At 47.9% G+C, this 140,949-nt stretch overlaps 4 protein-coding genes and 1 long non-coding RNA gene across 11 annotated transcripts; 3 read left to right on the forward strand and 2 right to left on the reverse strand.

Moving 5' to 3' along the window:
• The first annotated feature begins 684 nt into the window (after nt 1-684).
• PTPDC1 (protein tyrosine phosphatase domain containing 1) lies at nt 685-25,043 on the forward strand. Of its 5 annotated transcripts, none has more exons than XM_033071471.1 (11): nt 3,363-3,409; nt 5,565-5,635; nt 13,970-14,062; nt 16,694-16,865; nt 17,554-17,634; nt 17,856-17,974; nt 18,730-18,867; nt 19,534-20,738; nt 21,454-21,639; nt 22,365-22,475; nt 23,282-25,043. In XM_033071471.1, the coding sequence occupies exons 3-11, from the start codon at nt 14,053-14,055 to the stop codon at nt 23,396-23,398; spliced, it is 2,139 nt and encodes a 712-aa protein (XP_032927362.1). In that variant the 5' UTR covers nt 3,363-3,409; nt 5,565-5,635; nt 13,970-14,052; the 3' UTR covers nt 23,399-25,043. The 5 variants fall into 5 exon arrangements, with proteins under 5 accessions (XP_032927360.1, XP_032927362.1, XP_032927365.1 ...); XM_033071472.1 differs by having other exon boundaries at nt 3,372-3,414; XM_033071469.2 differs by lacking the exon at nt 5,565-5,635 and having other exon boundaries at nt 685-3,409.
• Nucleotides 25,044-27,325: 2,282 nt separating this feature from the next.
• Nucleotides 27,326-30,334, reverse strand: LOC117002583. Its single transcript, XM_033071865.1, has 6 exons — nt 30,277-30,334; nt 29,817-29,888; nt 29,557-29,628; nt 28,812-28,919; nt 28,298-28,463; nt 27,326-27,768 (listed from the first exon to the last, which is right to left on the reverse strand). The coding sequence occupies exons 1-6, from the start codon at nt 30,332-30,334 to the stop codon at nt 27,606-27,608; spliced, it is 639 nt and encodes a 212-aa protein (XP_032927756.1). The 3' UTR covers nt 27,326-27,605.
• Nucleotides 30,335-30,450: 116 nt separating this feature from the next.
• On the reverse strand, nt 30,451-63,454 carry LOC117002584. The gene is made up of 24 exons (XM_033071866.1): nt 63,370-63,454; nt 59,013-61,339; nt 56,136-56,207; nt 55,976-56,047; nt 55,787-55,888; nt 55,247-55,333; nt 48,231-48,302; nt 47,981-48,028; nt 47,227-47,334; nt 46,660-46,731; nt 42,210-42,269; nt 42,022-42,123; nt 41,086-41,157; nt 40,926-40,997; nt 40,738-40,839; nt 40,198-40,284; nt 39,440-39,511; nt 33,468-33,533; nt 33,212-33,259; nt 33,012-33,113; nt 31,741-31,812; nt 31,552-31,641; nt 31,013-31,099; nt 30,451-30,539 (listed from the first exon to the last, which is right to left on the reverse strand). Exons 5-24 carry the CDS (start codon nt 55,815-55,817, stop codon nt 30,451-30,453), a joined length of 1,539 nt encoding a protein of 512 aa, XP_032927757.1. The 5' UTR covers nt 55,818-55,888; nt 55,976-56,047; nt 56,136-56,207; nt 59,013-61,339; nt 63,370-63,454.
• Nucleotides 63,455-72,177: 8,723 nt separating this feature from the next.
• Nucleotides 72,178-80,532, forward strand: LOC117002594. 3 transcript variants are annotated; one of them, XR_004419314.2, is made up of 3 exons: nt 72,178-72,260; nt 72,471-72,519; nt 73,242-80,532. It is a non-coding gene; the product is annotated as an uncharacterized LOC117002594 (long non-coding RNA). The 3 variants fall into 3 exon arrangements; XR_004419313.2 differs by lacking the exon at nt 72,178-72,260 and having other exon boundaries at nt 72,341-72,519; nt 73,242-73,339; nt 73,421-80,532; XR_004419312.2 differs by lacking the exon at nt 72,178-72,260 and having other exon boundaries at nt 72,341-72,519.
• Nucleotides 80,533-100,707: 20,175 nt separating this feature from the next.
• Nucleotides 100,708-135,549, forward strand: WNT7A (Wnt family member 7A). The gene is made up of 4 exons (XM_033071919.2): nt 100,708-100,955; nt 101,769-101,995; nt 112,282-112,553; nt 132,149-135,549. The coding sequence occupies exons 1-4, from the start codon at nt 100,885-100,887 to the stop codon at nt 132,626-132,628; spliced, it is 1,050 nt and encodes a 349-aa protein (XP_032927810.1). The 5' UTR covers nt 100,708-100,884; the 3' UTR covers nt 132,629-135,549.
• Nucleotides 135,550-140,949: the final 5,400 nt, after the last annotated feature.

Below are 140,949 nucleotides of genomic sequence, written 5' to 3' on the forward strand. Positions count from 1 at the left end.
AGCTGTCACCAACATCCTGCCCAGGCTAAGTCCCTGAGAAAACCTGCGGCAGTAGAGATAGTTTATCGTTCCCAGGAAAGGTGAGCGGTCCAGCAGATTACTCAGTATCTAGAAGATTCACCAGCTCCAGTGACTCTGCACACAAAGTTGCTTTTACTTGGGATCCTTTCCACAATCACAGCAGCATTGCCACATCCCATTGAGGACGTGTCCAGCCCCAGGAGCAGCCTCTCCAGCTATTTTCTCCTGCCGCTGGCATTGTTTCCTTACATTTGCTGATTATCCCTCAGAGTTTTTTGCTGCCTTCCCATCATGCTGATGTTCATGGCAAACAACAGAGATATGGTACAATGCACGATGTGCCTGCATAAACAGTGCACGTGAAAGGCTCCCAGGGAAAACCTGAATAATCTCTCTAAAGGCTGTGTTTATGCTGAAAAAGAACACTGCTATCCCCTGGGAGCGAGTGGGGTGTCAGGAAACAAAAAAGTGGAATAAAGTGTTCAAATCACAGAATCATGGAATCACAGAATGATTTGGGTTGGAAGGGACATTAAAGCCCATCCAGTTCCACCCCTGCCCTGGGCAAGGACACCTCCCACTGTCCCAGGCTGCTCCAAGCCCCAATGTCCAAACTGGCCTTGGACACTGCCAGGGATCCAGGAGCAACCACAGCTTCTCTGGGCACCCTGTACCAGGGCCTCCCCACCCTCAGAGAGAAGAATTTCTTCTTTATATCTGGCCTAAACCTGCCTCTGACAGTTTAAAGTCATTATCTCTCATCCTGTCACTGTCTGCCCAGATAAAAAAAATCCTTCTCCCACCTAAAGCACTGGAAGGCTGTAAAATCTGGCGCTCGTGCAAGGGAAGAAAGGACCCTGAGCAATTTGGATGAAAAAATGAAGGCAAAAGTTTAAAGGTTCCATACCTCACTTTATGGATTATCCCCATACAGTTATTCAGTTACCAGCTTGGCTGGAATCAGGAAATGCTCAGAAAACTTGTCTCCAAAGCACACTTCATACTGGGGTAACATCACAGTGCAGAACCCGTGGGATTCCCAAGCTACCCAGGAGCTGCTGAGATGCTCAGGAACATCACAGATGAAACACACCTTGCCCTCGGCCCCCAGGAATCCCAGGAACACAGGGAAGAGGGCAGAACCTTATAAGAAGTGTTTTGGAGCTGGGAGAGGAGCAGGGCACTGTGGTCCTTTGCCACACGGTGGCATGGGCTGATGTTAAATCAGCTCCAGCCAGGAAAGGTCTGGGCAGACCTGGGGCAGCAGGCTCAGCTTCCCTGGAGCTGTTCCTTCAGTGTCAGGCTCCAATTCAGCGCGGTAGCCTTAGACAGACTCACTGTGCTCCCAGGATCATCGCTCGACCCCAAGCCACGCTTCTGGGAAAACAAGAAGTTTCCCTTTGCCCTTTTCACCCCTGGAGTTTTTCTCACCAAGAGCTCCTTTCCATGGCTGTTTCTGGGAGTCTGCACTTCATGGACAGCCTCACCAAGTTTTCTGCTGGTTCTGTTCATTCTTGGAAGTAAAAACCCCGTACAATTCAAAACACAACATTTCTGAGCATTCCAGGAGCACAGATTTCTCTGTGTCATGGTCCTGAGGGGTTGTCCCCACTCAGCTTCTGACAGAAACAGCCTTGCCCCCTTTGCAGCACTGCACAGGCACAAGTGTTTGTGCAGCTGCACCACGAGCCCAACCAAGGACACACTGTGGTAAACCTCATCTTCTTCCTTATTTCGGACAAAAAATGAGCAAAGCCAGCATTTATCTTCATGCCTTTGTGGTTGCATTTCTACAACAAAACAAAGAAAGCTTTGTGCTTTCTTCTACAAATTTTACAAATTCTTTGTGAAGCATACAAAAGATTGTTTATTCGTGTAATTATGTAAAGAGAAACACAAATTTCGGGAACAGATCACATGGTGTGATCACAGCCATGCTCAGCCTTCCACCCCAAGCCAGCCAAACCCTAAACACATGAGAATGATAATTGATGGCAAAGGCACAAATCTCACTCTGTGGGACTGAACACTTAACATGTGCTCTGCAGTTCATGTAAAAAATGAAACTTGTGAATTTTAATAACATCTTCTCATAGGCACATAGAGAGAAATCCTATTCAGATCTTTTAGAGGAAGACAGAAGGAAGAATCACAAAACCTTCTTAACTTTTTTTAGTTTATGAACCAATATAATTGTAGAAATATGTTATGCTGCCAAAAATCAAGACATTTAAGACACTTCAGTACTAATGGGACTGACACATTTTAAGAAAAGAAAAACCCTCTCTCCTTTGTGATACCTCCTTCAGCTTAGCAGAAGGGAGCAACAGAATTCTTTTCTGCATTTCCACAAAGTTCCCAAACCTGTCTTTGCCTTTAAAAAAATGTAAATCAGAAATATGTAAACTCTGCTAGTGTTTAAGTAATTTATATACTATGGACACTAATTCCAGGTGTTAATGTATTAATGTGGCTAACGAGACAGACAAAGAATACTGCCGAAAATCTGCAAGTACTTTGAAAACCACACCTTAGACTTCCCAAGCGTGTTAGCAGGCACTCGTTCCAATAACACCCTGCTGACTCTCGGACAGATGTTCCAGCCCAGCCCACTGATGTGTGCAGAGGTTTATGGCTCTCACTTCTCCTTTAATCAACGACTGTATATTCAACTCCAGGATTAAAATAAACCATTACGAACCTATTCTGCTCTGCATCCAAGACCTAAATGCCTTTCATGCCTATCAAAATACTTTAGCTAAGCCTCTCAAAGCCCCGACTGATGTCTGTGTGGCATCTCCTCCATAAAATCCCTACCGAGTTTTAACACATTGATGGTGCAGGGGGATGCAGCTGAAACCTTCGGGGTGTCAGTGCACCTATAGGCACCATTCACCTGGAAAACATGGTCATTTGGACATTTTCATTTAATTTCCCGACCTCCGACCACTAAAATCCAATGGCCCACAATTAAACATTAAACCGTGTCAGTAAAACAGCATGAAAATACAGACACACCCAAACACAGACACGCAAACACACACACAGAGACACATTCCTGCCCCAGACCCTCAGCTGCCGTTCTCTTTCCCCGCTCCCGCCTCTCCCGAATCCGCTCCCAGCCCTCCCCTGCATCCCTCTCCTGCTTCCCCTGCTCCTGCCCTCCCCGATCCCGCATGCGCGCTCCCCGCACACCGCCGAGCCCGATCCCGCCTCTCGCGGTCTAGCTTTTTCCCTGCCCCGCCGGTCCCGATCCTGCTGCTCCTGACCCCGCTCTTCCCGATCCTGACCCCGCCGTCCCGGTCCCGCCTCCCCTGTCCCCGGTCCCTCCCCGCGCATGCGCAGCGGGCACAGCAGTGCCGGCGGAGCGGCGCGAGCGGCCCTGCAGGTGAGGTGGGTCCGCGCCTCCTCCCCGCCCCGCCCCTCACAGCGCCCGGAGCCCTCACAGCTGACCGAGCCCCTCACAGCTCCCCGAGCGCTCCATAGCTGCCGGAGCCCTCACAGAGCCCCGAGCCCCTCACAGCTCCCCCCGAGCGCTCCATAGCTCCCGGAGCCCTCACAGCGCCCGGAGCTCTCACAGCTCCCCGAGCACTCCACAGCGCCCCGAGCCCCTCACAGCGCCCGGAGCTCTCACAGCTCCCCAAGCCCCTCACAGCGCCCGGAGCTCTCACAGCTCCCCGAGCACTCCACAGCGCCCCGAGCCCTCATAGCTCCCCGAGCCCCTCACAGCTCCCCGAGCCCCTCACAGCGCCAGGAGCCCCTCACAGCTCCCCGAGCGCTCCATAGCGCCCCGAGCCCTCACAGCTCCCCGAGCCCCTCACAGCGCCGTTCGCCCTGGGCGCAGCGCCCCTCACAGCTCCCCGAGCGCTCCATAGCGCCCGGAGCCCTCACAGCCCCGCCGGGCACACAGGGCCAGCGGGCAGTCTCGCGCTCGTTGCTCGGCCCGGCCCGGCCCCTCCGTTAAGGATTGAGACTCCGCCGCGGCCCCGCACGGCTCTCCGGGCGTCTCCTGCCGCCCCCGGGCCGATCCCGCCACCGGCTGTGCCTGAGAACGGCCTGTGGCCCCCCGGGGGATATGCGGTGACACAGCCCCTCTGCCACCCGCTGCTGAATAGTCACACAACCGAATCACAGCAGCCCAGGCTGGTCTGGGGTTAAAGGGACCTTAAAGTGCATCCCGTGCCACCACCTGCTGTGGGCAGGGATAGCTTTCACTGTCCCAGGATGTTCCAAGCCCCTTGGACACTGCCAGGGATCCAGGGGCTGCCACCACCTGAATCACAGCCTGAAAATGCTTTCAGTATAATAAATTATCAGTGTAGTTTTATTTTTGCAAAGGCCCACAGGTGTCAGGGAGAGAGAGGACCAATGGAGGACGGCGGGGTAGCACAATGGAAACTGATTTTCTCCTCAGCAGTGTCTGCATGTTTTGTAGTGTTTGTACCCCTCCTCTAATCATCAGTCAATCACCCTGAAAAATGCAACTCAGTCAGTCCCGCTTGATGGATATCAATGCATAGGTCAATCCACACACTCAACAGTAACTTTTAGATGTAGCTATTTCTGCTTTTGGCTACACAGCCACTCTTCAGTGGAATAACAAAACGATTATCTGTTACCCGATATGTTAATTACCTAGACTTCAGTGTTTTCTCTTTGCACAGATCCCTTGCTTTTGCTTTTCTCAAGAGATGTATTTTTGGGAGTCCTTCACCCCACTGAGCAACACTGAGCTCCACATCTGTGGAGGAATTAATCCCAAAATAATGTGTACAAAACAAATGTATTTGCAGTTTTGTATTGCTTTAAAGAATTTTCACACTGTGATTCAGGTGGTGGTTGCCCCTGGATCCCTGGAGTGTCCCAGGCCAGGTTGGACAGGGCTTGGAGCAGCTTGGGACAGTGGAAGGTGTCCCTGCCATGACAGGGGTGGCACTGGATGGGCTTTGAGGTCCCTCCAATTCAAACCATTCTGGGATTCTGTGACTTCTCCGTGTCTTGTTTCCACCAGTAGTTTATGTAAGTCCTAGAGAGTACCTGCATGTCTAAGGCAAGATTGAATGAGAAAGAGAGAGACAGTTTGCAGGGCCAGCTGCTGTGAGAGTATCACCTCAGATATAATTAGCAATGTAATCCTCTCTCGTCATGTACTTGCTTGGCTAGACACAAACTGACCTGTAAAACATTCCTTCCATCTATTTGAGTAAATATTTCACTTCATTGTAAATCCAGTTATACCGTTATGACTATTTTATTTTGCGTAATAGCAGTGAAATTGTAAGTGAGAGTTGTCTGGGAACTGAGAAATCTGACATGGAGAAGGTAGTTGTCTCATAAATCAGAGCTTTCCTGTTTATAGCTAGATCTAGTTTAAGTGCTTCTAGACTGTTTTCCTTTTGCATTGTAAGTCCATTGAATCACTTGTGAATAACACTGATACAATTCTTCAGTTTTGGAACTGTCTTTTGTATTGGAATTTTCATATTCCTCTGCTACCTTTACCTAACATTACACCACATTTTATTCTTTACTGGCAATTTTAGGTAACAGTGGAACCAACAGGAAAAGAGAGACTGTCAGAAGTAGAGATGATGAAAGAGTACAGGGATCACAGGTGGGCTCCTGCTGTGAGATTTTATTAAGCTGCTAAATGTGTACATTTCTCTCACAACTGTAACACTGCTGGTAAAGTTGAGGTCTGCCAAAGGCTTTGACTCTGATTTTGTGATTGATTTGTGGTGGTACAGCGTTATGCTTAATGGAAGTCTTTAATAACATGTATACAGTTGTAAAGTTACACAAAGCTAAAGTCTCCCCTGCAGTATTTCAATACAGGCTGAAAAGAAAACAACATAAATTGATTTTTATGATCCAAACTATAAGAAGAGCAAAAAGCAAAAGGAGAAGCAAGAAATGCCCAAAGCCAGCTAGGAATCCAAACACACAGTTTGTATTAAATGAAAATGAGTTTTAGGTTTCAGTCACCTTTAAGTTTTAGAATAATATGATGTTTGGATTCTCTCTATGTACCACTGAAAACAGTGCAGTGTAGGGAGTGGCCAGACAATTCTAATGAGGCAACTTAGATACTTTTCTACCTGCCTAATCTGATAAACCTGTACCTAAGGTCACAGGACAGCTGGATTTGCTATGTCTGCTGGGAAGTAGCCATAAGACAGCTCCTGCATTGCAAGAGAAATAAGCTGCCAGAAGGCCAGCGATCCTGTTCTACTTACCTAAACCCCTTGTTAGTATCTTTAAATGGTAGAATAGTTCAGCAGAATTTTCCAGAGGACTTGGGATTCTTCATTTTGTTGAAACAGGAAAATGCCAAGCCTAGAGACATGAAGATTGCTAGTTTAGTCATTCTCATCCCACCTACTCTGTGTATTCTTTAGTTGGAAATGGCAAATTATTTTAGCCTGTTGGTTAATTCTCCCAAAAAGTCACCTTCAGCTAGAACAAAGCTAACTTGCCTTGACTCAAATACAGTGACACAGCCTGTTTGGACAAACACATTGGGCACTAATGCCTGGATTTAGACAAACTCTGCAGGGCACTAGAAGAAACTAGTTCCTCAGTTGAACAAAGTGTCATTAATACTGAGGAGTACAAATGTAGAAACAGATAAAGTAAATCCAGCAAAGCTCTGACACCTACAGGTGGATACAGCAAATTAGAGGCTGTTGCACCAGGAATCCAAACCCTCCAAGGATTAACCCCCCCCTCCCTAGAATGAAATAGATAAATGGTGTTGTATTACCCACATGGAAATAAAACATGGTTTACCAGTGACAGCTTCTCAAATGTGAACACTCAGAACTTTCCCCAAAGAGTATGCTTATATTAAGAATTTAATTAATATTTATTAGTTATCTGAAGCTGCTCTTTGTTCTTTAGTCAACTAAAATGATGCCAGCTTCCTCCAGTTCCTCCTACAAAATGTTTTGCCAGATGCTCCATTCTTTAACACATTTTTGTGTGATGACATTTGCAAAATATATGTGTTCCTTTACTCATAACTCACAGATTCAGATTTCTAGAGCCACTTCTGTAGTGAGAGCAATGTGAAACCAAGGAGTGCTGCTGTGGGGCTGTTCCTGTTGTGTGAATTGACCCAGACAGGTAACCCAAGGGCAACCCTCAAACCAAGCTGAAATGCAAAGAGCAGATTTATTTCACTGTACAACATATATTTCATTCTAGCTGACTTCTGATTCTTTCTAGCCCACATTTCCAATACAGATTCCTGCTGAAGGTGTGTCATTCCCAGGAAGTCAGCGCTGTTCTGCTGGGGCTTTGCGCTCACCAATACACCAGTGAGTGTTTCAGTGTGCCTGCCCTCCTGGCCCTGGACACCAGCTGGTGGCACTGGACACTGACTCTTGGCACCCAGGGAACCCACGGATCCATTTTTTGAGGTTCTGAACTCCCCAGTTGCAGCTGCAGGCTGGGGAAGCTGTGGCTGCTTGGCCCCTTTGATGTTGAAACTTCTACCAGCACACTAAAGAAAGGCGTGCAAAAGAGGGTTTTAGGGTCCACAATCTGTTCAGGTTTTTAGGTAACCAAGGTAGCTTAGTGGCTTTTCCCAAATTGTGTACAAATCTTTTGAAGTCACATTTTTATTTATTTTTTTACCCTGCTCACCCCCCCCCCCCCAGACTTAGAATCACAGGACGGTTTGGTTTGGGTTTTAAGGATCCTTTGTTTCTAAATAACTTTAATCCCTAGCTTCATGAATGGTAGGGACTTTTTAATAAGACATGAAGGGAAGATGAAAGCCCATTTTTTTTGCTGACATTTAATGCTTGAAATTGATTTGGAGATAAGATCTTTCTAGGATAGAATAAGATAATGTATCCTATTTTATTTACATTTTTAATTTATCTAGTATTTATCAACAAAATCTTTGGGTTTTAGTTGATTACACTTTTAGTTGATTACAGTTGATTGTATGAACTTATTTTTGTTATGGTTTTGAGATATGACTTTTAATGCAGTTAATTTATACTCATTAAAAATACTTCAGTGACATTCTGTGCTTTTACTGGATAAGAAAAACTGTTTTGTGCAGATAACAATGATAAACCCAGATTACAACGACACATATTTAATTCTCTTTTCATGGCATTTCAAAATCAATGTATCAGTTTAACTGCAATTAATTTCGCTTCACTAAAATCTCTCTGTGGCTCTGTGTTTATTTGTGTGATGCATGTAGACACACACAAATAAGTAGCTATTTACTTGTTGCTCATAGGAAATGAGGTGAACAGAAAGAGCAGCGCTGGGAGATTCAGGTATTAGAACTCAGGCTGGTGTGGCCTGTTTGCCTCAATCCCTTTAAAGGCCAGGCAGACAAGAAAGCAGTTTAGGATGATTATCTGCATAGCCCCCGAGGCACACCCCGCACAGTTTAGGTTAAGAAAAGATCGTTGCTGGCTCCTCCCAGATTACCGTCCCCGATCCCATTAGCCACAGGAAACACCAGGGGAATTAATTCAGCTTCTCCTCTGTAAAACGTGACTCCCCTGCAGTGTGTTTCGTGTGGTTGATACTGCAGCAATGAAGGGATCAGCACTCACTCATTCTTTTTGCAGGGTAACAGGTAAGGTATTACACTGAAATTACTAAAACTATTAAAACTCATGTAAATTTGCTATAGTTTTGACTGTATTAGATTTAAAAAGAATTCCTCTAACAGAGATAATTTTTGAACTTGCACTTCTCTGAGTGGTGTCAGAATGCCGGCAGTTACTGACAATATTTCATTCTTCTGCATGTAGTCAATGTCAAGAGTCTGAGAATCTCTTAACAAACATCATGTTCATGACCAAGATCTCAGAGCCACCATTTTTGTTTGTAGAACAGTTAATATATTCACTTTATGCCATCTCCTTGATGAGTGTCTCTAGTAGTTACTGCCTGCCAGCCTGTTCAAGGTAGTTTACAATACCTTTTGTTAACTCTTAGGTTAGCACTGCCGCAGAAGGAGATGATATAAATAACAAGGCTCAAGTCAATTGACAGACTCGTCCAGCAGTTTAGCTTGACTGTAAATTCTTGCTATTTTTGTCAAAAAGTCTATGAATAGCAAACACTGAATCACCAAACCAGCACCTACTTAATCTTTTAATGAATTATATTCTCTTGTCTCTTTTGTACATGAAAGCAGTTAGAGTCCTTTGTAAATATCAAACTTGATGATGAAATGACATTCACCTTTTATTAAGACAGGTGAGGAATATTTTTTTTTTCCCAAAGAGGGTAAAAGACATGTAGAAATAACAAATCTGTTCTGGTTGTGGTTGCAGTGAAACCCCTGGAGTTTCACAGCAGCTGTAGTATCATTCTGCTGTGTAAATAGTGTATAACTGAATTATATGAAAATTTGTTTCCATTTTTACCTAGTCTTCTCTCTGCCCTTTATCTGTGTGTTCATTTGCTTTTCCAGTATTTTGGAGTTCGCTAACAGGTAGCAAACATTTCAAATTTCAAATAATTGAACTTTTTAAATACTTTGGGAATTGAGGTGTATACCTACTGAAAGATGTGTGATCAGTGCTAAAACTACCTTTCAGACCATGGTTAAATTGTAGCTCAAGCATTCATGAACTCACTGTTCCCACTGAGCTTTTTCACTGGTACAGGCATTAGAACAACAACCTTTGCATCTTTGTTTCATTAATCATAATAATCAGGTTTAGCAAAACCCCCCAGTTATCATCATTTTTTACAGACCTTTAGAAATGCTTTGTTATTCCAGGCAATGTTAAAATTAGATACTCTGTGGTAATTTAAAACACAATTTCATTTACCAGTGCTTCCTGTACAACTGACTATCCATATCTCAGCCAATTTAGAAGATTTTTTGCTAGAAACTCTCATAATCTGCCAATCTTAGAGCATCAGATTCAAAGCCTGAACTAAGAGACAAAGATATAATTGAGTAGCTCTTAACCACTTCATTAAATATACCTGCTTCTCACTACACTATCCTATTTTTACTTAGTCTTAATCATCGAAGTTATCTTTAGTTATCTGCCTGAAACATCCCCATTAGTGCAGTTCACAGGATTTTGTATTTTGGCAGTGAAACTTTTATGCTGTTTGATCTTATATTTAGACATGCTGTTGGCTTCTGTGGGACTGCTCACAAAAGCAAAGCTTCTCAAGTACTTGCTGAATTAGGCCACAGAAAATTTTAGAGGTGCTAGCCAAGTGCTTAGGTAGTAAGCTACCCTCGTCCCTGCCTGCAGTAAGCTGACTATATTTCTTTAAAAATTTGGCTGCTAGGTAGTTATTTACACGTGACTGCAACAGGGAGAGAGAATTCATTTTAGAAGACAAGAAAACAGTAAAAATAACCTCAGAATTTCATGTGACAGGCCTAAGAATTAGCATTGCCTCTATTGTATGAATATATTTGGGGTTTAAAATAATTTCTTTCCATATATTGATATTTTAAAATGGAAAACTTACCAAAATATTTTGGTGCTAATAAATACAGGTAATCTTTTTAAGTGTGTGGTCTGCTGTGACATCCTTGTTTACCAAATCCACAGGAATTAAAAGATTTGGGCCCTCACTATTCGTGGATAGGTGTACAGGGGCACAGGGGAGCCTTACAATGGGATTACTGTCCATGCTGGCGGCTACACTGCCCTAACTGGAATCCTTCCAGCTGGGAATGCAGGCTCTTCTCTCTGTTTGAAAACGTGTTCTGAAGTAAAAGGTAGCAATTGCATTTATTAAATAACCATCCTCATTGCCAAGACAGAGCAAGACCAACATCTTCTTGTCTCTTTACTTTTTGGCTGTATAATTGTTTCTTGGCTGTTATAATAATAGACATTGCTCCTGTCATTTCAGTCAGGGGCAAAAATTCAACCCAGCCACTGGAAGCCACTGGTTTCCAGATCCTGAAATACCAGAAAGGAATGTTTTTTTGTGACAAGGCAGAGTTGTTAATTTGCAAACCCCACTGCTGATTTGCTGGGGTCCTGCAGACAGCTCCTGAGAGAGAAAGTGAGGGGTGCTGCCTGTGGAAGGTGGCCTTTGGAAGGAGCATGGAACTGCTTCTTGGGATACCTGATGCTGCAGCTGTCCTGCTGCCTGCGTGGCACCCTACTGCTCCACTGTGACCTTACAAAGAGGAGTGCTTGTATTCCAGAGGAAATGGCCGTGGGCAAGACGCTTCACTGCTGAGGGGAAGGTGAATGCCCGGTGCGACCTCACCTGTGGCAGCGCAAGGTGCTCACACTGCTTCCCCTGCAGGAAAACCACCCCTGCATGTGTGCTGAAGTGAGTGGGACTCGGCAGCTGTCGTGTTACCAAATGCAACACGTGAATAGTGTGCAAGAGGAGATAAAAATTCCTTCTGGTAGAAGTTCAGCTCAAAAGTGGGGGGAAAGAAAAGGCAACTCAAAACTGCTAGAGACATGAAAGTACAGATCAAATCCACACCTGGAGGGGACCTCCTGAAATACCCCGGGCGCTTGGCATGAGGATTCCAAGAGATTCCTTGGGCAGTGTGGTCCTGCTCTTCCCTTCTGCCAGCCGACAGCTCAGGCACATTTCCAGGTGTTTGGTGTGAGGAGCTGGGGTGTTCCCAGTCGCTGGATGACACCGCTGCCTGTGCTGGAACAGAGACGGGACTCCACCGCAGGAGATACCGTTCCTGTCCCTCGCTCAGGGACCGGGATTAAGGGGCGGCCTCTTTGCTGTCATGGCAATAGGAATGCACGGCAGAGATAAAGTGGCAGAGCTGATTAAGGCGATATCGTGATTGCCCCAAGGTACGTGACTCGGATCCTCAGGCAGCTCATGGCACCGTGACCTGGAATAGCGCTCCAGGCTGTTCCTTCCACAGCTACTGAGCTGTGTTCACGGGATGAGGAAAACGCTGAAGAACGTCTTTAGAAAGCAAAAATATCTGGTACAGAGGCAAAGCAGGAGAGAACTGCTGCTTTTACCTAAGCACTATTTTTACTTCTTAGCACCCTTTTTATCGGTGCAGGAACGTAATGCCCCTCTAGGAACATCAGCACTGACCTGTCCCAAATTACCACCTTACATCTGTCCGAAGGAGTGCAATATAATTCAGCAAAGTCATTAGTCACAATATTACTAACTTTTTTTTCCAGAATTAAATATAAGGGAATGGCTCCCATTGATTGCACTGAGCTGTCAGTCAAGTTTAGCAAATTGAAAGGCACAGACAAAATATTCAAGTCAATTGGGCAGCACAGCAATTATAGATTTGGTGTATAAATGAAATAAAATCGGTTAGACAGCAAAGAAACACAGAGCTCACCTCTGCCAGTTAGAAGAATCTTGCAAGTATTTTGTAATACTCTGGGTATATTCTCTTCTGCATTCACCTCCACATCATTCATCCCTTTCCAGTCAAGGAAAGTTATTAGTCTGATTTCTGGGTTAAAAAAAAAAAAAGGAAAATAATTTTAGATTATAGAAATATCCCTGATATTTCATCTCTTCTTTTTTATCACTTGACTACAAGGAAATAGGAGAACTAAATAGTCATAGTGGTGGTGATTCTGCTGGTGCCAGTATGATATCTTTTTCTAATGTTATCTGGAGAAGCTATAAAGAATTTTTAAGAGAACTTTCTGAGAAATAGAAACCAACAATTTTTGTTAATTCAGCATTATTAACTTGAAGTTCTTTCTTTTGGTTCAAAGTTTCCTCTGGTAATGGAAGCCATCACTTACTGATTTCAAAATCCATTGAAAAAAAAAGTAGAGGTTCTGGAGCTTCTCCAAGTAGAATGCAATTATATGAATGTACTTTATTAAGGGATTGACTTTTCAGAATACAGAGTCCAATGGTCAAGTAGCTGAGTAGAAATTGCTCCAGATACTCTTTTAATCTTTATTTAAGAATGTTCTTAATTCATATTCTTCTTAATGGACTTTCTTTAGAGACGCATTTCTGAGTATCTCTGAAGTTTCAGAAGGCTTTTTGTCCCTTTGAGAGGGCTGGTGCAGCTCTATGAAAGGGTTCTAAATGTGGATCTATGATCTGTTCCCACCACTAAGCATCTTGAAAAGAACAGAGCTGCACTGTGTGACTTTGTGGAATAAAGTCCATTAGAATTGTTGGAAAAATAATTCATCCAAGTATGTGGTAGATATTGTAATATCTGAATGAATAAATTTTATTGAAATATTTACTACAAAAATAATTATGCAGAATTCGAGATAAAAGCTGGACAATGAACTGCAGGAGTTAGCACCACACAGGCCTGTTGTATCACCTAATCCCCACAGGACTCTTCAATTTTTGTATATTTTTTTAGGAAATCTGTCTTTTAAAACCCTATATATGCTGCTGAATCCTAATACTGGTTTTGCAGACTTGGGAACCCAAGGTTTGTCTGTTTCACAAAGTTTCTATAATTAATGATGCAGCAGAGATGTGGTTAATTTGATATAAAAAATGCTCTTTTTTGTTATGCTTGCAGCTATTTTCCTATAGAAATAAGAGAAACAGAAGGGTGATCTTATACTGAGTAAGAATTTCCACTTGAGCCATGTAAAGGATTTGTTTAAACATCACAGTGGCTGATTACTGTGTTTGTACTTGCTTTATCTTTCTGTCATATAGAAGGTCTTCAGAGCAGGACCTACCTTGTATTAGAAATAATGGTAGAGAAAAAATCTGTTTCTGACTGGACAGAGTCCTGGGTTCAGTTTTCATGTTAGAGGAGAATCATCACAGATGTGACTCCAAACCCCAAGAGTGCAGGGAAGAATACAGTGAGGGCCCGCGGATTGGAGACAATCTGTCTATCAAGTACCAGTCCATGCCTGACTGCCCAAACCTTCAACGACTCCATAACCAGGAGCACATGGCGTTTGGCTTTATTCTGCTATTTTGGAGCTTCTGTTGTAGGTTTTCAGTGAATATTTTATTGTTTCTACAGGTACTGCAATAGCTGCAGGAGTTTTGCTGCAAAATGAGCAACCATACTCCTCGCTGATAGAGAGCAGTGTGTATCTGGCAAATATGAGTTCAGGTAAGAATTTGTCTCTGATGTGCCATTCATAATCAATGCTTAGAACAATTCTGGGAAAAAACCCACAAAATTAAAAAAACCCTCAGAAATTGTATCCATGTTTGCAAACTTAAATTGTCTCCAACAAAACCAAACTGCATTATTTCATCAACATATTATGGTGATAATATGTTGATCTTTTCCCTTAATTCTCATTGTGTAAGATCTCTTAATTGAAGAAGCTGTGCCATTTTTGTGTTGAGAAACTACCTAGCTCTCTGAAAATACAAATCTGCCTACAGCAAAACTCCTCTTTCTAATTATTTAAACTATTACAGGATGCAATTATTTCTTACCGTTTCAGATGAGTATTTGCAAACTTCCTAGATTTAGTAGGAAAATAACAATGTGCAGTATTTTATTTTTCTCACTTCTGTCTGCATTATCATTTGATATATACTGAACCATTTCTGGGAAGAGGAAGATAAAAATAATTAAATACAAGAAAGGAATGTAGTTAATTAGAAAATATTTTTCACATTTCTTGGATACAGGTAGCATTTGAAATAGCCTTTTTCATCTCCTTTCTCTTCCATTCAACCCCCAAAATAAAAAACATATTTACATGTTTTCTCACCTGTTGATATCAGCTCCACTGATGAATGAAGAGTCAAGGGTTTGAACATTTTCCTTTCCTCACATGATATCACTGCTGATGTTTCAGGCCTGGTACCCACAGCGAACATTGCCATGTCTCTGTAAGAGCTGGGCAGCAGCAGTCAAAGTTCAGGCCCTCAGTTCCTAGTCAGTGCCTGGAAGAAGCAGATTTTTGCCTGGGGAATTTGTTCCAGAAGGGAACTTTCTCTTATGCAAATTCCTCTGTACAAGTTACTGGTTTTATGGTACAAGAAGAAACACATACGTATTTTGGGAAAATGCAATGGGATTAATTTGTTTATTGACAAAGTTAAAGTGGATTTTCTTGATTTCCCCAGCCTTCCCCTTTCAGTGCAGTCTGATGTACTGACATGGGGATGACAGAGGCTTTGACATCACTATAATCCATTCTGCACACAGTTGCTTTTCCAAGTGCTGCAATCTTTCTGGCCACCTCATTCTCCTGCTCAGCACACTGGAAGCAAAGTGGGAAGCAATTTGCGACCTCATAGCTACCTTCAGAAGCCTGAGGCACTCAACTGATACACCTTCTCCTCCTCATTATCTGCTCTCTTAGGCTGTAGGGTTAACAACTTTGCTTCATAAAAAAACTGTGCCCTGAAAAAAAAAAACCAAAACAACCCAGCCTTTTGTTTTGGATAACAAATTGTGTTTTGTTTGAAGATGTGAATGGTCCAAGCAAACAGTCTACAGTTCATCATGTACTGAAGCATTTCAGCAGGAACACACTAATCCCAATCATTACACAGCTAATGATGCATTTTGGAGCAGCGAAGTGGAGGAGGAGAGGTGGCTGTGGAATGAAGAACCAAGAGGTGGGGGAGTATAATGTGCTTCCTTACAGATCTCTCAGGAGGCAGAGCCTCCAGCTACATTTTGATTGTTCTGTTGAATGGAGTATTTTGTGTCTTAGTGAGTTTCGAATGCCTACTGTTGAGCAGGAATTAAATACTCCCATTGTTTATGACACACATTTTGGTTGTTCCCAGCGCGTTTTGAAAACTACCTACTTGACATGCAACTATTTTCATTAAGCGGTAGAACAGTTTGTCCCGAGCAGACGCAATCCCTGTGGAAAGGAGCAGGCCGGGGCTGGCTGGCAGCAGCGCCTTCATCCTCCGTTACCATGGCGACAGCTCAGCCCCGGGGACCAGCTGCCGAGCGCGCTCGGGGATGCTGCGCTCCGCTCCTGCAACTTCAGCGCCGAGCAACCTGCCCTGCGCTCAGAGCGCCCCGGGCAGCGGCACCGGGCGGAGCTCGTGCCGCACAGCCATGCAGCCTTCCCCCCGCAGGCGCTCGGCCGTCAGCATCTTTAGCCACTTCTTCCAGGGGCGGAGGCATTCCTCCTCCGACCCCCTTCTCCGCCTCAGCCAGCGGCGCCGCAGCTCCGTGGTGGAGCTGCTCTCCTCGTCCACGCACCGGGTTATGGTGGCTCTGTCCTCGCTCAGCCCCGAAGAGCTGGATGCAACTTTTCCTGAAAAAAAAAGTAAAGTACTTTTAATTGAGACTGTTGGCAGTTCTGGGTATTTTCTCGGTATTACTATAGTTTTGTTCTGTTAACTGTATTTTTAAAGTGTAGATAAAATAGTGGGGTTTTAATTTTCTTCCTGTATTTGGTATTTTATATTTTGTTCACTGATTCCTTGTTCAGGTGTTAATACATGCTTTTTACTTCAACAGCTCAGTTATAAACAACAAGTAAAACAAAAGCAAACATTCATGCACACTCCAAGGACATGGTTAACTATTTTAGATTTCAGGTTGAAGAGGACTGTGACTTTTTCTCAGCAGCAAACTTACCTCTAACTTCATCAGAAAAAATAACTGGCAGTAATGCAATCATTTTTTTTCCCCTCATAACAATGAGTTTGAAATACATATTGCACGTATTGATGGTGTTTGTGAGCTCACCGTGAGGCTGAACTGGTACTTTTCAGTGGGCTCCTGGCTAACGTGGCTCTGCCTGTGTCGCAGGGAGCTCGAGGCGCCCCACGGCCAAGTACACGAAGGTGGGAGAGCGGCTGCGCCACGTCATCCCTGGGCACATGCAGTGCTCCATGGCCTGCGGCGGCCGTGCCTGCAAGTACGAGAACCCTGCGCGCTGGGCCGAGCATGAGCAGGCTCTCAAGGGCCTCTACTCCTCCTGGTGAGCAGCTCAACACGGCAAAATAGCCGGGCTTTCTAAAATCAGCTGCTAAGTGTAAAACATAACGAGAATTTGATCTGGAATTAGGACCTGATGTGGTGGCCATCATACACAGTCCCGGAAAGACAGTGAAAGACTCCTGTTGACTTACAGTGGGTTTGGTTCAGATTCAAAGGAAACCTGTCTGTCATGAATTATAAAAAAGCTGTTCTGGGCTACTAAGGATTAGGATCCAAATGAATTAAACATGTTAATAATAGAATTGAAAAGTAAAAAGTGTTTTCTGCAGATGAAATAATGTGGGCATGTGTTCAAGAAGGATGTTCATGTGCAGCAAGAGTCTTGACATTCTTACTGTGTTTTTCTAACAGCAAATGCTTAAACAGCATTTGCAAACCTCAAAGGAACAAATAGGGATCTGGGTCCAGATTTCTGTTTAAAGGAATTTTTACTTATGTCCTGGCATTTAAGCTCTTCCAGTAATTGTCTTTTAATAATGTTCTATCTGTATCAGTTTAATGAGATTTAGCACTAACACTATGGCGTAGCAGAATTTTTAAAACTAATTTCTAATTAATTACCAAGGTATCTGTCTTTTTCTTGAATATAATGGTATTCTTATTTTGGGAAACTTGTACCCAGGAAATTATTCATTATAACATTATTACTTACTTTTCTAATTTCTCAGGATAACAGATAACATCCTGGCTATGGCTCGACCCTCAACAGAACTAATTGAAAAGTACAACATTATTGAGCAGTTTGAAAGGTAACAAATTCAGTCATTATTTATTGTTAGTATTGCTGGTGTAATTCCTGATCCATTTTCTCTTTCAACATAGATTTGGATTGTTGATAAAGATCCTTTCATTTTAATGCTCTACAGGTAAAGATTTATTCACCACTAAGAATAAATGTGTGTTTCAGAAAATAAGGGATAATGAGATTTTGGATGCCTGAATACTTTGACTCATTTATTCCTTCCCTAAGATGTGGCATAAAATCCATAATTAACCTTCAACGTCCTGGGGAGCATGCGAGCTGTGGGAACCCCCTGGAGCAGGAGAGCGGCTTCACCTACCTTCCTGAAGCCTTTATGGAGGCTGGCAGTAAGTTCCCTCCTGCTGCTGTTCTTCTTTAATTATTGACTTTGGCATTTAAGGATATTTTTACTTGAATTCCCATGAGTTAAATGCAGCTGTGTAGGAAACATTGCACAAAATGTGAAACCTGGCAAATACAATGAAGTGCAAATAACACAATTTTGAAGACTGTGTATTATGCAGAGAGAGATGGAGGGTTTGTGTTCAGGTGTTTCTAAAGGAAGGACAACAGTTCCCTTTTTCTTTTTCTTCTGCATTCACAAATATCTGAGCCATTAATGGTGTGTCACATTCTGGTACACTCATGTTTTCTTACCTAGACTATAAAAGGTCATTTCACTGCTCCTGACAGTATTTTTGTATTTTCTTGTTATGGTAAGAAGAGAGAAAGTGCCTCTCTGTAAGAAGCAGATACTGACTGAAGAAGTGCTTTTATTTCTGAAAAGAAAAAATTGCCCTCATTCTATATATAGCTGAGTAATTTTGCATGAATCACAGTTTTGTTACACCTTTTACATTCTAGCTGAACTTGAGTTTGACAAATCTTTGCTATAGCTAGCTTTGTGTATCTATCAAGTTTCAATAGCAAGCATATGCTGAAATGGGAAAAGAATCTCTTGCAAACAAGATGTAGTCAGATTTTAAGCTCCATTATGCAATTCTAGTACTATAATTCTTTTTAGTAATCTCCTCTGCAAATAGTACTCCACCTTTCACATTTGGTGTGGCAGAAAATCACTGTCTCTCTCTTTTTATTTCAGTTTATTTTTATAATTTTGGATGGAAGGATTATGGAGTGGCATCTCTCACGACTATCCTTGACATGGTAAAGGTGATGTCTTTTGCCCTGCAGGAGGGGAGGGTGGCTGTTCACTGCCATGCAGGACTTGGGAGGACAGGTATGTGCCCTGTGCAGGAGCAGCACCAGGGTTCCTCTAGAAACTCCAGCCATCTCTGGTTATAAACCAACAAGAACTGGGCTAGATTCTGTGTCATTGCAAGATAGGCCTATATAAAATGGTTAGAAGTGCCTAACTACTGTGTCCAAATGTCCTCAGTGGCTAGAGAAGATCAGTTTTAGTATATTAAAACCAAAGACCTGTAAGGTTAGAGAAGTTCTTATTTTGTATAATTGTTCCATTACATTCAAATGTGATAGCTGCTTTTGGAGGGGAAAAATTCCCCTGGTACACTTTCATTGTCCAGTATTCATAGCACATTCACAAACCTGCCACTCACTCTTGGATCAGGTAGATTTGGTGGAGCACCTAAAATTTTATTTGTTTCTTTCAAGTCCTTTTTGGTTGTGCCCTTCCCATAGAAGCCACCATTGCTCCCATGTTGGTGAATGGCAGAACTCTTGGAGAGGCTGTGGGGTGCTCCCAGTGCAGTGGGAGCAGGGCTTCACTGTCTTGTGCTTCTTCACAGGCAATTGCATTTAAGTAACAGCATCATGTAACAGAGGACACTGTGTCTCATCTATATTATTTTCTATCCCATATTTCCACTGAGTATTTGTTTTAGTCTGACAGTTCCTTCATTAATCCTTTCTTTGTATTTTCCAGGTGTTCTAATAGCTTGCTACTTAGTTTTTGCCACCAGAATGAGTGCTGACCAAGCAATTCTGTTTGTCAGAGCCAAAAGGCCCAATTCCATCCAGACACGGGGGCAGCTGCTGTGTGTCAGGGAGTTCTCCCAGTTCCTGGTCCCCCTCCGCAACGTCTTTGCGTGCTGCGAGCCCAAGGCACATGCAGTCACCCTGTCCCAGTACCTGACCCGCCAGAGGCACCTGCTCCACGGCTACGAGAGCAGGCACCTCAAGCACGTGCCAAAACTCATCCACCTGGTGTGCAAGCTGCTGCTGGATATGGCTGAGAACAGACAGGTGGTAGAGGCAGAGCTGCTGGACATCCCAGACCTCTCAGCTGAGATTGAGAAGACCGTGTCCCAGCTGGAATCCACGGAGCTTGAGCGGGATCTGGCCAGGCACGACAGCGACGCGTCGGACTCGTCTCACACCCACTCCTCTGCTCTCGACACCCAGGACTCGCACTTCTCCCTGGGACATGAATGTGATTCCTTTTGTAAAAGAAGGAATGTCGAATGCCTTCAGCCTCTTACTCATCTGAGAAGGCGTCTGAGCTACAGTGAGTCAGACCTAAGGAGAACTGAGTTTCTTTTAGAACAGGATGACACTGCCTGGACAGTGCCTGCTCAGATCTTAGTGAACAACAAAGTCAAGCAGAATAGTGGGGAGGAAAGTTCTGACACAGGTGAGGCAAAGCCACAGCTGGAGTTAAACAAAGAAGCATTAGTGCGTAACACGTGCATGTTCTGGAGTCAAGGGAGATTTAGTTTGGATGGACGAAGGGATGGCTCCTATCACAGAAGGAACTCTACCAAAGAAGTACAACGCAGCAGGACCTTTTCCTCAGGCCTCGCATCCATCCACCATCCCAAGGAACCTGAGATGGTGAGGCACAGCTTTGCCAACGAGACTGCTCACAGGAAAGACCACAAGACCAATATATATGGCAGGAGAGTCTATCTCTCCGAAGACTCTGACTCTTCTTCTTCCTCTTCCAAAGTGAACTTTTCCATTGGATATGAAAGCCAGGGTAGTAGGGAGGTGTCAGAGACAATTCCACACATTGTTCTGCAGTCAGAATTAAGTTTGGAAGCCCGAAGAGTTTTGGCAGCCAAAGCACTTGCAGATATAAATGAATTTCTGGGAGAGGATGAAGTGAAGCAGAAGGTAGAAATGTGGCAGGTAATTTTTAACTCGATTCCATGCTACAGGCGGTGCATATTTCACCTCAGTGAATTCCTGGAATGGCAAAAATGCCACATGAAGCTTTGAAATGGCACATTGGGATAGCAGTTTATATGAGGTGTGGGGTCAGTTCTTTCACAGGCTGGCAAAATGCACCTACACATTCTGGTCTGTAGCAGGAGGGTGGAGGTTCTGGTTATGTTCAGGTTCCTAACTGGGGGAAATGGATGCCATTATCTCTGGTTGTAACCTGGCTGCTGGTGGCACAGAAGTAGTCCAGGTTTTAAGGGTTTGAATTAGTTTTAATCAGTGCTTTCTCAGAACTAATCAGAGGATTCATGAGTAACAGAAAAAGAATTTAGTAGAAACTTAATTGCTTATCCTCAAACCCAAATCCTCTTAGCAACATTTGCTTTGAAGTTGGAATGCAAAGCTGGTTTATGTATTCCAGTGGAGTATTGGGAGGTTATCAGCTGCACTGCCGCTGTCATCCTTCTGTTTTAAAGAATCACTTGTATTATTGCTGATTAATGTTGACATCCTGGAAAAAAAATACAATTTTTAAAATAACTCTTAAGTCTTTTTTTGTTGGAACATAAGCAGCCACATACTGCTACAATCAAAGAGAATGTTGGCAAAGCTAAATGGATGATGCGTTTTCAGTTTTGTTTGTTTTTGTTGTTGTTTTGTTTGTTTGTTTTTTTGTTTTAAGAAAGAACTGAATTCTCGAGATGGAGCTTGGGATAAAATCTGCACCGAGAGAGATCCTTTCATCCTCTGCAGCTTGATGTGGTCATGGATAGAGCAGCTGAAAGAACCTATTATATCCAAAGATGATATTGACATGCTGGCAAAAAATTGCACAGAATCCCAGGATGCACTCCACTTGCTGAGAAAGGTACATATTGGATCTGGCCATTCATTCTTTAACTTCAGGCAAGGGAATTGCACTTTCAAAAAGCCACTTCAGTCTCTTTCAAAATCAGAATGAGAATTCATTCTGCATTGAATTGTGTGAGTTGTCTGGATATCTCTGGATATCTTCTAGTCCAAGTGTCTTGCTCAAAACAGAATTATCTAGAGCAGGCTGCTTGTGAGACAGATGCTCCAGCCCCTTAATTAAGCTGGAAAAGGGATGGGAAGGGGCACCCACAAAGATCTGTTCCTCTCTTTCTTCCTCCTTGCAAGCACTGCTCAGGTGCCTATCTGCCAGCTTCCAGTGGTGGTGGAGACTTGGAAGGACAGAGAGAGGTGCAAGATGGGGAAAAGAGCCCTGAAATGCACAGCATTTTAGGCTGAAAAGATCAAATCTCAGCTTTCCTATGCCAATTCACAGGAAGGCTTCTATTCGTGGTATCTTGAAGTTCCCAGAAATTCCGAGGAATTCCTGGAGTAGGTTGTGGCACTCAGGAGATGAGTTTTCCCATCGTGACTGAAATAATTATGCAGAGGCTCTTTAGGCTGGTGGGAATTCCCCACCAATTCCTGCACATGAAGATTTCAGCACAGGAAAGTTAAACACCACAACCTGGTGTTTAAACAGCAGTTAACAAAATCTGAGTGCTAAACTGCTTTTCATGGAAATATTTCTTCCAATGAGCTGCTGTCCCTTTTCCCCACCAGGAGCAGTATCAGACCATCCTTTGTATTTTACACTGTGTGGTGAACCTGCAAGTGCTGCCAGCTGATGTGGAGGAGGCCTTACTTGCTCGTGCTATTAAAGCTTTCACTAAGGCAAGTAATCCCACGTAACTGTGTGTGATACTGTATTTACTTGGTTTAAATCATGAAGGGCGAATCAATCAACAGAGGGAGGCTTCTGTGAGAAAGGTGACAGTAATTCCTTCACACTTCAGTGTGAAGTTTATTTATTTCAGAGTTTACATTTTATAATAATCACATACATAAAGGGTTGGAAATGTTCTCAAAAAAATTAAATTCTGTCACTACAGCCTTAATCCTGGACTCTCATTTTTTTCCTTCTGGACCAGTGCCAGTTTATGGACATCTTCAAATTAGGGAAAAGATAATTTTAAAGGGTGACACTGACTAATCACTGGGCTGGGAGTAGCTTACTAAAGGCTTTGGTAGATTCTGTATCATGTAAAGTCTTTCCATCAGGTTAAATAATTTTCTGAAATTACTGCAAGTCAGTTCTGTTCCAGGCATGTACCACAGGATGTGAATAACTAATTTTTACTTTGGGCTCATTCAGTAACAGTGACAGGTGAAGCTATTGCTCAGCTTAGATTTCTTCTCAGATTCAGCCAATGAAATCTGAGCTTGAACTGAATGTTCACTGTGCTGCTTCCTCATCTCTTGTAAATCTGCTGGTTAAAACAATCACCACATTTCTTCTTCTTCTGCTTTATTTTAATGTCTAGTAGCATAAAACTGAAAACACCTAGCATTAAGCACTCCATCAAAAACACACCTTTGATAAATCTCAAAGCTTTTTTTTAAAATGTTTTGCGTCTACTTTGCATTTTGCTGTATGGCATCTCTTTAACAACTGAACTGAAACTTCTCTCTTTTATTAGACAAGCTTCAATTCTGAGAATGGGCCATATGTTTACAATACCTTGAAAACTGTATTTAAACAAGCACTGGAAGAAAAAAGGAAAAGGAGTAAAGAAGGACTAGAGAATCCTTCTTGATTTCTACACAGCTCTGCCGAAGCATTAGATGGGCCTACAAAATTATTTTGCATTTTCCAGACACTGTATTTTGTTCTACCTGGCATGATCTACCTAACTTTAGGTCATAGAAGTTCTTAACAAATAATTTTATTTTTTTAGAGGGAGTGTTAGTGGCAGTTGTTCAGTCTCCATAGCTTCAAAGAAGAGCTCCATGTGACCATTCTCTGTAGCATTTTGTTCCAGGTACAGGTTTTTTATCTTGCGAAGTGTTCTCCTGTTCTCAGACGTGTTTATTGATTTAGAAACCTCTGTTATGGGCAAGAAGCATTCTTTTCAAGTCATGCGATTGCCATAAGTTCAGTGCCATGATCCCCAAAGGTTTAATGGATTGAGTTAATATTTATGTATTACATATGTTTATATTAATAATATTTGATTTCACTTTGCAGAAAATAAATACTGACTGAACCTGTGAAACTGCTTTTGCTTTCAGAAATTTTGAAGTAAGACCAACATTAATAATGGATAGATTGACAGATCTTGAGATCTGTTATTGGCAGCAGACAATATTTTTCCTTCAGATCTCTTACATAATTGTAGCCAAAGTATTTCTAGAAGGTGTTGCAGTAGAGAAATGCACTGTATTGAGCAGTAGTCATCAAGCCCTAATTCAGACTTTTTTTGGCTGAGAAAGCTTCAAACTGTTTTTAACAGAAAATTGATTGAGGCATTTTAAGTGCTTTGAATAAGAGTAAAATTTTACTTTATTAATTAAACTTCTATTGCTCTTAAGTGAAAAAACACTTCATAAAGAAATCTTCATAAGGATATGATTCTGTCCATACTTACATCCAGCAAATACTTGCATAAAGAAGTGTGATATAATAATGCTAAAAACCCGTTAATCAAAACCTTACTAGCTGCAATATACTTTGCAGAATCATCTTTATCTAATAAAACAGAAACAGCTGGGTCATCATCCTAACACAGTTTTGGATTACAGACTTAGGATCTGGACTTGAATGCCAGTTTGCAGAATGAGCAGTTCATCCAGTTTGATAGATTTAAGTAGTTAAACAAGAATCTATCCTTTTCAGAAATATTTTTATTCATTTCTGTAAATGACTAACATTTAGAGTTAAAAATAGACCAGTTTGAAATACAGGTAATTTATACATGCCTCAATTGTTGGATGATTTTATATCAAATTCAAATGAAAACAGCTACTTTGGTAGAATCATCCTAAAATAGGCACCCTTCAAAGGAAAATATCACATGTGAATCACAAACAAAATCCAGCTTTGCAAAGAGGCAAGGCACACAAGAGGCAGTTCCGTGTTAGCATTAGCAGTCAGACTAAGTCAAATACCATGTTCTAATCTACTAAATGCTCCTTCTTCCGTGTCTGCTTTGGTGCTCTTCTATCTCACACACCCAAGAGATTCACATACTGCAGCCCTGAGTTAAGTTTTTGCAACATTGAAATGGCTGTGGTCGGTACCATTGCTGGGGATAAATTACTAGAGAACTAAAGAAAATGTGTGCACCACCCCAGGCTGGACTTGAATAGGCACAGGAATTTTGGAAAGATGAGAACAAGGTAGCAGACCAAATAGAACAATGTAAAAATCAACTGAAAATAAAAGGAGGAAACGGTAAACGAGTTATCTGTGCACTCTTGGGGATTTATTTATCGTGGGTGCAAAGCAAAATCAAAAGTTCCCAAATGCCCAAAAGATGGGAAATGTGGAATGTACTCCATAATAGTGTATCAGACCTCTGGATCCTTAAAACAATTTTATCATGGTGGAATAGTGGTAGCTTGAGCTGGTGCCTCTGGGGAGCCCTGAACAAAGAACCCCTGGGCTTTTATACCCTCTCAACTGAAGTGTGACAGTTGTGTCCGAGTGCCCGGTCACTGGCTGGCACTACAGGTCCCCAGGCCCTCTGCTGAGTCATCCCTCTCCTACAGTCAAGTTCAGTCTGCCAAATTTGGCTTTTCTCTCTGATCGACCACTAGGACCACAAGAACACATTGTAAAAATGCCAGTTCTTGCTGGAACATTCCTGTTGCGTGACAGCCCTGAAGGCAGAGCGGGTACGTGTAGGGATGGATGTAGGTTCGTAACGCTGCTCCCAGCCGCAGTGCACACATCAGAGCTCCTGGGACACGGCCCGGCTCGGCACCGCTGGGAGTTACAAAGCGTCCTCAAGGAATCAACACGCGTTAAAACACACTATTTAGCCTGGGATTTTAAGCTGTTTCTCAGTTAATCTTTTAAAAGGCCTAAACAAGTCTCCTATGAATGGTTTCTGTCCCTGGCACGTTCAGTTCCATCCCCGAATGCCCCTCGGCGGTCACAGCGCAGTGGCAGGAGGCGGGTGCTCACTCGGAGCCCCGTTCGGTGGGGAGAGCGCTCCACAGAGCGAGCCCTGCCGACCGGGATGGCCGCAGGCCGGGAAAGCGGGGCGGGCAGCTCAGGGCCTGCCGGGGCCGCCCACGGTTCCGCTGGCACCGCTGACGTCTCCTCCGGCCGCGGGGCTGTCTGTGCTCCCGGTTCCCACGAAGCCAGGGCCGGGGCCGTGGCTCTGGGCTCGGGCTGCTGCCTGCCCGGCGCTCAGCACTGCCCGTGCCGTGCCGTGCCGTGCCGTGCCGTGCCGTGCCGTGCCGTGCCCATGCAGCGGGACCCGGCGGGCAGCACCGCCTCGGCGGCGCGGCACGGCACGGCACGGCACGGCACGGCACGGCACGGCACGGCACGGCACGGCGGCTGCCCCTGCGCCGCGGCAGCTCCGAGCCGGACGGGCCTGGAGGGATCACGGGAGGGACCGACGAAGCGCGCCTCTGAAGAGACTCCAGGCCCACTGCATGCAGTGGGAGGGACACAAAGCAACGGCTTGCTTCTGGGAGCCCACAGCCCTCTCCACATCTGCAGTGAGACACCGAAACCTCCTCATGTGCTTCAGGAGAGACCCCAGCACCCTGCACACCTTGGGAAAGAGCCCAAACCCCCTGCATGCCTCACATAGGATTCCAGATCCCTTGCATGACTTACAGGGGACCGCAGTGCCCTCCATACCTCAGAGGGAACCTAAAACATCCCTGTGTATCTCACAAGGGACCCCAGCCCCCCCGTGCACCTTATGAGGGACTCCAAAGACCTCATGTGCCTTACGGGGAGCCCCAGCCCAGCTACACCAAATGTTTTGACCTGGAAATCAAGTGTGGTTGCAGCTGGGTTGTGCCTCTGGTACTGTTCATAAGACCCATTTGGCTGCGTGGCCTTTCCCTTTCCCTTTCCCTCCCCCCTTTCCCTCCCCCCTTTCCCTTCCCCCTTTCCCCCTTCCCTTCCCTTCCCTTCCCTTCCCTTCCCTTCCCTTCCCTTCCCTTCCCTTCCCTTCCCTTCCCTTCCCTTCCCTTCCCTTCCCTTCCCTTCCCTTCCCTTCCCTTCCCTTCCCTTCCCTTCCCTTCCCTTCCCTTCCCTTCCCTTCCCTTCCCTTCCCTTCCCTTCCCTTCCCTTCCCTTCCCTTCCCTTCCCTTCCCTTCCCTTCCCTTCCCTCCACAGCAGCCACGATTGGTGACAGTCCATCAGCTACAACCTATCAAGTATGTGTTGCTAAGGGAAGATCTCTGTTTTGCCTACTGACATTGCTTCTCAGGCTGTGACCCTGGAGATGCTCTCAATGGATTCCCTCTTTTGCTGGGCATGCCCCTGGAGGAGGTCCAGGCCCAGATGATGCCACTGAAGGAGATGTGCCCTCAGCCCCAGGGACGCTCAGCATGGGCTCCTCCAGCCCCTTCGGCCCCCCACCGCTGCTCACAGCAGCCCCTGCCTGGCTCCTGCCTGCCTGCACCGTGGGCATCCATGGCCGTTCCTGGACATGGAGCTCAGCCAGTGCTGGTGCCGTGTGTGCTTTGCTGGTGGTACCACCCGGACACTGGGCTGATATTTCCATCTCTTTATTGGCACAGAAGAATGGGCCATTGTCTACACTGCGGGGTGTGGTGGAGAGATGAACTTCAATGTTGTTTAGAGGGCAGGGCCAGTGGGCTTAGGGGCAGAGGAAGGGTGGTGTTGGTCTCTGCTGGGGCTGGAAAGTGCTGGGTTGGTGCTGGGGTCTCTAGAAGAACATAGGAATGAGATGGGACAGTGCAGAGGGAGATCAAAAAAGGGAGTGAAGGCAGCTTGGGGATATCCATGGGGAGAAGAGATGACAGTGGGATCTAGAGCATAATAGGAGGGGCCCTTGTAGATGGCCGATTTGGGGTCCTTTTCTCAGAGCTCTTGCAAGGGCTGCCCAGGCCCTTATTACGGTGAGAGAAGCTGCTCAAGCTGTCAGAGTCCGAGGTGTAGCCAACGTCTTTCTTCTGCTGTCCAGAGGTGCGACTGTGGAGAGAGGAGTGTCTGAGGCCCCAGCTGCCGGTGGCACACAGGGACCCTCCTGCACAGCAGGGCCCAGAGCTGACAAGGCTCCCCTGCACGGCTGGAGCTGCTGGCACACCTTGGCCCAGCTGGACAGCTGCCCCTCAAGGCCCCAGCGAGCAGGGGATGGCTCTGGGCAGGGTCCCTGGCCAGGAGTGGGCCCCAGAGCGCATCTGCCTTTCAAGGGCAATGTGATCCCCGCTCTTTCTCCTCCCTGCCTTGCTTTGCCTCTGTGTGCTGCTCCTGGGGCTGCTCTTGGGCACGCAGCCTCAGTGGGAGCCAGCACTGGCTGCAGCTCCAGTGGGCTCCCCAGGACAAGGCCCAGCAATTAAGAGGTCAATTAAAGCACTGGACAGCAGCAGAACCCTCAGCTGAGTTATGTGGACAATCCCTGACCAACCACAACTCCACAGCAGCCTCACTGGGAATGTTTCCTGTCTACAAGCAGCCATCAAATGAAGCTGTTTGAGGGGGAGAGCAACAAAACACTCACCGTTTTCTCTTCCAGCAATACCAGATTCCAGCACAACACAACAGGAAGACAAGTTCCCCACCAACCACAATGGCTATTAACTCCAGCAAACAGCGTGTTCCCTGACAGACACCGCTTCCAATGCCCTTCTGGGAATTGGGAACATGTGTTGAGTTGCCGGCTGCATCTGTGGGAGTAATGGGGAGTGTGTGTGTGAGCCTGTGCTGTGCTCCACTGCTGAGCTGGCAGCTCACTGGATACAGCCAGGATGTTCTCTGTTTCCCCCAGAGCTGCGGTCTGCAGGAACCTTGGCACCCTTTGGCACAGGCTGTGCCACCCAACAAAGCCCAGAAGGCCAGGAAAAGAGCCGGGGGCAGCGCAGCTGATTGGGCAGTCACTCCTTCCAGGGACCTGAGCCCAACCCATCCCTGAGCAGCTACTGCTGGCCCCAACTCTCCCTGCCCTGTGACAGCTCCTGGGGGAAGAGCTTCTGCCACACAGCCCTGCCGAGGGCTGAGCCTGGCACAGCAATTACCTCCTGTGCCTGTGCCAGACATTACTTTCCCTCCAGCAGTAGAGGCTGGCACTGAGCCACTGCTTCCTCTGGGAAGTTCCTCCTTCTGCATAGACTTTGGGTCCATCACTTGAGAAAGAAAAAGAGACAGCTGGGTCAGATGGTAACATTCCCCATTGGAGAGGTGCCATCTTCAGGTGGCAATGCTTGGCAAAGTCATAGGTAAAGATCAGGAAAATGCCCAGTGTCTTCAGGCTGACCAAAGGCCTTACTCCTCCAAACTTCCACCCCTCCTGATCTACCCTGAGACTGGAAAATTGCAGGGATCTCAGGGTGTGCATGGTCCATGGGGCAGTTTAGGCTCCCTGTCATCTGAGGTCAGATGCTTCCCTGCAGAGGCTGGGGAGAAGCTGCAGCCAGATCAGGCTGGGAAACAGCCCTGCAGGGCATGACAGCAGGTGCAGGGCAGTGAGGCTGCCATGGATCCCTTCCTCCTGTCCCTGGCATGGCGTGTCCAGATGCGCAGGGAAAGCCCCCAGCTGTTGAGGGTCAGCAGAAGGCTGAGGGAAATGCACGCACCTTGTCCCCCCTACACTTTCTTCTGTGTTTGTCTGAGGAATGCATTTGAGTAAATAGACTACCTGCCTGCAGTATTTTGGATCTTTCCTTTTGGAGGACTGTAAAAGAAACTACTTCCATTTCAGATGAATGGATCCCAAAAAAACAGTGCTCAGCCTGTGGGCATCAGCAGAGACACACCACTCACCCCTGTGATGAGAACTGGGCTTGTGTGCAGCATCCAGGCCAGGAGTTGGAGAAATCATCCCTGCAGACACACCTGTAACTCAACAGCCACAGAAGCTTCTGTCATCTCGGCTGCTGTGCATGGGCAGCACTGAGCTGCAGGAGCAGTGAGGGGATTGCACAGGGCGAGGGCACACACGTGCACGGCTCTGTCCTGGCAGATGGAGCCAAGCTCTGGGCTCTGAGCTGGCAGCTCCCCCAGGGGGAAAGGCCTTGACCTACCCTCACCATCTCCCAGAGGCTCATGCCCGAATGGTCTTTGAGAAACCCGATCATTTTCCCAAACACTTTCAGCTGCAAAGAAAGGCAGGACGGAATAGCTCCCAGGAGCTCTCACTGCAGGAGATCCTTGGGATGCCTGGGGCAGGCAAAGAAGCCACGAAATACATAGCCCCTGGCACAGCCCTGGGCCCTTCCCTTCCCTCTCAGCTCTTCTGTTTGGTTGCAGGGAGCACATGGAAGGAGACACTGGCATTGCACATGGGAAGAAGATTGAAAGCTAAATGTTCCTTCTTCCCACTGACAGCGATCCTGTAGGATCACTAAGCGCACCAGAAGAAAGCAGGGCAAGGTTTCTAGAAACCATCAACCTTGAGGTGATCTTAAGGGAAATGGCACATAAGTGAACTCTTGCCACGGTGACACTGACTATTCTGTCAGGAAAGGGTCATTGAGAACTTGCCTCCAGCATCCTCCAAGAATTTCAAGCCATATTCCAGCAGGGCTTCCAGATAATCCATGTCGCGATCCCACTCCAGAAGGGAGCACAGATGAGAACCATTTCCATATTGGACTGGGATCCCCTTCTGCCTTAGGGAACTGAGCACTGCAGGGGGGTTGGATAAGGCTGTGGGGCTTAGATGTGAATGGACATGGCCAAAGCTGCAGAGGGGCCTGGGGAGCTTTGAGCTGCCTCCCGGCCACTCTCCAGCCACTTTGCAGACCCTGTGCAACAGCTGTGGAGAGGAAACTGTGACAGCCCAGGGACCAATGATTGTTCTCTCTCTTGCACAGAGGAATCACTCCCTAAAGCCCTGGGGAAAACTGCAGCAGACAGTGCTAGAGCCGTACTTCTGTGCTTCCTGCCCTCCCTCCCTCCTACACGACTTTCCTCTCTCTCTCCTTTCCTCTTTTGCCATGGACTGCTCCACCAGCCCAAGGGCACAGAGTCAGGCCCTGTCAGGACACACTGGAGCCCTGCTCTCCCCCTCTGCTCTTTCCCCACCATGGGCACCCCTGACAGCCCCTCCCAGGTTTCGGGCAGTGTCTCCCACGGTGGGACCCCAGCAGGACTGCTCAGTACCCGAGTGGCCTGAGCCTGCTCGGGATAATTCCTCTGGACTCTGCCCGCACTGCCAAGCAGCAGAGACGGCAGCTCAAGGCTCAGCAGGGCTCAGGCCCAGAGACACAGCAATTACCTCCCGTGACTGTGCCTGGCATGGCCTCCCTTCCTGCAATGGAGATTCTGGGAAATGCTGCCTTCAGCACTGCCTCTGCATCCACATCTGGAGGAAGGAAAAGGGACAGCTGGATGAGATGGAACCATTCCCCACTGGGGAGGTGGCACATTTCAAGAGGCAATGCTTGTGAAAGACATTGATAAGGATCAGGAAAATGCCCAGGGTCTTCAGGCTGGGCCAGGGCCCTCCCCTTTGCAAACATCAGCCCCTTCTGATTGACCCCGAGTCCAGGAAGTTTCAGGGGATTTCAGGGTGTGCATTGCCTGTGGGGTAGTTTGGGCTCCTTGTAGGCTAATGCCAAAGCCTTCCTGCAGAAGCTGAGGCGAAGCTGCAGCCAGTCCTGGCTGAAAAACAGCACTGCAGGGTGTGACAGCAGCAGCAGGGCAGTGAGGCTGCCATGGATCCCTTCCCGCTGTGCCGGTCACGGTGTGTCCAGATGTGCAGAGAGAGCCCCCAGCTGCTGAGTGTGAGGAGAGGGCTGAGGGAAATGCACCCACCTTGTTTTCCCTGCAGCATTTCCTTTAGCATTTGCCTCATGACTTCAAATGGCCTCGGGGATTTCTTCTCTGCTGTATTTTTGGTCATTGCTGTTTGAGGACCGTAAAAAAAAGTAGTTCAATTTCAGATGAATGGATTCCACACAAGATGTCCGCAGCCTGTCACCTCATCAGGAACTCACTACTCACCCCTTCGGTGGGAACTGGGCTTGCCTGGAGCAATCAGCAAAGGAGGTGGAACAGTGTTCCCTGCAGACACACCTGTAATTCAACAGCCACAGAAGCTTCTGTCACCTGGTTCCTGCCAGGTTGTCAGTGATTCCTCCTTGGTGACACTGTGGGAACATACCTGCAGGAGGCTGCAAAGGCTTCAAACCTTTATGCAGCCAAGATAAAGGCGAAGCCTTTCTAGGAATCTCACCTTGAAAGGAGCACAAATCAGAACCAATTCCATGATAAGCTGGGAACCCCTTCTGCATTAGGGGGCTGGGAATGGTAAGGGGGTCAAGTATGGCTGTGGAAGCCAGATGAATGGATGTGGCCAAAGCTGCACAGGGCGCTGGGGAGCTCTATGGTGGCTGTGGTCACTCTCCACCCACTTGCAGTCCCTGTGCCACACCCATGGAAGGGTGGCTAGACCAGCCCAAAGGAACTGGGTCTCTCACTGGTGCACAGAGGAAAAAATCATAATATCCCTGGGGAAAACTGCAGCAGAAAGTGCCACAACCATGACCTCCCAACCTGTACCGACTTCTGGGCTCCACCAGCCCAAGAGGACAGAGTCAGGCCCTGTCAGGACACACTGGAGCCCTGCTCTCCCCCTCTGCTCTTTCCCCACCATGGGTACCCCTTGCAGCCCCTCCCAGGTTTCGGGCAGTGTCTCCCACGGTGGGACCCCAGCAGGACTGCTCAGTACCCAAGTGGCCTGAGCCTACTCGGGATAATTCCTCTGGACTCTGCCCGTCTTGTCTGGGCTGTGCCCACACTGCCAAGCAACAGAGACAGCAGCTCAAGGCTCAGCAGGGCTCAGGCCCAGAGGCACAGCAATTACCTCCTGTGACTGTGCCTGGCATGGCCTCCCTTCCTGCAATGGGTCTGGCACAGAACTACTGCTTCCTCTAGTAAACTGTCCCAGGCTGGTCCCTTCTCCAAACAACCCCTACACCTGAACTACCCTGAGACCAGGAAATTGCAGGGATCTATGGGTGTGCCATGCCTGACCCATGGGGCTGTTTGGGCTCCCTGTCAGCCGATGTCCAAGGCCTTCCTGCCAGGTCAGGATGAGGAAGAGCTGCAGCCAGGCCAGGCTGGGAAACAGCCCTGCAGGGTGTGACAGCAGCAGCAGGGCAGCGAGGCTGCCATGGATCCCTTCCCGCCGTGCCAGGCACGGTGTGTCCAGATGTGCAGAGAAAGCCCAGAGCTACTGAGTGTCAGGAGAAGGCTGAGGGAAATGCACCCACCTTGTTTTCCCTGCAGCATTTCCTTCAGTATTTGCCGCGTGACTTCGGCTGGTTCCAGGGATTTCTTGTCTGCTGAGTCTTGGATCTTTCCCATTGGAGGACCTCAGAGCAAAGTATTTCCATTTCCCAGGAGTGGATCCCCCAAAAGCAGTGCTCAGCAGGGACACACTACTCACCCCTGCGATGGGAGCTGGGCTTACCTCCAGCATGCAGGCCAGGAGTCGGAGAAATCGTCCCTGAAGACACACCTGTAACTCAACAGCCATAGAATGTTTTGTCATCTCTGCTGCTGTGCATGGGCAGCACTGAGCTGCAGGAGCAGTGAGGGGATTGCACAGGACGAGGGCACACACGTGCACGGCTCTGTCCTGGCACCTGCAGCAATGCCCTCCTGGCTGAGCTTTGGGCTCTGAGCTGGCAGCTCCCCAAGAAGAAAAGGCCTTGACCTACCCTCACCATTTTCCTCAGGCTCAGTCCTGGATGTGGGTTGGAACGCAAGATCACCTTCCCCAGCGGGTTCAGCTGCAAAGAAAGGCAATGATAGAACAGCTCCCAGCACTGCAGGAGATCCTCAGGCTGCCGGGGGCCAGCAAAGGAGCCAGGAAAAGCACAGCCCAGGAGCACAGCCCTGGGCCCTTCCCGTCCCTCTCTGCTTTTCTGTTTGGCAGCAGGGAGCACATGGAAGGAGACACTGGCATTGCACATGGGAAGAAGATTGACAGCTAAATGTTCCTTCTTCCCACTGACAGCGATCCTGTGGAATGACCCAGGGCACCAGAAGGGAGCAAGGCAAGGATTCCAGAAGGCATCAGTGCTGTGTTAACCTCAACAAAAGTTTCATGAATGAGCTTTTGGCAGCTTGACTGATTATTCTGTCAGTAAAAAGGGAAATTCAAAACTTGCCTTGAGCATTCTCCAAGATTTTCAAAGTGTCATTCAGCAGCACTTCCAAATAATCCAAACTGTGTGCCAAATCTGGAAGGGAGCACAGAGCAGAATCATTTCCATGCTGTGCAGGGATCTCCTTCTGCCTTAGTAAATTGGGCACTAAAAGGAGTCAGGGAACACTGTGGGGGCCAGATATGAATGGGAATGGCCTAAGCTGCAGAGGGGCCTGGTGGGGAGACTTTGGGCTGGCTCCTGCTCACACTCCACACTCTTTACAGATGCTGTGCCACATCCCCGGAGAGGAAACTGAGGCAGCGCAGGGCCCCTGTGGGTTCTCTCTCTCCCACAGAGGAAAGCCCCCCTAAAGCCCGATGCAAAACCATCCCACCATCCCCAATGATTCCTGTGGAGAAGGGAGCGCTGTCCTAGGAAAGAGGAACCAGGCTGCCAGCTCACCTGGTCCCTGTGCTCGCCATCGAGCTGCCTGGGCAGCCCTGGCAGGCAGGGCCACTGCCAGGAGGAGCAGGAGGAAGAGGCGCAGAGCAAGGGCCATGGTGCCTTGCCCTCTGCCAGTACTGGAGATCTTGCTGTTACTGCTGTCTTGACACAGCTGTCCCAATGTCAGCACCACTGCCACTTGCGCCACTGCTGCAGTTGTGGTCAGGGACTGACTGGTCGGTGGCTGTGGTGCTGTGCAACCACGGGACTCTGGCACCTCTGTGACCTCAGAGCCTGCTGTGACCTCAGTGTGCTGTCACCCCAGAACCTGCTGTGACCTCACGACCCTAGCTGTACCCCCTGAGCATACCCTAATCTGTACGAATGGGCTGCCCTGATTGGAAATGTTTTGCTTCATCAATGGGCCATTGCTTAGCAAAACCTTTGTTTTGCCTGCTGACATTGCTGGTCAGGCTGTGTCCCTGGAAATGCTCTTGATGGCTTCCTGTAGCAATGGGGCACAAAGAGACACGTACCCATTTCTGCATCCAATGAGAATTGCTTTATTATAGAAATCACCCCCCATTTATACCTTTAAGCTCAACCAGACAACACAAAAACTTAGCAGGAGATGGGCACCCATTGGTTGGCTCAGCTGCAGTCTATCTACGCGTCTTTTCCCCCAGACTGCTTCCCATTCGTATGCTGTCCTTGTGTTCCTCCTCATAACTGCCTCTCACCCCCAGCAAACTTCCAACCCTCCAGCCTGCCCCTGAGCCTTCCCCACAGGGCCTTCTGGTGAGCATAGCCCTTAAGAACTTTAACAATTATAATCCCATATCCCACAGCTTCCCCATTTTGCTGGGCATGCCCCTGGAGGAGGTCCAGGCCCAGATGATGCCACTGAAGGAGATGTGCCCTCAGCCCAGGGAAGCTCAGCATGGGCTCCCCCAGCCCCTTTCGGTCCCCGCCGCTGCTCACAGCAGCCCCTGCCTGGCTCCTGCCTGCCTGCACCGTGGGCATCCATGGCCGTTCCTGGACATGGAGCTCAGCCAGTGCTGGTGCCGTGTGGGCTTTGCTGGTGGTACCACCCGGACACTGGGCTGATATTTCCATCTCTTTATTGGCACAGAAGAATGGGCCATTGTCTACACTGCAGGGTGTGGTGGAGAGGTCAACTTCAATGTTGTTTAGAGGGCAGGACCAGTGGGCTTAGGGGCAGAGGAAGGGTGGTGTTGGTCTCTGCTGGGGCTGGAAAGTGCTGGGTTGGTGCTGGGGTCTCTAGAAGAGCATGGGAATGGGCTGGGACAGTGCAGAGGGAGATCAAAAAAGGGAGTGAAGGCAGCTTGGGGATATCCATGGGGAGAAGAGATGACAGTGGGATCTAGAAGATAATAGAAGGGGCCATCGCAGATGGCCGATTTGGGGTCCTCTTCTCAGAGCTCTTGCGAGGGCTGTTGCGAGAGAAGCTGCTCAAGCTGTCAGAGTCTGAGATGTAGCCAGCGTATTTCATCTGCTGTCCAGAGGTGCGACTGTGGAGAGAGGAGTGTCTGAGGCCCCAGCTGCCGGTGGCACACAGGGACCCTCCTGCACAGCAGGGCCCAGAGCTGACAAGGCTCCCCTGCACGGCTGGAGCTGCTGGCACACCTTGGCCCAGCTGGACAGCTGCCCCTCAAGGCCCCAGCGAGCAGGGGATGGCTCTGGGCAGGGTCCCTGGCCAGGAGTGGGCCCCAGAGCGCATCTGCCTTTCAAGGGCAATGTGGTCCCTGCTCTTTCTCCTCCCCACCTTGCTTTGCCTCTGTGTGCTGCTCCTGGGGCTGCTCTTGGGCATGCAGCCTCAGTGGGAGCCAGAACTGGCTGCAGCTCCAGTGGGCTCCCCAGGACAAGGCCCAGCAATTAAGAGGTCAATTAAAGCACTGGACAGCAGCAGAACCCTCAGCTGAGTTATGTGGACAATCCCTGACCAACCACAACTCCACAGCAGCCTCACTGGGAATGTTTCCTGTCTACAAGCAGCCATCAAATGAAGCTGTTTGAGGGGGAGAGCAACAAAACACTCACCGTTTTCTCTTCCAGCAATACCAGATTCCAGCACAACACAACAAGACGACAAGCTCCCCAGCAGCTGCAATGGCCATTAACTCCAGCAAACAGCGTGTTCCCTGACAGACACCGCTTCCAATGCCCTTCTGGGAATCGGGAACACGTGTTGAGGCTGCATCTGTGGGAGCAATGGGGAGTGTGAGCCTGTGCTGTGCTCCACCGCTGAGCTGGCAGCTCACTGGATACAGCCAGGACATTCTCTGTTTCTCCCAGAGCTGGGGCCTGCAGGGACCTTGGCACCCTTTGGCACAGGCTGTGCCACCCAACAATGCCCAGAAGGCAGGGAACAGAGCCCCAGGGCAGCACAGCTGATTGGGCAGTCGCTCCTTCCAGGGACCTGAGCCCAAACCCATCCCTGAGCAGCCACTGCCAGCCCCAACTCTCCCTGCCTTGTGACAGCTCCCCCAGCCCAAGGGAACAGCGTCAGGCCCTGTCAGGACCCAGTGCAGCCCCTGTCCTGTCGGGAGCCAGGGCTGGCTGTGGCCCTGGGCTCACAGCAGAGCTCCTGGTTTGGGCTGCTCCTGTGCCTTGGGCCTCTGGGCACCGAGGGCAGCTCTGGCAGCAGCTGCTGCAGGAGGGACCTTGGTGCACCAGTCCCGCTTCCCAGGGGCTGGAAATGAGATCCAGAGGCCTTGAAGCTGAGGCACCTCCAGCTGTGAATGGTGCTGGGCTATGCAAGGGCAGGACCTGGGGGAAGAGCTGCTGCCACACAGCCCTGCCAAGGGCTGAGCCTGGCAGAGCAATTACCTCCTGTGCCTGGCATGGCTTTCCCTCCAGCAGTAGAGGCTGGCACCGAGACACTGGGAAGTGCCTCCTTCTCCACAGACTTTGCGCCCATCACTTGACAAAGGAAAAGGGACAGCAGGATGAGATGGAAACATTCCTCATTGGAGTGGGGGTATATTCTGCTGGAAATACTTGGCAAAGTTACATGTAACGATCAGGAAAATGCCCAGGGCCATCAGGTGGCACAGAGCGCTCCCTCCTCCAAACTGCAGCCCCTCCTGATCTACCCTGAGACTGGAAAATTGCAGGGATCTCGGAGTGTGCATGGTCTATCGAGCACTTTGGGTTCCCTGACAGCTGATGCCCAAGGCATTCCTGCAGAGGCTGAGGAGAAGCTGCAGCCAGGCCAGGTTGGGAAACAGCCCTGCAGGGTATGACAGCAGGAGCGGGGAAGCGAGGCTGCCATGGATCCCTTCCTGCTGTGCCAGGCACGGTGTGTCCAGATGTGCAGAGAAAGCCCAGAGCTACTGACTGTCAGGAGAGGGCTGAGGGAAATGCACCCACATTGTTTTCCCTGCAGCATTTCCTTCAGCATTTGATCTGTGGCTTCAGGTGGTTCTAGGGTTTTCTTGTTTGCTCTGTCTCGGATCTTTCCTGTTGGAGGACCTTAAAGAAAGTAGTTCCCTTTCCCAGGAGTGGATCCCCCAAAAGCCATGCTCAGCCTGTGGGCTCAGCAGGAACACACTACTCACCCTTGCGATGGGAACTGGGCTTGCGTGTACCAATCAGAAAGGGAGCTGTAAAAGTGATCCCTGCAGACACATTTAATTCAACAGTCACAGGAGCTTCTGTCTCCTGGTTCCTGCCAGGTTGTCAAAGACTATTTCAGGTGAGACAGTGGGAACATACCTGGAGGAGGCTCCAAGGGCTTCAGACCTTTATGCAGCCAAGCTAATGGAGAAGCCTTCCTAGGAGCCTGACCTAGAAGGGAGCACAGATCAGAACCATTTGCATGGTGTGCTGGGAGCCCCTTCTGCATTAGGGAGCTGGGCACTGCAAGGGGTCAGCTAATGCTGTGGGAGTCAGATGTGAATGGACATGGCCAAAGCTGCAGAGGGGCCTGGGGAGCTCTGGGCTGGCTCTGGTCACTCTCCACACTCTTTGCAAGCCCCGTGCAATATCTCTGGAGGGGCAGCTGGACAAGCCTACTGCTCGTTGGGACTCTCTCCATTCATTCCTGCAACAGAGTCTGGCACAGATCCAGTCTTTGGCATGCCAGCCACTCCCAGGTTTTGGGACACGTCACCCACACAGGGACCCCAGCAGGACTGCTCAGTACTCGAGTGACCGCAGCCTGCTTGGGATAATTCTTCTGGGCTGTGCTGGTCTTATCTGGGCTGTTCTCGCACTGCCAAGCAGCAGAGGTGCCAGCTCAAGGTCCAGAGTAGAGCTCAGACCCAGAGGCACAGCAATTACCTCCTGTGACTGTGTCTGTCATGGCCTCCCTTCCTGCAGCAGAGGTTGGCACAGAACCACTGCTTCCTCTGGGAAATGCTCCCTTCTGCACACCCTCTGCTTTCCTTTCTGGAGAAAGGAAAAGAGACGCCTGGATGAGATGGAAATCTTCCCCACTGGCATCTGTAGGAGGCAGTGGTGGTGAAAGTCATGAATAGGCACTGAGCTTTGAGCAGTGAGGGGATTGCACAGGACGAGGGCACACACGTGCACGGCTCTGTCCTGGCACCTGCAGCAATGCCCTCCTGGCTGAGCTTTGGGTTCTAGGCTGGCAGCTCCCCAAGAAGAAAAGGCCTTGACCTACCCTCACCATTTTCCTCAGGCTCAGTCCTGGATGTGGGTTGGGACTCAGGATTACCTTCCTCAGCAGGTACAGCTGCAAAGAAAGACAATGATAGAACAGCTCCCAACACTGCAGGAGATCCTCAGGCTGCCGGGGGCCAGCAAAGGAGTCAGGAAAAGCACAGCCCTGGAGCACAGTCCTGGGCCCTTCCCTTCCCTCTCTGCTTTTCTGTTTGGCAGCAGGGAGCACATGGAAGGAGACACTGGCATTGCACATGGGAAGAAGATTGACAGCTAAATGTTCCTTCCTCCCACTGACAGCGATCCTGTAGGATCACCGAGGGCACCAGAAGGGAGCAGGGCAAGGTTTCTAGAAACCATCAACCTTGAGGTGATCTTAAGGGAAATGGCACGTAAGTGAACTCTTGCCACGGGGACATGCCTATTCTGTCAGGAAAGGGTCATTGAGAACTTGCCTCCAGCATCCTCCAAGAATTTCAAGCCATATTCCAGCAGGTCTTCCAGATAATCCATGTCGCGATCCCAATCTAGAAGGGAGCACAGATCAGAAGCATTTCCATGGTGTGCTGGGATCCCCTTCTGCCTTAGGGAGCTGGGCACTGCAGGGGGGTCGGGTAAGGCTGTGGGGCTTAGATGTGAATGGACATGGCCAAAGCTGCAGAGGGGCCTGGGGAGCTTTGAGCTGCCTCCCGGCCACTCTCCAGCCACTTTGCAGACCCTGTGCAACAGCTGTGGAGAGGAAACTGAGGCAGCCCAAGGGTCCACTGAGTGTTTGCTCTCTTGCACAGAGGAATCACTCCCTAAAGTCCTGGGGAAAAGCTGCAGCAGGCAGTGCTACAGCCATGCCTCTGTCCTTCCTGCCCTCCCTCCCTCCTACACGACTTTCCTCTCTCTCTCCTTTCCTCTTTTGCCATGGACTGCTCCACCAGCCCAAGGGCACAGAGTCAGGCCCTGTCAGGACACACTGGAGCCCTGCTCTCCCCCTCTGCTCTTTCCCCACCATGGGCACCCCTGGCAGCCCCTCCCAGGTTTCGGGCAGGGTCTCCCACGGTGGGACCCCAGCAGGACTGCTCAGTACCCGAGTGGCCTGAGCCTGCTCGGGATAATTCCTCTGGACTCTGCCCGTCTTGTCTGGGCTGTGCCCGCACTGCCAAGCAGCAGAGACGGCAGCTCAAGGCTCAGCAGGGCTCAGGCCCAGAGGCACAGTAATTACCTCCCGTGACTGTGCCTGGCATGGCCTCCCTTCCTGCAATGGAGACTCCGGGAAATGCCACCTTCAGCACCGCCTCTCCATCCACATCTAGAGGAAGGAAAAGGGACAGCTGGATGAGATGGAACCATTCCCTACTGCGGAGGTGGCACATTTCAAGAGGCAATGCTTGTGAAAGACATTGATAAGGATCAGGAAAATGCCCAGGCTCTTCAGAGTGGGCCAGGGCCCTCCCCTTTGCAAACATCAGCCCTTTCTGATTGACCCCGAGTCCAGGAAGTTTCAGGGGATTTCAGGGTGTGCATTGCCTGTGGGGTAGTTTGGGCTCGTTGTTAGCTGATGCCAAATGCCTTCCTGCAAAGGTTGGGCAGAAGCTGCAGCCAGGCCAGGCTGGGAAACAGCACTGCAGGGTGTGATAGCAGGAGCGGGGCAGCGAGTCTGCCATGGATCCCTTCCTGCTGTGCCGGGCACGGTGTGTCCAGATGTGCAGAGAGAGCCCCCAGCTGCTGAGTGTCAGGAGAGGGCTGAGGGAAATGCACCCACCTTGTTTTCCCTGCAGCATTTCCTTTAGCATTTGCCTCATGACTTCCAATGGCCTCGGGGATTTCTTGTCTGTCGAGTGTTTGGTCATTTCTGTTGGAGCACCTTAAAGAAAGTTGTTCCATTTTACAGGAGTGGATCCCACAAAAGCACTGTTTAGTCTATCGGTTCAGCATATATACACTACTCACCCCTGAGATGGCTGCTGGGCTTGTGTGAAGTACCCAGCATGGAAGCTGGAGAAGTCCTTCTTGCAGAAACACCTGTAATTCAACAGCCCCAGAATCTTCTGACACCTGGTTCTTGCCAGGTTGTCAATAATTATTCCTTGGTGGGATGCTGAGAACATACCTGCAGGAGGTACTGAGGGCTTCAAAACTTGATACTGCCAGTCAAAGGGAGGAACTTTCCGAGCCACCCCATCTAGAAGCGAATAACGATGAGAACAGTTTCCAGTGTGCACCAGGGCTGGCAGTGGCCCTGGCCTCACAGCAGAGCTCCTGGTCAGGGCGGCTCCTGTGCCTTGGGGCTCATGGCACACAGGGAGCAGCGGCAGCGGGAGGGACCTTGGTGCACCAGTCCCATTTCCCAGGGGCTGGGAAGGAGCTCCAGAGGCCTTGAAGCTGAGGCACCTCCAGCTTTGGATGGCGCTGGGCTGTGCAAGAGATGGACCTGGGGGAAGAGCTGCTGCCACACAGCCCTGCAGAGGGCTGAGCCTGGCACAGTAATTTCCTCCTGTGCCTGGCATGGCTTTCCCTCCAGGAGTAGAGGCTGGCACAGAGCCACTGCTTCCTCTGGGAAGTGCCTCATTCTGCATAGACTTTGGGTCCATCACTTGAGAAAGGACAATGGACAGCAGGATCAGATGGAAACAGTCCTCATTGGAGTGGGGGCATATTCAGCAGGCAATGCATGGCAATGTTACAGGTAAAGATCAGGAAAATGCCCAGGGTCTTCAGGTTGGCCATAGCACTCCCTCTTCGAAAATGCCACCTCTCCTAATCTACCCTGAGTCTGGGAAATTGCAGGGATCTCAGGGTGTTCATGGCCCTGGGGCTTCCTAGGTTCCCTGTCAGCTGATGCCCAAGGCCTTCCTGCCAGGCCAGGATGAAGAGAAGGTGCAGCCAGGCAAGGCTGGGAAACAGCCCTGCAGGGCACGACAGCAGGAGCGGGGAAGCGAGACTGCCATGGATCCCTTCCTACTGTGCCAGGCACAGCGTGTCCAGATGTGCAGAGAAAGCCCCCGACTGCTGAGTCTCAGGAGAGGACTGAGTGAAATGCACCCACATTGTTTTCCCTGCAGCATTTCCTTCAGCATTTGCCGTGTGGCTATAGGTGGTTCCGTGGTCTTCTTGTTTACTGTGTCTCGGATCTTTCCTGTTGGAGGACCTTAAAGAAAGTAGTTCCCTTTCCCAGGAGTGGATCCCCCAAAAGCCATGCTCAGCCTGTGGGCTCAGCAGGAACACACTACTCACCCTTGCGATGGGAACTGGGCTTGCGTGTACCAATCAGAAAGGGAGCTGTAAAAGTGATCCCTGCAGACACATTTAATTCAATAGTCACAGAAGCTTCTGTCTCCTGGTTCCTGCCAGGTTGTCAAAGACTATTTCAGGTGAGACAGTGGGAACATACCTGGAGGAGGCTCCAAGGGCTTCAGACCTTTATGCAGCCAAGCTAATGGAGAAGCCTTCCTAGGAGCCTGACCTAGATGGGAGCACAGATCAGAACCATTTGCATGGTGTGCTGGGAGCCCCTTCTGCATTAGGGAGCTGGGCACTGCAAGGGGTCAGCTAATGCTGTGGGAGTCAGATGTGAATGGACATGGCCAAAGCTGCAGAGGGGCCTGGGGAGCTCTGGGCTGGCTCTGGTCACTCTCCACACTCTTTGCAAACCCTGTGCAATATCTCTGGAGGGGCAACTGGACAAGCCTAGGGCTCGTTGGGACTCTCTCCATTCCATCCTGCAACAGAGTCTGGCACAGATCCAGTCTTTGGCATGCCAGCCACTCCCAGGTTTTGGGACATGTCACCCACACAGGGACCCCTGTAGGACTGCTCAGTACCCGAGTGACCACAGCCTGCTTGGGATAATTCCTCTGGGCTCTGCTGGTCTTATCTGGGCTGTTCTCGCCCTGTCAAGCAGCAGAGGCGCCAGCTCAAGGTCCAGAGCAGAGCTCAGGCCCAGAGGCACAGCAATTACCTCCTGTGACTGTGTCTGTCATGGCCTCCCTTCCTGCAGCAGAGGTTGGCACAGGACCACTGCTTCCTCTGGGAAATGCTCCCTTCTTCACAGCCTCTGCTTTCCTTTCTGGAGAAGGGAAAAGAGACACCTGGATGAGATGGAACTCTTCCCCACTGGCATCTTTAGGAGGCAGTGGTGGCGAAAGTCATGAATAGGCACTGAGCTGCAGGAGCAGTGAGGGGATTGCACAGGGCGAGGGCACACACGTGCAAAGCTCTGTCCTGGCACCTGCAGCAATGCCCTCCTGGCTGAGCTTTGGGTTCTAGGCTGGCAGCTCCCCAAGAAGAAAAGGCCTTGACCTACCCTCACCATTTTCCTCAGGCTCAGTCCTGGATGTGGGTTGGGACTCAGGATTACCTTCCTCAGCAGGTACAGCTGCAAAGAAAGGCAATGATAGAACAGCTCCCAGCACTGCAGGAGATCCTCAGGCTGCCGGGGGCCAGCAAAGGAGCCAGGAAAAGCACAGTCCTGGAGCACATGCCCCTGGGCCCTTCCCTTCCCTCTCTGCTTTTCTGTTTGGCAGCAGGGAGCACATGGAAGGAGACACTGGCATTGCACATGGGTAGAAGATTGACAGCTAAATGTTCCTTCCTCCCACTGACAGCGATACTGTGGGATCACCGAGGGCGCCAGAAGGGAGCAGGGCAAGGTTTCTAGAAACCATCAACCTTGAGGTGATCTTAAGGGAAATGGCACATAAGTGAACTCTTGCCACAGGGACATGCCTATTCTGTCAGGAAAGGGTCATTGAGAACTTGCCTCCAGCATCCTCCAAGAATTTCAAGCCATATTCCAGCAGGGCTTCCAGATTATCCATGTCGCGATCCCAATCTAGAAGGGAGCACAGATCAGAAGCATTTCCATGGTGTGCTGGGATTCCCTTCTGCCTTAGGGAGCTGGGCACTGCAGGGGGGTCGGGTAAGGCTGTGGGGCTTAGATGTGAATGGACATGGCCAAAGCTGCAGAGGGGCCTGGGGAGCTTTGAGTTGCCTCCCGGCCACTCTCCAGCCACTTTGCAGACCCTGTGCAACAGCTGTGGAGAGGAAACTGTGACAGCCCAGGGACCAATGATTGTTCTCTCTCTTGCACAGAGGAATCACTCCCTAAAGCCCTGGGGAAAACTGCAGCAGATAGTGCTAGAGCCGTACTTCTGTGCTTCCTGCCCTCCCTCCCTCCTACACGACTTTCCTCCCTCTCTCCTTTCCTCTTTTGCCATGGACTGTTCCAGCAGCCCAAGGGCACAGAGTCAGGCCCTGTCAGGACACACTGGAGCCCTGCTCTCCCCCTCTGCTCTTTCCCCACCATGGGCACCCCTGGCAGCCCCTCCCAGGTCTTGTGCAGTGTCTCCCACAGTGGGACCCCAGCAGGACTGCTCAGTACCCAAGTGGCCGAAGCATGCTTGGGATAATTCCTCTGGACTCTGCCCGTCTTGTCTGGGCTGTGTCCGCACTGCCAAGCAGCAGAGAGGGCAGCTCAAGGCTCAGCAGGGCTCAGGCCCAGAGGCACAGCAATTACCTCCTGTGACTGTGCCTGGCATGGCCTCCCTACCTGCAATGGAGACTCCGGGAAATGCCACCTTCAGCACCGCCTCTCCATCCACATCTGGAGGAAGGAAAAGGGACAGCTGGATGAGATGGAACCATTCCCTACTGCGGAGGTGGCACATTTCAAGAGGCAATGCTTGTGAAAGACATTGATAAGGATCAGGAAAATGCCCAGGCTCTTCAGAGTGGGCCAGGGCCCTCCCCTTTGCAAACATCAGCCCTTTCTGATTGACCCCGAGTCCAGGAAGTTTCAGGGGATTTCAGGGTGTGCATTGCCTGTGGGGTAGTTCGGGCTCGTTGTTAGCTGATGCCAAATGCCTTCCTGCAAAGGTTGGGCAGAAGCTGCAGCCAGGCCAGGCTGGGAAACAGCACTGCAGGGTGTGATAGCAGGAGCGGGGCAGCGAGTCTGCCATGGATCCTTTCCTGCTGTGCCGGGCACGGTGTGTCCAGATGTGCAGAGAGAGCCCCCAGCTGCTGAGTGTCAGGAGTAGGCTGAGGGAAATGCACCCACCTTGTTTTCCCTGCAGCATTTCCTTTAGCATTTGCCTCATGACTTCCAATGGCCTCGGGGATTTCTTGTCTGTCGAGTGTTTGGTCATTTCTGTTGGAGCACCTTAAAGAAAGTTGTTCCATTTTACAGGAGTGGATCCCACAAAAGCACTGTTTAGTCTATCGGTTCAGCATATATACACTACTCACCCCTGAGATGGCTGATGGGTTTGTATGCAGTATCCAGCACGGAAGCTGGAGAAGTCCTTCTTGCAGAAACACCTGTAATTCAACAGCCCCAGAATCTTCTGACACCTGATACTTGCCAGGTTGCCAATAATTATTCCTTGGTGGGATGCTGAGAACATACCTGCAGGAGGTAGTAAGGGCTTCAAAACTTTATAATGCCAGTCAAAGGGAGGAACTTTCCGAGCAACCCCATCTAGAAGCGAATAACGATGAGAACAGTTTCCAGTGTGCACCAGGGCTGGCTGTGGCCCTGGGCTTACAGCAGAGCTCCTGGTCAGGGCGGCTCCTGTGCCTTGGGGCTCATGGCACACAGGGAGCAGCGGCAGCGGGAGGGACCTTGGTGCACCAGTCCCATTTCCCAGGGGCTGGGAAGGAGCTCCAGAGGCCTTGAAGCTGAGGCACCTCCAGCTTTGGGTGCCGCTGGGCTGTGCAAGGGATGGACCTGGGGGAAGAGCTGCTGCCACACAGCCCTGCAGAGGGCTGAGCCTGGCACAGTAATTACCTCCTGTGCCTGGCATGGCTTTCCCTCCAGGAGTAGAGGCTGGCACAGAGCCACTGCTTCTTCTGGGAAGTTCCTCCTTCTGCACAGACCTTGGATCTATCACTTGAGAAAGGAAAACGGACAGCAGGATCAGATGGAAACAGTCCTCATTGGAGTGGGGGCATATTCAGCAGGCAATGCATGGCAATTTTACAGGCAAAGATCAGGAAAACGCCCGGGGTCTTCATGTTGGCCATAGCACTCCCTCCCTCAAACTGCAGCCCCTCCTCATCTACTCTGAGTCTGGGAAATTGCAGGGATCTCAGGGTGTTCATGGTTCGTGGGCAGCCTAGGTTCCCTGTCAGCTGATGCCCAAGGCCTTCCTGCCAGGCCAGGATGAAGAGAAGGTGCAGCCAGGCAAGGCTGGGAAACAGCCCTGCAGGGCACGACAGCAGGAGCGGGGAAGCGAGACTGCCATGGATCCCTTTGCACTGTGCCAGGCACAGCGTGTCCAGATGTGCAGAGAAAGCCCCCGACTGCTGAGTCTCAGGAGAGTACTGAGTGAAATGCACCCACATTGTTTTCCCTGCAGCATTTCCTTCAGCATTTGCCATGTGGCTTCTGGTGATTCCAGGATTTTCTTGTTTGCTCTGTCTCGGATCTTTCCTGTTGGTAGACCTTAAAGAAAGTAGTTCCATTTTCCAGGAGTGGATCCCCCAAAAGCCATGCTCAGCCTGTGGGCTCAGCAGGAACACACTACTCACCCTTGCGATGGGAACCGAGCTTGCGTGTGCCACTCAGAAAGGGAGCTGTAAAAGTGATCCCTGCAGACACATTCAGTTCAACAGTCACAGAAGCTTCTGTCTCCTGGTTCCTACCAGGTTATCAAAGACTATTTCAGGTGAGACAGTGGGAACATACCTGCAGGAGGCTCCAAGGGCTTCAGACCTTTATGCAGCCAAGCTAATGGAGAAGCCTTCCTAGGAGCCTGACCTAGAAGGGAGCACAGATCAGAACCATTTGCATGGTGTGCTGGGAGCCCCTTCTGCATTAGGGAGCTGGGCACTGCAAGGGGTCAGCTAATGCTGTGGGAGTCAGATGTGAATGGACATGGCCAAAGCTGCAGAGGGGCCTGGGGAGCTCTGGGCTGGCTCTGGTCACTCTCCACACTCTTTGCAAACCCTGTGCAATATCTCTGGAGGGGCAGCTGGACACGCCTAGGGCCCATTGGGACTCTCTCCATTCATTCCTGCAACAGAGTCTGGCACAGATCCAGTCTTTGGCATGCCAGCCACTCCCAGGTTTTGGGACACGTCACCCACACAGGGACCCCTGTAGGACTGCTCAGTACCCGAGTGACTGCAGCCTGCTCAGGATAATTCCTCTGGGTTCTGCTGGTCTTATATTGGCTGTTCTCGCACTGCCAAGCAGCAGAGGTGCCAGCTCAAGGTCCAGAGCAGAGCTCAGGCCCAGAGGCACAGCAATTACCTCCTGTGACTGTGTCTGTCATGGCCTCCCTTCCTGCAGCAGAGGCTGGCACAGAACCACTGCTTCCTCGGAGAAGTGCTCCCTTCTGCACAGCCTCTGATTTAATTTCTGGAGAAAGGAGAAGGGATGGTTGGATGAGATGGGAACCTTCCCCACTGGCATCTTCAGGAGACAGTGGTGGTGAAAGTCATGAATAGGCTTCAGGAAATCTGATCACCTTTGGGATCTCTCCCTATGAATACTACACTCTCTCCTCCAAACTGCCACCCATCCTGATCTGCCAGGAGAATGGGAAAGTGCAGGGATCTCAGACTGTGCCTGGCCCATGGGGCACTTTGGGTCCCTGTCAGCTGATGCAAAATGCCTTCCTGCAGAGGCTGGGGAGAAGCTGCAGCCAGGCCAGGCTGGGAAACCGCCCAGCAGGGCATGCCAGCAGGAGCGGGGCAGCGAGGCTGCCATGGATCCCTTCCCGCTGTGCCAGGCACAGTGTGTCCAGATGTGCAGAGAAGGCCCCCATCTGCTGAGTGTCAGGAGAAGACCGAGGGAAATGCACCCACCTTGTCCTCCCTGCCCTTCCTTCTGTGTTTGTCTCAAGAATTCATTTGATTCAAGAGACTATTTGGCACCACTATTATGGGCCTTTCTTTTTGGGAGACCGTCACAGAAAGTATTTCCATTTCCCAGGAGTGGATCCCCCAAAAGCAGTGCTCAGCAGGGACACGCTACTCACCCCTGCGATGGGTGCTCGGCTTACCTCCAGCATGCAGACCAAGAGTTGGAGAAATCATCCCTGAAGACACACCTGTAACTCAACAGCCATAGAATGTTTTGTCATCTCTGCTGATGTGGAAGGGCAGCACTGAGCTGCAGGAGCAGTGAGGGGATTGCACAGGACGAGGGCACACACGTGCACGGCTCTGTCCTGGCACCTGCAGCAATGCCCTCCTGGCTGAGCTTTGGGCTCTGAGCTGGCAGCTCCCCAAGAAGAAAAGGCCTTGACCTACCCTCACCATTTTCCTCAGGCTCAGTCCTGGATGTGGGTTGGAACGCAAGATCACCTTCCCCAGCGGGTTCAGCTGCAAAGAAAGGCAATGATAGAACAGCTCCCAGCACTGCAGGAGATCCTCAGGCTGCTGGGGGTCAGCAAAGGAGCCAGGAAAAGCACAGTCCTGGAGCACAGCCCCTGGGCCCTTCCCTTCCCTCTCTGCTTTTCTGTTTGGCAGCAGGGAGCACATGGAAGGAGACACCGGCATTGCACATGGGAAAAAGATTGACAGCTAAATGTTCCTTCCTCCCACTGACAGCGATCCTGTGGGATCACCGAGGTTGCCAGAAGGGAGCAGGGAAGGTTTCTAGAAACCATCAGCCTTGAGGTGGTCTTAAGGGAAATGGCACATAAGTGAACTATTTCCACAGTGACACTGTCTATTTTGTCAGGAAAGGGTCATTGAGAACTTGCCTCCAGCATCCTCCAAGAAGTTCAAGCCATATTCCAGCAGGGCTTCCAGATTATCCATGTCGTGATCCCAATCTAGAAGGGAGCACAGATCAGAAGCATTCCCATGATGTGCTGGGATCCCCTTCTGCCTTAGGGAGCTGGGCACTGCAGGGGGGTCGGGTAAGGCTGTGGGGCTTAGATGTGAATGGACATGGTCAACACTGGGTGTTCTCTCCCTCCCACAGAGGAAAGCCTTCCTAAAGCCCTATGCAAAATGATCACCAATGCTTCCTGTGGAGAGGGGAGCACTGTCCCAGGAAAGGGGAGCAAGGCTGCCAGCTCACCTGCTCCCTGTGCTTGCCATGGAGCTGCCTGGGCAGCCCTGACAGGCAGGGCCACTGCCAGGAGAAGCAGGAGGAAGAGGCGCAGAGCAAGGGCCATGGTGCCTTGCCCTCTGCCAGTCCCGGAGTTCTTGCTACTACCGCTGTCCCGACACAGTTGTCCCAATGTCAGCACCACTGCCACTGCCAGCGCTGCTGCAGCAACAGTTGTGGTCAGGGACTGACTGGTCGGTGGCTGTGCTGCTATGCAACCATGGGGCTCTGGCACCTCTGTGACCTCAGAGCCTGCTGTGACCTCACGGCCCTAGCTGTACCCCCAGAGCATACCCTCATCTGTACGAATGGGCTGCCCTGATTGGAAATGTTTTGCTTCATCAATGGGCCATTGCTTAGCAAAACCTTTGTTTTGTCTCCTGACATTGCTGGTCAGGCTGTGTCCCTGGAAATGCTCTTAATGGCTTCCTGTAGCAATGGGGCACAAAGAGACACATACCCGTTTATGCATCCAATGAGAATTGCTTTATTATAGAAATCACCCCCCATTTATACCTTTAAGCTCAACCAGACAACACAAAAACTTAACAGGAGATGGGCACCCATTGGCTGGCTCAGCTGCAGTCTATCTACGCGTCTTTTCCCCCAGACTGCTTCCCATTCGTATGCTGTCCTTGTGTTCCTCCTCATAACTGCCTCTCACCCCCAGCAAACTTCCAACCCTCCAGCCTGCCCCTGAGCCTTCCCCACAGGGCCTTCTGGTGAGCATAGCCCTTAAGAACTTTAACAATAATAATCCCATATCCCAGAGTTTCCCCATTTTGCTGGGCATGCCCCTGGAGGAGGTCCAGGCCTAGATGATGCCACTGAAGGAGATGTGCCCTCAGCCCCAGGGATGCCCAGCATGGGCTCCCCAAGCCCCTTCGGGCCCCCGCCGCTGCTCACAGCAGCCCCTGCCTGGCTCCTGCCTGCCTGCACCGTGGGCATCCATGGTCGCTCCTGGACATGGAGCTCAGCCAGTGCTGGTGCCGTGTGGGCTTTGTTGGTGGTACCACCCGGACACTGGGCTGGTATTTCCAACTCTTCATTGGCACAGAAGAATGGGCCATTGTCTACACTGCGGGGTGTAGGGGAGAGATCAACTTCAATGTTGTTTAGAGGACGGGGACAGTGGGCTTAGGGGCAGAGGAAGGGTGGTGTTGGTCTCCGCTAGGGCTGGAAAGTGCTGGGTTGGTGCTGGGGTCCTAGAAGAACAGGGGAAAGGGCTGGGACAGCGCAGAGGGAGATCAAAAAAGGGAGTGAAGGAAGCTCGGGGATATCCATGGGGAGAAGAGATGACAGTGGGATCTAGAAGATAATAGGAGGGGCCCTTGTAGATGGCTGATTTGGGGTCCTGTTCTCAGAGCTCTTGCAAGGGCTGCCCAGGTCCTTATTACTGCAGGAGAAGCTGCTCAAGCTGTCAGAGTCTGAGTTGTATCCAACATCTTTCTTCTGCTGTCCAGAGGTGCGACTGTGGAGAGAGGAGTGTCTGAGGCCCCAGCTGCCGGTGGCACACAGGGACCCTCCTGCACAGCAGGGCCCAGAGCTGACAAGGCTCCCCTGCACGGCTGGAGCTGCTGGCACACCTTGGCCCAGCTGGACAGCTGCCCCTCAAGGCCCCGGCGAGCAGGGGATGGCTCTGGGCAGGGTCCCTGGCCAGGAGTGGGCCCCAGAGCGCATCTGCCTTTCAAGGGCAATGTGGTCCCTGCTCTTTCTCCTCCCCGCCTTGCTTTGCCTCTGTGTGCTGCTCCTGGGGCTGCTCTTGGGCACGCAGCCTCAGTGGGAGCCAGCACTGGCTGCAGTTCCAGTGGGCTCCCCAGGACAAGGCCCAGCAATTAAGAGGTCAATTAAAGCACTGGACAGCAGCAGAACCCTCAGCTGAGTTATGTGGACAATCCCTGACCAACCACAACTCCACAGCAGCCTCACTGGGAATGTTTCCTGTCTACAAGCAGCCATCAAATGAAGCTGTTTGAGGGGGAGAGCAACAAAACACTCACCGTTTTCTCTTCCAGCAATACCAGATTCCAGCACAACACAACAAGACGACAAGCTCCCCAGCAGCCACAATGGCCATTAACTCAAGCAAACAGCGTGTTCCCTAACAGACACCGCTTCTAATGCCCTTCTGGGAGTCAGGAACATGTGTTGAGGTGCCGGCTGCATCTGTGGGAGCAATGGGGAGCGGGAGCCTGTGCTGTGCTTCCCTGCTGAGCTAGAAGCTCACTGGATACAGCCAGGACGTTCTCTGATTCCCCTAGAGCTGGGGCCTGCAGGGACCTTGGCACCCTTTGGCACAGGTTGTGCCACCCAACAAAGCCCAGAAGGCCGGGAAGAGACCCTGGGAGCAGCACAACTGATTGGGCAGTCACTCCTTCCAGGGACCTGGGCCCAAACCCATCCCTGAGCAGCCACTGCCAGCCCCAACTCTCCCTGCCCTGTGACAGTTCCTTGGGGAAGAGCTTCTGCCACACAGCCCTGACGAGGGCTGAGCCTGGCACAGCAATTACCTCCTGTGCCTGTGCCTGTGCCTGTGCCTGTGCCTGTGCCTGTGCCTGTGCCTGTGTCTGGCATGGCTTTCCCTCCAGCAGTAGAGGCTGGCACCGAGACACTGGGAAGTGCCTCCTTCTCCACAGACTTTGCGCCCATCACTTGACAAAGGAAAAGGGACTGCAGGATCAGATGGAAACATTCCTCATTGCAATGGTGGCATATTCAGCTGGCAGTGCTTTGTAAATTTACAGGTAAAGATCAGGAAAATGCCCAGGGCCATCAGGTGGGCCAGAGCACTCCCTCCTCCAAACTGGAGCCCTGTCTGATCTACCCTGAAACTGGAAAATTGCAGGGATCTTGGAGTGTGCATGGTCTATCGGCTACTTTGGGCTCCGTGTCAGCTGATGCCCAAGTCTTCCTGCAGAGGCTGGGGAGAAGCTGCAGCCAGGCCAGGCTGGGAAACAGCCCTGCAGGGCATGACAGCAGGAGCGGGGAAGCGAGGCTGCCATGGATCCCTTCCTGCTGTGCCAGGCCCGGTGTGTCCAGATGTGCAGAGAAAGCCCCCGACTGCTGAGTGTCAGGAGAGGGCTGAGGGAAATGCACCCACCTTGTTTTCCCTGTAGCATTTCCTTCAGCATTTGCCATGTGGCTACAGGTGGTTCCAGGGTTTTCTTGTTTGCTTTGTCTCGGATCTTTCCTGTTGGTAGACCTTAAAGAAAGTAGTTCCCTTTCCCAGGAGTGGATCCCCCAAAAGCCATGCTCAGCCTGTGGGCTCAGCAGGAACACACTACTCACCCTTGCGATGGGAACTGGGCTTGTGTGTACCAATCAGAAAGGAAGCTGGAAAAGTGATCCCTGCAGACACATTTAATTCAACAGTCACAGGAGCTTCTGTCTCCTGGTTCCTGCCAGGTTGTCAAAGACTGTTTCAGGTGAGACAGTGGGAACATACCTGCAGGAGGCTCCGAGGGCTTCAGACCTTTATGCAGCCAAGCTAATGGAGAAGCCTTCCTAGGAGCCTGACCTAGAAGGGAGCACAGATCAGAACCATTTGCATGGTGTGCTGGGAGCCCCTTCTGCATTAGGGAGCTGGGCACTGCAAGGGGTCAGCTAATGCTGTGGGAGCCAGATGTGAATGAACATGGCCAAAGCTGCAGAGGGGCCTGGGGAGCTCTGGGCTGGCTCTGGTCACTCTCCACACTCTTTGCAAACCCTGTGCAATATCTCTGGAGGGGCAACTGGACAAGCCTAGGGCTCGTTGGGACTCTCTCCATTCCATCCTGCAACAGAGTCTGGCACAGATCCAGTCTTTGGCATGCCAGCCACTCCCAGGTTTTGGGACACGTCACCCACACAGGGACCCCAGCAGGACTGCTCAGTACTCGAGTGACTGCAGCCTGCTCGGGATAATTCCTCTGGGCTCTGTTGGTCTTATATTGGCTGTTCTCGCACTGCCAAGCAGCAGAGGTGCCAGCTCAAGGTCCAGAGTAGAGCTCAGGCCCAGAGGCACAGCAATTACCTCCTGTGACTGTACCTGTCATGGCCTCCCTTCCTGCAGCAGAGGTTGGCACAGAACCACTGCTTCCTCTGAGAAATGCTCCCTTCTGCACAACCTCTGCTTTCCTTTCTGGAGAAAGGAAAAGAGACACCTGGATGAGATGGAACTCTTCCCCACTGTCATCTTCAGGAGACAGTGGTGCTGAAAGTCATGAACAGGCACTGAGCTGCAGGAGCAGTGAGGGGATTGCACAGGGTGAGGGCACACACGTGCAAAGCTCTGTCCTGGCACCTGCAGCAATGCCCTCCTGGCTGAGCTTTGGGCTCTGAGCTGGCAGCTCCCCAAGAAGAAAAGGCCTTGACCAACCCTCACCATTTTCCTGAGGCTCAGCCCTGGATGTGGGTTGGAACACAAGATCACCTTCCCCAGCGGGTTCAGCTGCAAAGAAAGGCAATGATAGAACAGCTCCCAGCACTGCAGGAGATCCTCAGGCTGCTGGGGGTCAGCAAAGGAGCCAGGAAAAGCACAGTCCGGAAGCACAGCCCTGGGCCCTTCCCTTCCCTCTCTGCTTTTCTGTTTGGCAGCAGGAGCACATGGAAGGAGACACTGGCATTGCACATGGGAAGAAGATTGACAGCTAAATGTTCCTTCCTCCCACTGACAGCGATCCTATGGGATCACCGAGGATGCCAGAAGGGAGCAGGGCAAAGTTTCTAGAAACCATCAGCCTTGAGGTGATCTTAAGGGAATGGCACATAAGTGAACTATTTCCACAGTGACACTGCCTATTCTGTCAGGAAAGGGTAATTGAGAACTTGCCTCCAGCATCCTCTAAGAATTTCAAGCCATATTCCAGCAGGGCTTCCAGATTATCCATGTCGCAATCCCAATCTAGAAGGGAGCACAGATCAGAAGCATTCCCATGGTGTGCTGGGATCCCCTTCTGCCTTAGGGAGCTGGGCACTGCAGGGGGGTTGGGTAAGGCTGTGGGGCTTAGATATGAATGGACATGGCCAAAGCAGCAGAGGGGCCTGGGGAGCTTTGAGCTGCCTCCCGGCCACTCTCCAGCCACTTTGCAGACCCTGTGCAACAGCTGTGGAGAGGAAACTGAGGCAGCCCAAGGGTCCACTGAGTGTTCTCTCCCTTGCACATAGGAAACGCTGTCTAAAGCCCTGGGGAAAGCTGCAGCAGATGCAAGAAACAGGCCAGGAGACTCGCTCCCTTGAAAGGCCTTTTTTGGAAAATTAGCTTCGTTGGGGAACCCAAGGGGTTGTGCACACCACCACTGCTCCCGATGGACAACCTAGAGAAGGAGGAGCACAGCTGTGTCTTCAAAGGCACAGCTGTGGCTTCTTTCCTCAACAGAAATCCCTGGGAAGTCACCATTGGTTCTTAGTCCAGGGCCGTCATGTTTGTAGGGTTCTGTTCATATCATGGCAGTGGAATCAAAGCAGCTTGGGGTGGTAACTCATATTCTGCATTATTTTCTCAACCTGTGGACACAGGTGTCTCGTCTAGATGTAATTTGGGCTCATTGCTCTAAGTGGTTTTATGTCCAAATAATATCCCTGTGTCCTTTCCACTTCTTTCATTTGCATACACGTCCATGATGTCACCCTCCTCCCAGGCGCCATTTTCAGGGAAGCAGCAGCAGCAACACCCGATGAAGGGAAAAAAGGGTACACAGTTGAGACAGTTGGAGATTGGAACATAATGGGGTCAATAATTTAACATTAACAATTAACATTAATTAGCAACCAAAACAGAGTAAAACTTAACATTAACAATTACACACGAAAAACTAAAACTTAGGAACTTGTTCATAACAGCAGGCAGTGTCACAGTCATGCCTCTCTCCTTCCTGCCCTCCCTCCCTCCTACACGACTTTCCTCTCTCTCTCCTTTCCTCTTTTGCCATGGACTGCTCCACCAGCCCAAGGGCACAGAGTCAGGCCTTGTCAGGACACACTGGAGCCCTGCTCTCCCCCTCTGCTCTTTCCCCACCATGGGCACCCCTGGCAGCCCCTCCCAGGTTTTGGGCAGTGTCTCCCACGGAGGGACCCCAGCAGGACTGCTCAGTACCCGAGTGGCCTGAGCCTGCTCGGGATAATTCCTCTGGACTCTGCTCGTCTTGTCTGGGCTGTACCCGCACTGCCAAGCAGCAGAGATGGCAGCTCAGGGCTCAGCAGGGCTCAGGCCCAGAGGCACAGCAATTACCTCCCGTGACTGTGCCTGGCATGGCCTCCCTTCCTGCAATGGAGATTCTGGGAAATGCTGCCTTCAGCACCGCCTCTCCATCCACATCTGGAGGAAGGAAAAGGGACAGCTGGATGAGATGGAACCATTCCCCACTGGGGAGGTGGTACTTTGCTAGAGGCAATGCTTGTGAAAGACATTGATAAGGATCAGGAAAATGCCCAGGTTCTTCAGGCTGGGCCAGGGCCCTTCTCTTTCCAAAGATCAGCCCTTTCTGATTGACCCCGAGTCCAGGAAGTTTCAGGGGATTTCAGGGTGTGCATTGCCTGTGGGGTAGTTTCGGCTCCCTGTCAGTTTATGCCAAAGGCCTTCCTGCAGAGGTTGGGGAGAAGCTGCAGCCAGGCCTGGTTGAAAAACAGCCCTGCTGGGTGTGACAGCAGCAGCAGGGCAGTGAGGCTGCCATGGATCCCTTCCTGTTGTGCCGGGCATGGTGTGTCCAGATGTGCAGAGAGAGCCCTCAGCTCCTGAGTGTGAGGTGAAGGCTGAGGGAAATGCACCCACCTTGTCCTCCCTGCAGCTGTTCCTTTAGCATTTGCTGAGTGGTTTCAGATGCTTCCAGGGATTTCTTGTGTGTTTTGTCTTGGATCTTTCCTGTCAGAGGAACTTAAAAGAAAGGAATTCCATTTCAGATGAATGGATCCCCCAAAAGCCATGCTCAGCCTGTGGGCTCAGCAGGAACACACTACTCACCCTGGAGATGGGAGCTGGGATTGTGTGTACCAATCAGCAAAGGATCTGGAACAGTGTTCCCTGCAGACACACCTGTAACTCAACAGTCACAAAAGGTTCTGTCACCTGTTTCCTGCCAGGTTGTCAAAGATTATCCCTTGGTGGGACAGTGAGAACATACCTGCAAGAGACTGCAGGGGCTTCAGACCTTTATGCAGCCAAGCTAAAGGAGAAGTCTTCCTACGAGCCACACCTAGATAGGAGCACAGACCAGAACCAATTCCATGGTGTGCTGGGATCCTCTTCTGCATTAGGGAGCTGGGCACTGCAAGGGGGTCGTGTATGGCTATGGGGGTTAGATGTGAATGGACATGGCCAACACGGGTGTTCTCTCCCTTCTGCAGAGGAAAAGCAAAATGATCCCCAACGCTTCCTGTGGAGAGGGGAGCACTGTCCCAGGAAAGGGGAGCCAGGCCACTGACTCACCTGCTCGCTGTGCTCGCCATGGAGCTGCCTGGGCAGCCCTGGCAGGCAGGGCCACTGCCAGGAGGAGCAGGAGGAAGAGGCGCAGAGCAAGGGCCATGGTGCCTTGCCCTCTGCCAGTCCTGCAGCTCTTGCTATTACTGCTGTCCTGACACAGCTGTCCCAATGTCAGCACCACTGCCACTGCCACCGCTGCTGCCGCAACGGTTGTGGTCAGGGACTGACTGGTCGGTGACTGTGCTGCTGTGCTGATTTACCAAAATATGTGTATTGGTCTAATACCAATAGCCAACTGTGACGGACAAAAGACTCTAACAATTTAAATTTAGAAAGGGTGTGTTTACTCAGCTCTGGGCAGCAGTGTGGGGTAGCCCCCTAATACGCACTGTGAAATTACAGGTGGTCACAGAGTCTATTTATTGACAAAAGGTTTAAACAAATACATATTCATAATACCAGCCCCTCCCACCCCCTGCTTCCTATGGTAATTAGCTTGAATAGCTATTATTCATGCATGGTTGACTTCTTGAATGAAGTCTGGGGTCGTTTTTGTGGGGAGGGGTCTTAGAAGGAGGAAGTAAGGCAAGACTTCCTCACCCTGAACTCTCGACCTTTTCTATCAATAACAATACAAATGGCTTTTGGGGTAACTCTAGCTTTGCAAAGAATGAGTTTCTGGTTGCAATTGTTTGTGTTCTTTGGACCTAACTACTTGTTTCATCCTTTTCCATTGCAAGCACAGCAAAGCGAACATAAATTGACAGGCAATCAATTATTTAAGTTTCAGGTAACTATCTCAAGCCCAGTTTCTTTTAACTTTTAACTTTTAACTAAAATCCTATTTTTTTTTAAGATTAGTGTTTCATTCCCGACTTCTTTGAAATGAGTAAATTCTTTTACTCAATATGGGGATTTCTCCTCTTCTATTCAAGACACATGGAGGCAATTTTTTAAGACCAAGCTATATGCTTTCAATAGCTATGCTGAGTTTGCTACTTGTAATAGTATCCTCTAGTTCCAAACAAGTAAACTGGTTGTGGTTGGTGACCATCCAAATAGCACATTCCACCAATGATGAGACAGGCGTTTTTTGATTAAAAACCTGTTGTATGGTCTTTGCGTCATGATGTATCATGATCAAAGTCTTTTTGCTGCATTAAAATTTCCTTAATTTCTGATGTTTTAGTAGCCATGCTATTAGGGTTCCCTTGACATGATTTGATCGTCTATCATTATGTGAGACATGCTGTTCTGAGACAGACACAACCTTGTCTTAAGTGAAGTTGTCTGGTTGGCTAGATGCATTTCAAAGTGGCAAATGCTTTGTTTTGTGTTCAGGCAAATATTTTGTTATATTCTAAAGTTCCATTACATATATATCTCAATAGTTTTCTCATAGAACAGGGTTCTAGGTTAATGATTTGCCATTTTTCCTCAATTTTTAATGTCCACATTTTATGTTCGGAAGCGTACAATACAGTCCCTTCATGATTTAGTCTTAGAGCGACTATTGGATGTACCAAGTTCACAGATGCATTGTGTATAGTTAAATCAAAGTCTGCTATCATATTTGTTACAGGGTCATAAGTAAAATTGACCAAGACCTACTAAGATTGAAGCTCTTTTTTCATTTTAGGGGCATTACCCCAAACAATTTTGCAAATTTTATCAGGGAATGCTCTTTTCTTACCTTCTTTGATAACTGTGGCAGCAAATAACTGCATCCACATTTATGCTTGAGTACATTTAAGAGCTAGAGAAATGTTTACACTAGTTGTGTTTAGTGGTTTAATTATTACTTCTTGGTCTTGCTCTTTTATATTTTCCTATTCTGGTAATATTTTGGTTAATTTTAATAATTATTTCTTAATGCTAACAAAAAAATATTGCAAAGGCTGCTATAATATAACTAAATCACTTTCCATCACAGCTAATTTGTTCATTAACACTTTTGAATCTAATGTATTTAAAACTCTTAATTTCGTTCTTAATATCTTAGTGAAATTTCTCTTTTTCTTAAAACTAGAAGGCCTACAGTTTTGAAGCTAAGCAGTCCAATTAGTACAATCCATAAAAAGAATTTTGAGAAGTGGGGTACATTCTGGCCAAATGGCACAAGCACTTACTTGCATTCTCATTTCTGGCTCAATTTTTGGTTTTTTTTTTTCTTTTGAAATAATTGGAGTTTACATTGTTACAGTCCTTTTTGACACTGGTGGAGTTGTTTGGCTTTGATTTGTGAAACTCAACTCAGTGATGTTAAAATCAAGATTAAACCCTTTTGCTGCGCACTCTTCAATTTTAAGTCTAAATTTAGGACACGTGGTCGAGCATTTGTCACAGCATCTGGGACCAACTTGGATGAGTTCCATAGGTGGATGGTGAGCTTCATGGAACCCATTTTTTACAAATGCAAATTCACATACCTTAAACATTTTTCCTTTCCCACATATTTGCATTTGTGACCCTTAACATTTTGTTAAAAGCCCTATGAGAGTAGGGATTGTAGTTATAGCAATGACCACAAGGGTCACAACCGTTCACATTATGTCTATGATAATTGTAAGTCCATTACTCGCTGTTCCTGGTGAATTTCAGCTTCAGGTCTCCATTGCCTGGTGCAATCTTCTAAATTTTTTCAGGAGCTTTCTTCACTCAGGGGTGATGGATCCAAGCTTTCTGTTCTTTGATCTTGACTGCTATGAAGGTGGGGAGGACTGGAATGGTCCTTCTCACGGCGGTTCCAAAGTTTTTTCTGCAAAAGACTTAACATATACTTAATTCTTACGTTGTACATCATGTACCGGCTTATCTAATTATTTGCTTTGGGGCCCCGCTACATATTTTCTAATTTCTTTAAGTTGTTTATTTAGGGCCACCATGTATTTGTGTAAAATGTGGCCCTCTATTGGAAGATAGAGTGACTGGGACTCCAAAGCATGGTATTATTTCTTGTAACAGTGCCTTGGTCGTTTTTTGTGCTTTAGCTGTCTGGTTAGGGAAGGCTTCTGGCCGTCCTGAAAAGGTATCTGTTAACACTAATAGGTAGCAATACCCCCCTTTCTTGGACAATTCCGTAAAATTAATTTGCCATCGCTGCCCAGGTCTACAACTTTTCTCAATTTGTCTAACTTTAAATTTTGGAAAGTTTTTAGGATTAGTTCAGAGGCAAAAACCACACTGATGAGATACTTGTGCTACTGTGCCGTATAATTTTTTAGCTAGAATTCTATCTTTTAAATAATTGTATAGGGCATCTATCTCCTAATGTGTTTTCTCATATTTTTTTAGCACTAATGAACACAACAAGTAGAAAAGTACTACAATTTTCTTTTTTTGTTACAGTCCACCTTTCCTGGTTATAAGTTGCTTCCTCTTTCTTAATAAGTTTTTTATCTTTTTGTTATATACTAGGTACCTTTAATAGAGATCTTTCTATCTGGAATTAATGCTGACTCGACCATTTCATTGGGTACTTCACCTTTGGCTGCATCTTTTGCCTCTCTGTCTGCCAGCATATTTCCTTCTTCCAATTCTGAGCTCACCTTTTGGTGTGCTTTGATGTGCATAATAGCTACTTTTTTAGGTAACTGAACTGCATCCAATAGTTATAGTATTTGTTGTGCGTGTTTACTATTTTTCCCTTGTGAGTTCAGCAGTCTTTTTTTTTCCCCTCAAAAAGTTTTGTGTGTATGGGCTATTCTAAATGCATACTTCGAGTCTATATAAATGTTGATTTCTTTTCTTTTTCCAGCTCTAAGGCCTGGGTTAGGTAATTATTTCAGCTTTTTGTGCGGAGGTGTTTGTTGGCAATGGTCTGTATGTGGCAACCACATACCCAGCTGATGATAGGTGAACCAGGTCTCAGCGTTCTTGAGAGGGGTGTTCTTCAGATCCAGGCACTGGAGTAGGTGGCTTCAATGGTCTCCAGGCAGTCGTGGATCACTGGTTCTCCCTCACTCCCGCTGAGGAAAGAAGCTGGGTTCACAATGTTAGTTACCACAGTTTCAACATCATTTTGTCCTACTAGTATGGCCTGGTACTTTAGAAATCTTTATGGGGAAAGTCAATGTCCCCCTTTTGCCTTCAGGACTGCAGACATTGTGTGGGATACCAGCACAGTCATCTTCTGGCCTGGGGTGAACTTGCATGCCTCTTGGATGTTCACTGCTACTGCTGCAACAGCTCTGAGGCACCTTGGCCACCCCTTAGCTGCCATGTTTAGCTGTTTGGAGAGGTTGGCAACTGCCCTCTGGTATGGTCCCAGGTCTTGTGCTAGTACTCCAAGAGCAATCCCTTGTTTTTGCAAGGAAACACAAAAATGGTTTACTTATGTCTGGAAGTCCCAGGGCTGGAGCTGACATAAGAGCCTCTTTAGTTGGTTGAAGGCTTGTGTTGCTTCTGTTGTCCACTGAAGATCCCTGCTCCCTTCCATGATTAAGGCATACAGGGTTTAAATGAACAATCCACAGTCATAAATCCACAGTCTGCACCACCCTGTCATGCCTAGAAAGGTTCTCAGTTCTCTTACTGTCTGGGGTTTTGGGGTTTGGCATATTGCTTCCTTGCAGGTTTGCCTCAAGGTCCTTTGTCCAGCACTCACCTCATAGCCCAGGTAAATAACTGTTTGTTTCACCATCTGGGCTTTCTTTTGGGATACCTGATACTCCTGCAGGCCCAAAAGTTTAGGAGGTTTACCGTCCAATCCACACATGCCTCCTGGGTCCGGGTGGCTATTAAGAGGTCATCCACGTACTGAAGTAGTTGTCCTTCTCCTTGTGGGGGTTCCCAAGACTTCAAATCCTTCACTAGCTGTTCTCCAAATATGGTAGGGGAGTTCTTGAACTCCTGGGGTAGTACACACCATGTGAGCTGAGTTTTACATCTAGTTTTGGGATTCTCCTGTTCAAATGAAAAAATTTTCTGGCTGGCTTCATGGAGAGGGAGGCAAAAGAAAGCATCCTTCAAATCTAAAACAGTAAACTAGGTTAATTAAGGTGTCAGATGAGTTAACAAAATGTCAGTTATTTTATTAACTTTTCTTAAATCTTGTACTAACCTGTTTGAATTTCATTTCTGTCTTCTCTTTTCAAGGGATATTGTTTAATCCTTAACGATTGTTTTCCTTCTTTAAGCCAGATTTGTGCTGGTAGAGCATTCTTTGCTCTCCTTGGTATATTAGAGACTCACACTTTAAGGAACACCTCATTCATATTTTCTTAATAATTTTTCTTTATTTTTAGCTTTAATTTTTTTTGGTTATTAACCTTAGGCTTAACAATTTTACATATTGTTGATCTTTTACCTTCGAACTAATTTCTCCATCATTAAATATTATTTTTGGTTCCAGCTGTTCTAGCAGATCTCTGCTCAAAAGTGCAGCTGGAGCTTTAGGCATATACAAAAATTGATGAATTCTCTACTGTTTCCTCAATTTATACTTTAGTGGTTTGTAAAAATATGTTTTTTCAAACTGGCTAGTAGCCCCTTTTATTATAACATAACTATTTATCATAGGTATCTTTAATTTAACATTAAATATGTTGTTTTTGTGTTTATTATAAATTCCATTTTTAGATATCCTTGACTTATATATTTATTAAACTTACAATTTTCAACAAACTGCACAACAAAACACAACTCACGGGTTAAAGTCACAGCTCTTTTTTGGACAGGGAAGTTCCTTTAGCTTGGGATCATTCTCTGAACTTTTTATTCTTTGACATATAATTATACCAGCAAAGAGAAAAGGAAAGAAAACAACCAACAAAAAAAAGGGTTAACATGAAAAACTAGTGAACCAACTCACTTAAAATAACTCTTTTAAAGCTCAGGTCACTGACCAAGACAAATGGGGGTTTTTTTCAACACAAATTAGCACTAGTTTTTGTTTCAAAATGTTCACTACACACACTGTATAACTAAAGAGAAACTCTTTTTATTCACTTCTAAGCGAACTCATATCACAACTAAACACTCTCAAACACTTTACTTACAAAACTTACATGAAATAACAAAGCAAAAAATTATTTTTTATTTCCTTTAAATTGCTCATTACAAATTGCTAGTAAACCAAACTTTTCTCATTATACCTTGGGTTAAATATTCATAAAGTTACACCAAAAATCTGTCAAATTTTGGCCAAGACACAGCTTCTCTGCGGTGGCGGGGGGCAGCAGCTTTGGACTCATGTCGCTGCCTCACCCCTCTGCACTTAGAAACTAACTCTTTACACCAGCAATTCTAAAACCTCACAAATAACTAGCTAGATTACACAGTTAAAACACACAGCTAAAATCAAAACTTTTCAAGGTTGAGCAGAAACAGAGACGTTGTCTATGCAAAAACTTGGATCCCCCCACCAATGTCTGTTGCCGGGGTAACACTGGACTATGTTGAGCATAATTTTTAGACTGTCTCGCACTGCTCACTTCTTTTAAACACAAAACAAACAGCTCAATCACACACAACTGCTGCTCTCACTCAATAATACACTGATCACTATTTTGCTGCTTACACACACACAGAGCCTAACTCATGCAATTCACATAATGCAAGTGCTCCAAATTCTTCCACTTTGTACGTGTCTACTACTCAGATATAAATTTCAAAATTCTTTCACTACTTTCACATACAAAACTTTTGTAAACACACTCTCAAAAACACACAAACCAGAACACCACAGCATGCCACTGACTCACAGTTGAAACACACAAATCTCACAAAAACAAGTTGCACGTTCAAACACACACACACATTCAGCGCACACAAACTGCGATCACTGCGTTTTGCAAACCAAAAATGCAGTCATCACACCCCAATGCCCGCAGCCAGTGCCTCAAGCTGGAAATTACCACTGCACTGCCTTTAAACCACAAATAAAACTGGAGCCACCACTGCTCCTGTACCACAACAACACTGGCATTACATACCAACGCCCGCAGTCGGTGCCCTAAGCTGGAAATCACCACCGTGCTGCTTTTAAACTACAAATAAAACTTATTACAGCTGCCTAAGCTCTGCCAGCCCTGTGCTGCGCAAGCTCTATTCCAGGCAGCCGCCACTGGCCTACCACTACACCCCCAATACAGGGCACAAGTTCCAGCCTCACCTGGAACACAAACTGGTACCAAATTCTGCGGAAACTTACAAACAAATCCATTTTAGGCCTTTCCACTGTGGTCACGATGTCTTGCAGTATCTTATGAGTTTGGTTCTCTTAAAGGTACCTATCTTTAATTTTTAAACATACCTTTTTGTCCGTGTCTCCAGCAGTTCTAGTTCTGCTCCCCTGTGTGCTAGCGAGGAAAAAGAGCCCTCTCCTAGGAAGATCCCAGGCGGGTGCCCTAGAGGGGTCCTGAACCCCGCTGGCCCCTCGGCCAGAGAGAAGTGGCCCACCAGAGTCGCCAACTGATTTACCAAAATATGAGTATTGGTCTAATACCGATACTCAACTGTGACGGACAAAAGACTCTCTAACAATTTAAATTTAGAAAGGGTATGTTTACTCAGCTCTGGGCAGCAGTGTGGGGTAGCCCCCTAATACGCACTGTGAAATTACAGGTGGTCACAGAGTCTATTTATTGACAAAAGGTATAAACAAATACATATTCATAATACCAACCCCTCCCATCCCCTGCTTCCTATGGTAATTAGCTTGAATAGCTATTATTCATGCATGGTTGGCTTTTTGAATTAAGTCTGGGGTCGTTTTTGTGGGGAGGGGTCTTAGAAGGAGGAAGTAAGGCAAGACTTCCTCACCCTGAACTCTCGACCTTTTCTATTAATGAGAATACAAATGGCTTTTGAGGCAATTCCAGTTTTGCAAAGAATGATTTTCTGGTTGCAATTGTTTATGTTCTTTGGACCTAACTACTAGTTTCATCCTTTTCCATTGCAAGCACAGCAAAGCAAACATAAATTGACAGGCAATCAATTATTTAAGTTTCAGGTAACTATCTCAAGCCCAGTTTCTTTTAACTTTTAACTAAAATCCTAATTTTTTTGAGATTAGTGTTTCAGTGCAACCACAGGGCTCTGGCACCTCTGTGACCTCAGAGCCTGCTGTGACCTCAGTGTGTTGTCACCCCAGAGCCTGCTGTGACCTCACGGCCCTAGCTGTACCCCCAGAGCATACCCTCATCTGTACGAATGGGCTGCCCTGATTGGAAATGTTTTGCTTCATCAATGGGCCATTGCTTAGCAAAACCTTTGTTTTGCCTGCTGACATTGTCGGTCAGGCTGTGTCCCTGGAAATGCTCTTGATGGCTTCCTGTAGCAATGGGGCACAAAGAGACACGTACCCGTTTATGCATCCAATGAGAATTGCTTTATCATAGAAATCACCCCCCATTTATACCTTTAAGCTCAACCAGACAACACAAAAACTTAACAGGAGATGGGCACCCATTGGTTGGCTCAGCTGCAGTCTATCTACGCGTCTTTTCCCCCAGACTGCTTCCCATTCGTATGCTGTCCTTGTGTTCCTCCTCATAACTGCCTCTCACCCCCAGCAAACTTCCAATCCTCCAGCCTGCCCCTGAGCCTTCCCCACAGGGCCTTCTGGTGAGCATAGCCCTTAAGAACTTTAACGATAATAATCCCATATCCCACAGCTCCCTCTTTTGCTGGGCATGCCCCTGGAGGAGGCCCAGGCCCAGATGATGCCACTGAAGGAGATGTGCCCTCAGCCCCAGGGATGCTCAGCATGGGCTCCCCCAGCCCCTTCGGGCCCCCACCGCTGCTCACAGCAGCTCCTGCCTGGCTCATGCCTGCCTGCACCGTGGGCATCCATGGCTGCTCCTGGACATGGAGCTCAGCCAGTGCTGGTGCCGTGTGGGCTTTGTTGGTGGTACCACCCGAACACTGGGCTGATATTTCCATCTCTTTATTGGAATTTAAGTGCTGATTTTGCAAGCTCTTAGTCAAACTACCATTGGGCACTTCAAAATCCTTTCCTGGGGTTTCACTTTCGGCCCTGGATGGAAGGTTGGGCCTGTGGTCTCAAAGCACCATAGAGCTTGGTGGCGCAAATAAAAACTGGTCAGACTCAGAGCTGCTGCTATGGCTCTTCTGGCTGTAGAGGTCTCGGGACCAGCCACCAGCTTTTAGCTTTTCTTCAAGGCGGTGCCTGTAAAGAGAGGAGTGTCTGAGGCCCCAGCTGCCGGTGGCACACAGGGACCCTCCTGCACAGCAGGGCCCAGGCTGACAAGGCTCCCCTGCACGGCTGGAGCTGCTGGCACACCTTGGCCCAGCTGGACAGCTGCCCCTCAAGGCCCTGGTGAGCAGGGGGATGGCTCTGGGCAGGGTCCCTGGCCAGGAGTGGGCCCCAGAGCGCGTCTGCCTTTCAAGGGCAATGTGGTCCCTGCTCTTTCTCCTCCCCACCTTGCTTTGCCTCTGTGTGCTGCTCCTGGGGCTGCTCTTGGGCACGCAGCCTCAGTGGGAGCCAGCACTGGCTGCAGCTCCAGTGGGCTCCCCAGGACAAGGCCCAGCAATTAAGAGGGCAATTAAAGCACTGGACAGCAGCAGAACCCTCAGCTGAGTTACGTGGACAACCACTGACCAACCACAACTCCACAGCAGCCTCACTGGGAATGTTTGCCATCAAATGAAGCTGTTTGAGGGGGAGAGCAACAAAACACTCACCGTTTTCTCTTCCAGCAATACCAGATTCCAGCACAACACAACAAGACGACAAGCTCCCCAGCAGCCACAATGGCCATTAACTCCAGCAAACAGCGTGTTCCGTGACAGACACCGCTTCCAATGCCCTTCTGGGAATCGGGAACACGTGTTGAGGTGCCGGTTGCATCTGTGGGAGCAATGGGGAGCGTGAGTCCATGCTGTGCTCCACTGCTGAGCTGGCAGCTCACTGGATACAGCCAGGACGTTCTCTGATTCCCCTACAGCTGGGGCCTGCAGGGACCTTGGCACCCTGTGGCACAGGCTGTGCCACCCAACAAAGCCCAGAAGGCCGGGAAGAGACCCCGGGAGCAGCACAGCTGATTGGGCAGTCACTCCTTCCAGGGACTTGAGCCCAAACCCATCCCTGAGCAGCCACTGCAAGCCCCAACTCTCCCTACCCTGTGATAGCACCCCCAGCCCAAGGGAACAGCATCAGGCCCTGTCAGGAACCAGAGCAGCCCCTGCCCAGTTGGGAGCCAGGGCTGGCTGTGGCCCTGGGCTCACAGCAGAGCTCCTGGTTAGGGCTGCTCCTGTGCCTTGGGCCTCTGGGCACCGAGGGCAGCTCTGGCAGCAGCTGCAGCGGGAGGGACCTTGGTGCACAAGTCCCGCTTCCCAGGGACTGACTTTTTGGCTCTTAGCTGGCATCTCTTCCAGAGGGAAAAGCCTTGACCTGTCCTCACCATCTCCCAGAGGCTCACTCTTGGATCCGAGATCCTCAGTCCTGGAAATGGGTTGGGAAGCTGTATCACCTTCACTAACAGGTTTGGCTGCAAAGAAATGTAGGACAGAGCAGCTTCTGTGATGCTGCGGAAGATTCTCCTTCAGGTTGCAGTAGCAGTGAGTGAAGTGAGTGCCCCAAGGCACTCCCCCAGCTCTGTTTTTTGCTCAGGAGCAGGGTCAGAGGGAGCACATGCTTGCAGTGGCCCCATACTAGAATAGAAGGAGCCCATTGTGGGGCAGTCAGGGGAGAACGGACACCCTGGAGATGCTAGCAGCTCTGAACCCAGCCCTGGTCAGGGCCAGGGCTTGGCAGTGGCAGTGGGAGCTGCTCAGGCTGTCTGAGGCCAGAAAAGGAGCCATGCAAGGCACGGCCCCGAGGCACAGCCCTGGCCCCTTCCCTTCCCTCTCTTCTCTTCTGTGTGGCTGCACAGATCACATGGAAGGCGACACTGGCATTGCACATGGGAAGAAGATTGACAGCTAAATGCTCCTTCTTCCCACTGACAGCAATCCTGTGGTATCACCCAGGGCTCCAGAAGGGAGCAGGCCAAGGATTCCCTAATCCTTCAATCCAGTGATGACCTTAGGGAAAATGGCATATGAGTGAGCTCCTGTTATAGTGACATTGATTATTCTGTCAGGAATGGCACACTGAGAACTTGCCTTCAGCATCCTCCAAGAACTTAAAATGGTTATGATCCAGGTCCTCCAGATAATCCATGTCGCGATCCCAATCTAGAAGGAAGCACAGATCAGAAGAATTTCCATGGTGTGCTGGGATCCCCTTTCTGCCTTAGGGAGCTGGGCACTGCAGGGGGGTCGGGTAAGGCTGTGGGGCTTAGATGTGAATGGACATGGCCAAAGCTGCAAAGGGGCCTGGGGAGCTTTGTGCTGGCTACTGGTCACTCTGCACACTCTTTCCATGTGCTGTGCAACATCCCTGGAGAGGTGGAGGATCAGCCCAGGGTCCATGGGGCTCTCACCCCCACACAGAAAAGTCTCACTAAATCCCTTGGGGAAAAACTGCAGCAGGCAGTGCCTCAACCATGACACCCAACCTCACTCCGTCCTTCCTCTGGAACAGCTACCCCAGAACAAAGGGATAGAGTCAGGCCCTGTCAGGACACACTGGAGCCCTGCTCTCCCCCTCTGCTCTTTCCCCACCATGGGCACCCCTTGCAGCCCCTCCCAGGTTTCGGGCAGTGTCTCCCACAGAGGGAGCCCAGCAGGACTACTCAGTACCCGAGTGGCCTGAGCCTGCTTGGGATAATTCCTCTGGGCTGTACCAGTCTGGTCCGGGCTGTGCCCGCACTTCCAAGCAGCAGAGGTGCCAGTTCAAGGCCCAGAGCAGAGCTCAGACCCAGAGGCACAGCAATTACCTCCTGTGACTGTACCTGTCATGGCCTCCCTTCCTGCAGCAGAGGCTGGCACAGAACTACTGCTTCCCCTGGGAAATGCTCCCTTCTGCACAGCCTCTGCTTTCATTTCTGGAGAAAGGAAAAGGGACAGCTGGATCAGATGGAGCAGTTCTCCATTGGGGAGGAAGTATCTTCAGGAGGCAATGGTGGTGAAAGTCATGAATAGGCTTCAGGAGATCAAATGGGCTTTTGGGTCTCTCCCTAGGGCCAGGGTCCACCCTTCTCCTAATAGCCACCCATCTTGAACTTCCTGGAGACCAGGAAATTTCAGGGGATCTCAGGGTGTGCATGGCCCATGGGGTACTTTGGGCTCCATGTCAGCTGATGCCAAATGCCTTCCTGCAGAGGCTGGGGAGAAGCTACAGCCAGGCCTGGCTAGGAAAGAGCACTGCAGGGTGTGACAGCAGAAGTGGGGCAGCGAGGCTGCCATGGATCCCTTCCTGCTGTGCCAGGCACGGTGTCTCCAGATGTGCAGAGCAAGGCCCTGGCTGCTGAGTCTCAGGAGAAGGCTGAGGGAAATGCACCCACCATGCTGACTCTCTACTTCACTCAGGATCTGGTCCAGAAATTTAGAAGACTTCAGAGATTTATTTTCTCCTGTAGCTTGGGTCTTTTCTCTTGGCAGACCTTAAAAGAAATTATTTCCATTTCAGATTAATGGATCCCATAAAAGCAGTGCTCAGCCTGTGGGGTCAGCAGGGACACACTACTCACCACTGCCAATGGAGCCGTGCTTGTACGCAGCATCCAGCCCAGGAGGTGGAAAAGTCCTCCCTGCAGACTCATCTGTAACTCAACAGTCATAGAAGCTTTTGTCACCTGGTTCCTGCCAATTTGTCAATCACTATTCTATTGTATACGTATCTTACCTGTGGGAGCTCCCAGTGGATCCAAACTATCTTCCAGCCAAGGTCCTGTAAAAACATTCCCAGCATACCAATCTGGAAGAGAGCACAGATCAGACCATTTCCATGGTGTGCTGGGATCCCCTTCTGCATTAGGGAGCTGGGCACTCCAATTGGGTCGTGTACGGCTATGGGGGCCAGATGTGAATGGACATGGCCAACACTGGGTGTTCTCTCCCTCCCACAGAGGAAAGCCTTCCTAAAGCCCTATGCAAAATGATGCCCAATGCTTCCTGAGGAGAGGGGTGCGCTGTCCTGGGAAAGGGGAGCAAGGCTGCCAGCTCACCTGCTCCCTGTGCTCGCCATGGAGCTGCCTGGGCAACCCTGGCAGGCAGGGCCACTGCCAGGAGGAGCAGGAGGAAGAGGCGCAGAGCAAGGGCCATGGTGCCTTGCCCTCTGCCAGTCCTGCAGCTCTTGCTGCTACCGCTGTCCTGACACAGCTGTCCTAATGTCAGCACCACTGCCACTGCCACCGCTGCTGCCGCAACAGTTGTGGTCAGGGACTGACTGGTCGGTGGCTGTGGTGCTGTGCAACCATAGGGCTCTGGCACCTCTGTGACCTCAGAGCCTGCTGTGACCTCAGCGTGCTGTGACCTCAAGGCTGGAGCAGCATTTTGTGGGAATGGATCTCTCAGTGAGGGAAGCATGTCCTACCAAGCAGCTGCATGCAATCCGTATTTTTTCACAAGAGCTGGGTTATATGACATTGGACACTTGAGCCATTTCATGGTTCTACTTGCAATAAAAATGTCAAGTCTAAAATTCAACTCATATTGAGGATTCCCACTATTGCAGGCAGCACAAGCCCTGCTGTGCTGACACTGGGTGTTTGCTGTGTGCTTAGTGCTGGGTTTTGGGGCATGATTGGCACAGGCCTTGTCATCCCCAAAGCAGTCTAATCAATGTATGTGAGTACAGGCAGCCTGAAACAGCTGTTCATGATTACACCTATCCAATTACCTGCTTTTATTTCAGCCATGAATCCATTCACTGTAATTTCCTAGCTGCTGTACAACACTTGATGTATTTCAAAATAGATAGGGAATTACTTGCATGGTTTTTATACCCCTGGCTCAATGCAGCACCCAAATCCAGCACCCAAATTGTACCGTCTTAATAACTACCCCAGCCTTATGCACAGAGAAGTGTTTTTCTACACTACACTGAATTATCAGAGAAACAGTGTTCCTACATAATTCAAACTATTTCACTTATTATTTTCTTTGTAGATCATTTATTTTAGGGATGGAGGAACCTTTTGACCTGATATGAAATAGTTTAATTTGAGGTATATTGGAGAGAATTAAATTTAAACTTGAAAAAAAATCTGTTCTCAGGAGAAAAGTCAGTCATCCCAAATCTTCAAAGAACATGGGGAAAACATAAACTTGCTGTGAATTTTTCCCTATCTCTTTTCATTTTAGTAATCTGCATACTTTCTGCCCTGTAAGTGCTAACTTCTATTAAGTTGAAAATGTATTTATGGGAAATCCTAGCTGTTGATCAATACCTCACAAAGTCCTTATATACAGCAGCCCCTGAGCTCCCCACAGCTCCTCACCCTGCAACACCTGCATTCAGAGAAAGAGGCAAAATACACTCAGCATTACAGATAATGCACAATGCAGCAGCTGGGTGAATTTACTTGATAAAGTCTTACCTCTGCAAGACTAAAAACTGCATTTTAGCATTATGATTTAGCATCATAATTGTGTTTGTTCAACACACAAAGCATCTGCCCTATCCAGTCAGTAGCGGGGTCATTGTTTAATCTCTTCATTGCTCCCATGACTACCATCAAGGCACACATTCCCTTCCTGAATCTGGGATAAAAATTACTACTTCTGAAGTGAGGCAGGACACCAGACACACAAAATTTTCATCATTCCAACTCCAGAAACGTTTTAAAAATTGTATAGAGTTGACAAGTTTAATTATGTAAAAAGTTTCTCAGAAGAAAAAATTCGGACAAGAATACATTGTGCATTAACACAGTTTTATTTCAATATCTTCTACTGAATATCACAACATATAGTTATATGTAAGTATTATATTGGGTATTATAGCAATATTTTTATTTATTAGAATCAAGACCTATCCCAAAAATCTTGTGAAAATTAAGAGACGTGTAAAACAAATGCTATGTTTGAAGTTCAATTTTGAACACAGTATTTCTCTCCCTGAGCTCGTATTAGCCCTGATGAGTGTGGTATTGCAGACACACTTAGGAGTTGAAGGACCACTTCTCCTCTGAAAGGCTTTGGGGTTCCCTGCAGATCCTGTGCATCCCCAGTTATTCAAAAATCAATCAGGAGTATAAGCAGAAAAGGTTATTTGGACCCTAGTGAGGTGGTGCTGTGCCTGCAGTGAGAGGATCGCAGGAAATGGCCTTGACCTGAAACAGGGGAGATTTAGAGTAGGTATCAGAAAAATGTTTTCACTGTTCAAGTGGCCAGGCATTGGAGGGGCTGCCCAGGTGGTCACCATTCCTAGCGGTGTGCAAAAGATCTGTGTGTGGCGTTGCATACTTTAGGGGTCACAGAGTCAGCGCTGGGTGATATTCAAGGGCTCTTTCACCCTTGATGATTCAACGATTCTGTGCGATGGGCGACGGGGAAGCCAAGGGGAGGCCAAGGCCCGTAAGCCCAGTAACGGTGCTAATGCCGCACACAACGCCTGGGGCACGCGAGCCGGGCCGCGGGGCAGAGATGGGCAGGGCAGGGCCGGGCAGGCCCGCGGGGCAGAGACGGGCAGGGCGGGATCGGCGCAGGACAGGCGCGGCGCGGCGGCCGCCGGGGGCGCCATTATAGGACTGCCGTAGAACGCGCCCGAAATAAATGGCGGAGGGGGGACGGAGCTCTGTTCATAGCTGACCAATGAGAAGCGATATTCCCGCGCGACGGCGGGACGTCGCGGCACCACAGCCAATGGGCACGGGACATGGCGGGTGATGGACGGGCGGGCGGTGGCTGCGGCGGGCGGGGCCCGGCGCCCTTCCCGTGGTGCCGCGGGAGCGGCGGCCGCAGCGGCCGCGACTTCATCCGGGTCCCACGAGTACCGGGACGGCGGGACCGGACGGCGGCCGTGGGGCTGGGGGTGGGGCACGGGGGTGACTGCGGGGGTGACTGCGGGGCCGGGGCGCGCCGGGGGGAGGGTGGGGGCGAAGGGACTGAGTCTGAAGGGCCCGTACGGGCGGGCGCGGAGCCTTGGCCCGGCCTCTCCGTCGCTTGTGCCGCGGGCCTGGTTTATTGTCCTTATTCCCCTCATCGATGCCTTTTCCCCCCGTTCTCCCCCGCTCTCCTCCAGGCTCACTGGAAGGCCCGGAAGTGCCGCCCCCGGGAGCCGCCAGCGCCAGGTACGTCACTGCCGGGGCCGGGGGGACCTTGGCGGGGGAGGGCCCCGGTACCGGGGCTGGAAGGCTCAGCCCTGCCTGGGCACCGAGGGGGCGGCAGTGGGGGCTGAGCTCGGACCGAGGCGCAAAAGGTGAAGAAAATCCCGTAGGAAGTAGGTGAAAGTGCCCTGGCGGCCCAGCCCTTGTCAGGGGCACGGGGGCTGCTCAGAGCTATCGTTTATAGCGAACCTCATTATTTAGCGTGGGGCTCTGCCTTCCCCGGGCCCATTGCCGTTCCCGCCCGCTCCTCACGGGCGGCTCGTTGTGGAAACGGGTCGGGAGGGTGGTACCGGTGCCAGCTCGGCCCTGCCTGCAGCGTGTGGCGGCGGCGGCACGGGGCACATCGCGGCTGGGGCGGGTCGGGGCTGGCTGAGCCGGAGCAGCAACACCCGGTGGAACAGAGGTGTCGGGGTGTCACATGGACCTGCAGTTCTGACCCGAGCTCCGGCTGGCCTCCGGGCCTTGCAGGAGTGGCTCCTGCTCTCGGCATAGGCAGCCCAGCCCCCGGGACGGCACTGGGCTCAGCACATGCGGGTTCCATTGCAGGGCTGGTGGTGGCACAGAGCAAGGGGCTGGCCCTGGCACGCCGCAGCTGCTGCTGGCGACTTTATTCTGGCACGGCACAGTCAGTTTTAGATGAAGGTGTTAACCCATGAAATTGTATTTTTGCGATTTTATATTACAAGTTTCTATGAGCGTGGCAGAACACTGAAAGAGGCTGCCCGGGGAGGGCGTGGAGACATTCCAAACCCACCTGGACGTGTTCCTGTGTCACCTGCTCTGGGTGAGCCTGCCTTGGCAGGGGGTTGGACTGGATCTTTCCAGAGGTCCCTTCCAACGTTAACAGTTCTGTGATTTATTTCAGGAGTGAAAACTCAGCATGATGGTCAAGGTCGGGATAATCCTGGTTTAGTGATGTGTCCCCACTCGTTGGTGCTCCTCTCAATCTGTACTGCTTTGCACAGGGAGTTTTCTGACTGAAGTGCTTAACTGGCAGGGAAAAATTCAAAATGTAAACAGGAACGATGCTCAGTAGCAGCAGTGGGGAAATGGAATCAGTCACAGAAAATCAGTTTGTCCCTTTAAATGCAATAATTCAAATAATATTTAAGAAATGGGACATCTTCAAACATCCCCAGCTGCTAGGGGCCTCACCAAACAGTTATTTGCTGCTGTGGCTTCTGTTGTCAAATATGACCAGTTCTGTTCACATCATCACTCAGGTGTTCAATAGTCTGAACTCCCAAGAAGTTCTTTGCAGTGGTGGTTCAAACTTGCTGCAGTCAACATGCAATAATGGGCTAATGAGGGTTTTTTTTGCCCTATGATAGTTAGATTCATGAAGAGGGACTTAGTGAATAGCTGTATTGTGATATTTTTAATAGAAAATTGCTGACCGTGATTTTTTTTTAACTGAGTTTTTTTCTAAGTTGTACTCTGTGTATCTTATGTGCAACCTCAATTCACACAGGTCATGCTAGGAAATGATTTTGCATACTAATACAGGAGATTTAGTATTTCCGTAGTCGAAAGGAAGTTTAGATAAAACATGAGTTCACTTGCTTTGTTTTCCTACTGCAATGAGCTGTATCCTCACTTCACTTTCCTTTTGATAAATGTCTTCTCTATTTTCCTCTCTTTTTGTAGTGGAAAACATCAGTTCATTTGCAAATATTTGAAAGGCTCCCAGGACTTAGGGCAGTTTGATTATAGTGCCAATTAACAACATAACAGCAATCTTGAATTATTGTTGTGCAGTAACTTTGTTGCTGAATTTGTGTAATTGTTATCATGTGTAAACTTTTTGCAGAAAAAGCCTACTTGCTCTTAGCATGTCCTAAAATATACAAATCTAGTGAATAAATATGCAGTTGTGTATCTCATATACATATATATATTCATATATACACACATTTATGTTTGAAGCAGGACCAGATAACCAAACTGATGCTTTCTTTTGAGACGGGCACTGAGGCCTTTGAAATGTTTGAAGTTGAGGTGTATATTTATTTATTTATTTATAAGTATCTGCCTTTATTCTGTGTACTGAGAGGAGTACTCAAAGAAGAGTAGAAAATGTGACCATTTTGGTGAAGTTCTCAGGCCTCCCTGAGGTTTCCAGCAGCAATGTGCAGTGCTGTGGCACATGCACCACCTGGATGCGGAAAGTTTAGTACTATTGCTGTGAAATCCAGTGTGTGTAGGGAGAGATGCCAGGATTTGTGTTCCTTTGGCTCTCTGTTCATAGCAGAAACCATTAATTGTGCTCAGACTTTACTTTTCCTCGGGACATGGGCTTCACTTTGTGCTTGAGTGGGCAGTGGTGACTTCCCCTTTCTCTCAGGCCACAGTTAATATGGTTAGAAAAATAAATTGAAACCAAACACACTAATTGAAAATGTAGCACAACTTTAATATATTGTAATAATTACTTAAAGCCAGAATAGTCTGTATTAATTAAATGCAAATGGGGTAGAGATTTTGGAAAAAACCCCTGCATTTCCAGTTGAGGCAGTAGATAAAGACATCATTGGTAGCAATCAGTGCTGTTAATGTTGTGTAAAAAATGCAAAAAAAATACCATTATGGACACATATCCCTGTCTGTGTGTGTGTGGACTGTGGTGCTGCCCAAGAGCACATCTGTGCATTTATATGTGCTGGGGCTGCTTTTTCTCCTTGGTACAATTTCCCAGTTCAGAGCAGCTTTCTGGTGTGACTTACTGTAGCTGCAGTGTATTGCTGCTCACTGGGCTGGCAGGTCCCAAAAGAGGTATTAAGTGTTTCAGTTTTGGGTCTGAGCAGGAGAAAAAGGTGCCTGGGCTTGAGCTGGGAGGTGTTACTTTCAGATTAGCACATGTTTAGATAAGACAAAGGAAGGTACAATCCAAAACTGAATATGGAAGAGGAAACATTTTTAGTTTCTGCTGAAACTTTTGTGTCTGTTAGCATCTGATTTTCCTGAGCCTGTTTTGGGAAGAAGGGCTGAGATGTGTCTGTGGCATGTGATGACAGGCAGTGCAGGGGTATGGGAGTGGAGTGAGGGGAAGCAGTATCAGGAATGATTAAGTTTATATTAATTGTGCCACTCCCATTCTTCCTGTTGCACACTCCAGTCACACAAGAACCTCTGGAATGAGCATATTGGAGGCAGGAACCTACATCACTCAGTTGGGATGCTTGGCACGGCTGGAGAGGTTGCAGAAGTTCACTCAGCAGAAGCTCCTGGGATTCAGGAAGTGTGGCTTCAGTGCAGGGAGTGCTGCTGGAAGCCTGGGGTAAAACTGTGAGGAATTGGTGCTGGAGCTGTTCTGTAAATCCCAGAGCACCATCATGTGGTGGGAGCTGTGCAGGCCGGAGCTGCAGCCTCAGGATCAGGCTTGGGAGCTGGGGGTGCTGAGATTGTCCAGCTCCACAGTTGCAGTCAGTTGCAGTTGCACTGCTCTGGGCTTTTAAACACGTGCTGGCAGGAAAAGCAGTCCTTGGGAACCTGGCTTTTTTTAACAGGGAAAGTAGATGACCCAGGGATTGTTTCAAGCTTGTCTCTCACAGTGTGTTATACTGAAAGAGTGAATGTGCAGGTGCATGACCCTGAGCTCCTGTGCTGCACTGGCTATGACATCAGCAGCACGATGACTTCTGCAGCTCTGGATTCACTGGGGGTGAGAACACACCAGCTCAGCAGAGGCTGTGCCAGCAGGATAATTTGTCAGGCTTCCCTGCTGTGAGTGCCAGAACCTGCTGATGCATGGTGTGAGAGAAGCAGCACACAGCAGGCCCCCAAGGGCACCTGCAAGATCTCACCTGTCCAAGAACATGGCAGTGTAGGTCATGCAGCTTGGAAAGACTGCTAGAAATAATCCACGAGTTGAAACTGCCCCAAAATGCAGGATTAGTGTAAAGCAGAATACTAAAAATGCAAGTTGTTTTATACATGTCAGGTTGGTTAGGCTTGCAACTAAGCTTTGTCTAAAGGTGGAGAAATGAAACATCAATTTCTAGGCTTATTATAATCCTTGTGTGTTTCAGGCTTAATTTTAAGAAGAACTGCAGAAGCATTGCCTTATATTTTGTAAAATTTAAACAGGTGTATAAAACCTATCCAGGTTTTAAAAGTGCTTGGAACATTTTTAGTACATCACAGAACCATCAGCTTCTGACACTGAACATGGGACTTCATTAACTTCCTGTCCAACTGAAGGTGCAGAGTTGGTGCTGTGTAGGTCAGCTGCCTGACCAGGCTGCTTCTCCCCTTAAGGAATGGGAATTCACAGGGATTCTGCTTAGCTGCTGAAGGCTGGGATGCAGGAGCAGGGAACTGAAAGCAGTATCAGTTTCCCTGCTGAATGTCAGCTCTGCCAGAGCTGATTGAAAAAGGATGTGATGGGGACCAGTGCTCTGTCAAGGTTTGACTCTGGCCCAGAGCTGTTGTTCTGATTTATTTCTGCTTTGGGCATTGGGACCAAATACTCAGGTCCACACTGAAGTTTATTTTCTGGTCCATGTGTAAGTTAGCAAAAGCAAACAGTGGGATTTATACAAGTTACAAGTGAGATTTTAAGGTTGAATCACCCAAATTGGTCTTCACTGTTTGCATAAAGGATTCTGTAGTAAGGCACTGAGGGGGCTGGAAAGTAATTTGATTTTGTGTCTGTCCAAGGAATAACGTCATCCCTTTGTGTGAGTGCACGGGATCATGCGCTGTGTGCTTGGCAAGGACACCGGCGGGCATGAGGGTGCTCTTGTTCTGTGCAGGCTTTGTTTGGAGAGTGGGCTGAAAACAGCAGGCTACAACTGGGATCAAGTACTAGTAAAATGTTCTTAATGTTTTTAAAAACTGCTTTTCTCTAAACATTTTCAGCTATTGTATAAACTACCAGGACAAACAATCATTTTCCTTTCCAGCCCTGTTCTCGAGCTGTCTTTGCTACGAATGGAATTCTGAGTCACACATCTGTCTGGCAAGTGTTTTCATTTCAGTATTCAAAGATGATGTTGAGCTGTGTTAATGTGGAGATTGGCTTTAAAGTTACATCAGGGGCAGTTAGAGAAACTCAAGACTTCTTTCTGATGGGAAAACTTTTTTCAGTGGCCTTTTAGTAAGGCAGTTTAATAGCTAAATGTCAGGGTAGAAGCCGCAATCTTACTGAGTTTTGTTTCTAATAAAAGAATTGCTGTGCACAAGGCTTAATGTAATTTAAGACTAGCAGAAAAAGCTCTAATCAATACTTTGGACAGTGCATGGTTTCTGTTTTTTTAACTATTGTCACAATAGGTGGAAAGGTCACTCTATGTAATAGTACTTACTTAATCAGAATGACAAATATTAGGACCTCATCCTCATCTGTATAAATCAGTCACATAGCTGTGGTCCTAGATTGCATTAGTTTTAAATTCCAAGGATGAAGAAATATATATCTGCCTACAGTGTCACTGACAGCCTTTTCTTCTGATTTCAGGTGAGAAGTGACACCTGTGGAACATGACTGGTAATTCAACAGAAGTTTAATGACTGTAGTTGCTATGACTGTTATGACATGCTCACTTAAGACCCAAGAAATTGGTAAAGTTATGAAATTAAGAAACCCTATTTTTAAAATAACTTCCTTCTGTAACTAGGGGGAGCAAGGGGAAGGCTCTTTCTATGATGAGTATTATAAATGCTGTCTGCAGCTAGCCTGACTTGTCTTGACTGAAGCAGCAATCCTGTCCCAGCTCTGAAGATGCCTGCACTGTGGGATGAGGTAGTAGGTTGTATAGTTTTAGGGTCATACCCACCACTGGGAGATAACTATACAATCTACTGTCTTTCCTAAAGTAGCAGATAATCAACAATGGAAGCTTCTCAGTTTTAAGCTCAATGTCAGATTTTGCTGAACTTCTGTACTTGTAGCGCTTATGACAGGACAAAATACTTGTGTAATAGCCGTGGGAATTGTGTTTAGATTTTTCTGGTTCTTGGAAAAGCTAAGTTTCATTCTGCATTAATTTTTCTGCTCTAATGAATAAAAAATTAAGAATAGATTATTCCTGTATGTGTATGGTGGGGTAATCAAATACAAATTCCCAGTGTTCCAGTTGTTGGGGTGTTGTATAAAGCATCCTTCAGAATGAAACTGAGGTTGGCTGAGCTCTTGCTGACGTCTGTGCTTCTCTGTCAGAGTGAGGTAGTAGATTGTATAGTTGTAGGGTAGTTATTTTACCCTGTTCAGGAGATAACTATACAATCTATTGCCTTCCCTGAGGAGTAAAACAAACTGCGTTCCCTTGCAGCCAGTCCTGGGCTAAAAATCCTCATTGAATGAAACCAGATTAATTCAGGGTTGTAAGGCAGCAGTGCCAGAATGTACAGGACTGACAGTGTGCATGGTGCAAACCCCACAGGATATCTTTGACTTAACATGACTTTTCTCCCAAGGTGAGTGGCACAGTGCTGGCTGGGAATGGAAAATGCCCACGCTTTAGGCAAAGGGTGGAAGGTTCCACAGAGGGAAGCTGTTCCAAGCCAGTTAGGAGAACATAAAATACAGGGAGCTCAAGTACATTGCCACTTAAACTCTTCTGACAATCCAATTTCCTTAATACATTAAAACTCCATGACTCTTAACTGCTTGGTAGAAGTTGGAGGGAAAACTTAAAATGATCCTTTATTAATAAGTCTGCGTGTTTTTCTGCAGCTTTTCCAGATCTAATGCAAAATTTAAGTGTTGGCTGATTTTGGCCAAAACTCGCCTCTCACCTTTTTAGGGGGATGTGGAGCTATGGAGTTTGAGCATGCAAGAACCAGAACTTTGTTCTGAGATGGTGTTTGTTCTATAAAGACTTTTAAAGTTTATTGCATTCACTTTCCTCCTGCTGTGCTTGGTGTACCAGTCTGTAACTGGTTCTGTGCTAGCATGCCCAGCAAACAGCTTGCTGTAGTAACAAAAAACCCACGGAAACAAATGCTTTTTGGGATGGTAAGTTTAGCATGGCAAGAATAATAATGGAGCCATTGGTGAGTGTTCCAGGCAGTGAGGCACTGTTGGTTATTGCTGACAGTGTCACCTTGGAGTGTGTGCCCAGCCAGGGCAGAAGAGAGAGCAGCTGGGGAGCTAAAGTCCTGCAGAGAGTGAAGAACTGCACAGAGGAAGCATGGGGCTCCTAGGAAGAGGTAGTAGGTTGCATAGTTTTAGGGCAGGGATTTTGCTCACAAGGAGATAACTATACAACCTGCTGCCTTTCTTAGGGCTTTATTATAACACCATGACCATTTGGGCTCCAGCCTGCAAACCTCTGCAGCTTTGGGATGTGGAGAGAAAGGACAAGGTATTTATAAGTGTGCTGACGCTTAATGAAAGCCATGTCTTGGCAGATTTGGTCCCAAATGGAAGTGTTGGAATGCAGCATGGTGACATTGGGGCTGCATGTGCCACTTTGGGGACACTGGGCTGTGGTAAGTAAGAAGCTGGGCTGGGAAGGCAGCTCCCTCCAGAGTAAGCTGGAGGCCCCTAAGGTTAGGGGTGGAGGTGGTGTGAACTTTTGAACATCACAGTACTGGTACTGTGTGCTCACAGGGACCTGAAATACACCTTCCTTTGGCTTGGTGCTTTCTCACCAGGCATGGGCATTCCAAAGGAAGTAAGCTCTCAGTGGTGCATTATTTACAATCCTGCAGGAGGGAAGTTTCCAGTTTAAAAGAGTGGTGTGGTTTCTCATGGAGTTGTTAAAAATGAGTCATGTTTTGATGTAATTGCACTGCACCACAGCAATAGTTCTGGTAGGGCTCTGACTGGACACTCTTTCTGTGGGATACAGACATCTCAATTCTGAGCACTTTGCAGCATTAATTTGCTGTGCTCACACCAGACACTATTTAAACTGCAAATCAGACACAGTCCCAACTTACAAGCATGTTAAGTATTGCTTATATTGAACATTTTGTGTGAATTAACTGTACCTTTTTGATTTAGTTAATAAAATACAGCATTTTGTGCAACTGATGGTGAAATGCCTTTATTTTCTCCTAAATGAAGATGCAAGTTTTAAAGGAAAACAGTGCTCACATTGAAATAAACTCAAGGCTACATTTAGTCTTCACTATAATTCCAGCACTAATTATAGTGTTACTTTTTCTAGTATTAACTTTTGTTTAAGATCTTTGGTACAAGACTTCACTGTGGGTGGGGAATACCTATTTACTGCTGAATGTGCAGGAGCTCTGCTTATTCCAGACCTGGTTTCTGGCCATGAGTTCAAATTGCTACACAAAAATCTAGCCTTTAGTCTTAACATAATTGCCGCTGGTAAGGCTCAGGCAGAGAAACACTGGTGAGTTTGATTTTGGCAGTACCAAATGACTTAAAAGCTTTAATATACCTAACATTTTATAAATAATGTGGTATGCTTACAAAAGGTTTAAATAATCTGTGCTACCCACTGCAGTTGCTGGCTCAGCAGTCTTGTCTCACCAAGTAATTTCTCACCTTTATCTGCCTGTGGATTCCACCCAGTAGGTGGGGTGTGCTCGGTGACGCTCAGGGTTGGTCTGCCTTTTCCCTGTGTGTATTCCGAGGCATGCAAGGATGAGGTGACAGTGTGGCAGGAACCTTTGTAATAAAGGCAGCAGTTAAAGAATGCACAGCAAGCAGTGCAGGAAGGGCTGCAGCAGCAGTAGAGACTTGTTTACCACCCATAGCGCAGTGATTGTGTCGTGGTGGTCTTGGAAACAATCCAGTGTTGCTCCAAAAATGGAATACACAGCCCCAGCCCAGATGCACATCCCAGGAGAAAAATTTGTGTGTTGTGCTCTTCCATGCACAAAGGTGTGCTTTGAGATCTTCCTGTAGTGTGAAACCTGAGACCTGCTAGGCTTTTTCCAGGAAAGAAACCACTGCTAATAACCCTGTGCTTGCAGAGGGGCTCTGGGTGCTTGTGCCATGGTCGTGGTAGGGGAGCTTGATATATTCAAAATTCTCTCCCTTGTGTGGAGAACTTGGGGTGTGGCAGCTGAGTTTCCCTCTACTGTGTCCAGCTCTGGGATCTCCAATATTGGAGGGCTGTAGAGCTGCTGGAGACCCTGAAACTGCTCCTAGGGCTGGAGCCCCTCTGCTCTAGAACCAGCCTGGGAGAGCTAGGGCTGTTCTGGAGAAGAGAAGGCTCCAGGGAGAGCTCAGAGCCCCTGCCAAGTCTAAAGGAGCTCAAGGAGAGCTGGAGACAGACTGGGGACAAGGCATGGAAGGGCAGGGCAGAGGGAATGGCTTCCCACTGCCGGAGGGGAGGGAGGGATGGGATATTAGATACTGGCAGTGCTGGGTTAATGGTTGGATTCTATCTAAAGGGCCTTTTCCAGCCTGAAAGATTGTGACATCTTTGTGCCAAAAAGCCCTTCTTGCTCTGTTCCTGGGTAAGCAGCAAGCTGGACTATAATAGTGCAGACAGGTTTTTGCTTTCCAAGAGAAATTATAAAACACCTGATAGATATGCAAGGGGAAAAAACAAAAACCCTCGAAAGAGTGGAAGACAAGTCTCAGATACACTGGTCAAGAGACCAGTGACACAAGTCCAGCTGAGATTATTGTTTGCTGCTGAGCCTCCCAAAAGAATGCACATCCCTCAATTTTAGAGCCATCAGAGCATGGTGTGGCCTTCAGCTCCCAAGCTGAAGCTGTGGATTTAATGTCATAGTCCTGTAAAGATGAGTCTTGGCAGGAGCTACTGGAGGTATCAGATGTCAGTGTGTGTGTTGTTGCAACATGAAAAATCAGATTTGTTCTTATTTGTTCTATTGGTTGTAGTGGAATTGGATTTTTAGGCTGGTTTGTTTCAGATGCTTGAAACCACTCCAGTGAAGAGGCATTGGAAAATCAGACTGTTCTCTTCCAGCCTGTTGTATTAAAGCAATCTTCAAAATAAAGCTATTTCAAGCCACATAATGCTACTAAAGGACTGTATTTTTGGTGACTGAAAAGGTCCTTTCTGAAATAGGAGAATGTTTCTGGAAAAAATACTCCTTTGACATTAAAACTCTTACACAGGTGATGTCAAGCTGGTTAGTTAAACCCAGCACAGCATAAAAGCAGGGAAAAGGATCAAGTCATGAAGTCCCAGTTCTATGATGGAGTTTGCTATTCCCTGTGTACCTCATCTTGTGTGTTACACACTTGTGTGTTAGTACACTCCCAACATCTCTGTGTAAATGAGGGGGAAGGAGCAAGCAGTGGTCAGTCAATCTTAGTGTCCCAAAATGTTGCCACTCGTTAACCCTGATTCTCAGCTGGAAGTGGCTCCTCTGGTAACTCCCTAAAATGAGGAGGGATAAGGGAAAAAAGGTGTCATTTGAACTTCCCAACTCCTGCAACAGTAAATTTGTCCCTGACCTACACTCTGCCTGGTGAAGCTGTTGGGTCCTGGTACAAAACACTGAAGGGTCTTAGCCAAAAGAGCAGCCAGAGCCTTTCCTCGATTTTCATTTCACAAAGAGCAAGGCTGAGGCTGTTTTTAGACCCTGATGTAATTCCTGATGGGTTCTTCATCAGCTACCCAGCACTTCCCCAGTTGCCTTGTCCTCCGTGCTGCAAGAAAAGGGAAGCACAGAACCCAGGGGATGCACAGACAACACTGGAGATCTTCCTCAGTTTAGAGCAAAACACATCAGACCAAAGGAAAAGCACAGGTAAGAGAAATAGACGGAACATTAGGCCTGAGAGTAACTGAGGAGTGTGAAATAAGCAGAGTACATGAGTATCTGGAGGATGCTAAGGTAGAAAATAGGATTGCACAAATGTACAATGAAATATGTGAAACTATGCAGAGAGCTGAACTGGGTGTAGTGCCAACGAGCAGCTCTGGTGAGCCCTCCTTTGACAGGAACAGACATGTTTAAACCTGAGTTCAGCTGAGGCAAGGACAATCCTTCTGTTAACCTCAGGACATGATTGCATTTTGAACTCAATAATTCACAGAATCTTGAATATCCCAAGCTGGAAAGGACCCCTGTGGATTTTTAAGTCTATTCCCAGGCCTGCACAGGAGACCCCAAGAATCCCACCCACCCTGTGCCTGAGGGTGTTGTCCAAACACTTGATTGAAATAAAGCATACAATTAACTCATTACATTAATTAACATAATAAGACTTAGCTAAGATGCTAATTATTAACTATTCTTAATTAATTATATTAACATACTATAAATTAAAATATTTTAAAATAAAATTATTATTTTAATAGATTTTTTGTTTGTTTTTAATTTACTCAGAGCTAGGAAAGGCTTGTTGTTGACCCAGTGGGCAGCAGGAAGGTGGGAATGTGGGAAATGTACTGGGCGCTTTTCCAGGGGCCTGTGCCAACCTGGACTGCTCAGGGCAGAGACTGGTGGCCCTTGCTGGGGGATTGGTGGCTTTCAGAAGTGTTTGCTTTGAGGAGCTTGGCCATGTCTGCTTAGCCCAACCATGAACAAAAAGATGCTATTAGCACACTAAGGGATACAGGAGTTAATTATTACAATATCACAGAATCCCAGCAATGTTTGGGTTGGAAGGGACCTTAAAGCTCATCTTGTTCCACACTTGCCATAGACCAGGCTGTTTGTTTATTCATTGTGAAGTCAATTCGACTGAATGAAATTCTCCAAAGCATGTAAAGTATATTTCTGAGGTGTGTGATAAAGATTTTACTCCTAATAAAATATTTGTTTTCTTTTTCACATTTCAACCCTGGCAAAACCTGTGTTCCCACTGGATTGCCATGACTCGGTGAACTCCAATGTGTTGCAGAAATTCTGAAATGGGGCCAAGAAATCCCAAGATTATCTTCTTCAAGAAAAAATACCCACTGCACTGCTTGTCCTTCAAATCCCATTCGGTGACCAAAGTGTTGTATTTCAAGCAGGGCCAATACAGGACCTTTCCCTTTCTCTTTCCCATTCCTTCTCAAAATAGAGGAACTAAAAATCACATAATATCTTGAGTTGGAAGGTACTCATAAGGATCATTGAGTCTAGCTCCTGGCCCTCCACAGGACTCCCCAACAATGCCACCCTCCCCAGCTCTCCTCTATCCCCTTTCCTTTGGTTTTAGGAGTAGCACTGTGGTCCTGTGGAACTCAGAGCCCATATTTAGATCCAGATGCAGCACAGCTGCACACAAAGCGTTCTACCTTCTCTGCCCATTCATGTCACTGTTGGCTCACAGAGGGATATCCCAGGTATTTTCAGACTCCACTGAGCTACAGCTCTGACAGCAGCCAAATCTAAGCTGCTCTGGAACTGTTCTTTGGTTTTAGGGTGACTGGTGGGGAGTGCAATACTCAGGAATTAATCTCTAGAAATCAAAGGCAGAAGTGCTGATCTGTGAATTCGATACTGAGCAGGGTGTTTCACTCAGTGGAGAGCAGCACTGAGCTGATCCCTGGGTCATCCCTCTCCAATCCAAACACAGAAATTGGCAACAGAAAATACTCCAATGCTGCTTTTAGATTTAGAACAAATTCCATGACTGGATGACAACAAAACATCTGTGCAACTGTGCCCTGGAGCCAGGCTGGGTGAGTTGTGGATGCTCACCTGGAGAAGAGAAGGCTCCAGTGGGAGCTCAGAACCCCTGCCAGTGCCTAAAGGGGCTCAAGGAAAGCTGGAGAGGGGCTGGGGACAAGGGATGGAGGGACAGGACACAGGGAATGGCTTCCACTGCCAGAGGGCAGGGATGAATGGAATATTGAGAAGGGACTGTTCCCTGGGAGGGTGGTGAGACCCTGTCACAGGATTGGATGTTCATTTTCCAGCACCAAACACATTCATTGTCAGACAGATAAGCCATGACAAGTGTTTTTCCTACAATAAAATAAAACAGCACATCATGAAATAGAGCTGAAAGGTCTGGGTGTCCACGAGGTCTGTTCAGCAGTGTTTGAAGCTGTGGAGCTCTCCCAGGAGAACACCCCCACTGCCCTTTGGCCAGTGCAGTTCTGAGTGTGTTAATGACTGCTCATAGGAGGATTTCTGTGTCAGTGCTGCCTTACAGGTGAAAAACAACACAGATTTTACTGCAGGTTCCACTCACATACTTGCACTATTAAGGTAACAGATTGCTGTGCAGATAATGCCCCAAAATATTTTCTCGAGTTGGTTCATGGTCAGGGAAGATGGCAAAGACACGTTAAAAGTGAAGCAATTTCTTGTCCACCACTGGTGACCTAATGAGACACAGTCATGAGATAAGGGCTTGCGTCACCATCTTTTATGAAAATTCTTTTTTAGGGTTGGTAAGGGAGTGTTACAGTTGGCCACTTCATAAAGGAAAACAAACAGATGGAGCTCTATTTTTAGTCTGAGAATATAAATCACAAATGTCATTTTTTCAGAGGTGATTTCGTTGAGTTTCCACATTTCTGCTTATGGTCAGCAAAGCTTTTAACACAGATTAGCACATTAAATTCGTGTGACAGTTCCATACAAAGCTTTGGAAGTGTTGGTTTGATACCTAACAGAAAATAACACAGGTAGCTTCTTGTAAGATGCATCTTTGGGACCTTCATCAAAACTCAATCAATTCCAACCAAGTGTTTTGAAAAGTGTTACCTACAAACAAGGCAACTAACCAAGTCAAACTCTGTATTCTCTACTGCCTAAACCATGGTGAATATAACCCTCCTTTGTATTTTTAGATTCTTTTTTAGCCACATTTATTGCAATCTGTTATTGCTTGGGTAGTTTGAGTGGGTACTTGCCTTGTACAATAATAAAATCCCTAGCAAATCTTTATAAGGTGTACCTGTACAACACTGGTGTTTTAGCACTGTTTACCCAAATAAAAGTTATTTTGATACTTCAGGCATTGGAAGCAGCTTTCCCTGCCCAGGTAACTGCTGTTGGAAGTGTTGCTCCAGAATTCTTATTCCAGGAGGAGAAAATTTTTGGAAAATCAGGATTTTAGACATGGTGAAGCCAATTCAAAGCATTTAACACTCAAGGGAGCAGTAGCAGATTGAATCTGTTCTGCCACTACAGCCCCAGTTCTCTGAGCTATTGGTGTTACACAAATAAAATGTAAATGCAGGCTGCTGGGAGAGTTTTCAGAATAAATCAATGTGGTCATGGTTTATGTTAACTTCTTCAAAGTAAAAGCCACTAGAATATTCCATTTTGTGTTTTTTCTTATGAGGCAGGTCATAACTATGTACTGTGCAGGGAGGGGTTGTGAGACTACCATCATGTGTAAAATCAGTTTGGTGTTAAAAATAGTTCCATCCATCAAGAACATCACCAGGAGCTGCTCCTGGCCCACGAGCAGCACAGCACCTCACAGGAAGAAGAGCCCATGAGCTGCCTCTGGTCAGCAGCACAGCACCTCACAGGACAGGCTGGGCCTGTCCCTGCCTTCCACCATTTACTGGCATGCAGTGGCTGCAGGACAGCTGCTCAGACTCTGTTCCCAGCCTGTCCTGAGCAGGTATCCCTCAGTGTGGGTCAGCTCTGGGTGTGCTGGCTGCTGTCACTCAATGCCAAAAGCAATCCTCCCGTTTGGAGATGGATGTCGTGCTCTACCTGTGTGTGACAGGGTCCCAGCAGGAGCTGTGCCTGTACTGCCCTGGGGACCTTAAAACACTGCCACTTCACCAGGTGAAGGTGGTGGACCCAGTCCAGTCTAACCTGGGCTTTTCCTGGCTCTGAGATGGTGCTCCCTCTTTACTGCTGCATCACACCATCAGGGAGAGCCAAACAAGCTGTGAGCTGTGAGCCCAGCCCTCAAGCACAAACACCAAAGTGAAAGCGGGGGAAAAAGCTCCCAGACAAATCCAAACCGAGCTTCTGATCCATCTTTTGGTGCCCTCTCAGGGTCTCATCCTGTTTCTGTACACTGAGGTGGAAGCCAAGCCATGCTCCAAGCCAAGGTGGGGCACAGGATGTATGGACAGACCCAGACAAGCATGCTGACAGGAAAAGCAGAGCCCAGCTCTCCCAGGAAGTAATCCTGCCCACCGGGCATATTCCCTTCCCTGTGGCCTCTGGGCCATGAAGGGATCATGCTAAAGCCTGCCTAGGTTATGTTTTTCATGTTCAGTAAAATTAGAGTGCCAAAACCTTTCAGGATTCTCCCTCCCCTGTCCTCCATGAGTTATGCTTCCTTGAAATACCACAACCCTCTCTGAGTACCTTAGAAATGCACCATAAGCATTAAGCCAACACTCAATGATAATAAATGAGGCCAAATTACATGCCAGGATGTGCTGGTGATAATGTTTTCCACTAAAGACAGGAGCAGTGAAATTTTCCAGCACAACAGCAGAGGCACTGTCCCCTGGCCCACATCAGTGACCTTTACCTGAGCACTCCATGCCTGTCCAGCTCCAAACCCTCCCCATGTGATGATGTCCCCACAGGTGACACACAGGGCAGTGCTGAGGGTGGCCAGCCCAGCACTGGCTGACCTTTAAATCCATCTTGTCTTGTTTGCATGCCCAAGAGGAAATCACATGTGTGGCACGAGCCTGACCCAGAAATATTGCAGGGAGTAGGATACTTTGTGTGAATAAGGAAGGGCAGGGTCTACAAGATGAATCACGAAAACAATAATTATCCTGAGGAAAAACCTTGGAGGGTGGATTAGCCATGATAACTGCCCTTTCAAGGTAACAACAATGTGAGCCGTCAGCTCTTTGCGGTGGTGAGGGACATGGAACGCTATACTACAAAGCTTAAAAATAAAAATGATGGAAGTTCATGAGAAGAGATTGCCCAAGGAGGCATCCTTAACTTCCCAACTGCTCCAACTTCAGCCTGCGATTGTTATACAATCTGCTATAAGAATTGCTCCAAAAATTATTTTTAGCACACCGGCAGCTTTCAGGGAAAATAAATAAAGGGCCAGACAGTTGCTATAAAGACAGGAAATAAACTTTAGAAACTCTTTAACATTTGGCTAAGCAGGGCAACTGAATTACACAGTTCCTGAGCGTGCATGATTATCTCAGATAAGATGAGCTCTGATAGTTTTCTCTTTTCCTCGCGATCAGCCCAGTTCTAACATCATGGTCAGTGCTTTGTGACTGGGCACACCTGGAGCCAGGGCCAGGAATCTCAGGGTGTTGCAGCCTCTGCCTGCACCTCTGGTGTGTATTTCCCATGGCTGTGTCATGTGCAGCCACAGGGCTCGCAGCCAGCAGCCCCTGCACACATTTGGGATTTGGCCACAGCACATTTCCAGAGCAGTGTCCTCTCCTCCCCAGCCTGCCCTGCATGGCTCAGGCACAGGAGCAGGAGTGCTTCCTGGAGAGGCAGGAGAGCTCTGCTTGCCAGGCTCCTCAGCTGCTCCCAGGAGATTCAGGCGTCCCAAAGATGGGCAAAACCACAGTGGCAGCCAGGGGGACGAGACCTGGGCCCCAGCAGAGCTGGGCAGGGGCAGCAGCACCTCCAGCCCCTAAAGAGCTCACTGTGGGCAGCGCTCCTGCCCAGGCTGCTGCCCATCAAACATCTCTGCGCTGGAGCAGCAGTGAGGGAAAGCCCAGCTGTGGCTCCCAACTGGAATAATCTTCTCATTCCTGTGATTGAGCTAAGCTTGTGCTCAGCCTGGCTTTGCCTGGGCTGAACGCTCCACACTACCACATTGTCAGTCAGGACAGATGTTGGGGGGGCGTGGCAATATTTTGCTGCCTTTCAGTTCCAGTCATCTGCCTCAAGTGTGTTTTGAGCAGCAGAGGTGCCACAGCCTTGTCTGTGCTTCACCTCATCTGGCCCACAAGGCTGGAGAAAGTGCTGGCATTCCTCTGGGAACCCTCACACAGGTGCTTCCCAGCTCATTGAAAAAACCTACCCGGGGTCACTCAGGCTGTGCCTTGCACCCAAACAGAAAAGTTCTCTGCAATGACAGCACCTGGGGCAAACAAACCAGGAGCTGGAAACAAAACTGCAGCAATGTGTGCTCCAGAGGCAAAGGTTGCTGCCTTCGGAGCACAGGCAGCACCTGCCCCTGCACGTTCTCACCGGGCTGGGCAGAGGCTCCACCTCACACACAGCTGGGCAGGGATGTGCAGGCAGCCAGCCTGCTCCAAGGAAAGCTCCTCCTGCTCCTCTCCCAGACAGCTGAACTCCTGCCAGCAGGCAGGAAAGTGAAACCACAGCACAGCCATGGAGGAGCTGGAGAAGGCACTTCCCAGGTGCTGCTCCTTCTCTCGGGCTCATAGTTACCACAACGTTCTTGTGCCCTCTGTAATCTTGCAGGAACTTTAATAATAACAAGAAAATGAATAAAATCATTTCCCTGCTCCAGTGGGACATGGATACCTTTCCATCTCGCAGCCTCTGAGTTATTAGGAGTAAGTAGATGTTACAATTCACCATTCCTGACCCTGTTAACAGCTTTATATGCTCTGCCAGCTCCACTTCATCCTGAACTGGCCTGCCAACACTATGGTTTCTCCCCACTGGCCTCCCCTGAAAGTCTTGGATGTCTGCTGGCAGGAGTCGGTCTGTCAGCCCTTGAAGGGTGGCCTGGGAGCAGGATGAGGTCAAACCACTTAAACATCCTATTGCTTTATTTGCTTGCTTAACTGTACACGGAGCTCCCTTCTGACTGCAGGAACATCTCTCCCTTCTGTTTTTAATTTAAGGTTTAATAAAATTATTTTCATATTTTTATGTCCCCAAAAGCCCACCTTCAGCCACAGCCCTTTAGCTTGGACTCAGTCATGCCTCCCTCAGTGACAGAACGAGAGTAAAACACCTTATCAATTTGGACAGATCAGTTTCCTTTATGGTGGAGTTGTTTTCAGCGTGCTGTGATGTGTATTACAAAAGCCAAAGATATAAATGATCAACTGGAAGCTTGAATTAATTTTTCCTTGTGTCTAAATTAGGAGAGTGAGTAATTGCTGCAGTAATCGTGGGCAGAGCCTTTTTATCAATGCCAGTGAATAATTGGCTATCAAACAATAGTGCACTCTGCCTTTGAAAATTCACAACACTCCAGCAGGAAGCACACCGGCAGTTTCGTGCTCGCCTAGTGATTGATGAGAGGAGTGGCAGGATTACAAACGCAGTTTGGGGAAAAGCTTTCTGACGTGTCTCCCCCAGAAGAATCCCTATGCCTCAAGAGTTATCCTTGCTGCAAGGATAAGCCCACAGCAGCCTTAGATTACAGCATCTGAAGTCACAGGACCAAAATAGCAGCAGCCTAATTCTGTAATCAATCAGTGCTGCTCACAGGCGGCCAAGGGCTGCACCTGGAAGCCGCAGGCAGGAGCTGCCTCCTGTGTTGTCGTTTTGTACCCGCGCCCGTCTGCGGCTCTGACCTCACCTCTGTCCATCCAGTCTGGCACTCTTATCTTCCTTGGGCTCTCCCATTTTCCGTGCCAAGCCTCCCCGCCGTGCTCCTCATGCCTTCCTCTGCCGGCTCTGGGCCGTGTCCCTGCCCTGCCGAGATCCCGCCCCTCTGCCCCTCTCCTCCCCAGCCCCCAGTGCCGCCGCTCCTCCTTTTCTCCCTGCTGCCGGCTGCTCGTGGGCTCTGTGTGCTCATCCACAGCTCCTCCGGCTCCCGGGACCTCACCTGTGCTCTTCTCCTCTCCCCAGCACCTTCCTCCCTCTGAGCTGTCTGGATCAGGAGCAGACATGGGGCAAATGCTCGGGGATCTCTCCTGTTCCTGTAGATTCCGGGCCCCTGCTCTTGCCCAGCCTCTCTCCATCCTCCTCCACACTTGGTCTAAGGCTCTTCCTTCTCCTTCCTGATTTCCACACACACTCTAGGTGCTCTCAGGTTCTGGAGTGACAACCCAACCAGTTTCTCACACTGGCATCTCCTCACTCCTTCAGCTAAGCTCAGCTCCTGTTTGACTCTCCCAGCTGCTGTGAAATGATTACAGTAATTTCACGAATACAAGCCGCAGCAATTTGACAAAAATTTTGGTGGAAACCCGGAAGTGCGGCTAATAGTCAGGTGCGGCTAATATATTAATAATTTTCTGACATTTACAACCCCAGACGTGCCAGCCAGAGTGCCGAGCCAAGCACCGGCCAGTAAAAGCCGGCATTTCGCAATTGTTACAGTGTTACCGTGTTGCCCTGGCTCCCTGCAGGCAGCACGGGGGGCGGGGAGAGAGGCGGGAGAGCTCTCTTCTTCCCTCCTCTGCCGCAGCCCAGGGGAGGAGGGGGGGGGGGGCGCCGCCATTGCCGCGGCCCGGGGAGCCAACGGAGGGGGGGCGCCGCCATTGCCGCGGCTCAGGGGGGCCGCGCCGCCATTGCCGCGGCTCGGGGAGCCAACGTGGGGGGAGCGCTGCCATTGCCGCGGCTCCGGGAGCCGACGGGAACCCTGCGCCGCCATTGCCGCGGCCCGGGGAGGAGGCGGGGTGCTTTGTCCGCGCCCGCCGCCAGCACCACGGGCGCGGGAAAGCTCTGTCCCCGCCCGCCGCCGCTGCCGTAGGAGCGGGGGAAGCTCCGTCCCTGCCTGCCACCGCGGGGCAGCGCCGACCCGGGGTGACCGAGCCCAGGGGCAGCGGCGGCCGGCCCCGAGCGGCCGCACCGGGCTGGGCCACCTGGCCCCGTCAGCGGCCCCTAGCGGGCCGAGCCTGCACAGCCTTAGCTCAGCCAGTAAACCCCGCCCTCCCCCGGTTCTGTTACTAATTGCACGCGGGTCCTCGCTGCGAACGACAGAGCGGCTTGTATTCGGGTGCGGCTTATCTATGGACAAAAACCGAAATATTTGCCAACACCCAGAGATGCGGCTTATACTCAGTGCGGCTTGTATTCGTGAATTTACTGTAATCTGAAATATTCTGCTCTTAGCACCATTCTTCCTCACCTCTCTGCTGTGCAAATTGTGATGTGCAGTGTGTTCTGCTCACTGCTCATCCAGATAATTCAATTAGTTTTTCTCTCCTCCTCTGTTTGCACACCTCTCCTCCCTGTCCTTCTCTTAATTTGAAAATTGCTCATTTGCTTTCAAGCTTCATTTCAGTCCAATCTATCTTGTTCTCCCAGCGTCCGGCCTACTGACTGAATTTCACTGCTTTTTGTCGCCCTGGAGCTTTTAACACAGCAGAAAATTCATTCCCTCTACCTCTGTACCATTCGCTTTCCAACTATGCAGCTGTAAGATCCAGCTGAATCTGGAGAAATGTATCTGCAACTCTGATGTGATTTCTCCCTCGTGCCTCTGTCCTGGCTCCCCTGTTCTCCCAGGAAACATGAGCTGACTGGTTTTCCTCATGTCTCCAGTAGAACTGGTCTGTTCTCCCTTCCAACAGCATCTCCCTGACATCTCACTGTCTTTCATCCTTCCTTCATCCCTTTTAATTCTAATTGTGCTTAGCTCTTCTCATTTAACCTTGAGTTCTGCATTTTCCCCTTCACTAACGTACTTTAGCATCTACTTTCTCTAAGGTGTATCAAATGTATCAGAAGGCCCTTGATTTCTCTCTTGTCCTTCCACACCCTGCTCCATCCCACAGCTCACTGTTGGGAAATGTGTGACTGCATGGCTGAAGACCCCAGGCCTGTGGTACCAGACATGCTGGAAGTGTCTGTGCAGGCAACCTTCCCCAAACCAGCAAGCAGCTCAGTCAAGAATTTTCCATGAAGGTATTTTTGATAGGTCAGTTAATGCTGGTGACATCCTTTAAAACTAAATGTCGAATGCAACACTGTTTTGCCCTTCATCTGGACATAAATTTACCTCTGCACAGGTAGATAGGGAAGTGTTACAGGCTTTGCAAGGAGGTAGGAAATTATTGATAAGAACCCTGATATCTGCAATACAAGCCACTTTTGTAGGGTTCACAGAATTGCCCCAAAACTCTCCTATTAGCAAACCTTGTTTGAACAAACTCGGCTGGAAAAAAAAAAAAAAAAAACCCAGTTCAGTATTTTCCCCCCTTGCTTTTTTTTTCTTTTTTTTTCTTTTCTTTTTTTTTTTTTTTTAACCTGCAGTGTTATTTTAAGATGAGTTTAATGGTTCCAGTTTAGGCAATGGCCAAAACGGAAGGGAAAAAAATGACTTTATTTCATAAAGTTTACATACCTTGCTCGTGACTCTCTCTTACACCATGATATCACCATGGCCTCATGCATTTCTATTGACATTTGACATCAGCCTTGTAAAAGTCTCAAATCTCTGAATAGATGTAAAAGGGAAGTTTTGTTTTGGAAAAAGACAGGGTATGAGTTCTGCCATTTTAATTATAGTTATATAGAGATATTAATCTAGTCACAGCCTCAAAATGTCTTCTGCTGATTGTCAGATTTGTAAATATGCTTTAACCCAAGGTCAGACTTCATCACCACAGAAAGCGGTGATGTGTCTTTCTGTGCCCTCCTCCCCATCATTCCGCTTTCTCCACCCTTTCTCTCCTTCCTGCCATGAACATGAGTTTGCTTCCCCTCCTCTCCACATGATTTCCTCATGCTATTTGTTACCCCTTCCTCACTAGGCTGCATGACTCCTCCCTGCCATGGTCAGAGAATGGACACCACCCTTGTTGTCCAGGCTGGTCCCCACCCAGTCACACGTGCTAGGCACATCACCCAGCCAGCCTGGACAGCCAGGACAGGCAGAAGCAGCTCAGAGTGCTCCTGCAGTGCTCAGTGTCCAGCTCTGCCGTGCCCACTGCTCCTGCAGTGTCCCGTGTCCAGCCCTGCAGTGGCCAGTGCAGCTCTGCCTCCTCCTCCTTACCTATTGCCCCCATGCAGGAGCAGCTGCCAGAGCTCAGCTCATGATCAGTCCCTCTTCCCAGCAGGTTTTGTCACTTCAGGGCCAGGCCCAGCTAGCCACAGGCAGCAAGGATGCCCATACACATGCAGTTCTGCAGCCCAGCTCCCTTCCCTCCACACGTGCTCTTGCTGCTCCACATCCCTGTGGCCTTGGGGAGACCCAGATGGCTTTGGAACCTTATTTTAACAGCATCCACAGCTCTCTGATTCTTACACTGCCTGGAAGACTGTGTCATGTTTTCTGGATCAGATCCACGGTGTTTCTTTGGCAATGAATAATCTGCTTTGACAGTTCATCTTTTCACCCCTTGTGTCCATTAATAAACATGTAAAGGAAATGTCATGTCTTTTTTTTTAACAAAAAAAAAAAGCAAAAATAGTGTTTGTCTAAGTGCATGTTGTGATAACAAAGGAATATTATTTTTTTGCAAGATCACGTATTCTCCAGTGTGTTTGCAACAAGTAACACATTATGGGGTGGAATCAGGAAAGTGTCCCAAAGCAGCTGTGCAGCAAATTAATAATTTTTAAAAGTCTGGATGAGCAGCATCCCTGTGAATAAATAGCTAAGTTTATGCCTGTCAGGGAGCAAAGGGTAAACAAAAAGAAGGAAATGATCCCCTGTAGATCTGGAAGTCACTGAGTGACGTGCAGTGCGGACCTGGTGACACTTCAATGCTGCTTGAGGGAACAGACAGTGTAGACCAAATGTCTGGCAAAAGAGGTTTATTTCTCCAGTTCTTCTGCTGATGTGGAGTATTACTGTTGGACAGAGAATTTTCTTTGTATGTATTAATGATTAGCTCCTTCCCTGGTGTGTGCAGCAAGACAGGGTCCAAACTCCAGGCACTCCAGGTGGTACCAGGGGAGGGGGGCACAGCCTTCAGGGCTGATCCAAATCTCAGTTTGGGAGCCAGCCCCAACACCAGCCCAGGGTGAGCCTGGATGTGCCACGGGAGCTGTGGAAGCCAGTCAGTGCAGCCACACCTGCTCCAGAGACAGCACAGGGACAGATGGAGGGGTTGGCAGAATAGCACAGGAACAACCTCTGAGTTCTCCTGTGGTTTTAAACACTGGTCTTTAGAATTGATGGTCGCGTCTTCTTACAGACAAGCTCAGCTTTCAGACAGATCCATATACAGTAATTTCATGACTATAAGGCGCACCATTTTGACTAAAATTTTGGCCTGAAGCCAGAAGTGCACCTTATAGTCCGGTGCTCCTTAGAGTCGTGAAATTACTGTACTCTTGCCTGAGAAACCAGGCTGGATGGAGTTCAGCAGTTCAGGCTTGGAGCTATTTCACAACTCATTACTTTAGTTTGGATGTAAAGTATTCCTTTATTTGTACTTGGATTGAAAAGCCTAAGCAAACTCAAATCCAGGGAAACTGTGGACTAACAGACCATGTTTTCAGGAGCTCTTGAGGCCACGGCCAGCTCCAAAAAACACTAGATGTGTTGGAGGCTGTGGCAGAGGGGAACCTGCCTGGTGCTCAGAAACAGACACAACCCTGCACCACAAACCAGCTGCATCTCCCTCACCACTGAACAGCCAATAAAACCCTAAATGCTCCAATCAGAGCACCTCTTTCCTCATCCAAATCTTCTACTGGCTTCTGCTCATCCACCTCTCATCAATGCCCAGATCATCAGTTGCTAATTAGATGCAGCTGCAGGTAACTGGATCTCAGGCACCTGTGCTTACCCAAACTCCTTCTGCTTCGTGTCTGCATTGACTGTAGCGGTGTCCCTGTGCCCGGCTCGGGGGGCCCACCTGGCTCTCCCCTGGCTGGGGATGGGGGTCACAGCTGCCCTCTTAGGGGGTGCCACCCTGTCCTGGGCTCTCTGACCGCTGGCCTGAGCTCGCCAGGGTTTGTGTCACTGATCAATTGATCGGAAGGGGATTGATCACCACAGGGCATGTGGCACCTTTGTGCTTGCCAAAGCCGCAGGGAAGGTGCTGTGGTCAATCCTACCAGGCAGGGCAGGGGCTCTCATCCTGCCTGGCTCTGCCCCTCACAGAATTCACAGACGGAAGAGCTCTGCAGCCTCTTTATTGCTCCTTCTGCAGTCACATGGGTGCAGTGGAAACTGAGGATACACTGGCTGCTGGTAGGATAGATCAGGAGTGGGCCGAGAAGAGCCCAGGAAATTACCTGGCTTTGTGAATGTTATTTATTAATTTATTGTGTCTTTTTTTTCCCCACGTGGTTTTAGGAGGCAGAAGATTCTTAATACAGGTATATTAACCTCACATTTTTGCTGCTGAAGGAACTCTCTGGTCTGACTTCTACAGGAGATGTTTTGACAACAAAACAGTGCAGCTATGATTAGCCTGATAGAAGGGAGCCAGAGCTGGAGTATTGATGGTATGTGCATCTAGGATCTAGTTACAAAATGGGCTTTTAACCACATTTTCCCTTGCAAATTCCTGTTATCAGAGGCCATCTTAAAGGAGAAAAAAAAAATTAAAAAAGACAGGCAGCCTTTCTTTATTGTTGTAGATGGGGGTGTTTCTTGTATTTCTTTATGCTTATGAAAAATGAGCCATTAATAACCCTGACCAGAACCACACACTGAGCAGCATGTGCTGTGCAAACCCTCACCAGCTCCATCAACTCCATGCCCCGTGCTGGAAGCAGGGCAGCACTGAACCCCTGCAGCTCCTGGACCCGGCTGTGGTTTCATGAGGAAGCTCAGCATTCCCAAAGGATTGTATCCAGACCAACAGACTTCTCCAGCTTGGTTTGGTTTTTTTTTTTGGGGGGGTGGGGTTGGGTGTTTTTGGTGGTGTTTTTTTTGTTTGTTTGTTTTTGGGGTTTTTTTTGTTTTGGTTTTTTTTGTTGTTTTTTTGCGATCTAATTTATTTTGAGAATGCATTTTCAGAGCTGATTAGCTGCTGTACTAAATCACTGCACTGTCTAACCCCAAAAAGCTGCCCTGACAAACAATTAACAATAGAAACACCATTGTGGCAACAAGTGATGGATGGCTTCAGGGTGCAGCTTAGGCCCAGGCTTTGTTCACAAGAAAGTTGCTGCTGCTAAATAAAGACATGGGTAGTAAAAGGTGAGAGCAGAGAGATTGTATCTGGAGTAAAACTATTTGCTCTGCTTGGGGTGTGCTTCTCACAGCACTGAGCGTCTCACGAGAGGCAGAAGAGCCCCATGGCTCCGGTCATGATCAGAAACTGCCACGCACCAGGGAATCATGGAATGGTTTGGGTGGGAAGGGACCTTAACAATCTTGTTGTTCCCAGGCTGCTCCAAGCCCCAACCTCGCCTTGGACACTGCCAGGGATCCAGGGGCAGCCACAGCTGCTCTGGAAACCTGTGCCAGGGCCCCACCACCCTCACAGGGAGAAATTTCCTCCCAAAATCCCATCTGAAGCTGCCTCCTTCAGCTTAAAGCCATTCCCCCTTGTCCTATCACACCTGACCCTTGTGGAAAGTCCCCCTCCAGCCTTCCCCTTTGGGCACTGGGAGGAGCAGCAGAGCCAAACCTCCTCTTGTCATGAGCTCTGGGATTTCTCTTACATCCTTCTAAGAGCATAGTTTTGAGTTAATTTCTCTTGCCACAGGCAAGTTCCTGATTCCTAGTGTTCTGTCATTAATCTCCAATTGTTGTTCTAAGTTTTGTGTCAATTTACTATCTTGCCCATAACTCATTACCCTAAAGGGAAGTAGAATAATTTATCACAATGCCTCATGTTGATTTTATTATGCAGATATTAGAATCTATTTATTAGAAGTAATAACTATGAAGACATGGTATAAAAAAGGAGTGAATATGCAGACCCTTTAATGGTAGGTAAGGATTAGTTATTACAGATCACTCAAAAGACATCGTGGTTGAAAGGATGATTTAAGGCCTACAGCATTTTAAAAATTATCAAAAAGCTCAAGAAACTTTGCCAGACAAGCCAAACTACCTCCCATAATCTGCACAGGAATGTTATTTTATGTATGCTTCAAATGCATCTAGGTCACAACTTTTTTAGGAATGAAGAAATGAAGACTAAGTGAAAGTAATTTATTAGTCCAGTGAGTTATTTTCTCAGGAAGGTTTGCCATTTTCCACTCTTCCTGAACCCCAAGATAACAGTTTGCACATCCTTGACCTGTCCTATACCTGTGTGCTGTGTTAAACAGCTGAGGTTGAATTATACTGATCACTAGTTTTAGCATCAGAAACAGTTTTTTAAAAAACCAAAAAAATTAAGCATAAACACATCTGTGGATGTGTTTGCTGGAGGAGCCTGTGATGTGTGGGCTGGGCAGCTCTCCCAAATTCCCTAACCTCTGGCTATTGCACACCTGTCCCCTGTCGTTCCCTGCTCGTGGCACAGGGGCACAGCTCTGTCAGCACCCACGGTGTGTTCCCTGCCGAGGACCGAGGTGACTGAACACGGCCTTTCTGCCGCCTCCTAATGGCACTTTACTTTGCTGGGGATTTCCCCACCCAAGGAGGACCTGCTACAAGCCTTGAATTTGTTCTCGTCAATACCTGCTCCCCTACTCACAGGCATGGACTCTGGCCCATCCGTTGTCCCTGATCCTGGGTGCGCTCCAGGCCTGGGAGCCTTTACGGCACTGGAGGCTACAAAATTTTGCCTCGGGGCAGCTGCTCCCATCGCCCCAAATGCTCTGGAGGTGCTGAGGTGCCCGGTGCTGCCCGCTCTTCCCTCTCCACCCACCCTGCTCTCTCCATCCTCTCTTCCCTCTCCCCCCTTTCTTCTCTCCCCTCTCCCCCTTTTCCTCCCTCTCCCTCTCTTCCCTCTCCCCCTTTTTCCTCTCTCCTCCTCTCCCCCTTTTCCTCTCTCCCTCTCTTCTTTCCCCGCTGCGCTGCCAGCGGCTGCAGTTCGGGCCGTGCCCGCCAGGTGTCGCTCTGACAAAGAGGTTGCGGCGGGCGCTGCCCGCGGGGCTCGGGGCTTCCCCGAACCCGAACCCCGAAACCGAACTCCCGAAATCCTGCGCCCCACACCCTGCAGCCCCCGAACCCTGCACCCCACACCCCCCTCAGTTCCCGCACCCCGCAGTCCTGCGCTCTCATCCCCCGCACCCCCGCGTTTCGCTCCGTGCTCCGCCCCGGGCCGGGACCAGGCCGCCCGCTGGCTCCAGGCGCCGTGGGAATCACGGCCCGGCCGCACGGAGAGGCTGCAGGGCGCCAAGGTGATGGGAATCGTCCGCCGCACTGGGGAACGCGGAACGATGGAAAGCTGGACTGGAACACCCCTTCCCTGCCCCGTGAAGTCGGTAGAGACGGACCTGGCCCAGCTCCAGGCTCGGCTGCGCCCCGCTTGGACCCGCCTGGGACAGTTCGGGAGAGCGGGGGGTCCGCTGCCCCGCGAGAGGGGCTCCGGCCCGGCTCCTTCGAGGGACCCTGAGGGATCCTGTCATCGTGGTTTTGTTTTCAGAAACACATTATCAGCAGAACAATTCCCGCGCCACACCCCTGTTATCATTTAGGTAACCTCCCTGTTTGAAATATTTTAAGTGGATAATAAAATAGTCACCATATCCGTGTAAATTCCCGCAACGAGGAGCAGGATCCTCCTCCCGGCCGGGCCAGCCCCCCCGCCCGCGGCAGGCGGGCGGCTCCGCCGAGCTCCCGGGCGGCCGCAGCCCCCGGGCCTCCCCCAGCAAGGGCTCGGACCGCGGTCACAGACGTGAGCCCACTGCCGCGGGGACCGAGCCCTGCCCTGTCACTGGAAGAAGCGGCCACAAAACCGCGGGGAGGTCCCTGCGGGCACGCGGGGCTCCCTCTTGCTCCCCCGCACCTGCCGATGCCGTCTCGCCCCCGGTACAGGCGAGGCGGCGCTCCGGGGATGCTGCGGCGGCCCGGAGCTCACCTCGGCGCGGGCACCGGGAGGCTGCGGGACAACCCGCGACACGCGGGAGGCAGACCGGGGGGAGGAGCGTCGGGACAAACGCATAAAACCGGCCCCAGGTGCTCGGCGGTCCCAGCGAGCGGGCGGCGAGTGCGGAGTCAAAGCTGCAGTCCCGCTGCCGGCGCGGAGCAGCGAGGGGTGCGGGCCCCCAATGCCGCCTGGTGGGCCGGGGCCAGCCCCGGGGGCGTCCCCCCGTGACATCCCCCGGAGCCCCCGCCGCGTTCCCCCGAGCCGTGCCCGCAGGAGAATCGCGCTGAGCCTGCCTGCAGGCAGGTGATCCGTCTGCCGCTCCTGTTCCCCTTCTGCCCACCTCCCCGCCTCGCTTCCCCTCCCCGGCTGGACAACTCCCTCCTTTGGAGAACACGCCCAAGTAGCTGAAAAAGAGAGAAAGAGAGAGGAGAGGAGGGAAAAAAAAAAGGGAAAAAAGAAAAAAAAAGGGTGGGGGTGGTGGGTTGTGAAGAAGAGAGAGAGCCAATTCACACTGAAGGTGGGGACGCGGCTGGCTCTTCCAGGACCCCGCAGCCCGTCCGGCTCCGCAGCCCCGCGCTACCCGGACAGCGCCCGCGGCCGGAGCGGGGCCGGAGCCCCGGCGGGGCCATGCTGAGAAGAGGCGGGGGCTCGGTGTGGAGCCGCGGGCGCTGCGGGGCGCGGCGGGGGCTGCCCCGCTCGGCCGGGCTGCCGTGACCGCCGGGGACGGAGCGGCCCGAACCCCGAGCGCGCCGGGCATCGTTTCACGTGTTGGTCTGAGCCACGGCAAGCAAAGAATATGAACAGGAAAACAAGGCGCTGGATCTTCCACATCTTCCTGAGCCTGGGGATTGTGTATATCAAGATCGGGTAAGTAACTTTTTTTTTCCCTTTTCTTTTATAACAATCACTCTCTCTCTCGCGCTCAGCCTAACCTGCCCAAACCTGTTACTATTTAACCCGGGAAGTATAAAAAAAAAAAAAGAAAGAAAAAAAAAAAATAAAAAAGTGATGATGGTGGAGATCACGATTATTTCTCAAAAGACAGGTAAAGCGCCCGCACCTCGGAGCGATATGCGCGGCTGCGAGGGGCTGGGCGGCGGTCCCTGCCGGGAAGGGACACCTGGCGATCCCCAGCCCGGCCAGCGGGCCCAGTGCGGGGTGCCCCGGCCGCTCCCTGTCCGCGCCTCCCTCAGGGACATCCCTGGGCCGCTGCCGCCCGGGACACAACGCCGACCGGCCCGGGAGGGGCGCACGGAGGGCGATGGCGCTCCGGACCCGCAGCATCCCCGGCCAGGTGCGCTGGGTGCGGGAGGAGGCGGCACGGCCCCGGGGCAGGGAGCGTGGGTTGTCCTCCTTCCTTCCCTCTCTCCTCTAACTGCTCGACAGGTTTAGGAAAACCCTCCCAGCCCGCTGCCTGTACGTGGCCCGGGCAGGCAATGCCGCTGCACGAGCTGTAATTCTCCAAGGAGGAAGTTTGGTCCTGCTTTGGCAGGAGCCCACGCGCTGCTTATCTCTGCCTCGGCTTAGAGACAGGGACGGGGAGAGGGAAGCGACGGGAGAAAGGCGGGTGCGTCCCGGACACCTGCCAGCGCCGGAGCCGCAGCAAGGGAAGGCATTGGGGTCTGCTCTGCCTCCGGGACCGGCCTCCCCTCAGCCACCGCCGGTGTCTTGTCATTGCAGGGGTTTCTCCTCTGTGGTGGCCCTGGGAGCCAGCATCATCTGTAACAAAATCCCGGGGCTCGCCCCCCGGCAGCGGGCGATCTGCCAGAGCAGGCCTGACGCGATCATTGTCATCGGGGAAGGGTCCCAGATGGGCATCAACGAGTGCCAGTTCCAGTTCCGCAACGGGCGCTGGAACTGCTCGGCGCTGGGCGAGCGGACGGTCTTCGGCAAGGAGCTCAAAGTGGGTACGTGCTCTCGGCTCTGCCGCCGGCCCCGCCTGCTGGGCACAGGGGGCACCCGGGGGTGCCACGGGCGCGGCTGCTGGGCTCGGGGTCGGGCAGGTCTGCATCCCGTGCCAGCCGGGGCAGGACGGGCACTGGGGGGTGTGTGCCCCTGGACGCTGCTCCTGCCGCTGCCAAGGTGCTGCCTCCCGGCAGGGCACCTGCCAGTGCTGCACCTCCATGTGTGCCAGCTCCCACCGCAGTGTTTCAGCTCTCAGAAATCCTCTCCGAAAAGCTCCCCGTTTGTGTGCATTGAACGGCAGCTGATTCATGTACTTAGGGAGGGGAAAAAAGGGGGTTGGTTCTTGTTGAAGGTAGCGATGAGAGCCAGAATGCTGAGCAGAGTTGGAATTGCACTTGTGGGGTGCAGGCATCCCCATGGGGATACTGGCCTGATGGTTGTGCTATGGGACCCAGGCGAGAAATCAGTCTCACTGTGAGGGGTTCCCACCACATGAAATCATTCTACAGCAGCAGTACCTCTGTGCCCGAGGATGAGTGGGTGTGTTCTGCTTTGAGATGTCAGGGTGCTCACAAGTGCTGCTCCAATCAACTGGCAGAAGATCACACTTTCATTTTCCATGTTTTCAGTTATCGCAGCAGTACAAAATATGTTCAAATTCTGAACTAAAGTAGCATTAATAATAACTTCTTCAGGTGTAAATACCTGAAGAAGTAGGGCTGAGGTGAAAACTCTCATCCCTCCATTCTGCAGAACACAGTAGTGAAATTTACTGGTTTTTTTTTATTCCATGGCACTTAAAATGCAAAGACCAAGGAATATGTTTTCCAAATACAGGCTGGGTTTTTTTAGAGCCGTCACTGAAACCTTATCACTCACAGCAACACATTTCACATCCAGAAGGATCTGTGGTTTCCATTCTCTTCCGCCGCACAGCAGCCGCACAGAGAACAGGGGCCAGGAGATCCCTGAGCAGCTGTGGGGGCACCCTGTGGGTGGGCTGGCCCCAGGCACTGCTCAGTGCCATGGCAGGATCTGTCCCCTCATTCCTGGCATTCCCTTGAAACACAGAGGTGCAACCTTGCCACTCTGCTCTGGAACCTCTGAGAACACTGAGTGTGTGTTTGATCACATCAGTGCATGCTGATAGGTGTTCCCAAAACTTAGATGTTTAAGGAAAGAACAGAAAGAGAGCACCACCACCCATTTTGAAAGCCCCACCTTTCAACACCTTTGATAATCAGAGTCGCTCAAGTAGAGAAGGTAAAAATCCCCCTGCACAACACTGGGAAACACCTGAAAATGAAGCATTTATTCAGATTAGCTCATTGTTTCTGTTCCTTGAGCTGAGCTCCTCCTGTCAGCCATGCAGGCAAGTGTTTGCCACTTCTGTCAGTGAAAAGTCCATTTGGATGGCTGACAGGTTTGGGCTCATTTACTCCAAGAGCAGCTTTTCGTTAAACAGAAAATGTAAGAAGGTTTTTTTCTTCTCCCAGAAACTAGAAAATTGCAGAGTTGTTGTGGTCTGTTGTGTAAACATGCTCTCAGTTCCTTCCCTCCCTCTGAAAATTGAATTATTTAGCTAGTGGGTTATATTTAGGTCCTTTTAAAGAAAGTCAATATCAAAGGAAGTAGACTTTGATCTGTCTTTGAGGTGATAACTCTTAATATGTTCTATCTATCCATTACAAAGCTAAGATGGATAGGGTAAATTCTTCCTTGGTTTAAGAACACAGTGAAAAGTTGAATGACTTCCAAATTACCAAACTCCATAAAATTCATTTAAAGAATAACAAACCTCTCAAATTTAAACAGGTTATATGTGTTAATTTTAAAGTAAACTGATAAAAATCACAGAGGGTTGAAATCCAGTGGTGAATTTTTGTTTTACACAGACATTCCTGCAGTCTCAAGGATAAAACTACTCAGGCTCTCAAATACCATGAAATATTTTAATGTAACTGTTCCTGCTCAGGTGGTCTCCTTGTTCTTCTGCTTCTTCCATATCAGCAGGCATATAAACTCTGAATATCTGACACAGCTCATCTTTCTATGGCTATGAGGAAAAAGTAATGTCTTGCTTTTTCTCAAGGATCTGTGCCAAGTTGTGCTCCAGGTTACCATCCAGAGAAACAATATTTCGCTTTGGTTAAAAAGGATACAGCCTATGTGCCATAAAACCATAAACCGAATTAGGTGCCCACAAACAGGAGAGGGCCTGAGGACCTTACCCTGAATAGGAAAGAGAGATGTGTGATATGAAGAACCATAAACCCCTATAGGAAGCATTTCAACGTGACAGAGCACCAGAATAACCTAGGTTACCGTTAGGTGAGGATATAATGTACCCTCGTTGCTTTTTAAATTAGCCTTTGACATGGCGTGTTCCAAAATACTGTTACAACAGCCTCAAACACAGCAGTCCCATCCCTGCGATTTGACACCTGACTGTACCTTTCAGGCACTTGCATCCTGAAGTTATTGCCTGGGGAGTGCAGGGCACCTTTGTCTTGCCACTTGCAGTAAAGTCAGTGAGCCACACATGAGCCCAACACTGTGTCTCTGCGATGCTTCCTATGCCTCTGCAGTGGCACTGCTGGGCTGCTCTGGGATGAGGAGATGACTTCAGAGTGATAGGGATGTGGCTGGAGGAGATTACTTCAGAGTGACAGTCCCTGCTGGGCAGGTGCAGCCTGCAGAGGCTCGCAGCAGTCGGGGAGGATGTGCCTGAGTGACTCCAATGGAAATAGGCTTTCTTTGTGTCAGTCCACACAAGTAAGTTCCTTCAGGTACCAGAAATTCTTGTGATCTATTTCCCAACCCATGACTTTGATGGCACACCAAGCCACATCTTTGAATCCAGGTTTCTTTCCTTTTATCGTTGCTGGGTAATAGATTTTATGAATGTTAGGCAAATATACTGCAATTATTTAAATTCTTTCATTGCCACTCAGGGTGATTCTCTTCCTGGTCCTGCTGTTGTGTAGCTGAGGGATCATGGAACTTCTGTGTTTCTCTTTTCCTACCTTTAAAATGGTAACAGGAATATTAACCTTATTGAAACACTTGGAATCAAACAATATTTCCCTGTTCTGACCTGTAATGTATATTTTTAAAAATTCGCATATAATCCATTTTCCAGTGAAGTGATAGTTATTTGTGCAGGTAATTGTAGAGTTTATTTGTAGAGTTTATTTGTAGAGGTATAGAAAGCAACCACTTAAATTCATCCTAGAGCATATTTGTGCCACAGGCTTGAGTTTCCCACTCACCACAATGAGATTCCAACCAGTGCCCAGCACTCTCTCCAGTTCCTGGGTCATTTTATCTGGTTTGCCCTCCAAAGAGAGATTGTTCCTCCTGACATGCTGCAGATGTCTCAGGGTGCCAGCTGGTGCCAGCAGTGCCAAGGGCATGAAGAGAAGTGACAAGTGCCATCAGTTTGCTCTGCTCTGGTCACAGAGGGAACAGTGGAGGCACAGTCCAGACCCACACAGGGACGTTTTTTCTAGAGCATTCCACAGACACCTTATTAATAATGTAGAGTCGCAGAGAGAATTTTTAAAATAACCATGGAGATGACGCAACACTGCAATTACGGACACACTTAAAACCAAATATATTTGCCATGGTGGTCAGCAGTTCTGTTCCTGAGGACAGCCACAATCAAAACCAACATTTTTAAAGCAGTTTAGGCCAAAACCCTCCTGCTTATCTGTCTTCAGGTGAAATGTGGTTCAAGCCTAAGGATCTGGACAGCCTTTGATAGAGTCTGAAAATAGGATCTAGGCTCTGCTGGATCACGGGAGGAGCAAGAGCTGTGGCAATGGCTTTTCGTCAGATGCCTCAGGGGCCCATTTTGTGGGGTGCAACCTTGTGAGCAGTAACTGCTGTTGTCTCAAAGGGGACATGACTGAATTTCATGAGATATGGAGGATAGCACTACACTGGCATCATAGGGGAAAAAAAAATCCATCTCATTTTGCCACAAGTGAGCAGCACTGGTACCATTAAACAAGAAAGTGAAGTGGTACAAACTGTTTGACTGCCCTGCCACAGAGGGACATGGCAAAGTGGAGACTCCTCAGGACAGATCTGAGAGAAGAGAGGCACAAGAGCCCTGCAGAGGCTGCAAGGACTCTGTGAGAGGGAGGATGGAGTCCTGAGGTGTGAGTGGTGTTCTGCAAGGAACATTGCAGCAAGACATTTCAGCCAGGTCTTCATCCTGGCCGTACTAAAATGCAGCAGTTCTTTGCTTTCTTCTACCATGGAAAACGCTTCAGTATAATCACAGTGAGGTTTCACCCACCTGACATTACCCTTGGGAATAAGGGAAGTTGAAATCAAAAGAATTCCCATGGACAGGCTGGTCCCAAAGCTAATGAGCAAGCAGGGCAGCTCAGCCCCTCTGCATGCCGTGCCCGATGCCTTTGGCTCAGGGACCATCCCAGGAGTGCCCAGGAGAGTAAGGCAAACCCTTCACTAACATGTTCAGTAGCTGTCAGAAATAGCTCTCCTGCTGGTATGGGAAAGAGAAGATCTAGGACATTTTCCTCTCTGGCTGGGTAGGTAACAAGAAACTTATGAGTAAATCTTCATATTGTGACTGTGTTGTAGACAAACATTTGTGAAAACATCTCAGCACAGGTGTGCTGAAGAACACATTTAATATTCAATCATTTCAGGGAGCATTTTGATTTTAAACACCGCTGTAGTCTCTCATGTCAGGTATTAAAGTCTGATTGTTTGAATTCCAGAATAACAGACCAAGTGAGCAACCACTAGGTAGAATCCTAGAATCTCCTGAGCTGGAAGGGACCCTAAGGGATGATGGAGTCTGATCCTGGCCCTGCACAGAAAGCCCAACAGTCCCACCCTGAGCATTCCTGAGAGATCTGGCAGGAAAATTCTTCTTCTTTTTATATAGCATGGAAGATTACCTGCACAGGTCTGTGGGAAACACAGTTCTGCTGCTCTATTTCGTTTGGTCAATATTTAGAGGAAAATTTGATACTCTGTTTTCTCAACTACTGCTGTTATGAACCCCCCAAGACACACAGAAAAAAATAGTAATTAACAGGAGTCTTGCTATCTAGTCAGATGAGGTCAGAGTCTGAATTTCTGAGTTAGGTTTCCAGTCCTTACGACCGGTTTTTACTGTCAGTGCCTTGCAGGAACACAGTTATCTGCAGGCAAAACAGAGGCCAGGCTGAAATACGGCCTGATCATCCAAAGCTGCTTTATGCCAAAAAGTCAATCTTTCCCAGCAGGGACTGTCACTACAAGATAAAACATTGCCCCAAGGTCAGTGTAGTTGGAATTCCCATCACAAGGTTTTCATACCTGCTTCAGATGTGTCTTGTGAGTACTTGTTCCAGAGGAACAGAAATTTTGCATCTGATTGGGAAGGTGGGAGATCTCCTGTGGCAGGGGCAGTACAGGGCTGCTCAGCAGGGCTGGGGCATGGGGGCTCAGAGCCCTCTGAAAAGCAGAGACTTATCTGAACTCCAAAATAATGACTCTGATTTTTGCAGTGCGCGTACCTTGAGTAGTAACTATAAATTTAAAGAGGATATTTTCAGAAATAATTGCTGTAGCTGAAGTATTTCCTCTGCAAGAATTTCATGTGTCGGTGAAAGGAACTTTAGCTCGTTAAGGTGAGCAGGGACTAAACTCCCAGAGTCCTGAATGCCTCTTAAAGCCACTTTGTATTTTATTTATTTTTATTTATCTTTGTAAAGCCACAATGCTGTTTTATAGGGAATCATCCTCTCAATTTCAACTGAGTAAAATATTTTAAGGCACCAACCCCCCAAACTTTTAACAGAAGGAGAAGAAAAAATTAGGAAGAGGATACTTCAGTGAGTTTTTAAGCTGCCATTCTTATTGTATTATTCATATTATTCATGCTAGGTCAAAGAAACATGAGAATAAAAAAACCTGCTGGACTGTACCTAGTCTACCAAAGAAGGAGGAGGTGAAGCCCAGAGCAGGCAGGGGATGGGTTCTGCACTATATTTTTCCAGGCTATGAGTTATGGCCTCTATAGAGAGATGAGGAGTAATGTTTGCTGTGGCACATAATTGGCAAGGTACACTGTGTTTTCCATCTTTATATTTTCCCAATCATATTTCAGCTCATGTCACTGCAGATAACTCCCCCTCTGACCCTTTGGCTTTAAATAGCAGAAAATACAACCCATGTTTTCCAGTGAGATAAACAGAAATTTGTCTCTCTTTTATTTCACAGCTTAGTCAATTTATGAGGGGGACTGATAGGGCGGGACAGGCTGTTTAGAAACACGCTTAGATCTCAAACTACTGAGCACCTACTGACTTCCTGCAAATAAATTCACTCTGCATTTTGCAGACTTAAATTTTGTTTCCCAAGCAACATCAAGGTATTGCACTTATTTTAAAAAATAAGTTCCCGTTTCTAATCTGTGTGAATGAAATTTTTACAAAGTTTTCAAATTTAAAGATTGAACTTAAACCCAAATGAAGTTAGCTAAATTAAAACCAGGATGCAGACCAGTCTGTGCAGCTGATAGACTGGTCAGCCCAAACCCAGTCTAGCAAACATTCACATCCAAAATCAGCGGCATGCAGGGAGTGTTTGCAGAATTAAGGCTCCAGGGTGTGCACAGGCTGTGTATAATTGTGCTCAGTGTTAAGAGAGCAGCTGCCCTGGTAATACCTGTGTCTGATACCTGTGACTCTCTCAGTGGTTCCCCTTGTGACATCTGGCACCCCAGGGTGGTGGCTGACTATGCAGAGCTCAGACAGCCTGGGAAGGTGCCCTGCCCAGTGCAGGGTCTGCAGACAGGACTCCAGTGTCAGTAGATGGAGCTGCAGAAATTTTGGAAGCCATCTACTCCAAGCTCTCTGCCATCAGAGCAAACAGAGCTGCAATGTGCTGCACACCTCACTGAAGTGCAGGAAAGCATAGGAAAAGCAGGAGGACGTTTCTGTCCAACGCTTGGAGAGAAGCCCCCATGGTCAAACAGCACTGAGGCACTGGCTGGGGCTGGGGAGAGCCTCAGGTGAGGGTGAGGGAGCAGAGCTGTGGCTGGAGCCCTTCAGGTCATCGGCCTTGTGAATGGCCAGAGCAAACTCTGACTGTGCTGAGTCCTTCTCGGGAGGTTCCAGTGCCTGGAGTTGAGTTCTGGAGTGTTTTCCATGGTTTGTCTGAGATAAGGAGAAGAATGTGTGATTTGGGAACTGAAAGGAGGGCTTGTAATTCTTGTACATGTCCAGGGCAGGTTGGACAGGGCTTGGAGTACCCTGGAGTGGTGGAAATGTCCCTGCCCTTGGCACGGGTGGAATGAGAGGAGCTTTCAGGTCTCTTCCAACCCAACCCATCTGGGATTCCATGATTCTGTGACAGGTCACTCTCCATCTTTGTCTAACTTCTGTAGGAGCAGCTACCTTGGTACAGCCATGTCTCAGATCCTCCAGGAGTTTCAACTCTCTGCTGAAGTCCAAAGTAGAGGAGTAGAATTTCTACTTAAAAGTGACAGGTCTGTTCGGGCACAGACCCCTGGGACCTCAAGCACTGTTGCCAGAGAGACAGGCTAGTCTGAGCTTCCCTCCCATGCTGAGCCAGGCCAGGGTAATGAGACTTTAAAAAGTCAATCATTTATGAAAAACAGGAACAGTTGGATGCAAATGTGACAAATCCACATCACTTTATCACCAGTGCACAAGTGCCAAGGCACTTCCTACCTGAGTCAATTCTTCTAGGCACTTAATTTGTTTACCTTGTAATCTCCAGAATTTGAGGTTTTAAAAGCTGTTAAGATTTTCTCCCAAATAAGATAAACTTATAGAATAATTTATGTAATGTAATTTATGATCAAGCTTGACAGTGGCTTCTGACTCTGCTTGTACTAACTAAGTTAATATTTTCTGCATTGCATTCTTATTCCCTCTAAAAAGCAAAAGACCTGTTCAGCCTCTACAATGCTGAGTATGTCAGATTCAAATGATGTCCCAGTGATTTTGGTTCTAGATCTTGAAAATAATTTTGTGCTCAACAAAAGAAATCTGATCAAAATCAAGTGCAAAAAGCAACCACATGTGAATTCAACTAAAAAATATTTCTTTGACAATGTCCCATTTGCTGCTTTGTGGAACAGAAACCTGGTGTTTCGTTGGTGCCCTCTGAGATATAAAGTGGGACTTCTTACTGTACACTCATTATCAGTGTCTTTTTCATAGCGTTGTGCTTAAAATAGTGAGGGTGTTGATGAGTGTAAACTGGAGGAGGAGCTCAACTCCAAATACACCTAAAGCCTGGGAATTCTCTTCCACACTCAGATTTTTATAAAAAAACAAGAGTTCTAGAAAGCTCCATCTGCAATTTCCACAGTCAAAATGAATAAGTTTATGTTGTTTTTTTTTTAAGTAAGGAGAAACAAGGAATCCTTTGAAGAAGTCTGATAATTGGCTGTAAGTTCTGTAATAAATGCAGCATGTAGCAGCATTAGGGAACACTGCCTTTGCTAATAGAGGGCATGAAGTTGACTAATAACAGATTGTGATAATGTCATCTTGTTTTCCGTCTTACTTCCTTGACATAAGAAAGTGAACATTTATCATTTAAAACGACAAGTATAGAAATTCAGATCATGTTACATGAAAAGGATGCAGCCAAGGCTGAAGTGTTGTAAGGTTTCTTTCCTAAGTGATGATTTTTTTCGTGAAATGCAATGAACAGCAGAAATGGGCTTGTTTCATGGGTAACAAAGATTTGCCAGCAGCTGAGGTCTGCCAGGACTCAACTGATGGGCACTTTGGAGAAGGGAAGCAGATCTTCCCATCTGCACTCCCCTAATTAAGAACCTGATTCTAATTCTATCGAACAAGGGTGCATTTTGTCATTGGAGAAATAAGAGTAGGGCAAGTTCTTGGTTTGTGAGATCCAAAAAATTTTAAGGGCTGTTTGATATATGTGGGCAACCTCTTTAAACCTCCTCAGGCTGTGAAGGGCCCTCTCTCAGCTGAACCGGCCCCAAAAGTCTCACAGAGCCCATAGGGGCCATGTGTGGGGAAATATGCACACCAGAATGCAACAAAACTTCAAAAAGAGAAATTAAATCTTAGATTTAAAGTGAGAACCCCCCTGAAGGAATAGAAACCTGTCATTACGGCCTTATTGCACAAAGTAATATTGGCCTGACCTCTGTCTCACAGCCCTCTGGTTAAGGCTGTTACTTCACCTTTCTCTTGTCATGGAGCCTACAAAAGGTCAGGATTTTTTCTTCATTTTATGAGAAATTTTGAAATTAAACCCAAGACTTGTTTCATTGAGTCAGCGCAGATGTCAATGTTGAAAACTTTTTGACACCTACAGTGTGAAAAACTTGTCCCAGTTGAGTTAAAATGTTTTCAGAACAAGAGTCCAACAGAGGTGGTTGTCCTGTAAAAAAACCATTTAGTGTAGAATTATTTTTTAAAATAAAATCCTATTTCTGAGTTGAATTTTAAAAAGGTTGAATATGTATGTTTTAACAATTTAACTCCCAAGCCGAACTATTTAGTCTTCCTTTCTTTCTTTATTTTTGACCTTTAACATTTGCCAATCCATTCTTTTGCTTTAAGTTTAGTTTGCCTACTTCTAATAGCATCTAGAAATATAGAGATGAAGCTGCGTTGATGCATTAGAGTGGCTTCTTAGAACAGACACTAGACAAGGTTAAGAGAATAAAGTGGGGATTTATTGAAGGCCTTCAACAGGCACAGCTTGGGCAGTCAGAGCCTCCCAGAGGCTGCACCCAAGGTGGACAATGATCACGAGTTTTTCACAAAATTATAAATTTGGTCCATTTACATATCAGGAATTAATCGTCCAATTACAGCTGCAGGTAATGAAGTCATTTACCCCCAGTTCATTCCCCCCCAACTCACTTTTGTTTATACTTTTCAGGGCCTGAGGCTGTTCAGTGTCCTTGAGTTTCAGGCCTAAAGGGATTGCTTTGCCTGACCAAACTGTGAAGACAGTAAATATGGAATTTAGAGTTATGCACTAACGCAGTACAGGATTTGAAACACATTAAAGCTAAAATCCTAAGACATCAGTCTGAACAGTACTCAACCTCCCGCTGCCTCATGGAGAGACATTGCTTTAGAGACGAGCACCACCAGACTAATACTGGGAGGAGCAGAGCCCTGTTTATGGTGCAGATTTACAGCATGCCCAGGAAGAGCTGGTGCCGTTTGCCCACAGGAATTGCCCGTTCCCCTCCGCCATGCCCTGCCCGCTCCTCACGGCCTGTTCTGCCTTGCAGGGAGTAGGGAGGCCGCGTTCACCTACGCCATCATTGCGGCCGGCGTGGCCCACGCCATCACAGCAGCCTGCACGCAGGGCAACCTCAGCGACTGCGGCTGTGACAAGGAGAAGCAGGGCCAGTACCACAAGGAGGAGGGCTGGAAATGGGGCGGCTGCTCTGCTGACATCCGCTACGGCATCGGCTTCGCCAAGGTCTTTGTGGATGCCCGGGAGATCAAGCAGAATGCCAGGACGCTCATGAACCTGCACAACAACGAGGCTGGGCGCAAGGTGAGTGAGTGTGCCTGTGCTGTCCCCGTGTCCATCCCAGGGTTGGGATGGGCTTTGGTGCCCCACAGAGCAGGAGAAACACAGGGTTGCCATGCTGGCATTGTTCACAGCAGACAAGTAGGCACCCCTGCAGGTTGCTGGACCATCTGCTCGTCAAACATTTGTCTAAATGTTACTCTTTGCAGCTGTGAAAAAGGAAAAAAAAATCCAACAAGGGTTTTATCTGGGAAGTCAGATGGTACTTCTGGTAAAAAGCTGCCTGCTACTGTGTGGGTGAGCAGGAGTCTCATCAGGTTCAGACATGAATGTCTTACTCAGTTGAAAAGGGATCATTTTCAACCCCAGTGCTCTAACCTCTCTCTTTGTTTGAGAGCCGCCTCTGCAAGGAGGAAAAAACTTCAGCAGCAGAACCCCGGGCTGAGTTCCTGTCACTCCATGGTCACAATGTGACACGGATTTGGGGTCAGCACGTCAGCATTCCCAGACATCCCATCCTTTGGGACTGAGAGTAGATGCCGCAGAAGTGGCACCGAGGAAGGCAGGACTCTAGCAGCTCCCACACACAGGTCTCCTGGGGCTCCCGAGCACTGAACACCCCAGGTTTGCTGCCTTAGCCGTGTTTGTGATCTCCAGTGGCAGCTGGGGCAGGCACAGGACCCAGCCTGGTCTGAGCCATCCTGCAGTCAGGACCAGGCATTCCCAGGCAGTCCCAGTGGGGCTGTGGCTCCAATTCCAGAGCTGGAATAGCCAGGGTTGTGTCTGTGTGCTCCCCACACCCCAGCAGGGCTCTCCTTGCGGGAGTTCTGCTGATCCCATCTCCCAGGGATGTCAATCCCTGCTTCCTCAGCTCTCCTTTTACCTCCTCCTGTGCAATAGTCCTGATTGCAGTATCATGTGAGTGTGACTTAGAGGCAAATGGAAGAAGGAAGTTGCGAGCAGCAGTTAATTTGTGGATGCTATTTTTGTTGTGGTAATTGCCTGTAGGCTCTGAGACATCTCCAGTTACACTGGAGCTAGGCAGATTGTATTGAAGAAAAGCCATTTCCACCCCAAACAAAAGCCTAACTCTTCTTTAATTTAATGCTACTGTAGGAGTTTTATAGGTGAGATTCTGGGTTTTACTCTGTGTGGTATCCCAAATGCCTGTGTCTGGCACTGTGGTGTGAAAGCCTGTACTTCAACACTGGCAAAATGAACCCTGAATTCTGAGAATAACTCAAGGATTGAGCATTCGTATTTGCTAAACAAATGATTCTGAGATCTTTGTTACTTAGCTTCTGGTAGCATGAAGGCACATCCTGAAAAGCTTGGTAAAGCACCAACACCCACAGTCTGCTCTACTGTACAAGCACGGACCCAGTGAAACAAAAACTATCAGACGAGTTTCACCTCTGTGGCAAAGCTACTTCCTTGAAAGGTCTGCTTATATTTGATGGGTGCTGGCAGTAAAAGATTCCCAGGAAATTACACACCAGCCTACACCAGACTGCAAACATGGCTGGAACTGCCTGCTGGCTTTTTCCCCAAAGCAAAGCTCAAAAATACAGACAAATAGAAAAGTTGCATTTTTTGCTTTGGTTGTCCCCCAGGTATGGATCTTGGGCAGAGGAGGGCCATTGGTGCTGGAGGTGGCTGTGGGAAGGCCGGCTCCAGGAGCCTCCCCAGCCTCCCCGTGAGGCTCCTTGTGCTTCTCACCTTTCTGTGCACAATTTGCTGCCCTGGAAGCTCATGCCTGGAAGGTTCAGCTCTCCACATTGTTATCTGGGGGAGCAGCGGTTTGTGCTATCTCTGGCCATCTGCCATTTCTCCAGCAGGCTCAGGAACTGCTCTGATCTAGAGATATCTCTGCACTTCTTCCTGCATCCTTCACAGAGCAAAATTACCCATCTTTGTTCGAACAAATCTCTACTTGAAAGCTTCAGGGGAGAAAAAAAGAACAGGACTGAGGAGAGGCTTGTTGCTCCACTGCCCTGTAGAGAATGAATAAATTATGTTTTTGCTAGAGAGATTTCTTTCAGGCTTTGCTCCTGTGTGAAAGATCACAGTATTTAAAGACAATTGGCAGGGGAGGCCATTACAGGTATTTGGCACACCAGGACTCTCACAACCTGACTCTTCCACAACAAAGACAACCTTGTTGTGAGGTGGAACTCTCCATTTTGGGGTAGTATGGATCTTATCAGCCTCCACACAATCTATTCATGGTGGCTTTCCTCTGGGCTACAAATTTTTGTCTTGTTTCACTCACCCACGCCTAGGTTTTGATGATATTTATGCACTTAGGAGAGAGACTGGCACCTACCAGGCTTCCAGAAATAAATCAATCCTTATTGATTTCTTACCCCCCCCTGTAGGCACTGATATGCTGTTCAAAAGTCAGTCCTCTCTACTTCTTTGGTCATGCAATGTGAGGCTGTGCTGTGCCCACTCACCTGGTGGTCACCTGTGGCAAGGTCCTTCTTCAAGGTGACACTTGCTGCAGGTGGTTCAGGATGCACTCTGGGAAAGCACAGATCTATCAATATCAAGATATCTTCTTGAGAACTACGGATAAAATCATCCATTCCATCTTGATGGGGGAGAATGGTGTGCTGGGACCACTGGCCATAGAAAGGACTTCAGGATATGAACCGCAGAGAACCACCAGGAAAATCCTGATCCAGGGTTTCTGGTGACCTCAATTCAAGGCTTTTCAGCCTCTCAAAGTCCTGTTTTACCCAGGCAATGTCTCTGTGTTCCCTGGTGTTCCAGCAGCAGTCTCTGAACATTCTGAACACACAGCTCTGTCAGAGCAGGGGTACAGTTCTCCAGGGAATGGGCACAACCCCAGGGGTACCAGAGCTCCAGAAGCCTTGGGACAGTGCTCTGAGGGATGCCCAGGATGGGACTGTTGGGGTGTCTGTGCAAGGCTGGGGCTTGGGCTGGGTGATCCCTTTCAGCTCAGGATATTCTGTGATTCTATGATCTGTCAGCTTTTGCTGGAAATGAGACAGCTGAGGGTGTCATATGAGGAGGATTTCAGAGGTCATAGGTGGAGAACATCCCTGTTGCTGGGGAGTGCAGTGCTTGGAAAGCCCCAGGGTGCAGTGGGGAGCAGCCCTGGGAGTAGTGTGGGGGACACAAGCCATTCCCAGCTGCTCCCCACCACTAATCCAGCCAGAGGTACCTGTGGCTCCTGCAGCCAGGGGCAGCTTTCCTCATGCTGAGGGACAGGCTCTGACTCTGTTTCTCTGTTTGTCTGGGTGACAATCCAACAGGACTCACTTGTGTAGCCCAAGTCCCTGGGGCTGCTGGAAGGCCAGGAGCAGAGTTCTGAGCAGGGATCACAAACGCCCCACCAAACTGGCCCTGAGCAGCCCCAGAGGCTCACCTCATTTGTCAAACCCACTACAGAGCAGCGATTCCTGACCTTCAGAAGCAGAGTTTAGGGTGTCTTTCCTCTTTGAATTAGTGTTTCCTGAAGTGCTGATTCACTGCAGGAAGGATCAAGCAGTACAGTGAGAACAGGAGGAGAATTCCTAACATCTGGGTCAGAAAAGGGAGATAAAGCTTCAATTAATTTAAAGGCATAATGCTTATTTGCCCTGCAAACTTCCATGTGAGGGGATATAATTGCAAGACTGAATTGTCTGTTAGCGAATTTGTCTTCTCAAATATGAAGTTGATTAAATTACTGTAAGAAACACAATAATGTATGTCTGAGAAATATTTATGATCCAGGAAATAAAAATGTTATTCTCCAGGTTATCCTGTTAAAAAATAGCGAAATAGATACTGAAAGGCTGTATGCATTCTGGTTGTAAACATTTTGTTCTGATAGCATGGCAAGGTACATAAGACATAAGACTGCTCTCTCCTCTCTTTTTCCTTGTGACATTGAAATTCCACGAATGGCATCTTGCATCAGCATTACATCATATTAAGTATAATGCAATATTATGAGTCATTGTTATAAATCATGGGCACAGGCTGCATTAGAAGGCTTTTGCCTTCAAGAGCACATCAAGGTGGATTTTTATTCAGCGTTTCTCTTTGAGACATGTGTAGGTGCACTGACTTTGCAATGTCTCTCCATCCTCTGAATCAGGAGCATTTCAGATTTCCCCTTCAGCTCTGAGGCGGCAAAAGGATGTGCAGCATGTGCCTGACAGAGCTGCTGCAAACAGCAAGCAAAGCTGTGAGCACCCAGGAGGTGTGGAGGCTGCCCAAGACACAAAGAGGATCTATCTAGGCACCTCGTGGCAGCCAGGGGTCTGGCACCCCAACAGCTACAAGGAGGTGTTCCTGAAATGGATCACGCAGGGGTCAAAACAGACTGACATGTTTAGTGTCTTATCCTGTAAAAAACTGCAGCAATGTTCGAGTGGCACAGTGGCATTTGGAAAGCACAGAGCTCAGGGCTTCTCCCAAGCTGTCCTGGAAAGCCACACTTGTGGGACTCTTTACTTGCAGCTCCTCTGACCTCAGGAGGACATTGTTGCCATGAGACGTCCTGAACATCTTCCTCTTCTTGCGTGGTGTGCAATCACCACTACAATTAACTCTCTCTGGAGGGGACAGCTAGTTCTACCACTCTCAAAATACCTTTTTCTTTAACTGCTCTTTCACCTGACTACCATCAGCAGTGTAGAACACAACCTCCTGCAGATAAACCACTTGAAAAGCTGTGAGCATTGTGTTAGAAAAGAGACAGGGGTGATAAAAGAGGCTGCCAAACATAACATTTCTATTTTTCTGAATATAGATCTGAAATTCTGAAGATTTAATAGTCCTGCCTGAGCTAACTCTTAAAGCACATGAAAATATGCAGTGAAAGGAGAGTGCACCTTGTGGGCTTGCAGCCCTACTGGAGTGGCCCTGCCTTGAGAAGACCAGTCTTGCAGAGACATGCCAGAATTCTAGCTGCTGTAACCTGACCCTGAGCACACAGCCCTGCTGAGAAAGCCACTCTGTGCCCTGTTGCTCTAATGGCACACACCAGAATAAAGCTCCAGTGCCTGGAGCTGCTCACAATTGCTGAAGATTCCAGAGTCTCTGAGAGAGGCTTTGAGCCAGCAGGACTGGGAGGGGCTGCTCTGACACTCCTGGCACCAGCAATCGAGGGATATTGGAGTACCAGCAGCACAGCCACCTTTCCTGGAGTGCAGGGTTTAGAAATGCCTTTGCAATTACACTTTACATTTTCCAATGTGTTTTTGTTGTTGCTGTTGTGATGGATTTTTTTTTTTCGTTTGGTTTGGTTTTTAATTTGGTTTGGTTTGGTTTTTAATTTGGTTTGGTTTGGTTTTTCTGGCATTGTTTCTGTTTTTTGGTTGTTTCTGGCAAACATTCCTCATTTTCCTTTTCAGAAACTTCTATCCTTAATGTTAGGGATGCCCCTCAAACACTCAGCTGAATGGTACCCCTCGTTGATAATGCCAGTGACAATTCTGCCAGACCCCACTGTGACAGGGAACGTTGGCAGATCTTGACCTGCAGCCTGGCAGTGGCACCACTGTGCTGGAGACAACCATGCCCAAAACGTCTTGCAAACCATCCTCAGCCAGGACAACACACAGCACTTCCACTTGCAGAACAGCAGTATTAATAGATAGAAATTTGGCTCCACTGCTAAAATGTTACACAAACCCAGGAAATCTGGTACTAGGTGCAGCCTATGTAAGGTGTCCTAGGAATTCTCCTGGTACAATATTTTGCCTTGATTAAAACTAGGCAGACAGAGAATATTTAGGAAAAGGTTTACACACAGGGCTTGTGTCTCACTGTGACCAGACAGAATCTGTCAAAGTATCTTCTGGCAAATCTCCAGCTGTAGAGCCAAAGAGGAGTGTCCACCCAAAGACCCGGACACAGTCCTATTTATCCAAGGTACACCCAGGGCTAAGTCCCTGCCTTCCCTCCAAACACTCCAGTCCCTGGGCCTGGCACCCTAGCTGTACTTCAGTGCAATTAGAAAAGGAACCTTAAATACCACAAAGTCTGTCCTGGCAACTTTGTTGGCTGGGGGCAGCAGGATTCCCAGAAAGGCCAAGCACTGAGCTTGGAGTAAATCCAGTTCACCAAATGGGAAAGCTCCCACTGAGGCTGGTGGGACCACAGGCCACAGCTGAGTGCTTCCAAAATGCCATCCAACTCCAACCCAAGGCTCTTCTGGGCAGCCTCCCAGGTGTGAAAAGAAATACACATCCCTTGCACCCTTACAGCATTTTGTTTGTGTTTGAAAGGATCAAAGCACTATTTATGGCTTTCCTACTTTGTAGATAAGAGTCTTAAAGCAAGTCTGAGCTTGACAGTCAAGCTCTGCATCTTCTCAACAGCCCAGAGTAAAGATAAAGGAAGCATTAATGTTGGTCTAAATTATGAGAGGGAATTGGACTGCACAAGAACTGTAATCCACAAGAATGAATTTTCATTCCACTTGTCCTCCACTTTCAGCTAATCAGAAATGGTGATACATGGTCCTACTTGTATTCTGGCTTCAGCTCCCTCCTATATCTCATGTGGTTGAAAACTGAATTCCTGATTTACTCTGGAGACTGGGGAATGATAAATGCTATCACTCACCTGCAGTCACAGTTTTAGAGTTTTCTGACATTATGAGCAAAACGTGCATTTCATGTGTGTGATTACTGGACCTGAGAGTCTGTCATGCTGCTGACAGAGAGAGCTGGGACTGAGGACCAACCTCTCTTCATGAATGACAAAGATCTCAGTTGCAAATTTAATGTCGTGTGCCTTTTATAATGGCAATAATCAGATGCTTGCTTTGATGATTAATTTGCTCAGCAAGCCACTGGCTAGGTCACAGGTATCTGGACAATCTCTGACTTCATCTGGCCTTTCTCTTAGGACAGTTAGCAACACTTCCCATAGGACCATTGCTTGTCATTCAGTGCTCAGAGAGGAATATCAGCCAGACAAAAATAGGTACTGTGCAGGTTATTCACCTCTCCCACAGTTTCCAGCACCATTGGAGCCTTGGTAGAGCCTTTGCTGTCTCTCCTGTTGCAGAACAAAAGAAACATTACTGAATTGAAGCAAATGCAGCTTTCATAGAGCATGATCATCCCACAGTAGATTCCTGCTATGTTTGGGTGTTGTAAAACTTATCCTGGTCATGAAACAAAAAAACTGAGGGGCTGGGACAAGATGAGCTTCAAGGTCTCTTCCAGCCATTCTGTGACTCCATGAAAAGTTGCAAGAAAAAGACCAGCGCCTGTTAACCTTAACTGTGACCTATGACCCTGGCTGTCCTGCCTTATATTTGTTTTATTAACCTGTGCTCCTTGATGTTTTGTTGAGAAATTTAATCAGAACCCAAGATTTTTGAGCTTTGTACCTGAATTTTGGCCTAAGTTTTTGAAAAAATTTCAGAAACAGCTGTTGAGAATTGTTCTATTTCTTCCAGTTGACATTTGTCACACTGCAAATTTAGGTTTCCAAATCCAAGACTGATTCCCTTGCCTATTACTGGGATCTTCCATATCCACACTTTAGCAAAACTCAAAGAAGGTTGATATTGGCCAAGTCAGCAGGAAACCAAAGGTTAGGCCAGTTCACTGAGAGCACTCCTAATGCAGTAAGAGGCCATGGTTATACATAGAGTGTACACCAAGTTCTGGTGGAGATCTCTACCTGTGCAGCCTCATTCATTGCATCTCTGACAAATTCAATCTCAGCCTAACCTGGGGCTGGATTTCTTCTCCATGCTGTGTCAACATTGGCTGGAATCCTCTGCAGTTACAGCCCAGACCTCCTAGCCTGAGCTGAAGGTATCTCCAGGAATGTTTCCAAGAGCCTCAATGATGAGTCAGGAACATGAACTCAGTTACCTGACCTAGCCTGTAACTCAAGAGAGGTTTTGATAAAACTGAAAGTTAAACCAAGGTTTGGTTCAAAGCTTGTTATTAATACGTGGTGCAGAAAACTCTGAATTCATGAAGCCTTGAATGCTCACCAAGAAAAATAATTGCTGGCATGTGTTGTACAAATGGAACAGAATTTCGCTTTAATGGAAAGAGTTTCCAGGTATTTTGAAGTAAACAATTAAAAAAATCAATGTACAAAATCAGCCTTTTAGTCCAGGGACACGGAGGACAAGCCTGTTGGTACTGGAAGGATGCACAACTGAGCTATGGAAGGACAGAAAGGTTTCAGGGAACTGCAGGGAGGATGCTTGGCTCTCATGCCCAGTTAGTGCCAGAAGGCACTGGGATCAATTTGAATTAGTGCTGGTTATTGAAACCAGCCCGAGCCTTCTGGTACTTGAAAGTGAGCTGCATCTAAAGGGTGTCCCTGGGGCAGGCAACAGGAATGTGATGGCATGGACTGTAACCCAGATCTGAGCCAGCTCCATCCTAGGCTGCTGGCCTGCACTGAGGGAGCCAGCCTTGCCCACAGCATTCCAGATCCTGTATCAAAAACTGAGGCACACACTGCTAGGGGACAGCCACACACCCTCAGCAGAGCTGCTCCCCCAGGAGATGTTCACTGAGTCACAGTACGCACTGCTATCTTTGGGTGCATAAATCCTGCAAACAGAGCAATTAACTATTGAGGGGGCACAGTGGCCTGTAAATAAAGAAGTGCAACGAGGAGACTCAAGAGAATATGTCCAAAAAACTTCTATTAAGTCTTCAGAGAAGTTTCTTCAAAATGTCTACACTTGTCATGTTTAGTTGAAACTACTTTGAAATTTCCAGTGGGAAATGAGAAAGCAGAAGAGAGACAGATACAAAGTGAGTGCTTAGGTTTTGCTTTCCTGGGGAATCAGCCTGAGAAGTCTGCCTTTGTATACTTAGTGCAAATTTAGACTGAAAGGTGTAGTCAAAGTCCTAAAATATTTTCTAGAAAACTGTAGATTTAAATAACTATGCTGAGGAATACCTTAGCATTAAGGTATTTGTTTAATTTGATCCAACAGACTTCTGCTTTATATTAAGGTACCCCTTAATGAGACGTTTATGAAATTGAGATCAGATTAATACACTAAAGATCCACTACAGACATGCATGGTTTCTTTAGCTGATGGTTCATGTACTGGTGGAGCTGATGTTCAGTTCTGTTACAGGCATCCTGTGGCCTTCTGAACTGGAGACCTCAAGTGATTGGTTTACTCTTTGTTAAAAGCATCCACCTCAAAGTGAGGACTCGCTTGTGCATGGCTTATAAAGAGGAATCATCAAAGGCATTGTTGGCTGCTGCTGCTGTGGCTGCTGCTGCTGTGTAAGTGGTGAGCAGGTAGAAAAAGCAGCAGCACTGGGTGATGTGAAGGTGAGCTGGCCCAGGGGAACCCCATCCATCCACACCGCAAAAGTGAATTCTGTTAGCATGTGATTGCTTTGTAAGACAAAAGCTTCAACTATTGTTTAAAATTATAGAATTGCAGAATCACAACATGGTTGGGGTTGGAAAGGAAAGAAAACCCATCCAAGTCCCCACCTGGCCTTGGACACTTCCAGGGATCCAGGAGCAGCCACAGCTTCTCTGGGCACCCTGTGCTTAGGCTGCATTCAGCATTATATACAAATGTAGGAAATTCCACTTTCTTCTGCAAAGAAGTAAGAAAATTTACATTGAGAACAGACCAGAAGATCCCTGCTAAAATTCTTGGCCTAGGTCCGGGCATGCTGCTCTTGGCAACTATGGGGCTGCAGAGAGAGGCTCTGCTGGTAGGATCTTATCTCTGATTAGAGGGAGGTATTTGAAAATATGGAAGTGTGGACCTATTGTCCCAGCTGCAGCAGGTGGAGAAAGCGCCTATGGATTGAACTTAATTGGAAAGTCATGTTCGTAATATTGCAATTAACAGCAAAATCATTTTACTCTATGTCAACATGAGTATTTTGAATTGTAAACACAAAATGTGTGGAAGTCTGTTCACATGTTACACATACGCACTCTGCCATTGTGATCCAGCTTCTGCTTTACAATAACTAACATAATTGCATGGAGATTATCTGGAGAAATAATGAGAGATTTCTCTTAAACTGACTAGAAAGGCTCTCAATTCCCTGAGCAGCTGTTGCTTGAGGTGCCAGCCTGGTGACATCCCACCCAGGGGACAAGCACCCACGCCAATGGGCTTGGAGCCTCTGCCACAGCCCAGGTCGTGTTATCCCTGGAGAATAGTGGGACTGGCAGAAGGAAGCGAATGGGAGTGAGTGTGAGGTAGCCCAGGTGCTCTTCCCAACTTAACAAATGGCAGGTAGCCAAGCAGGCCATGAGTGCCTCTCCAATGCCATTTCCTGAGCTGTGAACTGTTAGGACTGCAGTTTAAAGGTGTCTCTCTGTATCAAATGCAAGCCTAGGTCATGCTTCATTCTAGACCAAAGGAGTTAATGAAGAAGCTGAGCTAAGAAACTTTGTGTTTTTATAAAGGCAGTACTGCAAAACTGATGGAGGAATACTTTGACATTGCCTAAAAAGGTCAATAGAAAGGAAAATCATCCCTTTAAACTAAAACTACTGTCTTAGAGAACTAAAATTTATAGATATTTTTCAGCATGATAAATAATGTTCTGTGTAGTATCATCTGCTGGGTACCTAAGAGTTAACTCTCCCAGTTTGGTATGCAACCAAATGAACCTATAACTAGCTATATGTGGTTATTGGTTGGAGATGTTTGGAAGCAATATGAAGTGATAATATTTTACAGCTCATACTCCTGCCAGTACGCTGGCTTTGTTAATTTAGCACAAGAGATGTTTCCTGATTATTTGTCTGGAACCAGCGAGGCTGCTCTCTCAGTTCCCATCACTCTTCAGAAACTTTTCTCTCGACAGCTTAAGCATTTGTCAAAATGCTCTACCTAGTGGCTCCCAATTCTTTATAGACAATTCTTTACTGGTCTCCACTTAGCTGGAGAGCTTCCCCTCCACTGGGGAGAGTCCCATGGAAGGTAAATTTCAGTGGGAATGAGTCAGGCCTGGGTCATTCCCTGTGCATCCGCTGTGACAGGACAAATTCCAGTTGTGTCATTTCTTGTTTTCTCTGCATCTTTTTTATGTGCAGAATGACTCAGACTCCATGACAAAGCCCAGAGCAAGGGGCAGCAGTGATGTCCTTGTCTGAATAATCCCAAGAGTTTAACTTCTTGTGTTCCCAAAACTGAGAAGCATAACTAAATTCAGTTCTTACCTGGGAGTATTTCCCATTTCCTCAGAAATACCATGCTAAAGCATAAACTACAAACACATGCTTAATGACATCTGCATTCAGAAGCCCAGAGAGTGGGTGAAGATCACTGTCCCAATATCAAAACTCAATCCAGATACTCTGGACACAGGATGCTGGAAAGATTGGATTGACTTTGAAAGGGTCAAGATCTGCAGAAATTGCTTGGTTTAGATTTTATTGACTTCACTATTCTGATCCATGCATTGACTGCAGGGATGAGCTTGTAGGGTGAAGCAGGGATTAAGGAAAATTATGTTTTTAACAATGGACATCTATGACATTTTTAATATGTAGCAAAATGCCACACAGATCACTATTTTAGAGAAACCTTGATTGGAAGTATCAGCATTTTAGGGTGATTTGTAATTGGTGAGCAGAATGTAAGGAAGGTAGATACAACCTAAGAAAAAATGTTATGTGGGTAGCATGTCAAAAGGCAGAAAAATTGCTGCCTCATTTTCTTTCTAAACTTAGTGTCTTAGTGTCAGTGAGCACCATGGTGGTTCTTCATTTCCAGAACCCCTCGATCATCATCTCTTATTCACTTCTGGCATGAACCTTCTATCCAGTATCTTTTTGGAAAGGAAGACGTGTGCTGTGGAAAACTTATGTAGTAATAGGAAGGAAAGCTAGATAACATAACCAACAACTCTATCTGTAATTCTGTGCCACCACCCCCATTCCCAGCCTATTTCAGCTTCATCCTACAAAGTGCCTAGCTAGGCCAGACAGCAAGACTGTCCAGTATTTCACAAGCTAAAATCCATCATGTACACAGTGTCAGTTTTGCTTGGACAGCAGCAAGTAACAATCCTAGATAAATTTTCCCTTAATCTCACAATCTCACAAATGGGGCTAGGAAATCCCATTTTCATTTAAATATAGAATATAAAATCACACATTGAATGTCTTTAAGACAATTCAGCTATATTCTAATAATAACAAGTGAAAGCACATTAAAAGAAACCAGATTTTTTCAGAACTATTTTTTCCAAGTTCCTTTTTATGACAGATCTTTAGACTTCCTGCATGATGACACTTACTTGGCACTGCATTGATCCAGTCTAATCTAGGTGATAATGTGTCTCACAAGAGTTATTTTTCAAAAACAAGTAGTTTATCAAGTCCATTGACAGTTATATTTTCAAATTATTTCCATTTTTTCTGTTAGAATATTTGCCTTGCTTTTAAATAGATAACCTCTCAGAACCAAAAGGCAGGTGGTGCTGCAGGCAGCTATACCTAGGAGCCAGAACAGCAGTGAGCCCTCAATAAACTGTCAGGCCACCTTTCAAATAGTGAGCCTTAGTCATCAGCAACTGAGAAAGCACAAAGTGCCACACCAGGACCCCACTTCCCAACTGCTTCCAACAGGTACTGGGAAGATGCTGCTCTCAGTCTCTTTCCTGATGTAAAACTTACCTAAGCATTAATTTGGAAATCTGTAGTTGAAATTTGTAGTTTTCTAACAGCATTTCGTGTGAACAGGGGGGGTGAGAAGGTTTTGCACTGAATATGCCGCAGAAAACAGAGTGAACAAGAACTCTGTCCCAGCCACGTCCCTTTAAAGCAGCCTGAAACCCAGCCTGAGGCTGCGGCTCCAGCTCGGGAGTGAATGGGTTTGGTTTGCATTTTGAATGAATGGGTTTGGTTTGCATTTTGGTGACCAAGGAGAGGTGAGAGTGCAGGTCTTTCCTGCCTGGGGAGAGCCGGGATGTGTTCAGGAGAGGGGTGAGGACAGAGGGGTCCCAGGGTCCTGCAGCTGTTACCAGACACAGTGGGAAGGTACAGGGTAAGAGCCAGAGGACAAAATACCTGGGCAGACCTGAGCAGGAGGGCCTGACCTCACGGGGCACAGGGAATCGATTTTGGGGTGCCACACCTTTCAAACCCCACAGCAGCAGGGGCTGTACATCATGCCTGAGCTATCAGCATCAGGAGCTGCACATCATGCCCTCTAACTCTGCAGGCAGGATCCTGTGGAGATAAATACGAACTGCAGAGCCTCGTTTGACTTTCATTAAGCACCACTAAGTTCGCAGAGCAGACAGAGAGAGCTCCTGAGCACTGGGCAAGCTCAGCCTGAGCCACATGCTCAGATCCTCCTGCACACCTACTTGTGAGAAACCAAGAGGGCTTGGGCTGAAGTTTATCCCAAAAGCAGATAAGGTGTTCTCCTAGAAGGACCCCTCAGTGCCAGAAAGCTGAGGAAGAATTTGAATTCTCAGGAAGAATTTCTTCATGGAAAGGGTTGTTAAACACTGGCAGGGGCTGCCCAGGGAGGTTTGGAGTCCCCATCCCTGGAGGTGTCCAGAGACACCCTGGATGTGGCACTCAGGGCTCTGGGCTGAGGACAAGGTGGGGATCAGGCACAGTTGGGTCTGGATGGACTGGGAGGGCTTTTCCTCCCCTAAATCTGAGGTATTGTGACACCTTGCTTTATTTCACAGAGCAACTCCTACAGCTTGAGTAAAGGCAAGGATCAGGCCTTATGGTTTGAGAAGAGTGTTAATTATGTAGTTTGAGAATCCATCTCATTAAATCTCACCTTTTAAAACCAGTTATGTCCTTTTTGTTCCAAGTTCAGCTATTCTTCAACAATAACAACTGTAAAAGCATTTTGTGAAATTTACTGTCTGGACCCAGAAGTGATGATAAATTGATTTAGTCTACAGCAAGTTATGGAGGTTATCAGAAGTGTAAGAAAAATATGCAGGGGAAAATATTTTTTGCAGCATTCCTCTCAACTTTTACTGGCCCAGCTCTTGTTCATTTGCTATTCTGCACAGTGTTAGGCAGTGACTGAAAGGCACCATCTCTGTGATTTAAACAATACAACTTGCCCAGGGAGAGACAAACACATCTCATTCTGTTTGCACATGCTGGCAGCATTGTGTGAACACTGTGACCATGCAGAAAGTCTAACTAATACTTGTTCTTTACTTGTTTTACATACCGGGGAAACAAAAGCTGCATTTCAAAAATAATTCCTGCATATGATCAATTTTTTATAAAGATGAAGTAAAGGACAACTAATATTTCAGGCAGAAAGTACCAAAATAAATTTGAAACTCTATAAATGGCATACAAAAAATGAAAAGAACATCCTGCTTTGGGTGGCATAGAGACAGGTCAGAAATAGGACAAAAGATTGAACTTATGAGAGTATAAAATTTCTGAAGTCTTCATTTTTGAGGGTGTCATGACTTCAAGTCTTGAAAAAGTTTTTTCCGCTCTTTAAAACAGGATATTCCTTAGTGAAGGTAGATGGTGATGTTGGGAAATCCCACCCAGCTGTGGTGTTTGCAACAGGGTGTCATTTATCAGAATGGTCTTGGCTCTCTTCATAACCAGCCCTCAGACCAGCAGGCTGCCTGATTTTCCTGAGGCACCTCTTCCAAGGAAAGTGCAAAGGTGGTTTGATTGATGTAGGTCATGTGCTGTGGTGATTCCCCACTCATTTTCTATTTAAAACACAAAAATTCTTGTCATGAGAAAAAGGATTCAGCCTGCCTGGGGTAGCAGGATTTCTGGGATAGTCACAGTTCGTGATGTTCAGGAGCAAAGTTGTTTGATACTGACTTCAGATATTCTTTTGCACAGATTTACTTATCAAAAACATGAGAAAAAGATCTTTTGGCTGTACTTAATAAGATCTTCATGAGATGTTCAAGTGAGGTATCAAAGCCTGTCTGGAATAAGTCACTCAGTGTGGGACACAATTGTTTCCAAGCTCATCCCAGTCTGTTTGCCAGAGGAGATCAGTGCAAAATGTGCTCCTACAGAACACATTTGACAGCAGCTCTATGTGTATAATTAGTAGCCATCCACTGATTGGAATATTTTCCATCTTTTCTATTTAAGTACACCTTTGCTAATTTTAAACTTGCAGTTGAGGGTTTTTATGCAGTTTCTCACATTTCTTAAAGATTCTGTAGGATTTGTCTCTGACGGCAGGGTTTCTTTTTTTTGTGCTCTCTCCTTTTGTGTTGTTTTTTTTTGTTCTGTGGGGTTTTTTTCCAATCAAAAAGCACCAAGTATTACTTCTACTGCCCTCAGATTTCAGAGCTTTGATGCTAAAACAGTCTTGCAAGTTACTTAAACAGTAGCAGCCTTTTGAGATTAACCTCACACTTAGATGAAACAAGTGGCAGAGACATTTCCTAACAACTTTAAGAGACAGTGTCCTTTTGCTGTCTGTCCAGTCAGTGCTACACATCCACCCAGTGCCCTTTCCAATGCCTGGTTTCACTCTACGCATGATTTGGTTCTCAAGCTATTTTGTTGAAAGACTAAATAGGACATGACTTTATTCTATTAACTTAAAGCATTATTTTCATTCAATTAATCCCTTTTGATAGAAAAACAAATGTATCTCAACATTATTCCCAAACTTTGAGGAGCTTTGTCTTACTTAAGGAGCTACAATTGCCTCTGTAAAAATATAAATCACCAACCCTCACCTTCCACTAGCTGAAAAGGGCAACTGTGCATGGCCCTCCCCAGCCCACAGCAATATTGTGGCCTCTCTTCAAGCCCTGCCGTGTTCTTCTCTGGAGGGAATATCTCACTCATTTTGCAAATACTTGTGCTTTCCTTGACCTCTACGGAAGGTGTGTGTGCAGACATTTGCAGGAGACAGGAATTTCCTGACCCAGATGATCTGATGTCAGACAAAATTAGGCAAGATCATGGCCTTGGAGGACAGAAATCAGTGTCTCACTAATTACCTGGGCTGCACATGCAGGTTGGGACTGGGGTTACTGTGGCTGCAGCACTGGAAGGTACCTAGCCTGTACTGATCCCACTCCCATGGGAATCCTGCGGGAGGTAGGATGATCTCCAGATTTGAGATGTAGGTCCTTCAGCACGAGGGCTGGAGACTTCTGCTGGCTGAGCCAGGGCTGGGCAGTTCCTGACCCCACATGTGTGGCTGTGTGGGGTCCTTGAGGAACTCAGCTGCTTTATTGCTGGGAGCCCAACACACCACTGAGTAACTCAGGACAGAATCTGGGCAGAGAAGGGCCCTGTGTGGGTGTGAGTGGAGTGTCTGAGCATGCCAGGTGCAGAACCAGCTCTCCATGTGCCCCTCAACAGGGTGGGACACCCAGGACCCCTGCCTGAGCCTGCCCCAGCCAGGCTCTGGGGCCATGGAGCTGGAACAGCCCCAGCCAGGCTCCAGCCCCATGGAGCTGGAACAGCCCCAGCCAGGCTTTGGGACCATGGAGCTGGAACAGCCCCAGCCAGGCTTTGGGACCATGGAGCTGGAACAGCCCCAGCCAGGCTCCGGGACCATGGAGCTGCAACAGCCCCATTCAGGCTTTTGGGCTGCTGCTACCATCCTCCCATGGCCAACCCCACACATTCCCTGCAAAGCTAAAGGGGGAGAGCAAACAGTTGTGCTCCCAATAGCAGTGCCCAAAGGTGCTGTGTCTGGAGATAACATCAGCACAGAGAGCCAGCCCAGCTCTCCCCACACAAACTATTTCCCAGAGGCAAATGGCAAAGAGAGACAGAGGGAGAAACAAGTACTGACAGTTTGCTGTAGGAGCTCAAAGAAAAAGTGGACAAAGCTAAAAGAACTCCAGCTCTTTGTCTGCATTTAATCCAGTTCAGAGCACCCACTGGTGCATACAGATTTACTTCCCATGGCTGATGGAGCTGGATATGGTCATTTGTTAAGAAACAGGGGATCTGGAATTGAAGTTCTGTGCCCTACACGCACTTACATTTTAGAACACACCTAAAGTTTTAATCTAATGTAAAAAGTGTGAGCTGCAGAATAACTCCTTCAAAGAAACAAATCCTGAAATAAAAGGTGAAGAATGTTTTTTTGGTTTTAACACAGAACAAGTTTTAAGGGAAAGGCACTGCTTTTGGCTCACAGAAACCAAGGAAAAGGGTGGCCTGCTCTCCCTACCCAAAGAATCCCATATTACAGGCACTGATTCATCAGAAGGTACTGGAATAATATTAGAGTATTAAAATACCACCATCCATATATTTTAATGTCAAACTAATAGTCCAAGCACCTGCTATCAGAGTACAATAAAACCATCAAATCACCACTGCAGGGTTTGCTTTTGCTGAGGCCAGATGGTTCAAGTTCCACATTCCTAATTTCTAAAGGCTGTGAAGCCAATTCATCGCTTGCTGAATTTGCAGGACCCAGAGAGGAGGATGGGTTTGTGTGCAGGAGTAGAAGCAACAAAAGAGGTCGTGAGCCACAGGTGGAGGGGCTGGGTTAGAGGAGGCAGGTCTGGGAGGGACAGCTCAGCTGCAGAGTGCAGGGAACAGAAATGTGCCAGAAAGATTCCAGCACAGAGTTTGGAACCTTTGGCACCTCTGACACGTGCTGAGAGAAAGGGAGAAGGAGCCAATAAACCTTAGGAAAATACAGAAAAAGATAAATGGAAAAGAGAACAATAAACCAGCATTTTCTCATCCCTCTGTTCCTTCCTGTCCCCCTCCAAGTGTTTTTGGACCTCTGGCAATGACCCCTGGCACTGGGGTTCAGGTGGTGTTGCTCTAACTTCTCCTGTTCAGGCAAAACCAGGCCTTTTAATGCCGACTGCCTGTGCCCAGGCCTGCTGAGAGCTGCAGAACAGGAGCTGGCTGTGTTTGGGGCACTGTGACTGGGGCAGGAGCCCAGCCAGGACACCAGGCTGCCGGCTCAGCCCCTTCGCAAGGAGCTCGCATCCCTCTGAGACCACTGGCTGTAAATGGGATGGTCATGAAATAAATCAAGAGGCAATTTAGGCTACTTAGCTACACTTCAGGAAAAAAACCCCCACCTGGATAGAAGGCATGTGATGTGTTTTGTGTTTATGTTCCAAGCCAATTTGGCGGATCCTCGTGGCAGGCATGTTGAAAATATTTTGTTGCAAGTTTGAACATTGTACCACTATGTAAGGCCAGCCCCTTATACAAGAGCAGTGATTGAATTAGGGATGAGAAATGTATCCCTGGCTAGTTTCAATTTCAGAAAAGAGAGCTTTTAAAGAGGTACAAATGAGGCTGAAGGAATTTATGTTATTTTTCCGGTTTCTGTGCTATAACTCCTTTTCCATCTCCTCATCTATCTTCCAAGTGTCCTGCCTTATGAATGACTGAGCACTAAAAGAAGTATGCTGTGGCTGAGAGAGAAACTCAAGATAACAAGATAAAACCAAAGCTTGAGCAGAAGCTAAGATATGGATCAGAATGTGGAATTTTCTCACATCTGAGTTTTAGGGCAGTCATTAGATAGTGTGGATGAGAAGCTGGTTTAAAACCAGTAACACAAAATGTGGCCTAGCATGTGCTAAGTTCACTTGTGTCAAAGGCCTGGACCTGTGCTTTCTGGGGTTGTGATCCTGTCTTCAGATCACATGTGCTGACAATTTGCTCAGAGACTAAAATAAAAATAAAGCTACTTCACAGAATCAAAAAATCACAGAACCACAGAATGATTTGCATAGGAAGAGCTCTTCAAGTTCATCTAATTCTAACCCTCATTCCATGGGGATACCTTCCTCTAGGTCAGTGCTCTGTCCTTCCTACCCCCAGCTCACATTGAGGTCTTAGGCTCTTGGAGCTGGGCTTAGGTCTCAGTGCAACCTGCTGTTTTCTGCTGAAAATGGCCAGTGACGGGAGAGGCTGTAACAAAGGGTTAATTCCAATTTCCATATCACTGACCTCCCTCCAGCCTTCTCTCGCTGCCCAGGTTTGGAGCTGCATGCATCAGCTGGGTTTTCTCAGGGGAAAAATGATGTGGCCACTCCCCGAGCCCTGATAATCCCTCTGGCTGGGCTTTCCAGTGCTGGTCTCTGCCAGGTTAGGCAGAATTTCATCATCGAAATGATTGTGGCCTCTTTCAAGTAAAATACAGTGGGAAATTAATTGCTGGAATTAGGTATGTTTACTTGCCTTATCCCAGTGTCGCTGCTGCCCGGGGTCAGCTGTAGGGCCCAGGACACAGAGCAGAGACTAAGCTGCACTCCAGCTTTATTTGGCAAGGACTGGGCTGGTAGCAGTCTGGTCTGGCAGCAGGAGAAGATACAGGGACAGAGTTTCAGGGGATGGGAAGGCAGAAGGGAAGATGAGGCTTGTTAACCTCAAAAGGAAGGTATCGGGCACTGGGCAATCATACTGAAGAAAAGCTGTGCCTGCGGAGGGTCCCATTTGAGCTTTGGTCCCTCGGCTGTGGAGTTAGGCAGAGTTACACTCCCTGCTGAACTCGCAGTGCAGAAGGGGAATCAGCTCTGCAGGCAGAACTGGGTCATACTGATGAACATTTGCTGCCTGGCACAGCAGTGTGACCTGTGTGTGGTGGCAGCTCCCATTGCAGAACAACCCATCCCTGAGTGTCCCCCAGTCCATGTGTCCATCCCGCAGCCCTGGCATTTATGCATCCTTCTTTGTTCTTCTAACCACAGATCCTGGAGGAAAACATGAAGTTGGAGTGTAAATGCCACGGCGTCTCGGGGTCCTGCACCACTAAAACCTGCTGGACGACGCTGCCCAAGTTCCGGGAGCTGGGCTACATCCTCAAGGACAAGTACAACGAGGCTGTGCAGGTGGAGCCCGTCAGGGCCAGCCGCAACAAGCGCCCCACCTTCCTTAAGATCAAGAAGCCCCTTTCCTACCGCAAACCCATGGATACAGACTTGGTGTACATAGAGAAATCTCCCAACTACTGCGAGGAGGACCCGGTGACGGGCAGCGTGGGCACGCAGGGCAGGATGTGCAACAAGACAGCGCAGCAGTCCAATGGCTGCGACCTGATGTGCTGCGGCCGCGGCTACAACACCCACCAGTACTCTCGGGTGTGGCAGTGCAACTGCAAGTTCCACTGGTGCTGCTACGTGAAATGCAACACATGCAGCGAGAGGACAGAGGTGTACACCTGTAAGTGAGCACTTGCCCGGGGCTGCTCCCGGCCTGCATACATTTGCACATGCACCCGGCGTACCTGAACGGGACTGAGGGGAAGAGCTGCTCTCTCCGGACAGGTGCTGATGGACAGAGCCCTCTCCTCCCTCCTCATGTTTCTTCGCTTTTGTGGATACACATTTCAGACTCTTATAAAGTCAGCCAAGAAACAAAAACAAATCAGCCCCATGCCGGGCCACCAGGCACACAACAGAGAGAGAAAAGGATCATCTCAGTGAGCCTGCACCTCGGAACGCTGCCTGCCTTGTGGAGGTACACCAGCCAGGGAGAAACCTCCGGGTGTGGCACCGAACTGCTGCTTTGGGAAAGGGGTGGGGGAACACTGCTGTGTGCAAGGAGCAGGGAGAGGCAGGAGGGAAATCCCCTCAAAAGGGCTTTGCACAGGATGGGATGGACAGACGTACCCGTGAATTGCCCATGGAAGTGTGTAAATGACAGAGATTTAGGCTTCTACACTCGTGAAAAGCTTCTACTGCTCTTGCCCGTCTTTCCACTTCACAGCACTTGCTGCAGCAAGAAGAACAGTGGAAGGGCTCTGTAGACACTGCTTTATCTGCCTTTCTCATGTGTGTGAGCTGCAGATTTTAGCACAGGGATTTGGGACACTTGGGCATAATAATAACAATATTTAACAATTTATTCAGATAAAACTAATATTAATTTATTTAATTAAAAGAAGAACTTTACCAGCCTTTTTGGAACTATTCTGCAATTAAAGTAGATAGCTGGCTTTCTTCGTGGAATAATTTTGTAGGATCAGCAAGGAAACACTGGAGCTGTATATATTATTCTTGACTAGGATATTTCTATTAGTTGGACTTGCAGGACATGTTCTACACTACTGGATGTTTAAGGACAAAAGCTGGCGTCTTTATATATATGTACATACACAAACACACTGTATTTTTGAGTTTTTGTTTGTTTGTTTCCTCCTGTTTGCTGCTAGTTGACTGGAACAAAAGTGGAGTGGTAGGGGTTACAAATCTTTACCAGTTTTTGTGGGTTTTTTTTCTTCAATTAAAGTAAGAAGCATTAATAAAATTCCGTTTGAAATATGTCTAAAAATAAGAAAATCCAGACAAAATTCCATCTTTTGGAAAAATCAACCATAGGATAAGAGAGTATATTTTGTAAGAGACTATTTTTATATAAATATTTTATTTATACTACGTCTGCTTGTTCAACCTGTACTTTTTCTCAAAACAGGCATACAATTTGTAATTCTTAGGCTATTTAAAAGAGAAAGGGTAATTAGTTTGTGAACACAACAGCAGCAAGCTGGATGCATTCAGCTGCAATTGGTGGATGTGCCAGAAAGAAGGATGAACTTTCTCTCCGGATGTGTGTACAAACTGGCTCCTTTCCTGCAGCTCAGTTTGCAGAATATGCAAAACAAGAACAGGGTATGTAGCATCAATTATGTCACATGGCTTGAATTCATGATTGGTATTAGCTGGATGCTCATTTATCCCATTCAAGAAAAAAAAAATCCGAATTAGCTTCCCACATGCGTCAGTCATTAAACTGTGGCGTTATGACTCACAAATGTGCTGTGTGTGCTGTCAGTTAAACCTCTGCTTTGTGCGGCTGTCAAATCTGATTCCCATCAGGACAAGACTGTAGACTGCGACTGTAATAACTTGTATGACACACATCGTCTGATGCTCATAGATATGATACAAAGCTTACTTTTTGTCCAGCTCCTTTTGGCATTTACATTATTCTTTTCTCCCCCAAACGGCCAGAGTTCAAAAATCCAGAAAAACATTCGGACAAATTTAAAGAAACAAATTTAAAGATTACTCACTTGTTTTTCAGAGCCCAACTAAGCTGTTTGGCATTCCCTTTGCTGGTATTTCCTTTTTATCACTGCTGATTTCTTCAGACATTCGAGTGGTAAATATTTCTCTGCATTTAGAATCCTTCTGTTCCTCCTGCTTAACTCATTTGTGACTGATAAAAAACCACATTGAATTCTAACGTCGTTTTTCACTGGGTAAGAAACATGGCACAGCATTACAGATGATATTGCACATTTTCTGGGACAGATCAGGTTGTCTCCTTCCAGACTGCAGGATCTCCCCAGTTAATGAGGCACCTGTGATGGGAATGTGCCACTGACTCCCTGTACAGTGCCACCAGGGGTAGGTGAGACAGGTCTGTCCTGTGTGCACTGATCCTTCTCGGGTAAAACTCCCACCCAACACTGTGAAAACTGAGAATTTCTGAGGAGGGAAACAAGAGCACCACAAAAGGTGCTACAAAGTTTGACAACCTACCTATTAGGACTCGCGTATATATATTATTTAAGAACACAAGCTCATGCGGTACCTAATCCTAGCACTGTAATTCAGCGGTTAATGCGCAGTTTATTTGCAGACTTGCCACTTAACACAAAATAGAATTTTTATTAAATTCAGGCACCAGAATGGGGTATCAAAATAAAGTTATTAACATAATTTAATTTCAAACTTATGAGTTGTCAATTTTCATTTAGTCACTGCTCTTAGTCCTCAATTCCACACAACAAGATTTAAAATGCAGCCACACAGCAGGGATGTTCATAACAACTTTGTATTATGGTTAAATAATTCAGATATAACGTTTAATACCAGAATCTCCCCTCCCAGTTTGTATTGGGCTTTGATTTAGTGAATACTATATCATAGTGAAAACTGTGTTTTCCTCATTGGTTAGAGTTACTTTACAAATTATTGCTTTTGCAGCATGTTTTTGCCATAGAAAAGTGATGTGTAAAACTCCTGCTTCTTGTAAATTTCCGTATGCAGTGATGTGCCATGTACAGCTAGCAGAATAACTATTGAAGGACAAATATCTTTAAACAGTTCTACTGTCAATAATAAAAAACTGGATGCACAAGGAATTCAATTTGGTACACATTTTCACTATATTGTACAATATTGCTGATGAGAGAATGGAAAGGGGGAAAAAGGGGGAAAAAAGGTCTATTTGTTTAATAACTGGAATAACAGTTTGGGAACCATGAATTAAAGAGGAAGGAAAACTACATGCTGCATTCAACTAGAAGGTATTTGGAAATTTGGCTGTGTCATCTTAGACAGGGGAAATCTGGCCCATCAGAATGTGCCATGAATGTGGAGTTAATTGGTCATTCGCTAAATGGGCTTGAATGGCACGAAGAATAAACAGGAGAAGGGGAAAATTTACGGGTGTATAGATGTTCCTCCCCCCACAACAGCTTGGTCTTTGTGCTGGGGATAGAAGAGCTCTGTTTTTACGTGGGGAAAGAGCACACAATGGCACTGAAATGCACACAACTGCAGGACAATGCAGCTCTCAAAGGAAAGGACATCTTTTCATGAGTGCTGCCAGGGGAATGCTGGACACAGGGACAACCTACATGGGGTCACAGAGGAAGCACAGCCCAGGAGCATCTACAGGGACAGCAGTGGCAAGCACCAGGGGAAAAGCCTGGCTGCAAGCTGGGAAGCTGATAATTGTGAAATCTCCCTTCCCCATCCCATAGTGGAACCCCAGTTTGGGGAAATGAAGACATTCTGCCTCAGGATTCCCAAATAAGTTTTAAGGATTTTACCTCTCGGCCTTTCAAAAAGGACAACTTCCCTGAATTCACTCAGCTTGGTACTAGAAGCACTTAGAATCACTCCATGACTAAATTTTCTTTGCCATGTATGCACAAAGCTAATGGAGAAATTTCTTTCAACAGTGATAACATAACTGAAAACATCCTTAAAATAAACTCATAAACGGCTCATTCAGTAAAGTGATTGTAAGGGGACACAATAATTAAGAAAAGGCATATAATGGCTACATATCATTTTGCACAAGGTTCTCAGTGAAACTCTCCTGTGGATTCCAAAACTCTTTATACCTGATCACACTTCAAAATAAATTTGTTAAACAGAGAAACATCACAGACTGCAGTCAGGATGGACAAATCCAAATTAGGATGTATATATGTATTTCTGACAACATTTGCACATTTGTCATTACAACAGGCATGAGGAAGTACACACTGAATGCCCCAAATGTACACATTAACCAACACTGTCTCTTGTCCCAGCCTGTAACCAAAGAATTTGATGGAGCAAGAAGCTCTGCAAGCCTGAATTGCAGGGTGGATAGAAAGTTGCATACAGTCACCACTGCCCTGACAGCCAGGGGACACATCCCTGTCCTGAGGGGCACCAGGCCCAGCATGGCCATTCAGGCCAGGGAGGGATTGTCCCACTCTGCTCTGCTCTGGGATGGCCTCAGCTCGAATATTGTCTCAAGTTTTGGTTACTGCAGTATAAGAAAGAATGTCCAAAGAAGGGCAATGAAGATGGGGGAGGGTCTGGAGGAGCCCTGTAAGAAGTGGCTGAGGGCACTTGGTTTGCTCAGCAGGAGAAGGAAGGTTGAGGTCAGAGCTCCCCGGGGGCTGCAGCTCCGATCTCCGCTCCCTGGGACAGGGACAGCAGCCAGGGAACGGCTGGAGCTGGGCATGGGGAGGGTTAGGGTGGATATCAGGGAAAGATTCTTCCCCCAGAGGGTGCTGGGCATTGAACAGGGTTTGGTCATGTCCCCAAGGCTTCCAGAGCTCCAGGAGCATTTGGACAACATTCTCAGGGATGCACAGGGACAACATTCTCAGGGATGCACAGGGTGGGATAGCTGGAGTGTCCTGTGCAGGGTGGGGGGTTGGACTCTATGATCCTTGTAGGTCCCTTCCAACTTAGGATATTCAATGATTCTAACTAGGAGACAGAAAAAGACATTTGGAAGATAAAGAAACTAAAGGCCTGTAACAGACAGAGTGCACCCCAGAAGTGCTTTGGAATACAGAGGAAGAAGCCTCAGAAGGAAAATCCCTGAAGAAATCAATGCACGGAAGGCACACCACTGAGTCCAGCAGTGAACAGAAAGGGCTTGGCAAAATGGGCAGATTGCAGTCAAAGCTGAGCCTGCCCCGTTGCTACACAGCCCACAGAGCAATTTCATTCGCATCAAGCCAAACCCAAGTATCTATTCCCTTCAATGCAGAGGCCAGAATCAATCCCATCAAGCCAGAAACCTGCTTTCTGAGTTGTTTCTCACACAAATTTTTTTACCTAGCAACGTTTCTTTTGCACATGGGCCCATGAAATTATGCACTACAGACATCATACATTGTATTTTTTTAACCTAAAATCCTACAGAGGATGTTAAATACCGATCACTTTGAGAAAGAAGTCAACGGACAAAGACACAGAAGATCCAGTAAGGCAGTCATGTTGACTATAACACCAGCACACAGGACTGGAAGATAGAAGATTTATTGGGAAAAAAACCCAAAAAAACCATATTTTCCACGTATTAAAAAAACCTCACGATAATTCCTCTTGGCCTTCTCTAATGCTTCGATGTCAAGTTGTACAAATGTTCTGAGCTGAGCCTGGTCCCAGCCAGCCACTATTGTCCCTCCAAACAGACAGGAAATCAGGAGACAGAGCCCAAGAGGGTTGGCCATGGGCACAAAGGCAGCCTGTGAGAGAATTAGAACTATGGCCCAGATTTCTCAGCTTTTGCTATCCATTTTTTTAAGGAACTTGAGCAATGGCTGGTCTGCCTCCTTGTATAAAATACACATCCAGATTTGAGGGTTTGGGAAATGTCCTTACTGCATACAGTGATTTTTCCCTATGTGTTCTGGGCAGCTGAAGAGAGGAGGCTCCTTCCCAGGCTCATTACATGCCGAGCACACAATAATTAATATAACCTCCACATTAAGCATGAGTCATGCTCCAGGAAAATGGAAGGAACCTGGTCTCATGTTTTGTCTCTTCGAGTCAAGTGATCAGCAAAGCTGGGAGGCAAAGGAGACAGCAGAGCAGGCTTTTTGAGGGAGGGGATGTGAACAGAGGGAACAAAACAGCCTCTGGCAAGCTGAAACAGCTCAAAGTCTCCACAAAGCAGGGTCACATTGCTCTGATGCCTCAGCACTGGAAGCATAGAAGGAAGTTAGGGAATATTCTAATGGAAAGCATTTTACAGGATAGTGTTAAAGTACATGGTGCTGCTTTCAAAAGAGGGGAATGTGAGGTGACTCACTGGGGTCAATGAGTTGTACCAAATAAATACAAATGATGAAAATTAGAGTAGAAGTTAAAGCAAAAAAAATTTAAAAAATAAAATATAATTAAAGCTTTTCTGAGAAGTTGGAAAGGCAATTTATCTGCTCCTGTCCCTCCTTTTTTGCTCAGCTCAGGCACCTGTCAGAATATTTTGATGCATGCCCATCTTTAGTTGTGAGCCACATGAGCTGAATTCAGATTAAACAGTAAAGAAAAAAAGTGTTCCAGAATATATATTGTGTTTTTTTAGGCCAGAGCAGCTTGGACAACAGTGCAAAATCAATCAGAGCCTAAAAGGAAGCTGGCAAACCGTCAGTGCCTCAGCACATCCAGGCTGCACTTCCTCAGAAAGGGAGAGGGGCTGGGAAACTCTTCATGTTTGATACACAGCCCTGGTTGATATAATAACGAGATGAGGGGATACACAGACCTGAATTAATGGCTACACACCAGAGTTGTCATTTTGATGACTTGTTTGGGCAGGAGTGGCAGTGACCGGGTGATAGATTATTCTCCCTTTATCCTGCCACAATGACATCTGCTTTATTCACAGATCAGCCACCAGTTGCTACAACAACGCCAGTATGCTTTAGAAAATGTTGTTGAGCTGCTGAGAGAATCTTGGCTACCCATTAGCAAAATGTTAACTATGCAAAACCAAAGAGCGTTTGGTTTTGTTGTAGGAAAGAAGTCAATGCTCTGCAATTACTAAGAATGTCAAAAAGAATTTACATTCAAAAAGTAGAGAAGGGGTTTACCCCATGATATCACCATGATTCAAAAATCCCCCTGGAATTCATTAGTGAGACATTAAGTCTGAAGAATAGAGAAAATAAATAATGAGTTTTTAAAAGAAAGAACAAATACACTTTCCTCCAAGCAGGTTGTTGTCTGCAGCATTTCAACACATCCACTGCCCTTTACTTTTTCCTGTGCATTGTCTTGGAGTTTTATACAGCAAACCTTTGCTAATAGGGGTTTATTTATTTCTATTTATTTTTTTCTTGCCTGCTTAGCTCTTGGAAGAGACCTTGGGTGCTGGTAAACCATGCCAGGATGCTGAGCTGCCTCCCAGAAAAGCCCCTCGTCCCCACTTCAGCACAGGGGCAGAGAATCTCAGGCACCAACCTATGCCTTAGGAAGGCAATTTCAGGGAAGCATTTGCAGGATTGTCCTGCAGCCAGACAAGCAGCCCCGTGTTTGAGGGCTCTGCTGGGGAGCAGATGAGCATCCCTGGAGGCAACAGTGCAGAGCTGTGCTCAAAAGCACAGGAATCCCCAACTGCTGAAGGGGCTGCTGTGAGGGAGAGGTGGCCAAGCTGCAATATTTGGAGTGAAATTCCTCCAATTTCTAGGAAAGCGGGCCTGCCATGCCCCAGGTGATTGATGGGGGCTGCCTACCACTGAGGGTACTGGTAATCTCTGTCGGGTAGCATCCTCCTCTGAGAGAGGATCCCTGCTCGCAGCCCTCTTTGCCTCTTGAATACAATGGCTCTATCCATCTTGGTCATAATTTTTCATCCACTTCAAAGTTAAGCGAATGTAATTCTTAATTTGTTTTCCAAACTACTCCAACAATTTTCTTCCCTTTGTCTCCCCAACAAGATCAGATCGATTTTACAATGTGTTGTACTTCAAATTTAACTTTGTTAAATGTATATAACATTAAGAGGCTAATGACATAAGCCTTGTCTGTGGTATTTATAAGCTTTATGAAGAGACCGAAGACCTGAGAGGGCTGAAGCTCAGGTTAATTCTTTGAGAATGAAATTCAACACCTGGTTGGAGCTGTAATACACAAACTACTGGTACTATGTCAGGGCTATCATATTAATTTAATTTATCAACTGTATTTACTGTTGAAGTTGGAAATCTCAGCCCAGCCCACAATAGATCATAGGTGTATTGTTTTCCTGTCACAGTAAATAGATTCCAAATGCTGATCTAATGATCTCGTTACATAACCAAGCTCAAGATTTGTTAAGCTCCTTATTACTGGAGAAAAGATGTGAAAAATTGCCAGGAGCCATTTTTTGCTACACTCTGGACATATGTTGGAGTCCCCTCCCCACTGTGGTTCCCTGGGTTCTATCTGCCCCAGTTTCATGCTATAATTGCAAAGCCATGTGGTTTAATGAAGAACTCAGCTGTGTTTTGCTGCTCACCACTATCCTGTCCAGCTGCCATTAG

This window comes from Catharus ustulatus, chromosome 13 (genome assembly GCF_009819885.2).
Source record: "Catharus ustulatus isolate bCatUst1 chromosome 13, bCatUst1.pri.v2, whole genome shotgun sequence".
In the NCBI taxonomy this organism is placed as follows: domain Eukaryota; kingdom Metazoa; phylum Chordata; class Aves; order Passeriformes; family Turdidae; genus Catharus; species Catharus ustulatus.

What these genes read in the sequence shown, in the direction of transcription:
- PTPDC1 (XM_033071469.2), top strand. Translation starts at nt 3,022, where the DNA reads ATGAAAATACAGACACACCCAAACACAGACACGCAAACACACACACAG. An exon ending in TGCAGGACTTGGGAGGACAG is followed by an intron (nt 18,868 to 19,533) that starts GTATGTGCCCTG and finishes TGTATTTTCCAG; the next exon opens with GTGTTCTAATAGCTTGCTAC. An exon ending in CTATTAAAGCTTTCACTAAG is followed by an intron (nt 22,476 to 23,281) that starts GCAAGTAATCCC and finishes CTCTTTTATTAG; the next exon opens with ACAAGCTTCAATTCTGAGAA.
- LOC117002583 (XM_033071865.1), bottom strand. Translation starts at nt 30,334, where the DNA reads ATGGATTATCTGGAAGCCCTGCTGGAATATGGCTTGAAATTCTTGGAG. An exon ending in ATTCTTGGAGGATGCTGGAG is followed by an intron (nt 29,889 to 30,276) that starts GCAAGTTCTCAA and finishes CTTTCTTTGCAG; the next exon opens with CTGAAAGTGTTTGGGAAAAT. An exon ending in TATTGCTGGAAGAGAAAACG is followed by an intron (nt 27,769 to 28,297) that starts GTGAGTGTTTTG and finishes CTCTCTCCACAG; the next exon opens with TCGCACCTCTGGACAGCAGA.
- LOC117002584 (XM_033071866.1), bottom strand. Translation starts at nt 55,817, where the DNA reads ATGCTAAAGGAACAGCTGCAGGGAGGACAAG. An exon ending in GCCCAGCAGCCATCTCAGGG is followed by an intron (nt 40,840 to 40,925) that starts GTGAGTAGTGTA and finishes ACTTTCTTTAAG; the next exon opens with GTGCTCCAACAGAAATGACC. An exon ending in GACTGAGCCTGAGGAAAATG is followed by an intron (nt 33,260 to 33,467) that starts GTGAGGGTAGGT and finishes GTTGAGTTACAG; the next exon opens with GTGTGTCTTCAGGGACGATT.
- WNT7A (XM_033071919.2), top strand. Translation starts at nt 100,885, where the DNA reads ATGAACAGGAAAACAAGGCGCTGGATCTTCCACATCTTCCTGAGCCTG. An exon ending in ATTGTGTATATCAAGATCGG is followed by an intron (nt 100,956 to 101,768) that starts GTAAGTAACTTT and finishes TTGTCATTGCAG; the next exon opens with GGGTTTCTCCTCTGTGGTGG. An exon ending in CGGCAAGGAGCTCAAAGTGG is followed by an intron (nt 101,996 to 112,281) that starts GTACGTGCTCTC and finishes TCTGCCTTGCAG; the next exon opens with GGAGTAGGGAGGCCGCGTTC.